At 32.8% G+C, this 141,145-nt stretch overlaps 14 protein-coding genes, 1 long non-coding RNA gene and 1 other non-coding gene across 27 annotated transcripts; 10 read left to right on the top strand and 6 right to left on the bottom strand.

Annotated features, from left to right (window-relative positions):
• The first annotated feature begins 12,757 nt into the window (after positions 1–12,757).
• On the top strand, positions 12,758–16,920 carry LOC100781944 (proline-rich receptor-like protein kinase PERK1). Its single transcript, XM_003528861.5, has 8 exons — positions 12,758–13,602; positions 14,285–14,827; positions 14,989–15,075; positions 15,163–15,233; positions 15,414–15,490; positions 15,813–15,960; positions 16,122–16,283; positions 16,473–16,920. Exons 1-8 carry the CDS (start codon positions 12,990–12,992, stop codon positions 16,785–16,787), a joined length of 2,016 nt encoding a protein of 671 aa, XP_003528909.1. The 5' UTR covers positions 12,758–12,989; the 3' UTR covers positions 16,788–16,920.
• Positions 16,921–25,760: 8,840 nt separating this feature from the next.
• On the bottom strand, positions 25,761–31,917 carry LOC100819188 (subtilisin-like protease SBT6.1). The gene is made up of 10 exons (XM_003529946.5): positions 31,195–31,917; positions 30,531–30,659; positions 30,310–30,462; positions 29,889–30,005; positions 29,419–29,603; positions 28,710–28,973; positions 27,119–28,190; positions 26,320–26,820; positions 26,144–26,204; positions 25,761–26,060 (listed from the first exon to the last, which is right to left on the bottom strand). Exons 1-10 carry the CDS (start codon positions 31,705–31,707, stop codon positions 25,972–25,974), a joined length of 3,084 nt encoding a protein of 1,027 aa, XP_003529994.1. The 5' UTR covers positions 31,708–31,917; the 3' UTR covers positions 25,761–25,971.
• An 833-nt stretch (positions 31,918–32,750) lies between these two features.
• Positions 32,751–38,632, top strand: LOC100818654 (uncharacterized). Of its 3 annotated transcripts, none has more exons than XM_041016939.1 (11): positions 32,751–33,083; positions 33,351–33,548; positions 33,834–33,918; positions 34,016–34,091; positions 34,388–34,564; positions 34,676–34,778; positions 36,023–36,132; positions 36,349–36,438; positions 36,529–36,609; positions 36,927–37,664; positions 37,874–38,632. In XM_041016939.1, the coding sequence occupies exons 1-11, from the start codon at positions 32,822–32,824 to the stop codon at positions 38,000–38,002; spliced, it is 2,049 nt and encodes a 682-aa protein (XP_040872873.1). In that variant the 5' UTR covers positions 32,751–32,821; the 3' UTR covers positions 38,003–38,632. The 3 variants fall into 3 exon arrangements, with proteins under 3 accessions (XP_040872873.1, XP_006583380.2, XP_025984974.2); XM_006583317.4 differs by having other exon boundaries at positions 36,822–37,664; XM_026129189.2 differs by having other exon boundaries at positions 32,752–33,083; positions 36,822–37,664; positions 37,910–38,632.
• Positions 38,633–44,698: 6,066 nt separating this feature from the next.
• On the top strand, positions 44,699–53,687 carry LOC100818116 (protein tesmin/TSO1-like CXC 5). 2 transcript variants are annotated; one of them, XM_003529944.4, is made up of 8 exons: positions 44,699–45,275; positions 47,159–47,266; positions 49,082–49,259; positions 50,093–50,443; positions 50,535–50,635; positions 50,708–50,802; positions 52,489–52,908; positions 53,083–53,687. In XM_003529944.4, the coding sequence occupies exons 1-8, from the start codon at positions 45,073–45,075 to the stop codon at positions 53,304–53,306; spliced, it is 1,680 nt and encodes a 559-aa protein (XP_003529992.1). In that variant the 5' UTR covers positions 44,699–45,072; the 3' UTR covers positions 53,307–53,687. The 2 variants fall into 2 exon arrangements, with proteins under 2 accessions (XP_003529992.1, XP_006583383.1); XM_006583320.4 differs by having other exon boundaries at positions 52,489–52,912.
• A 2,823-nt stretch (positions 53,688–56,510) lies between these two features.
• LOC100780325 (peroxisomal fatty acid beta-oxidation multifunctional protein AIM1) lies at positions 56,511–63,200 on the bottom strand. Of its 2 annotated transcripts, XM_003528857.5 has the most exons (18): positions 62,876–63,200; positions 62,715–62,786; positions 62,532–62,594; positions 62,343–62,399; positions 62,166–62,233; positions 61,984–62,065; positions 61,813–61,868; positions 61,097–61,399; positions 60,843–60,929; positions 60,519–60,693; positions 59,874–59,995; positions 59,448–59,611; positions 58,826–59,080; positions 58,324–58,445; positions 58,085–58,206; positions 57,755–57,903; positions 56,971–57,109; positions 56,511–56,746 (listed from the first exon to the last, which is right to left on the bottom strand). In XM_003528857.5, the coding sequence occupies exons 1-18, from the start codon at positions 62,967–62,969 to the stop codon at positions 56,702–56,704; spliced, it is 2,175 nt and encodes a 724-aa protein (XP_003528905.1). In that variant the 5' UTR covers positions 62,970–63,200; the 3' UTR covers positions 56,511–56,701. The 2 variants fall into 2 exon arrangements, with proteins under 2 accessions (XP_003528905.1, XP_040872872.1); XM_041016938.1 differs by lacking the exons at positions 56,511–56,746; positions 56,971–57,109 and having other exon boundaries at positions 57,802–57,903; positions 58,062–58,206.
• Positions 63,201–69,039: 5,839 nt separating this feature from the next.
• LOC121175103 (uncharacterized) lies at positions 69,040–72,490 on the top strand. The gene is made up of 3 exons (XR_005892153.1): positions 69,040–69,200; positions 70,064–71,913; positions 72,008–72,490. It is a non-coding gene; the product is annotated as an uncharacterized lncRNA (long non-coding RNA).
• Positions 72,491–73,224: 734 nt separating this feature from the next.
• Positions 73,225–76,578, top strand: LOC100792562 (probable protein ABIL5). Its single transcript, XM_003528881.5, has 8 exons — positions 73,225–73,595; positions 73,739–73,821; positions 74,586–74,733; positions 75,098–75,197; positions 75,337–75,373; positions 75,523–75,680; positions 75,790–75,854; positions 75,977–76,578. Exons 1-8 carry the CDS (start codon positions 73,503–73,505, stop codon positions 76,061–76,063), a joined length of 771 nt encoding a protein of 256 aa, XP_003528929.1. The 5' UTR covers positions 73,225–73,502; the 3' UTR covers positions 76,064–76,578.
• A 177-nt stretch (positions 76,579–76,755) lies between these two features.
• LOC100787455 (rho guanine nucleotide exchange factor 8) lies at positions 76,756–80,917 on the bottom strand. The gene is made up of 7 exons (XM_003528871.5): positions 79,845–80,917; positions 79,537–79,653; positions 79,109–79,263; positions 78,940–79,014; positions 78,577–78,852; positions 77,951–78,271; positions 76,756–77,550 (listed from the first exon to the last, which is right to left on the bottom strand). The coding sequence occupies exons 1-7, from the start codon at positions 80,113–80,115 to the stop codon at positions 77,077–77,079; spliced, it is 1,689 nt and encodes a 562-aa protein (XP_003528919.1). The 5' UTR covers positions 80,116–80,917; the 3' UTR covers positions 76,756–77,076.
• An 11,477-nt stretch (positions 80,918–92,394) lies between these two features.
• Positions 92,395–96,719, top strand: LOC100797863 (uncharacterized). 2 transcript variants are annotated; one of them, XM_014777861.3, is made up of 5 exons: positions 92,395–92,804; positions 93,418–93,486; positions 93,583–95,345; positions 95,495–95,630; positions 95,967–96,719. In XM_014777861.3, exons 3-5 carry the CDS (start codon positions 93,606–93,608, stop codon positions 96,596–96,598), a joined length of 2,508 nt encoding a protein of 835 aa, XP_014633347.1. In that variant the 5' UTR covers positions 92,395–92,804; positions 93,418–93,486; positions 93,583–93,605; the 3' UTR covers positions 96,599–96,719. The 2 variants fall into 2 exon arrangements, with proteins under 2 accessions (XP_014633347.1, XP_006583385.1); XM_006583322.4 differs by having other exon boundaries at positions 92,395–92,910.
• A 1,698-nt stretch (positions 96,720–98,417) lies between these two features.
• On the bottom strand, positions 98,418–101,272 carry LOC100786040 (HAUS augmin-like complex subunit). The gene is made up of 6 exons (NM_001255429.2): positions 100,873–101,272; positions 100,434–100,566; positions 100,205–100,339; positions 99,728–99,851; positions 98,829–98,966; positions 98,418–98,728 (listed from the first exon to the last, which is right to left on the bottom strand). Exons 1-6 carry the CDS (start codon positions 101,084–101,086, stop codon positions 98,621–98,623), a joined length of 852 nt encoding a protein of 283 aa, NP_001242358.2. The 5' UTR covers positions 101,087–101,272; the 3' UTR covers positions 98,418–98,620.
• A 1,721-nt stretch (positions 101,273–102,993) lies between these two features.
• On the top strand, positions 102,994–107,584 carry LOC100305375 (uncharacterized). Its single transcript, NM_001251314.2, has 7 exons — positions 102,994–103,191; positions 103,692–103,744; positions 104,520–104,629; positions 104,989–105,156; positions 105,252–105,349; positions 106,054–106,180; positions 107,216–107,584. Exons 1-7 carry the CDS (start codon positions 103,048–103,050, stop codon positions 107,311–107,313), a joined length of 798 nt encoding a protein of 265 aa, NP_001238243.1. The 5' UTR covers positions 102,994–103,047; the 3' UTR covers positions 107,314–107,584.
• A 2,041-nt stretch (positions 107,585–109,625) lies between these two features.
• Positions 109,626–109,725, top strand: LOC113002210 (small nucleolar RNA Z43). Its single transcript, XR_003267754.1, has one exon. It is a non-coding gene; the product is annotated as a small nucleolar RNA Z43 (small nucleolar RNA).
• Positions 109,726–112,591: 2,866 nt separating this feature from the next.
• On the top strand, positions 112,592–115,188 carry LOC100793619 (uncharacterized). The gene is made up of 3 exons (XM_003528883.5): positions 112,592–113,447; positions 114,361–114,546; positions 114,699–115,188. Exons 1-3 carry the CDS (start codon positions 112,986–112,988, stop codon positions 114,975–114,977), a joined length of 927 nt encoding a protein of 308 aa, XP_003528931.1. The 5' UTR covers positions 112,592–112,985; the 3' UTR covers positions 114,978–115,188.
• A 1,197-nt stretch (positions 115,189–116,385) lies between these two features.
• LOC100817587 (uncharacterized) lies at positions 116,386–120,783 on the bottom strand. Its single transcript, XM_003529943.4, has 3 exons — positions 120,484–120,783; positions 117,315–117,582; positions 116,386–117,135 (listed from the first exon to the last, which is right to left on the bottom strand). The coding sequence occupies exons 1-3, from the start codon at positions 120,680–120,682 to the stop codon at positions 116,511–116,513; spliced, it is 1,092 nt and encodes a 363-aa protein (XP_003529991.1). The 5' UTR covers positions 120,683–120,783; the 3' UTR covers positions 116,386–116,510.
• A 7,102-nt stretch (positions 120,784–127,885) lies between these two features.
• LOC100782849 (probable plastidic glucose transporter 2) lies at positions 127,886–134,230 on the top strand. Of its 7 annotated transcripts, none has more exons than XM_014777859.3 (14): positions 127,886–128,090; positions 128,788–128,888; positions 129,257–129,368; positions 129,472–129,539; positions 129,630–129,762; positions 130,273–130,372; positions 130,451–130,563; positions 130,652–130,745; positions 131,699–131,852; positions 131,982–132,125; positions 132,218–132,291; positions 132,608–132,696; positions 133,305–133,419; positions 133,647–134,230. In XM_014777859.3, the coding sequence occupies exons 2-14, from the start codon at positions 128,807–128,809 to the stop codon at positions 133,827–133,829; spliced, it is 1,461 nt and encodes a 486-aa protein (XP_014633345.1). In that variant the 5' UTR covers positions 127,886–128,090; positions 128,788–128,806; the 3' UTR covers positions 133,830–134,230. The 7 variants fall into 7 exon arrangements, with proteins under 7 accessions (XP_014633345.1, XP_040872870.1, XP_040872869.1 ...); XM_041016936.1 differs by having other exon boundaries at positions 127,897–128,090; positions 128,792–128,888; XM_041016935.1 differs by having other exon boundaries at positions 127,897–128,090; positions 131,970–132,125.
• A 982-nt stretch (positions 134,231–135,212) lies between these two features.
• Positions 135,213–138,073, bottom strand: LOC548056 (CDK-activating kinase). The gene is made up of 2 exons (NM_001348965.1): positions 137,594–138,073; positions 135,213–136,462 (listed from the first exon to the last, which is right to left on the bottom strand). The coding sequence occupies exons 1-2, from the start codon at positions 138,059–138,061 to the stop codon at positions 135,533–135,535; spliced, it is 1,398 nt and encodes a 465-aa protein (NP_001335894.1). The 5' UTR covers positions 138,062–138,073; the 3' UTR covers positions 135,213–135,532.
• Positions 138,074–141,145: the final 3,072 nt, after the last annotated feature.

The raw sequence follows: 141,145 nt of genomic DNA, 5'->3' as shown, positions 1-141,145 counted from the left end.
TATTCAAAACTTCATTTCGTTCATTAAAATTTAAAAGCCAAATGATGTTAAAATTAAATGTCGTAGAAAAAAATTACTCGAGATACTTATTTATTCATATTGAAAAGATAAAGCTGAGGTGTTTTTCTTCTTAATTAGGAAGAAAAGTGAATAATTTATCCAACTTTTTAACAAAGAAAGGTGCTTTAAAATTTTTAGAATTTGTGTGCTCCGAGTTTGACTGGTGAGCTCACGGGCCCATTTATCTCAACTTCTATTCTTTAGAGTTTATGATGTGAGAAGTCTAACTTAATCCCAAAAGTTAATTAAAGGGATAAGGGTTATTTCTCATTTATATATTTTAATATGGGATTACTTTTAGTCGATGTAGAACTTGAATTATTTCCAATAGTATTAACTTATCTGTGACATATGTTTTGTAATTTTACAAATCATGTACAAAAATCAAAATAAATAGTTGAAGTATAAAAATCTTCTAGCTATGCCATTTGGTTTATCTTGTGGGGCTAATCGAATTGACATAACATATATGCATACCTGAGTGGTACTACTACTTTGTTAGAGTCGTGAATGTGAATGCCACGTTGAATGACTGAACAATGTTTTGTTGATTGTGATTTTGATGATCAATTCCGCTAATCACTGCTCAGTTGCTTTCCGTTGTTTTTGTCATTCTTAGTTTTTTATCAAACAGTTTGTTGTATGTACAAAAACAAAATAAAACATTGGTTGAACCCTCCAGCTTTTTGGAGTTGTTCTTTCTCCGAGCTTTCAAATCATTCGAGGATATTTTTTTAGCTGGTCCCAATTTATAAATCAATTTGAATCAGTATATAGTAATAATAGTTATAGCATTTTTTTATTTTTAATAAAAATTTCAATCATGAGAAAGCCTCTCCCCTTATGTTTTGGATTTGAAATATAGTGTATGGTTGAATTTATGTTTTTTTTTTATCGGCCGTAGTTTTATGTAAAAATATCAAAATTAAAACTATTAATAACAATAGTAAGTAGACATAAAAAAATAACAATAGTAAGTATCTCTTTAAAAAAATAGCAATAGTAAGTATAGTTAACTTTACTCTATTAAAGTTAAAAAATGTTATAATTAAACCTTTAGGATCAGCCTCGTGATAGGATTGAAATTGATGCATGAAGACTTAAATTTGATCTTTATTATCGTTATTGTAAAAAAAATCATTCTATTTTTATTATGAATAATTGCCGTTCTTATTAGATGATGCTTAAAATATGTTATATAATTATAAATTAAACTCATAGAATTAATAGAATAATGTAAGGTCCTATTATATAATTTATTTAACAAGAGGAAAAATTGTATTTAATTTTTTTTTATGCAAAAATTCAAAAATTCTTTAGACTAGTGAAGACTAGTGAGAGTCACATATAACAAGGGAGATTAATTTCTAACCCATTGAATTAAAGAACATCCCTGATATTTGTCCCAGCACAAAAAAAAAATATAATCACAAGTTGATAATTCATCAAATAAATTCATTTAAAATAGAATTAAATGTTAATTATAACATCATATACCTTTGATATTTTGACTTATTTATGTTTTGGGACACTTTTAGACTCACTTGGGCCCATATGGCCTAACACTGTTAGTCCAATAATATTCATAATCCAAACTTAATGAATAATTAAGCATATAACAAATCCAAGATCTAATTGGAGTTTGACTCTTGGAAGACCATACAAGATTTTAAATTTCACCTCAAATATTTCTTATATTGGACTGGTGTTGAATAATTTAAAGTTTGACAAGCATAATTATTCTATTAATATTACATGACTCAACGAATATTTTGTTAAATTCATGTAACATAAAAAGTGAAGTAGAAGTCAAATTAATCAATTTTATTTATAAAATACAAATACTTTAAATTTATTTAAATTCCACCAATAATTACGTTTATAACTCTTATAGAATTGCTATTAATAAAAAAAGGAACCATTAAAGAATTGTTAAATGCACGAAAAAGTTTATCACTTTTATTTGAAGCGAGTGAGTGAATCCTCTCTGTTCAAACTAGAGATCACATTCACATTGGTGGTTATGACTATATATTCAGAATAGATAGCTTAAAAGCATCATACAAAAATGGATACCCTGGTTGTGGCTGGCGCACTTCGTGAATTGACAACAATGGCTTGAGATGCCAACCTCACACAGAAGCTGGCTCTCGTGTGGTGTGACTCGGCAAAAAAATTATTATGAACGCAATAGGAAGAACCAAAATAAATAAATAAAAAAAGTTAAATAAAGATATTTTTTCATGTTCATCCAAATCCTTAATGTAATAAAAAAGCAAAAAAGAAATCCTCGAGCCCAAAATATACAAGACAGACATTCGTTTCTAAAATATAAATAAAAACATGTTGTTCCTCGTTGTACATGGTCCCATTGAAGCTAGCATGCATATGTTTGTGTTATGGTTACCGGCAAGTTATGGAAAGTGGGGTTCTTAAGTACTTGTATGCCCCCATATTCTTCATGATCAATTTGGGTTAATGAACTGAGTGGTGGGGCTATGATGTTCCTTTCTTTGATATACAGTTGCTTTCAGCTTAAACTCAACCCTAGTTTCAAACGTTCTGTAGAGTATGTAATTAATATGTTGGTGTTTATTAAGATCTCAACGTCATAGAGATTTATAAAGAAAATAACATTAATTCTATGATGATTTTTATTTTGTAGTATCTTTGTCAAATTAATTAGTGATTTTTAATACTGAAAACTAGCTACAAATGTAAATGTCACTCTTTGTTACGAGTTATGACATTAGATGACTTTTGTTTCTTTTTTTAGGCTAAAGTAGCTAGTTTTTCAGTTCATAATATACACCTAGCTTGGTCCTATAGTTACAAAAAAATAAAGATTTTAGAGCTTCCCTTTTCCGGGGTAGGGTAGGGTATATGCGTGTGCTCTCTGTCAATTGTCAATGAGATTCCAATATACTAAGCACTAGGAGGAGGAACTAAAAGAGTGAAGAACTCGAATTTATCTTTTGCTTCCACAGCCTGTGGCTAATGCTTTCGATCATGACAACCACACACATTAGATAGAAAGAAAAAGGCATCAAATACTCAGAACAAAGTATTTTATACTGTGCCCGCTAACATTTACTATAAATTCCACGCTTGGAACTTAGAATGTAGGATTAAAATTAATCTAATAACACCTATAATTTAGGTTAGTTCTTAAATTGATAATTAACCACTCAATATAGTTCTATTGACAACACACATTTAGTTTGTGAAAAAAAAATCTGAATTTGATCTTCGTAGAATATATTCTTGAAAAGAAATGATAAATTTTAAGTGTGATTAAACTCTCCAAATGATAAAAATTTGTGAGAATATCTTGAGATACAATTGACGAGTCTAAGGTCATAATTATGATTATATCAAATCAAAAAATTGATGATTTAGATTTTTATGAACAAATCTAATAACACCTATAATTTTTTTTAGGGATCAATTTAAGAGTTCACTTTAGAAAGTTAAACGTCAAATTTTATTTTTTATTTTAAAAAAATCTTACATAAATTCCAGGGTTTCTCTCTTGCCACGGTGTTTTAATCACGAATATCACAAGAACAAATTCAATATGTTGACACAAATATTTATTATGCTTTGAACTAATAAACAATGCATTTACTTAAGGTTTACTGTCTCCCTCTCTTCTTTTTTTTTTTTTTTAATTCAACTTCAACCTCATTTGTTTTATCATAAAGCTAAGGCATATAGTTGGTACACATGCAATTCAATTTCTAATTGCTTAAAATTTTGAATAACGATGAGAAAAGAAATCAGAACAACTTATAATAAATAGAAAGTTGATGTTTTGTATTTTGGTATTGATAACCAACTTTGAAGAATAATTAAATTAAGGAACATGCTAAAACAATATGTATTGAGTTGAGGATCCAAAAAAGTATAGAAACAAATTAAAACAAACTGGGTGGGCACAATATATATTGGGTCCAGATAGAGTCAAAATCAGACGAATGTCACGGCACAAATTATGAGAGAGATATGAAGCCAAATATAATAATTGACACTGTTTGATACCCCATGTGCCTGTGTGAATATGCTTAGCTAAGCACTTACAATGAAAAAATGAAAGAAAAAAAAAAGAAGAAAAAGAAAGAAGGAATGGCTTGTGAATCTGAGTCCCATACCCACCTTAGATTGTTGATTGATTAAACAACGCAGCAGATATACCAATGCATGCAAGAGCAACGCAGCACAAAGAGACAAGAAAATTCAAGGGAAAATGTTCTTACTCTTATGTAATTTAGTCTCTTTTTATTATTTTATTTTACCCTATGATTCATTTTAACTAACAAACTAATGCAACTACCATGGTCCATGAAAAGCATGGTTCCCAACCTGTCAGACATGAAACGCCACAATGCCACACTGTCGGAAGCATTTTATCCTCAAATTCCAGATATATTCATAGAGATATCAATCTAATTTCAATGCATAGCTAATTTTAAATTATATTAATATATCTTATTTAATAATGTTAATAAATACACGGATTATTAAGATTATAAATAATAAGACAATCTCCTTAAATATTCCCAAAAAATTATGCATTTACTATCCCTATTGTAGTTTTACACTTCCTCGACTTTTTTTAAAAATAAATCAAATCAACAAATCTCCTCTTATTGTTAGAGATCTCAACTAAGTTGACACCCCGAAATACTAGAGATCTACCACCACCAACCAAGAAGATATAATCCCACAAAAGAAAGAGTAGATAGAGAAGGTCCATAGGAGGCATAAACCAAATCCATGGAGACAAAACTATGAAAATCTATAATTTGGTAATCCTATTCTATTTTTATTCATTTCTGCTGCAATGAAAAGAGGACCAAAATTCCACCAATAAAAATCAGAGAAAGATGAAGTAAAAGAGACAAGTTTACCAGCATAAGTGTTGTCTTCTCTAAAGATATGTCCAATTATGAAGATCATTTATTCTTAAGAGTCCGAAGATCTAGTGATTTTTGAAAGCTTGAACTGCCTAAAGAGAATTACATTCAAGTCAAACGTTATATTATCCGTTCATCTTTACAATCTCAATGGCTATAATCATCCCAAGATTTATGCAAAAAGAAGAAAACTTGTATATTAAGACTCAAAGAGAAGCACCCAAAAAATTTCCAGAATGATTTTTGAAAATCCCTCCATAACCTACAACCCCTCCCCAAATACCCCCTAGTTGAGACGTTAGAGTTGCATTTGACTGGTTAGTTTTCGAAGGGTGTCAAATGACTTCCTTAATTTATTCTATACTTTTTGCATCGGTTCTAGAGGACATTCAACATTGATTTTAAACCGATATTAAAACGATCGTTGTTAAAAATAGGTTATTTTTTACATTGGTTATAAAAATCGATGTTAAAAATCATAATCTACATTGATTCTCCCTAAAATTGATGTGATATAACAACAAAAACAACATCAACTCTGCCAAAACCAATGTTATATAGTACTTACATTATCAATTTTAATTTGTCTAAAATCAATGTAAAAAGTGTCTTTTCTACATTAGTTTTTCCTATAAGCGATGTTATATAATCACTTCCTACATCGTTTAATTACATAACTGATGTAGAATGTATTTTTTTTAAAAAAAAATATATGGTCTATTCTCTTTATTTCCCTCCCTATAATTTTAAAAGACATTAAAAGCTTAAACAAAAATTTTAATGCACTTCTATTAACAATATTTGGTTCTCCATTCACCTCCTTAGCGTAATATTCACCTAGAAAACCTTAAAAGTGAACTTTTGAAGTATTTCATCCAAGTATAATTTACTAAGAACACATTTCCCATATTACATTGACCCCAAGAATCAGTAGCTTATCAACCTAAACTAATTACATAAAAAATGCCAAATTTCCAAATACCAAAAAAAAAAGGAAAGAAAAAAATATCAATGTTCAAAAAACTTGAGAGCAAAATGTTTACATGAAAATCATTATCAACACTCTTTTGCTTAAGATGAATTAATGGAGTAAAATAAAATCTTAAGACCAAAGTTCTAGTTTATAATCAATAACTAGTATATACTCACCTCAACAATTCTTAGCTTCATAAAATTGTCTTCTAGATATGTTGCCATGCTTGACAAACTTCAACACTTGCATGAATGCATTTATATCCATCTAATAAAAAAGATACATTTAGTTATAATATTATACATAAAGTTGTTTGTTGTTTCTCTAGTAAGTATTTTGAGGTCCTCTACACTAAACACCAGTTCCTTATTCTCATCACTATTTCCCTAATAGCATTTCCAAGACCCATTCTACCAAAAGAAAAACTATATTTCAAAAAGATGTCAAAAGAAATTAAGACAAGAGCCAAGCATGATAATAGTAAATGGAGAAGAGGGTATTGCCCGAGGCATCAAGCAAGAGTTTCTTCTCATTGGGAATGGGTGATGAGTTATAAGGAATATTACAAAACTATTAAGAGAGAAAAAGATAGGGATGAAGAGAAATAAAACAAACATAGGAATAATTTTATTACTTAATCTATATTGAAATACGGTAAAGAAATGTTTTACCATATTCTTTAATTACTTTAGAAACCATTTCTCTAGAAAATCCCATGCAATGAAGTGGTCAAGTACCTTGAAATAGCCAAACTTGCAAATGAACACATGTAGGGGAAGAAAATAGGACATTAGTAGCTAAAAATGAATACATGTATGAATTCCACAAAATCTAAACAATAAAATAGACATATGCATGAAAAATAGTTTCGTATGGTTTCAATTCATAAGGTTTTTTTCCTGCATTGACTTGCAAGGATAGTTTATCATTCTGGTAATATATTCTTGCAGCTACATTCATGGCACTGGCAAGCCCTTTTCTCTTTGCATTTATCTATATTTGTAAAAATAATAATATTTGATGGAAGAAGTCGCGAGAAAAATAGTAATATTTGATGGATGAAGGCAATAATCCTCATGACACAAATACACTAAAACCTAGAAGTTAACAATTTCCCCTTTTTCAATCTAAAATAAAATATCCATAGCCTTTCTTGGTTGTGTGCATGTATTTGAATGTTGCAACGAGGTAGGAATTAAAACACTCATACTCAAGTTAAAGGGAGAAAAGGAAAAAGGATTATTAATAAATTGAAGAGGGGAGAAGGAAATACCTGAGAATGGCAAGGCCACGTTTTGGAAGCAACAACAGCAAACCCATGGAGGAAAGGTGGCACTCAAGGAAGTTCTGCGCATGAAGGCCAAGCCATAATTGAGGGTGAGATAAGGTCACATGAACAACATATTCTATCAATATCCTTTATTTTGACAGGATTTTCTAGCCACATTCCTTGTCTTATCCCATGCCTCCACCTTACTAAAGAATCGTCCTCCTCCTCTTCCTCCACTGCTCATAGCCGTGACAAGGGAGTTCTTGAAGGCAAGAACCAAAGCGGGAGAAGTTGGAGTGAGAAGTTGGGGAACACGTCATGTTTGATGGTTTGTTACCATCGGAACAAAAAGGGGTGCAAGTTTGTGAACTTAATGTTGAGCAGTTGTGTCAAGAACTAGCTTTAGGCAGGCGTGATGACGATGACAAGGTGCGAGTTCTGCACCAGTGAGTTCAATGTCAAATTTTTCCAAGGTGTTGCTCTTGAGGAGGATGACAATAAGGCTGAGGCTCTCGATTCGAGGATGTGTTCGACGAGGATGCCACCAAAGCCATCATATATGCTATCAAAGTCACTAGATCTAACCTTCTCTTTCAGCTTTGTACCTCCATTGTTGATGTCAGAAACCTAATGATGAATATATCACCGACAAAAGGAGGGAGATTCGACAAAGAAATGGCTTTGAGGCAAGAGTCGAAGGGATATTTGGGATGTCTCGAAAGAGGGAAGTGTGAGAGTAAAAAACATTGAAGATGTGATCAAGTTTTTGTTTTTCCTTCAACCAAGTTTTTTAAAACTTGACGTAGGCTGTCCAATTTCAACACCGGTTATTAAATAAATCGATGTTGAATAAATCTTTTAACATCGATTTCTTAAAAACCCATGTCGAAAACTTTCCATATTTACAAAAATGTCATTGCATTTTATTTGACATTGTTTTCTCTTAAACCGTCGTGGATTTGGTGACTTTAAAAATACTTTTTCTAATAGTGATCAAATCAAAGATTATGTCATCCCTTTATCTTTTCAATCTCAATGGCTATAATCACCCCATGATTTATGCAAAAAAAGAATTGTGTATGTCAAGACTCAAAGAGAAACACCTAACAAATTTTCAAAATGACCTTTGAAAATCCCTCCACAACTTGCTGCCTCTCCCCCATACATCCCTTAGTTAAGACGTTAGATTTGCATTTAATTAGGTTAGTTTTTGGAGGATGCCAAATAATTTCCTTAATTTATTCTATATTTTTTTATCATGAAATCCTCTTAAAATGAAAAAGTATTATTAATTAGGGTTAAAACTATGGTTAATAAGTTAAAAAACATACCCAAATCAAGCAAAAACAAGAGGTGATAAATTTTAACTATACCAACAAAAGTATATAAGATTTAAAAAATTGTATTTACAATAATCTCTTATTAGTTAGCCATTTAAAGTTTTTATACTCATGATATGTTAAAAATTAGATTCTAAAAGACAAAACACACTTGATCAGGAATAATCATTATATATATATATATGTCTACACGAAAATTGAACAAGTACATTCAACTAAATTTGTCAGAAAATACAACTGAATAATTCTTGCTTGTCCTCGCATGTTGTATTTTTCATATTTAAAAAGAATCTGATCTTTTTTGGAAAATATTTTATTCATGTCTTAGTTGCAAACTATACAACATCCAAAGTTATTATAGTTGTTGTTTGGCAAAGGCCAAAGCCAAGATTTTGTATCCTATCTAGCAGTCGTACCCTTCCATTTGGTCCATTTCTAGAAACCGGTGAATTAGTTATGTGTTATTGCTGTCTGAGATGAGAGGCATAACAAAAGGGAAAATTTCAAAGTCAAACTCAAACATTTTCCCAAATCCCAATCCCTTATTAGAAGCCTGCACAAAATTGATTTGAATATGCATCATATCTTTCCACTCTCCAACAGCACATGGACAGACAGAGAGTATTTTTCTTTTTCTTCTTTCTGTTTTTACTATTATTCTCTTAACAAGATATCGTTACATATGGGGCATAACCTTTTACTCCAGAATTTGTGCTCATGCAATCGTTGTCAATCCATTTCGGTCAACTTACTTTGTGTCCTTTTAACCATCTTTCACTCCATTGATTATTTTGTTGATTATGAAAGAGAAAATTTCCACCAGTATTTAGACCATCTTAACCGTTTTTTTTTTTCTTCTTCTGAGTAAATGATCAATTTCTTCCTGAAAATTTTGCCATCCCGTATATCAGTGCCGGATAGATTTTATAGGTCTTGAAAAATTCTTCCTCATTTATAACTGGGGAATGGTGATTGTTGTTATGGTAAATATCTAGCAAATGGATTTTTCTTATTTAAAGTAAGGGTAAAACAAAAATTATTTCTAAATAAGTAAAATCCACTTATTTATAAAAATAAAAATAAATAATATTTTTTGTAATTTAAATTAAATAGAAAATTAAAAATAAAAGCTATTTTAATAACAATATCTTGTTATTTACATTATCTTTCTCCCATTCAAACTAGACTTTATAATCTGTTATAGAACTAATTACAATTTATTTCATTATATATATATGTATGTATTAAAGATAATTTTTAACTAATAATTAATTTTGTTTGAAATATAAAAAATACCAAAGTAAAAAATGATCTTATAATAAAGTTTTTTTTTAATTATACACAGTAAAAGTAACTAATAACTAATTTAACGATTTTAATATATAGTTAGAAATAAAGCTTGATAAAAAAAACTAAATTATGTAAAAGATTCAACTATCTATTTATATTCTGTTTGACTTCATTCGTAAAAATACTAATTATTTCAACTTTATGTAATCATTGCAGGAAATGAAAATGCAATACCATAGCACTTTTTTTTTTTAATAAAAAAAAGACATTATCGTAGCACTCATTAATATAAGATCATATCAATTTAGCGAGTATTAAGTATAATATTCGCTTAGCGTAAAAAAGAGAGTATAATATTGGCTTGCAAAAAAAAAAAAGAATATAATATTGGCTATTATATGCTTATTTTTAATTTTTTGGTTACATGCTATTTTTTTTGGAAACATGCTAATTCTTAATTTAGGTAAAATCCAGAATATAAATAAAAATTCTAAAAATTATGAAATATATAGTTAATTCACATTAAATAAATAAAAACAAAAACTATTCAAATTTAAGAAGAAAAATTAAAAAAAAACAGAAAGAAGACTAAAAAAACTAATATAAAGAAAAAATAAATATAACTTTTAAAAAGTTAATATTCATAAAAAATGAAAAGTAATAAATAATTATTTTTCAATAAATATAAAACTTATTAACTCATTACCAAGTCAGGTGTATTTACAAAAAAGTTATAATCTTATTTTAAAACTCTATCTAGTTTATTATATTTGGGTGAAGTACGTATATATTACTAGTTTTTCTAAAAAAGATTTTTGAATCTAACTTTTTTATGTGTGTAATTTTAATTTAGTTCTAACACACACATATATATACACGTTTGTTTCATAACTGCGATAAAAAAAATATTAAAATAATTCAATGACCACAAAACAGTAAGAGAAACTGTATTTGCCATTTGTATATTTGAAGAATAACCAAGTTATAACATGAACTAATCACGATCATCGCTTTTGTAAGGTGTTTTATTTCTACATAGTACCCTGAGCAAAGGATAATATTTGAATACGGATGTTTTGAATTTGAGTTAAATTATATATACACTAGTTACCAAAAAATTATTATATATACACTATTTTTTTATAATACTCACTAGTTACCAAAAAAACAATAACATGTTTTTTGTGTCATGATTCAAATTTCATATTAAATACAATTTATCTTTGAATTTTACAAGTCCGAATGTTATTGTTTTTTAATATTATGAGTAATGATGTCCATGTCTTGTCGCGTTGTTTGCTATTGTTATCCAGCTGGTCACTTTAACTCTTACTTAGAGTAACAACTACAATATTAATTTTTTTTAAGAAACCTTAATTAGTCTTTCTGCATATATACATAAAACGGGTTACCTAATCTTTGACTCAGTTACAATTAACCAATCATAAGAGGATAACCTTATAATAAAAACGAGTTCAGACAACTGGCTTTTATATCCAGAAATTTTAATTTTTGTCTTCTTAGAACCAGTTTTACAGATCAAATGGAGAACAAATTAATTTGTTTTGTCCCTTAAAATTAAGCAAATCAAATGGGGTCATAGTGTTATAGTTTTTTTTTTTGGCAAATACTAATCAATACTTTAAGAGTATTGATAAAGAAACTTGAAATAAAAATATTTTTATCAAAAAAACAAAAAATTAGGTTGTTCGTGATTTTTTTATGGTTTCCTATAATTTGTATTTATTTTTAGTTTCTTAATTAGTATCCTAATCTAAGAACAAAATCCTAATTTTTTTTATCAGCAATTCATAGTGTCATAGTGATGCTCTATTATTTGCATTTAAGTACCAACTGAATTTGTTGGGTGAAATCAAAGTATGGGCTCTTGATCTTTATTAATATTGGTAAGTAGTAATTGCAAATATCGATTAAAATCATTAATGGAAAGGACAATTTAATGCTAAACTGCATACATTCATAATATCCTAACTCTTAATATGATATGAACATTAACACAATTAAATCACTCCATATGATACTTCCTCAATCTTCTTAGATTTCATGGCTCAAGGCCTGTAATTGCGGCGTTAATTAAGAAACACGTTATGAATTTTAACACTTATTTTCTTTTCTAAATTGATTTTTCATAATTTGTGAAAGTACAAGGATTGCACATGCTGCGGATCACGACCTTTCATAGCTATTTTCTATTTATTAGTTCGCTTTTTGCAGCGGAGAGTGTGCTTAACGGTTGAATACCGAATTCAAACATACCTTAATTTATTTAATTAAAAGTGATACTATTTGTTTACGATATTTGAGTCTGCAATTGTCATGTGAGTGGGAACACGGTTACACCTATATGGTAAGGTTTAAATATTAAATAAAACTATTTTTCCAAAGAAAACTAATCCCATTAACATTTTTGCATCAAAACACGTAGAAAAACCTTGGTGAGGATTGCAAGTTTTTAAAAATTTTGAAATTTAAAATTAAAATGACTTCAAACATAACCTTAATTTCTTTAAAAATCAAAATAGTACTTGTCAATGAAAAAAAGTAATTGCAAACAAAAATGCAAATAATCAAGCAAATTCCTAAAAAGAAAAAAAAAGCAACCGTCGCAATGGACCAATGATGAGCAAACGGACAGAGCAGCAAAATATTAAAATAATAAAAAAAAAAACATGAAGTTAGAGAAGAAGAAAAAAATCAAAACGAGTAATAATAATGAAATAGTAACAATAAGTGGAAACTAATTACTACTTATTAATTAGTAATTAAATGAATTGTAAGAAGAAGTGTCCGAGGGGCATTGGTGTGGGTCCCACGGTACCCGTTTTGTCTTGGCTGGTTGGCTGAAGCAATAAGTTGAAATAAAATGTAAAAAAAGAAAAAGAAAAAACAGTGACAGTGTTAGACAGAAAGAGGTTCAAAGGTTGATAGGTGAGAAAGAGAATCCAGGGTTTTTTGTCAGATAAAACGCTTCTACCAAAGCAGACCATGCTCCATTGTCCCCTCTCTCTGAACCGTTGTTTTAGAGAGAGAAACAAACATAAAACCTTATTCTTCGCTTTCTTAAGGTTTTCTCTTTCTTTTTCAATCTCACATTTTTCTTTCTGTAATCATTCTCGGTAATGTCAACTGCCCCCGCGCCGTCTTCGCCGCCGCCGACCAACGGCACCGCGCCTCCTCCGTCAACTCCCTCCGCACCGCCTCCCGCCACACCTTCCGCTCCGCCTCCCTCGACCCCCTCGTCACCTCCGCCTGCAACTCCGTCGTCACCTCCGCCGGCAACTCCGTCGTCTCCTCCGCCGGCGACACCTTCTTCGCCACCTCCGTCAACTCCTTCCTCGCCCCCTCCGGCGACTCCCTCCGCTTCTCCACCGTCCACTCCTTCTGCTTCTCCTCCACCGTCCACTCCAACCACGCCGTCAACTTCGCCGCCATCGACTTCTCCGCCGTCGCCGCCATCGCACTCGCCGCCGTCGCCTCCCAGTGGCGGCGGAGGCGGCAGCACTCCGAGTCCACCGTCCCGGAGCTCGCCCTCTCCTCCGTCCGGATCGAGACCGACCACTCCGTCGTCTTCCTCGTCGAGTATTTCGACCGGTGTGGTGGTGGGAATCGCCGTTGGGGCTGTGGCGGTTCTTCTTGTGTTGAGCATTCTCTGCATATGTTGCCGGAAGAAGAAGAGAAGACGTGATGAAGAGTACTATGCTCCGCCGCCGCAACCGCCGCGGGGACCTAAAGGTGAGTGAGCTTTAGCTACAAAAGGTTCTTTTTGTTTTTCACCTTTGATCTAATGTTAGTGAAAAAGCCTGGCATGTTTTTGCTAATTTTTTAATTTTTAAGGTTCGAGTAAATTATATGTAATTTCAAGATGTTTTCAATGTTCAATCCCTTAGTTGATTCTCTTGACTCTTGCTGAATCTCGTTGCTTATGATACACATTGACATTATTATCCATGTAAAGCTAGCTGGTTGTATTTTCATATGTTACTATTTGTTTTAGATTTTTTCTTAGTAGTTAAGTTATGTTCTAATTCTTGAAGAAATGAATGGCTCCTCACTTTGTGTCTTTTTATGATTTTCAATGGTGTATTCATGGTCTAATGATAATTAGGCTTTGTTTGGATAAACTTCTCTATAAGCACTTAGAGAAGAAAACAAGAAGGCAAAATGAATTTTTGAAAAGTTTAGATGAGTTTTTATAAAAAGCTGAATTGCCTGAGTTGATTTTAACTTGAGAGAAGTTTATCCAAACATACCCTTACTCGTTTCATGTTGATTTTTTCACAATCATTAGATATTGTTCTAATTCTTGAAGAAATGAACGGCTCTTTACATTGTGTCTTTTGGTGATGTTCAAATGTATTCAATTCTAGTCTAATGATAATTACTCATTTCATGCTGTTTTCTTCACGATTGTTAGATGATGCATATGGTGGTCCCCCACGTCAATGGCAACACAATGTTCCCCCTCCTCAAGATCATGTGGTCTCAATGATGCCTCCAAAGCCATCGCCACCACCTGCTCCACCGGCTTATGCTGCTCAGCCTCCCCCACCACCGCCTCCTTTCATCATCAGCAGTGGTGGGTCTGGATCAAACTATTCAGGTGGTGAATTTCTTCCTCCTCCTTCGCCAGGAATTGCATTGGGATTCTCTAAGAGCACGTTCACGTACGAGGAGTTGGCACGTGCAACTGATGGCTTTTCTGATGCCAACCTCCTTGGACAAGGAGGATTTGGATATGTGCACAGGGGAATTCTTCCCAATGGCAAGGAGGTGGCAGTGAAGCAATTGAAGGCTGGAAGTGGGCAAGGGGAGCGTGAATTCCAAGCTGAAGTTGAGATAATTAGCCGTGTCCATCACAAGCATCTTGTTTCTTTGGTTGGATACTGCATCACTGGGTCCCAGAGGCTGCTTGTTTATGAATTTGTTCCCAACAACACATTGGAATTCCATTTGCATGGTTTGTACCTCTGGTTTTAGCTTTCTATCACAAGATTCCTTTCAAAATTCTGTTTAGTTGGTCCATCTTTTCTGCTGAAAGTGGGCTAGGCACCAACTACCAATATTATTGTGGCATAATGCTTTTGGTGGAAGCGGTTTTGATGGTTATTTGCACTGCAGGAAGAGGGCGACCTACCATGGATTGGCCCACAAGATTAAGAATTGCTTTAGGATCTGCTAAGGGACTGGCGTATCTTCATGAAGATTGTATGTTTGTACTCTTGACTTTTATTTCTTCAACTGTAATTAATTTATGTCAACCTAAATGTTGATTTTGATTTTCTGTGTGTCCAGGTCATCCTAAGATCATCCATCGTGATATCAAAGCTGCCAACATCCTTCTGGATTTTAAGTTTGAAGCAAAGGTGTGTTGTTCTGTTATGGGTCTTACCAACACTTGCAAAAGTTGATATAACAACTGTTCATTGCCCTCTAATTGATAAAACAACTTCCATTGTTCTATATAGTGGTGATGCAACCTTTAAAATGTTATGTAAAGTCGTGATAGAATTGTTTAGTAACAAGACCTTTGTTTCTGTTGACAGGTTGCAGATTTCGGTCTTGCAAAGTTTTCTTCTGATGTCAATACTCATGTTTCTACTCGAGTGATGGGGACTTTTGGGTAGGAACAGACTTCCTTCTACGTATCTTCTCAAAAACCTTGGATATCATAATGAAAAGTTGTTTGTTCATTAATCTGTTATTAAGAGCTGAAGTAATTTATTATGTTATTCTTTAATGACATGAAATAGAGAGGGTACATCATAGCTCAAAACCTCAAACTTTCATTTTTAAAGTGAAATATTGTGTCTGTGCTGTACCATGTGTTTATTGTTGTCAGTTTTGGTTGATTAAGTAAAACCAACAACAATAAGCTGTCTCATATTTTGTTGTTTGGCATTGTATTTCAAACTCATGAGTCATGCATGAATTGCTACTTTCAGGTATTTGGCTCCAGAATATGCTTCTAGTGGAAAACTGACAGACAAATCAGATGTTTTCTCCTACGGAGTCATGCTCCTCGAGTTAATAACCGGACGACGGCCTGTCGATAAAAATCAAACTTTCATGGAGGATAGTTTGGTAGACTGGGTAAGTATTATGGCGCTCCTTGTTTCTGGGCCTGATTATCACTTGTAACTATGAACTTATAATGTGTATACATTTATGCAATAGAGAGGTTTCTGTTTTTCTTTTTCTTGAACATTGTGCCACAGAGAAGCTCTTAACTAAAACCATCTTTATAATCACAGGCTAGGCCTTTGCTCACACGAGCTTTGGAAGAGGATGATTTTGATTCTATTATTGACCCAAGGCTCCAGAATGACTATGATCCTAATGAGATGGCACGAATGGTGGCTTCTGCTGCAGCTTGCATTCGTCATTCGGCAAAGCGTCGACCAAGGATGAGCCAGGTAAATTAAAGAAGTTTGTTGTCATTTGTCAAGTATCAATATGCTAAGTGTCATAGGGCAGTATAATGTCTTGTATTGGTATATCTAGAATGAAGAATCTTGAATTGGCCTGTGATTTGAGAACATGATCATGCAATATGGGGGAGAGAATTTGTCTATTGACTCTGATAATAATACCTCAAACTACAGGTTGTTCGCGCTCTGGAAGGAGATGTCTCTCTAGCAGATCTTAACGAAGGAATTAGACCTGGACACAGCACAATGTACAGTTCTCATGAAAGCTCAGATTATGACACTGCACAGTACAAGGAAGACATGAAAAAGTTCAGAAAAATGGCATTGGGAACTCAGGAATATGGTGCAAGCAGTGAGTACAGTGCAGCTACAAGTGAGTATGGTTTAAACCCATCTGGCTCAAGCAGTGAAGCACAGAGCCGCCAAACGACAAGGGAAATGGAAATGAGAAAGATGAAGAACAGTCAAGGTTTCAGTGGAAGCTCTTGATCCTTGGCAACTATTTCTTCCTTTATCTTTTGTATAAATCTATATATGCTTCATTTCTTACCAATGTCACAGTTGATTGCTTTACTGACATCTTTGGAGAGACTTGCCAATTACAATGATTTTTTCCCATTTTTACATATGATCATCTTTTGAATTGTATTTATCAGGGTATACAACAAAATAACACAATTCGATTCTTTCATTTTTATTTTTTTTTGCTTATTCAGCTATAGTGCTGGAAATGGATTGGCATCAAACCTTGTTTTCCATTGTTGCTCATGTGTCAATTTTTAGGTTGTTGGAAGTGGGCTGGTTTTGTTAATACGTTGGCATCAAACTTTTTGTAAGTTATTTACTTGTGTTTGTGAACCTCAAAATTAAAATGTTTCTACCTAATTCATTTGTCGTAGAAGACAACAATGAATCTTAACAAAAAAAGAAGACAACAATGAGTTGCACCCACGTTGTTTTTGGTCAATGTTCAACCGTGCATGTGTGGGAACTATAATTTAGCCTTTAAACGTAGGGAAACCAAGTTGGTGGGTTTCTAATTGTGGTCTGTTTAGGAATTTTCAAAGTTTGAAAAAAAGAAAACGATGAATTGAATTAAATCAAAACCAAATAATTGTAGTTAATATGATGTGGTTTGATGATCGATAATCTTATTCCTTAAATATGTGATATATTGTTTTCCCATCTTATTCAATTTAGTAACTAGTCTGAGTCATGTACACCAATTTTTATATAGTTGCTTGTTATGTTGGTCGTTCCTCCATGTATATCGTACAATTCATGCATGTTGGATAATGTAAAAAGTATATATATATATATATATATATATATATTTTTTTTTTTTTTTTTGATTCATGCATGTTGGATTAAATAGTAATTAAATAATAATTCTTATCATAATAGAAGATTCAAATTTAATTACTAATATTAAATGCACGTACATTTAATATTAATTCTTTCATGTGTATTTAATATTAGCAATTAGATCTGGATTTTCTATTTTAATCTAAGGCGATTGAATCATTAAAATAAAGAAGATTCAGATAGGAACAACAAAGTAGCTCATCATTACGTTTGGAGAAAGGAGAGATTTGCTGGCTCCAAGAACCCCACACGGTTTCTTCAAAGTCAGCATGCGCTATCTCATCATCAACTTGCAAAAAGGATCGTTGGATGCTCCACTTTGAAGAAAAAGGAAGTTATTTTCAAGTGTTTATAAGCTTAACTTTACATGATATGAATTTGGAAACCTTTTACATTGTAAAAAGTTTGAAGTGGAATAATTAATGTTGAAAAGCTGTTACGTTTGTAATAATTTTTAAGGTCAAAACTCATAATCTAACAAGAAAATTATGTATTTTTTTTCCACTTTAAATTAGACTTGCTTTCAGAAACAAATCTTTTTATTTTAAAAGAATTACAAAAATACAAATTATGTTTTTTATCCCTTAAACTCACACGTCTATATTACCAAAAAAGAAAAAACTTACACGTCTCCCACCGAAATCCAAAGAAACTATATATTTTATCACTTAGTGGCCAAAGGTATGGTTTAAAAAAAAAAAACTCCAACCAAAAACTGGTTCTACAGTTTACACATTCAGTTCAAAAGGATGGTCCTGAAAACACTACCATTATTACTATAAATTTGTAAAGTTTTGTATTTCTTATAACAGATAAAAAAAAGTAGGATCACTTATAAATTGATTCAATCTCATACAAATCGAAAAAATGTTTCAAAAAATAAAATAAAATAATGTTATTTTTATTGAATTGGATTGAGTTTGAGATTTGATTTTGAAAACAAATTCAATCTAAACCAAACTTATATATGTGTACTCCCTTAGGTCTTTAAATATAAGAAACAAAATACATTTTTCTTGGTCTTAAATACAAGAAAATTTTAATTAATTTTATCTCATTTTAAAATACCTATTTTAGTTTCAATAGCTTTTTTTATTCTTAATATCAAGTTTCAATGAAGGATAAATGAAAAAAAAAATTAATTGAGATTAGTATAATTAAATATAATTAACTAACTTTCTTAGTTAGTGCGATTTTTTTTTTTCTTTTTTGTATTTGAGATAGGAGGAAGTATATATTTTTATCAGATGAATGACTATGCATTGTTATTGTAAAATCTTTTAAGATAGATAATCAATCAAAAATAATTATTGATATAACTTTTAACATAATTATTGTAAATATTGTAAATAGTTTGCAATTAAATGATAAAATTGCTTTATCCTTTCATTGCATAAATTGTTTTCTCTATTTTTATTTATAAATTTGTGGCAACACACTCATGTTTAAATTATAATTTTTTATATGTTTACAAAATTATCACTTAACTTATACTTATTTATGAAAATATTTTAGGAGTTATACTAATATTAACTATAAAATGACTTCTAGGTGGCATAATTTCTCTTATTTATCTTTTTTATTATTTCCAATTAGCCAATAGAAAGTGTGCAAATGTATTCGTAGTATTCGTGCGGTTTTTTATTTCACACTAAATAGCTGGCATGACTCATTAAAGACTTCATGTTTTGTACAAGAAAATTGAAGTCATTATTAAGAAAATGGCTTTGAAACTCTTTCAAAGCTGTTATGTTGTTAAAGTTAAAGAAAACAAACACTCCCCACACTAGTCATAGAAGAACCTAACAGGTGAAAGAATCAAGAATCAAATAGGTGGAAGTATTGGGAATCAAACGGTAAAAGGCAATGGCACTAGACAGAAGAAAAAAAGCATACTTATTTTGGATTGGAAAATATGATATGAGAAGAAACTTAAATGATGAAACAATAAAATAAGAATGAAAATGGGTGAGAAAAAAAGCTTTCAGAACTGCATGTCCCCTACTAGGATACTACCATGAGAAATTTAGAATCCCATATAGATCGCTCATTATTCACCGAACCAATATTGGTCTATTTTATTTTGATCTGGTTCCTGCACGGTCTTCTTCAACCTCAGGATTCCAAACCATATAATTGAGCCAAAGATTCTATAAATGCATACTTATCCACTATAGCATATCAATTTTAAATATTTATTTTTTAAAGATAGCTTAATTTATTATGTTTTATTTAATGTTACGTGTTACCTTTCTAAATTATCTTTTTATTGAGTGCGTAAACTAATTTTTGTGTATTACTTAATTTTTTTTTATGACAAGACTTTACTTTTATACTTTAATTTTTTATAATTATTGAAAAATATACATTAATTATTTTAATATTTAAACAATTTATATTCTAATAATAATTAAATAACAAACTCAAAATTTTATATTTAACTTAAAATATAATTCTTAAACTTCTTATTTTTAAGTTCTTTGTTATTTACTAATTTTTATATAGTTTGAATTAAAATATAATTAATACCTTAATTCAAAGTGATCTCCACCCTCAACTAAAACTGATCCATTCCCTTCCACTTTGTTGATCAATTGTGCTGTGGTGTATCTATTCTATATATATATATATAAAAGATGAGGAACAATCTACGTGTTGTTCTTGATGATTATATTGGGCATGCTCCATTTCCTTGCCATCTACACAGCTCCAAAATCTGCTGCCATCGACTTATCCACACATGTGAATAACAAGTACGATGGTGGAGCATTCTTGCAATGCTGGACTGTGTTATACACTGTAGATGGATCAACTTGTGAGCTCAGCTTAGTAAAATATGTTGACAAAGACGGCAACGTGACTTCGTAAACTTGGTGCTCTTGGAAAAGATAAATTACTTATCTTGCCAATGCATAATCTTGCGCAAAAGAAGAACTGAAACCGATATTGGCCTTTCTATGAATTATAGTTCTTTGAAGTGGATGAAGAGAAACACGACCACTGATGCACAGGGTGGCGCTACGGAAACCAAGGTTTACTCTTATGGGAGTGGAAACTGGGTGGGTCTTCTTGTTGAGGTGTGCCAGAAAAACAGTACCGATAATGAAGAGGTTAATGCAGTAGTAATTTTGGCACACTATTTTGCTAACAGTAGCGGGACAACTTTTAACAGATCAACTGAATCAGATATTGGCCTCTCTAATGCAATTAGTATTGCCAATGATGGAAGATTCCGGGGGCATGCTAATGGTAGTTCCATTAGATGCAAAAAAATTTATGCTAAGGGAACATATCCTAACATGTCATGTACCCCAACATTTGTAGGGACAAATTAAATAAATTTAGGTTTTTTTTTTGTGCAAAATAATTTATATATATATATATATATATATATATATATATATATATATATATATATATATATATATACTACGAAAATAAGATTTAACATCGCCTGGTTAACATCGATTTTGACGAAAATCAATATTAACAAAAAGGTGATGACATAATTATAAATAAAATGAATTCGTTAAAATCGGTTTTCAAAAAATCGATGTTAACGTGACTTCGTTAACTTCAATTTTTTAAAAAATCGACATTGTTTTTCGGGTATATATATATATATATATATATATATATATATATATATATATATATATATATATATATAATTATTTTTCTCGCATCCACTGTCACTCTTCATCCTCACTCTAACCCTAACGCTCTCACTTTTCATCCTCACTCTAACCCTAACGCTGTCACTTCCTCCGTGGCACTGTAATTCTTCCTCTTAGCACACTCGCTCTCGCTCACACTCGATATATTACTCCCACTTGTACTCGTTCTCGGTCGGAGTCTCCTACTCGCACTAGCTGTTGATGTCAGTGTCGATCTTGACAACGAGATATGTATTTCGCTTAAATGAACAAACTCGCCATGTGGTGTTACTTTGCATTGTGCTTTGGGTGGCGACTTAAATGCTTTGTCCTGTGCTTTGGGAGGTGTTGCTTAGCGTTGGTGGAGACGCCATGGCGCCGTTGCCATGTGGTGGACGACATGAGGGAGAAAACACAGTGTGAGGTCGTCGTGAGGTTGCCTTTTTTGTTATATAATATTAAATATTCATTATTGTAGACATTATATAACATTCGTTTACTCTAATACTTTGAAATGGTCCACTAATGAATTTTGTATTTTTTTTCTTGTTCTACACCATTATTTGCGTTGGATAGAATATATAGTTTGTGCATTTATCTGCCTATTTCACTCACCAGCACTCATATCTATTCACGGTGGTTCAAAAGATGAAAATAGAGACAGGGTTGGTAGACAAGCAACCTCCATCTAACGCCTAACCAGAGGACATTGGCAGAACATGATCAACCCATCTAACGGTCAACCACAACAGAGTTATGCGTCGACCCATTTCACCTGGTAAGAATCCCCATGCACTCTAGGTTAAAATTTTGGATCCTCTGTCACAGACCCAAGATGATGTTAGGATTTTTAACTTAAAGCAAAAAATAGATACTTTGAAAATATGAATATCATTCTTGGTTTTCAAAAATGGGTATATGCATTGTGTCTTTCAACTCCGTGGCATGTACTAGACCAATATCATATCTTTTGGTTTACTACTAGTAAGTGTGCATGCATATTTATTTTTAAGCAGTTCTAGCTTTTAAGCCAAAGGATAATTTTAGATTAAAGACTATACAATGTTGGATTAATAGTCGCTAACTGAACAAATTTAAGGCAAAACAGATGTTGTGGATTAATAGTAACTTTTATATTGTAAATGGAGTTTAGAAATGATGAATGAAGATCAAAAGGATTAAAATAAAATGACCAAGACAATGATGAAGATTAACAGAAAACTAGAGAAAATCACACATCAGTAATGCTTATATTGGTTTACTTTTACTTTAAATATAACCTTATAGTGAAGTGAGTAGGTCCATTGTTGTAAGATGGAAGGATCAACTAGAACATATTTAACATCTACTAGACAGTAATGACAACATGCACTCTGTTACATACCACTAAGATCTAGTAAGCCCAACTATACTAATGGGATGGATAGAATTCAGAGATTTCAATGGACTCACAAGAAATCATAAGTGACCATGATCCATTTTGGAGAGAGTGCTTTCTCATCTTCAAAAGTAACTCTCAACTAAAACCTTATCATAAATGACACTTTTTGCATCACCAAATTCCTAATTCAGTCACTTTTAAAGTTCTGCTAAATGAATACAAAGTAACTTACAACAGTTTGATGAGTAACTCAACATGGTATATAATCAGTACAAAAGTGTCTATGTTTGTCAAATTTTAAAATCATGTACATATCTAAAAATCGATGTTGTGACCGATAAAGGTACTTTTGTACTGATTATATAGAGTAGGGAGTGACTCACCAAATTATACAACAGAACGTTTTTTGTTGTTAAAGAGAGCAAACTAACACCTCCAATGCACACTAGATATAACAGAATAGAACAAGTAAAAGAATCAAGAATCAAAGGCAACGGCCCTAGATAGAGAAAAGAGGTTTGAAAAATATGAAAGAGAATTAGATGCTACATACATGATAAAATTAATCTGCGGAAGAATAACGCTTTCCTTGCAACGAGAATGAAAAAATGATTCTGTAATGTGTGTATTTATAATTTTGGCATGTGAACATCCCAACCATGCTCACTAGGTAAAACCTAATCACCCATTATTCTTTCAGTAACTGCACATGCACTTTCATTCCCGTATGTATAATACGTACCTTCTTCAAGTGGCCACCCTCAACTGAACCGATCCATTCCAATTTGTTGAGTTGTTCTGTGCTGCATCTATATAACATATAGTTTTAAATTGCAGCTGCATTTTCTCGCAATTGCCCATAATACAAAGGTTTTTTTGACTCACTACAACCCATCACAATCACAATTTAAAGAAATACAGTAAAAGATGGGAAACAATGTTGGTTTATTTCACTGTCACTTTTTAACTTCCATGCCATCTGCAGCAAGGAAAATCTGCTACCGTCGACTTAAGCACATGTGCAAGTAACAACAAGTGGGATGATGGATCATTGTTCGAGAAGTGGAAAGTGTTATACACCGTAGAAGGGTCAATTAACTTGCGATCTCGGCTTAAAAAGGCTTTTTTACAAAGACAACAATGTCAACACATACATTAACGTTCCTACTCCATGACAGCATAATATGTTCAAACAGATAAATTAAGGTTGTGCTTGCGGGGGTGCAAGTTCAACACTATGGGAGCAATTACCCACACAAGATACATTTTTTTACTTATACATATATGATAAAAAAAGATTTTTCCCCAATAAAAAATAAGTGTTGTTGCCGTAGACACTTTAGTAAAAGGTTTTTAGATGAAGGTAAAAAGTTATAATTAAGATATAAAAAAGAGAATAAGTTGATACTAATTGATCACTTTATCATTCTAATTTTTACTTATTCTTATAATATTAAACAGATGTAGTTAGTGATACAAACAAACACCTTAATTCAATCGTAATTTATAAAAACTAATATAAGTAATTTGAATTTTTTTATCATAAAATTATGAATTATTTAAAAATTTATATTATTTTTCTTCTGTAAAAAGTATAATATATTTTTTTTCACTGAACAAATTTTCTGGGTCCGTACTTGATTTCAGATATACAAAACTGAAACCGGTCTTCTTCATCGCTCGTTCAACTTTCGTTCCAATGGATCCATCGCGTGGAGGAAGACAAACAAAATTGTTCATGCATGGGGCGGTGTTATGGACACCAAAGTTTTACTTGTATGGAAATGGAAACAAGTGGGGTCTTCTTGTTGAGGAGTGCAAGAAAAATGGTAAGGATGATCATGAACATGCTATTTTGCCAACAGCAGCGGAACAGCTTTTAACAAATCAATTGAAATAGATATTGGTTTTTCTGTGGTGGCAAGAAAGTGTATCAAAATTGTGAATCCTCAATTTTGCTTAATTTTTTTATTTCTATGCTTAAAATTTTTTAAAAAGTATTATTAAAATAAAAGATTAAAAATATAAATGAAATATTGTTGAATAAAAAATAAATTGATAAAAATATGAAGAGAGAATAAAAAGAAAATAAGCAAACAAATCATAAGACTTTCAAATACTTAATTATCAATTTGTTTCATAAATTATTTTAAATGATTTAATTTGATTTTTAAATTTTTAAAAGATTCAATTTGATTTTTAATTACTTAAAAATGAATCAATTTGATCCCCAAATTTTTAAGAACAATGAGAATCAAATTGAACTATTAAAAATAATTTGGGAACCAAATTAATTCATTTAAAAAAATTAAAGATTAAATTAAACCTTTTAAAAATTGAGATTAAATTGAATTATTTTTAAGAACTTAAGATAAATTGAATCTTTTAAAAATTTTAAAGGTTAAATTAAACTATTTAAAATAATTTAGATATCAAATTAATAATTTAACCGGCTTATATGAAGAGGGAAGAGAACAAAATAAAGTGAGACAAACTCCGTTCCGACTCCGGGTTATGAATGTATTTCTTTTTTCATTCTTCAATTAACAAAAACACTCTACCATGCTCTCTTTTCTCATGTACACAATTTTAAAGCAATTTCTCGTGCTCTCTTTTTTTTCATGGTGGTGTCTCTAGATTTTTATGAATATTTTTTTAGTTCCTCATCTACTCGTGATTTTAGTTACAACACACACACATATATAAGGGGGAATAAATTAGGCAACTTGTCTTCTAAGCTTAGTTCACTTGATTGGGTTCAAAACTTCTTAATGGAGTTACTTTCATTAATCCCAAAATGGGAGCTTATATAACTTGTACATTCCATCACCCTCCAACAGGAGTTACTCTCATTAATTCCAAAATGGGAGTTTATATAACTTCCACATCCCATCACCCTCCAACATGAGTTACTTTCATTAATTCCAAAATGGGAGTTTATATAACTTCCATATCCCAGCATCCTAAAACATGAGTTATTAATTAAAACAAATTAAAAAAAATTACATAATCAACTATTAATTAGCTATATACCAATAAGCATAAACATTTGACACATCATTTCACTATCAGAAAATTTGGCATTTGAAAAGCATCCAAAACAGCAAAAATGTTACAACTCTATAGGAAATAAAAAAAAAAAGGTTAACTTATTTGGCTATTTTCCTACAGTGATGCTGGTGGGAAAACTGGTGAATAATGTTACTATGCTAATGCTACAGGGGGCTTTCTTTGGAGGCTAGCGTTACAATTGCATTAAAGTAATGTTAAACTATATATTGGCCAATCTACCAGAACTTGATCCTTTCCTTCGTCTACGCCTCTTTTGGCGAATGCGCCAAAAACTCAATAGCAAAATACCTGCCAGAAGAAAAATACATGAAACATAAACAACATAGATATAGCAGTCTAAAGTTGAATAAAAAAGCATGTGTTTAACTAACCAGTTACTGCAACAACAACAGGAACCAGCCAGTGACCACCAACCAGCATAGGTGCATCAGGCTGCAAGAATTATGAAAGAATTCAAAATATCAGCAATATGCAGATCTGATAAGAAACATAAAGATCAACACTAAAAAACTAATCCGTTAGTTGTTTCTGTTTCATACGGTCATACCTCATCCCCATAGAACAGGCCTAAATACCTGTTCCCCAGAGAATCATCCTTATTACTTCTCACAGTCAACCTAGGACGCCAAATGTTGGAAGCATCAGAGGTTGAATTTAAACCCCTCCCCAAATCAATGACAGGATATCCGGGCAATCTTCTGTTTCTTCCTCTGACTTGCAAACTGTAGCCCTTAGTTCCCCAGATTTCAAGCCTTGTGTCAGTCCTGCAGATCAATTCCTTCCCCACGATAGCTGAATATGCAGAGAAATTTACATCAGTTCTGCGTGAGGGCAACTGATTGTCAGCTTCATACAAAGGAGAATCTTGTTTATTTGAGTCAGAGAAAAGTTCTGGATCTCTAACGTCTTCATTAGTAAAATCTAGTATTTTCCTCAGAAGGGTAAAACAATTAGTAACCATATGGCTGCTGTCCAAACAATTGGAGTCCCCATACACAGCTATGCGACCTTCACCCATCACTGTGAGACCAAGAATTGGAGAATCTGCCTGTTTCACCAAAAAGAAGCCATATTTCAAAATTAAAGTATCTCAATGATGATGTTGTATGGTTTGAATATACTATGCTATAAATAAAATTTGATGTTCTTTTAAAGTCAAATTAATTAATTGTTGAGGTGATGGTTTACCATAAAACAATTTACAATTTCATCAAGCCAAGTAACTTTGTACAACTTGTCGTGACAAGCTCAGGAATTAAATTTAACCTTTCCTTCAGAGGCTACATTTCTCAATGTTTTTATATTAATAATTAATAACTACTAACAAAATAGGTGTCATGCCACACCTTGGTTGAGCCAGAAGTTTGCAGCACATTCTGTGTGGCTCCACTTTCTGAACTATCTAAGAAAGGAAAGCTATGTACATAGCCACCCCTTGGAAACCTCACTATATCTGTTCCAGAAGCATAACGATTCTGCTCACCCAAAAGTGAAAAATCACCATTCAGAATCTTATCTCCAAAAGCAATCCCAAATGGAGCCAAAAGATCATTCAGTGCAGGAACATTAGCACCTCCAGTGACTGGGGTCCACCAGCTCCGTGTATTGTCATCAAAGAATCTCATCTTTACCATGGTATCTACATTATACCATTCAGAAAAGACAGCTAATCCCAATCCAGTATTTACAACATCATCTCTCAGCTTTTCAATCTCCTCAGCAAAGTACTCATCCTCAAGATCCACCAACAGAAGTGTTCCATACAATCGAGCATCAAAGCATGTAAGAGGAGAACCAAGTGATTCAACATAGTAACCAGCATCTCGTAACATGTTGAACATGATGTGAAAATTTGTATGCAGATGATCCCCATGCCAGTCAAGAATGTCATTACGAACATCCAAGGAATCTCTGGGAATATAACCAGGTGGGTATTTGATATTGTGAAACTGATCCCACAAAATCCGTTTTGACCGTGGTGGTGTTGGCACCACATTTAACTTTAATTGAAGCACACATATGCTAATTCGAGGGCCCTTCTCTCCTTGAGCCGGGGGGCTAGAAACCCTGAGAGTCACATTACCTTCAATCTTTCCGGAAAACTGTGCACCTTCTTCCTTGATTTGCATGTGAATGGCCAAATAACCAGTCCAAGGCCAGATGATCTCAGAATAAGTAAAATGTATGTTTAGAAGATTTCCTTCTTCATCAGAAGGATGCCATGTTGGTGTACTATCAACATATCCGACAACACCCATTCCATTCAAAATGGTGGCATTGAAGATGACAGGCATGGCACCTGCATAGAGTGGCTGACGACAGAAGGGCCATGAGTAAGGACAATCTGTATAATCAAGAAAACTGGGAAAGATGCTTGCCCTAGGTTTGTAGCTCTTAAGAATCTCATATGATTCTAACCTGAAAATTACATAAACAAGAAAGCATGATTAAAAAACAGTTAAAGAATCTCCCTACTACTTTTTGGGAATTTTTTAAATAAATCGCTACAGTTTAGAAATTATAAATGGGTCCCTTTAATTTCAAAAACTTTTAGGATGTGGTCCTTGAATCTAGTTTCCCTGTTAGGTCCCTACAGAAAACCGATTAAAAAAGATCTTCAAACCAAAGGAACCCATTTATAGTTACCAACTATAAGGACCTATGTAAAAAGTTTCCAAAAGCAACGGGGACCGGCAGATTAATTTAAGAATCTAATGAAAGGCAATTACAATTGTTTATGAAACTGGACCAGACTGGCCAGCTTGAGCAGAAAATTGGGGAACTGATCAAGTGTCTAGTACCAGTCTGGTTTCTAAAATGTTGACAACTATAATAGTAACGATAACTCTGCAACTATTGCTTTGCTACAGTAAACTTTATGTCCCAGAAAGGTATATCTTAAAACAACAAAATAGAGACCTAAACAGGAGAACTTACAGATCAACTCTGCCAGCACCCTGCTCATACATGTTAGGCCCAGAAAGCTTTGCAGCACCCTCAACCAATGCTTGTTTCATGCTTGCTGGGTTTAAGATATTTTTTCTATCAGGTTCAGGAATGACACTGACAAGCAAACATACAACACCAGCAACTACAGGACTTGCAACACTAGTTCCTGATAAACTTTTACAACCCGCACTAATTTTTGATCCCATTATGTCCCGTCCATATGCAACTATGTCTGGCTTCACGCGGCCATAACTGCAAGGTACAGATGTCAGCATGTTTTAAAAAATTATTAATGAGTAAGAAACCAAACTTACATATAAATTAAAGGAGTTACAGAAATAACAGATGACAAGAATAACTCATGTATCAAATCAAAAATCTTTTCACATTAGATAAATATCTGCCATGCCATTGTACAATTACTGAGGCTTCACAAAGCTCATCAGTTCTTAACATAGGATCACTACAAATTGGAAGTGGAGATGATGATGTGTTACGACCAACCAATGTGGTATTTAGTTGCTTGAACTCAAATATCCATTCTTCACCAATAAAAAGTGTTTTCCTAAACAAAATGGTTTTTTAGAATATCATACTAAGGAAAAAAATAGAAGTCCTCATTGGAAATATTCAACAAAAGCCAGTTGAAGCAGGAGTGATGAAATGTAAGCTAGAGAAACAAATAAGTAAATGTTACCCATGAGGAAGCTCCCAGGTACTCATGCCACGTGAGGAAAAGGAGGCTATATGGTCACTATAGTCAATACCACCAACACCGATGACATCACTTTGATCTGCTGGATTGTTCAAAGTTCCATAAAGTGGCCCATCATTTCCAATTGCAGAAACCATGATTATGTTATTTGCTGTTATCTCCCATATCTGTTCAACAAATTAGCATCATAAAACTCTAAAAAAGAACAGTTCTGTAATTGGTTTAAGAAATAATTACTACATATGAGTACCAAAAACAAATAATGACTTCTTAAAAAATAACAGTTACAGCAGAGAAACTAGCATGTCATGTTATAATTATTCACTAAATAATAGCACCATATCTTCATAAGTAATACATTTTGTAATTTCCTACCTCAAAATAAACGAAATACCAAACCTAATAATACTATTGAATTAGTGAGCTGGAACAGATAGGCACAAGATATATACCTTTTCAACAAATGGGAGATCCAAGTAGTCAGGTCCTCCTATGCTCAAATTTAGCACATCCATATTGGTTGCAATTGCATAGTTGAAGGCATCAAGGAACCATGATGTATATGACACCTGCAATAGGCTGAATGAAATCTTCTCAAAATCTTGCCAACTATTCTAGAATAAAAGTATTATAAGCAAAAAAAACTAGTAAAAAAAATGCATTTATAACCTAATCAATATGCATCTAGGTTTCTCCCATTTAGAGCTTGCTAACTATTACTCTACTTGGTTTATAAACTTCTGATGATCATTACATCATCCATGTATGGGACACATCTGTGGAATGAAGATATGCAGTTAATAAAGTTTAACTCAACCCCATCCACCTTCCAAGCAAGAAGAGCATCCAACAATAGCATCCAACAGGCATTACCTGTGCATCAGTGAACACACGAAATGCATATATCTCTGTATCTGGTGCAAAACCAAGGCATTCAGCATCTACACCAGCAATAACTCCCGCAACAAAAGTCCCATGTCCAAGATTATCATTCAACGTATCTTCATTTGTCCAATTTGTGCGCTCCTGTAAAGTTCCTCATCATTCAACTTATCCACGTCAACCAAAAACAACCATTCCAAATCAACCATTACCTTGATGTTACGAAAATGAGGGTGATCCGCTCGAATTCCTGTGTCAAATATGGCCATTTTGACCTTGGCACCAGTGTACCCTTTTGCCCAAAGATCCCCAGCCCCAAACATTGAAGTAACTTGTGATCTCTGCCACAAACAGAAACACCTCAAAACATGCGAATGCACACTTTCAACCATTAATAAATTCAAATATATCATATTTAAGTGTGTGCTTGGGTGAACGCCTGCAAAATTGATTTTAAATTAGTGATTCATATTTAGATTATAACAGCAGCCAGTATGAAATTTTTTTATAGAACACAAAAGCTATACCTAACGTTGTTTCAAGTTTCAACTTAAAATCAATTTTAGAACCAAAATCAGTTACTCAGCATGAGACCAAAGAGATGGCATTTCAACGTGATTTTAGATTATCAATCGCGAATCCAAACACGCACTAATAGCATGTTAGGTTCCACATTCCAAATGTGGATTTCCATGTTTACTAAGAAACTAATAGTTATAACTTCCACATCCCATTCATAATTTCGGGTTTCGAGACACGCTATAAAGCAACATAAACAATGCAATACCAATAGCCATAACCAAATGTACCAAATCAAAGTTCAAATCCTTCTCGCTTCCACAAATACCCAACATCAGAAAACCAAAAATATTTCACCTGCATCAACAATTCCCGCCCCCATTTGACGGAACTGCTGCGATTGCTGGCGTCTTCTTCTTCAGCCTCAGAAAACGACATCGCAGTGAAGATCTTCCCGGGGCGCTTCTTCTTCCCATCCTCAAACGCACCAACCTTGTTGTCGTTGCGTCTCTGATCCTTCTTCGTCATCAAACCCCTCTTGTAGCTCATGTCCAAGCTCACGTACTTGACCGACCCCAGTTTCTGAATCTCGTCAACTACTCCCAAATCCTCGATCGCGACCAGCCCGAAATCGGTGGGAAACTGCGCCGCAGGGTTCCGCCGTGGGATCCACCGCCAGCCCTCTGGGCGGAGGGCGGATTCAAGGTAGGCGCGGTGGCTATCGGCGGCGGCGTAGTGGCGGAAAGCGACGATGTAGTTGGGAGGAGGGGGCGGCGGAGGGGAATTGGGGGTTAGGGTTTGGAAGAGGGCAATGGAGAGAAGGAGGAGAGAGAAAGAAATGGAACTCCATTGGGTGGTGGTGGTGGCCATGGCGATTGGCGGCAAAAAAAAGTTGCTTGTTTTCCTCCTACTACATTGGAGGGAGAGTATGTAACAGAGAAATGAAACAGAGATACATGGCAAATTAGAAAAGAAGAGGTTTAAGGTTATGGTGTTGTGTTGTGTTCACTGTCTCAATCATCGTCTTCAGTCTTGCCTTCTTTCCTCTTGTCTTTCTCACTTGTTGTCTTCCTCGGACTCCTCTTCTTCATCCATCTAAAACTGTTTTATACTAAGATTTTTTTATTTAATTTAACACCAAATATTAATTAATATGATTTTGTTTTTGTAATATTAATAATTAAAATCATATATAATTATCTATCTCTATCATATATGTATAGATATATAGATAATTGAATTTAATTGTACAATCACATATATTTGTATTAAAATTATATTTTAAAAATTCGGTTGGATTCGGCCGATCGGATCGATTCAACTGAAATTCAGTTATATAATCAGATCGATTTAATTATTGGATCGATCATACATTTCGTTTGAGATGACTCGGTCAAATCTAGACCAGACCAATTTAGGATAAATCCAATGACTTGGTCCAATTCTTAAAATTCATTTCGAGTAAAAAAATGAAAATGAAAGAAAATAAAAAAAAAGATGAAATAAAAATACGAAATTGCTTTCAAAATGCAAATGAAGTTATTTATGTGAAATTTTATAGCAAACACTTTTTTCTAAATTGGAATATAGTGGAAGGGAAATATTTTTTATTTTTTAAAAATCTAAATAATTTTATAACAAAATGTTTAAAAAAATATTTTTGAGATAAAAAATAATGGAGTAAAAATTATTTTTTAAAAATTAGTATGCAAATATTATTCATATAATTTACTTGTTTATTTCTATTCATCTATTCAAGTTGAAAGAAATTTGTCTGCTTATTATTCATCTAAAAATATAAATAAGAAAGAAAAAAAGTAGATGAATAGAAATAAGAAAGTTGAAAGAAGGTTCATATTTTAATCCTTTCAAAAAGTAAAGGTACATATGTTCATATTATTTATTTTTTATAAAATTATTTTTGTTGCACTGATAGTCAAATAGTATCAGTTCCAACTGATTTTTGTTGTGGCAGAAATCAGCTATGGCGCGAGGGCTAATTCTATCTTCGCCAACACTCACTGCAACAACTTGTCTCTTTGCTTCCATCTCCAAAACCCCGCCAAAAAGTTTCAATCTTTCATTCGGTCTTAAACTTATTCATCACCACTATCATCTTATTCCATCGCCTTGCTCCTTCAGCGTGGATTCTTCCCCTTCCCAATGTTCAATCGACATTTCCAAGTACACAGAAACATTTTCCAGGCGAATGGCCATGGCTGGTCTCAAACCCCATCACCGAATTGGTCAGCTTCTCTTTGTGTCACTCATCTTCCCAGCAGAAAAATTGAATCTTTTTTGCAAAATGCAAATATTTGCTCAACTTGGTGTGTGCCCTTTTTGTTATAGTGTCGTGTCAGAATCAAACTTAAAGTAATATGCTGATAAATTGAAAACGGGTGGAAAATGCAGCTTCTAGAATATTATCAATGTTCTAGTTTTGCAATGAACCTACTGGCCCAATCCCATTGCTTATTAACTGTTTGATGATATGATACCTCTTTTCGTATCAGCTCTGGGAGTGTCTGGTGGCCCTGACAGTATGGCACTCTGTGTGTTAACTGCTGGATGGAAAACTGCTGGTGCTGATGCTGTCACATCTGAGAATGGTGGTTTCATAGATGGACTACTGGCAATAATTGTTGATCATGGTCTACGAGCAGAGAGCAAAGAGGAGGCAAATATTGTTTCTCACCGAGTTTCAAAAATGGGTGTGTCCAAATTTGGCTGCTTTATCTGTATTGCAGGAATGGAACCTGGATCTTCTCGTGTTAAATTTTTCGCATGACCTTGTCATATGAAAATTATGTCTCTGTCTTTCTTTAGTAACATTAAATGAATTAGACTTTATCAAAATTTGGGAAGGTTTGTGGGGAGAAAGATAGACACCAATCTTTTCATGCCAAGGTTATGTGAAAATTTAACATTCAAAGATTTATTTTCTGTGATTGCATAGTACTTATAAGATTGGCTGACATAATATAACATACACACAGGAATCAGATGTGAGATTGCATGTTGCGATTGGCCAAGTGGCAGACCAAAACAGGGTCAGTTGCAGGAAGCTGCCCGGGAAATGAGGTTATCGTATCTATACATTTTGTTGAAGTATTGGATATCTGTACAAGGAACTTTGATAAAGAATACTAATTACAGATTTTGGTTTATTGAACTTTAGGTACCAAATCTTTCAAGAAGTTTGTGCCCAACACCGGATTGGGGTATTGCTTATTGCACAACATGCTGATGATCAGGTTTGATTGACGATACTTTATGTTTACCTGTATCTCTAATTCTTCATTTCCCCACATTATTTTGATGAACTGCATGTCACATATAGGAGCTCTAGGCCTTTATGATGGATCATAAAGTGATTTATTAATGTTCGGGAATAGACAATCTGCATATGGTTAAATACTTAAGACAATATTTTGAAGAAATAATTGAAATTTTGAGTGGGAAGTGGCTAAATGTGGCGTTTTATTATTCTGTAAGATTGAAGGCTTGTTCAAGATGTTAGACATGTAGTGATTGTTGAGAAACAATGCAGGCCGAGTTATTTATTTTAAGGCTTTCTCGAAATAGTGGTGTGCTTGGACTTGCAGGCATGCCTTTCACCTCCCAGATTTTCCCTACATATACACAGTCCTACAGGGAAGTTCAAGCAAACCAGGGTATCCTTCTTGTGCGGCCTCTTCTGGAATTTTCAAAGGAAGATATGTACAAGGTTGGTTCTGGATATTTGTTTGGTTTGGTTATGCATTGCTCTTTTTTTTCTCCTATGCCTCCCATTTGAGTTCATACTTGATAATTTGGATTCTTTTTTTTATCTGTACAGATATGCCAAGGAGGTAGTGAGAATTGGGTAGAAGACCCAACTAATCAAAGTCCATTATATGCACGTAATAGGATAAGAATGGTGCTGAATAATTTGTCATCTTGTAAGTTGTGATCATATTCATCATTTCTTTAATATTAATTTAAGAAATTTTTAAGTTCTTCTAGCCATGATTCCTTTTGGGTTAAAACTTAAAAGCACTCATTCTGGTTCATCCCAAACTCATTGAATTGTTTGTAAACATGGTTCTTATACAATGTAGTGCACATGCAATTGAAAAAATATCAATGTCTGGAGTAAAGGGAAGAAAATGAATTTGGTTTTCTATTCTTGATCATTATGACACAGGATTGTTCTATTGGCTTCTGCCTCTCTATGTTATTCAGTACATAGATTCTACCATGGAGTCTGCCTCTTAGATTTGCAGAGGAACTGAACAGTTGTTGTAATAACTTTTATTTGGAGGTTTTTCTTTATTTCTATTTGGTGGTTTTCAATTTGTCTAATGGGATCTAATTTCCTCCCTCCTTTTGTTCCTTCTGTTCTAATCACAGGTCTTCTAATTTCTAATTTCTACATTAGCCTTCAATTTGCATCAATAGTCAATCCTATATATAATTAAAATGAAAAAGAAAAATGAGAAAGGCTGGAAGAGAAATACTTAAACAACAAAATTGGAAATTGGAAAATTGGATAGTGGGTGAAGATAGAAGATGAAAATTGGAAAAATAATACTTGTAGTAAATTATTAACTAACCATTTAAAGAGTAAACTAAAAAGTAGATTTTAACTCACCTTAAAAATATGATGACTTACATAACTACTATGCCTAATATGCTTGTTATGACTGGTAGAATCAGTTCTGAATAAATAGGAAAAACTGGAAAATATATTCAAGACAAACCTCAAACACTAGCTCAAAATCAGATTGACATGTGAACTGAGTTAGAGAGACAATCACTAATCACTATTATTCATAACTTTGTGGCTCTAGTATTCTGTTACCACTCTTCCCCTTCCTGTTTTAAACCTTTTCAATGGTCGGTTTGCTAACATTCCTTTCAATAGGGTGTTTTTGGCACTAGAGGGTGAGAACTAATTTCTTAAACAATTAGATAGATTCACTGTTCATGCATTGCTAGCCTCCTGCCATGTCCTGCGGCAAGCACAGCATTCTCTGAGAAGTTGTCCTCTGCAATGTCTGCTAAAATTGAGCTTGTGTTAATATATCAAAGAAACTTTCGAACATTTTATATGTGGTCTTGAAGATTTGGTGGTGTAGTCATGACTTATATGGGAAACACGCTTTGAGTTGTCTAAATGACTTTTTTTCTTCAATATTTCCAGCTGCGTTCAAGTTTGAACTCCAAGCACTGATTTCTGCATGCCGAATAACACGCACATATGTTGATCAAATTGCCTATAGCTTGATACGTGATGCTGTGGTTATCAAGGATGTGAGTATCCCTTAACTACTTATTCCATTCATTCCCTATTTGATTAATGCTTGAAGTATGGAATTACTAATTAACTATGTAGAATTTTTCATGATGCTATGAAAAATAGTACATGTAAGCCCTTCGTCTTTTTGTTTCTCTTATTATGTTAATATATTTCCCTGGAATTTACTATTTTCCTGGATGTTGGGATTTTGTGTTGGTTTCTGTTTGCAGCATGGGTATGTTGTTATTGATTTACAGATTCTTTGTCCTTTGAAAGTTGAGGACATATGCCTGATGAAGTTTCTTTCCTTGATACTGCAGGTACTTCTGGTCTTATATATGATTACTTTCCTTTCAAACTTTGTTTGTACATGAATATTCTCATAATAGTAGTCAAACTTTTTGTTTCAGTTTGTATCACAAAGGCAGAGGCAAATCAGAGGTAGTGCTTTGAAATTGCTAATGGACTACATTCGTACTTTTCCGTGCAAGGTAAATATGCTTCCATCAAATTGCTTTGTTCCTAGCAACTGTGTAAAAGTTTATTTAATATTGCCTATACTGCAAACAAGTCTAAAAGGGATTAACTTAGACCATAGTATTTTTTACCTTTATTGTTAATAGACGCACGAGTATTTTAGCTTTAAATATTTTATTAATTTCAACATTCTTAACTTTTCATTTTGTCCTCAATTATCCTGTAGAATTCTGTTACAGCAGCAGGTTGTTACCTTTGCCCGGATCCTGGTTCTAGAGGGTCCAGAGTCTTGGTCTGCTGTTGTTCTAATGGTTGTGCTTTTCCTTTAAAGATTGAATATTTTGAGTCACAATCTCAAGGACAACAAGGGTGTTGTGTTGCCAATGAGTTAGAAAAGATTATAGAGGCTGAGAAGTCATATGCAAATCACTTGGTTCTGGATGCATCAGATGTCCACTTTTTGGATGTGAATCCTGAGTTAGTTTTGACTGAAGCCAAAAGGCTAAACATAATTGGTGAATCAACCTACAATAGCATTTTTGCATTGCAGAAGCAAGAAACCGCTCACTTCAGGTCTAAAACTGAGGTCATTTCTGACTCTGCTTCAAAGCATGGGGTTACCCCTTTTAGCAAATCACTTCAGCCAGGGCAGTTCTGTTACTTCATGGATCGATTCATTCTCACATGGAAATTGAAAAATAATATTGATAATGATAAACTTTCTGGTTTAGTTGATTATGAAATGGATTTGGGTGAAGAAACCAGAAGCTTGTGTTGCACATCTTGTGTAGCTGGTAATAATAAAGTACCTGAGGTGCGACACATGATAGAATCTGATTGGCTGTATCTTGCTGAATTATCAAAATATCCACTTTCCAAAAACTTCCCTCAATACGAGGTTAAATCAGTGAATGGAACCAAGCAGATAATGGACAGAACATCTCCATGTTTGCACTATGCCAGTGTATCAGCAAAACAAGCTCTCCGCTTGTTAAAATCTATCCCAGTTGCTGCAAGGAGAAGCCTGCCTGTTCTGATCAATCAACAAGGACAATTACTAAGCATTCCAGTAAGTTGACCTCTCACTGTAATGTCTTCACAGTGGTAATAAATTTACTCTTTTTTTCTGCCTTGTTTTACAAGTTGTCTGAATTCATTTACTGATGATGAATACACTCTGAATATTGATAATCCTTTTAACTAGTGCCACCAAATAATCAGTAGACATCCTCTAATATTTTTATTCTTTCTATTTGTAATTTTTTGCTTTGTTGTCAGCACTGGGACCTAATTCTACATTCCGGAATATTTCAGAGTGTTAATTTCAAGCACTGCCCCTTCTTGATGGTGCATATGGAATTTAAGCCAAAAATACCGCTTGGAGGAGGTCATACCTCATTCATATAGCAAAATAGTGACATAACACTAAAGACCATGATTGCAAGAATGTTTTGGTGGCTGGTTCCCCAGTTTGAAATGAGACAAGTTGTAACCATCCCTGACCCCAGCAAATTTCAAGTCAACCAAAAGGGACACATCAAAATGGAATGATCGATAACCAAGCTCTGGCCACCCAGCAACCACCATCTGCTTCTCTTACCAAACAAAGTTCAACTTCCACTCCCGGACCTTGCACAAATTGAGTCGGAGGGGTGCTAGATCTTAGGCCAACAGATATGAAAGTGTGCAAAGATGTCATCATTAATGATAGGTATAGAATTTGCAGAAGCAACCGAGCAGCATATTCGAATTACCTCTTCAAAGTTTTATGGTTAAGCTTCTGTCGGGCTTTCTTAGAGTTTACACATGTACATGTCTGAGAGTAACACAAAGGTCACAAGCTTGTTGCTAATGCTGGACAGATCCTCTTAGGAAACCTGGTAAATTGGAGAGTGGAGATTTCTTATATGGACTGTATGTTCATTTTTTGTTGTGGACTCTCTTCAATAACTAAGCTTTATTACATGCTCAAATTCATGTAGTTGTGGACTCAATAATTGCTTATAGCATGAGAATGATGAGGAGATTGAATAACTATTTGATGATTCACCCTGTACCTTCGTTAATTTTTCACTTTGTTGCAACAACAAAATTAAAAAAAAAAAGAGCTTATCAACTCCTTTCACACTTCACAGGAAAAAGAGCCTGAAACTTGTGTACCACAAACAAGTTCTAGTCATTCCCAAGTTTTCATTGTTATTTGTTAGTCCTCGTACACAAAACTTGAATTCTTTGAACTTGTTTGAACAAATACTTATTGGTACTTAAATTTCCTCCATTTCTAAATATGATTGGAGTTAAGTGTTGGAAAAGGGGAGAGCAGATATTTATTTTTAAATTAAGAGTTATACAATATTATAAAAATAAATAAAAGAATAAAAAATATTAAAATAGAAAATATTTATTAAAAATAAAATAAAAATTTCACATTTTCTATGGAATTCATGCTTTCACTCTCTACTGAAATGTATGACAGAGACCGTGTAACAGAATTAACTAATTCGCTTTGCTTTGCACATGCAAATTACATAGAAAATATTATCAGAAACTTAATATTACGTTTCCTTGCTGTTTTTTGATTTATTGTTGGGGCCACATTCTTTTTTTTATTTTGGCATGATCTAATTGAAAATTAGATGGGAGAAAATTCTTGAACCATTGGTTTTTCTCTATGCTTTATATGTGGAGTTTTGTTCTGTGAAGAAGGGAGTCTCTAGTTATTTATGTTTATAATTTTATATGACTAATCACACCCTGCAAGGAAAACTAGGATAATTTTTGGGTGAGTTTGGTTTGAGGAGATGTGTTCTGATTTTATTTTTCCTTTTCACTATTACTTGTACAATATCTCATTACTTTGTTTTTTGTTGGTAAAAGTTTGAGCAAGACATGTTTTATAATAAATCATGAAATGAAGTGAAAATAAGATGAGATATTTGTAAAGTGTACCTATGCCTAAAACTAGTAAGAAGGTATTTAGGGGTGTCAAAAAGTGAATAAGGAATTTTTAGTTGCTCATTATCAATATGCTCCTTATATAGTTAAGCTAAACTAATGCATGTAAGGTGCTTTAAAGGGAAAATAAAAAAAGGCAGGGTACGGAACCACTGAGCCAACGCATTACCGAGACTGAGTGTGATACAAATTATTACATTCTCCACAAATTAAATGCTGTTTGGCCGCAACCTATAATTCACTCTTCCAAGTTCCAAGTTATTCGGTGTCATTTTGCAACCACCATTAATCTTTTCACATTATAGGAGTACAAATGCACAATAGTACATTGCTGCTATTTGCATTATCAAAATCAAAATTTATTACAACCAACTTTGTTACTATTGTAATCCTTGTTAGTAACTTATAAAAAATATCCCACAAACTGTTGCACTTTTATCAAATGGTGGTAATATTATTGTGACCCTCATTAATTTGTGAGACCATCATAGAATATTCGTACAAGGCTAGCTAGACATTAGGCAATAGGATTAGGAAGAGCCTAATTTGGTCACTACTCACGAAGATAAAGACAGATTTAGTTTATAGAAGGTTACACTGCATCAATTTAAATTCAAGTTAGCTAGCTTGCTTTGTTGAACGTGAAAATTTTTAGTTTTTGTTTGGAAAATCCTCTTAGTTATTACAGTAGTAGGCTCATAGCGAAGGGTTGGCTCGTGATGGCTGTTTTTAAATGTAGTCAGGTTTATTCAACCCAAGGAATATGAAAAACTTTGTAGTTCAGACCCGTAGAGGGAATCTTATAATTCATGTGGTTAAGAGGAATATGAAAATTTTAAAATTCATCCTTGAAACACCTTCTTTTGACATGGCATCCACAATAAATTCAACGCTTCTACCCTTTATATTGAACCCCTTCTCTCGATTGATCCTTAAGAAAGAGCATAATTAATGTGACAATGGAGTCATAGTTAATATTTGAAACACTTGTACCCCTCATATTGCTTCTCATCATAACCATGCTGTTTCTTCGAGAAGCAAATAAACCATTGAGTTTGTATTGAACTCTCAATTTGTCCTGAAATGTGTACCACAATTTTTTTTAATCTACAAATGTTAGAGCTCAAGTACGAGTTTTTATATGGATTTCTTAATTTTTTTTTATTTCTATAACGATGTTTTTTTTATTCCTACCGTATTGTGTCATTGATAAAAAAATTCATATAAAATTTTACTCAAATGTAAGAAATCACAACAAACTTTAAAAAATCCACACATTTATAATTTTTATCATAACTTAATTCCAATAAAATAATTAATTCATTTTTCAATTTTTATGTATACAAATAATAAATATTAATAATTGAAGAAAATATTAAATATCAATTAAAAATATAAATTTTGATCTCTCTCATCTAGTTGAATATTGTCTATAACGATTGGTGATTCAACTTCGTTGTTAGGGGGCTCAATATTTGATAAGGAAGGCCTATAACATGTGTTTAGGTTGGTGGGCTTGATGGTTGACTACAAAATTATGGATTTTGAGAACTCTCACTAGTATGTGGCTCTACATTGGATGAATGATGCATATACTGCATGTGTGGGGTCGTGAACACATAACATACTATGGTGGATTTTAAGAATTTTCACTGGTATGTGGTGGTGGTAAATACTTAAAAAAATTGTGGTGGATTTTGAAAATTTTCACTGGTAGGGGTAATTGATTTTGCAAATTACTATAATAACATTGATAATTATACTGATTGAGATCCATTTTAGAGAGAATAACAAATATTGAGGCTTGATAGGAACAAGAAAAAAAATTAGGAGTACAAATACTGTGTGCAAAACTCCATCACACTAACCCAAATTTATAGTAAATAGTGTCCTTAACGGTAACAAATTTTTTATATGCACAACGGTCTTCAAAGTTTCAATTCTTTACCTCTCCACTTCTCCACTTCTCGATACATTAATTTCCAAAAAAAATTCAACCTTCCCGATACACAATTCTGGACCCTTCCCCACCTATCCACCTTCACTTCCCTACATTCACTTCTTTTGTTTGTGACCTCCTCTTTCTCCTTCTCTCAAATATGTCCTCTTTTTCCCTTCCTCACACCTTTCTTTTCTTTTCTCTGTCAGACCTCCCTAACTTTCACTTCCCTCATTCTCTTTCTCTTCTTTTCTTCATCATGCCACATCCATGTTTCTTTTCTTTTTTTCATCGCAACACCACCATCATGCCATCACCATCGCAATTTGTATTTTAAATGCTTGTATTTTTTTAGATTTGTGAGATGGTTGGGTTTTTTGGTTTGTATTCTGAGATGAGATGTGTTGATTGTTTTTTTTACGTTGTTTTTCCTCTTTTTTTACATGGATGGTTGATGCTAGATAATAATATTTTATCGTTAAGCACCGATTTCATATATAAGATGCACTTTTTTTTTTAAGAAATCTATTCCACCATGGAGACACTCTTTATTGGACAGTTTCTTTATGAGCCCATATCTTTAAGTGTAGGAACTCGATAAGAACCTCACGCTTTGAGATGCTCTTAGTTGTTGTTAGTGGGAAGAATTCGAATCCATAATTTCTTCTCTCCTTTTCTCACCTACAAATGTGAGGTGAAATTCACATTGAATATGAATAAAAAAATTGAACACTATACAAGTAAAAGAAAAACACATAAACCTAAATATTAAAATTTTGAATTAAAATATTATGTCAAATTGTTTGATGTACTTTTGACTCATTAATAAAAAATTTCTTATTAGTTTCATAACAAGAAACAATATGATTATGAATTTTGGTAACAAGTAATCGAGTCTTATTCATTTTGTTTCATAAATTGAATTTTTTATTATATGTCATGCAAAGATTAATCACAAAACATTTGATATTGTGATGGTCTGTCCTAAGGTGAGGCAGCGTGGGATGGTTTGGGTTTCATGTGAATGGATCAACATAAAAATTATTGATAGTTATAAACCATGATTTTTCTCAACAAATTAAGGGTAAGGATTCTCTCCATTTTCTATTGTGCAAGTTTAGGTTTACTCTTCTAAGCCAACAAATTCATTGTATCCCTTTATTTTAGCGCTCAACTTGTTTTTTATTTTTTCACTTTTAATGGAGCAAAACAAAAGAATCTTTTGTGTGTGTATATATATATATAACCCACAAAATCAGAAAAATAAAATAAAAAAGAATCCTCGTTTTCAAACCGTGCATTTTTCAAATATTCGACGGTACCCAATCATAAGCCTCCACGTAGCCAGCAGCTAGGACTCCAGTATGCCAAAGCACACATGTTGCATTTCCACTGAATTTTCTACTTACCGTGGTGCTTGTTGCACCGGATAATCCTTCACGTGAGAAAATAAACAAATGAATAATAAATTAAATTAGCCATAAATTACAAGGCATAGCAATTATAAAAACTATTTTAAAGATTTTTTAAATTTATATTTACTAAAAATATACCTTACATTATACAGATGTTTTTATTTAATTATTTTTAAAAATAAATAGAAGAATTTAAAATAATAAAAATATAAATAGTTAATTCAACTATTCAGGCAAAAAATAACTAATATATTAAAAAAATTAATTTGTGAATATGAGTAAATAATATCTGGGATTAAAAATTCTTATCAAAATTTAAAACCAATTAAAATTGAGATTTCAAAGAAAAAAGCTCTTAACGTAAAACAATAATTTAAAAACAATGCTTAATTGTACTTTGCCTTAATGTGCATTTTTGGCTTCTCATTTTTCTTTTGAATTTATTCTCTAAATTTTTAATTTTTTAAGTTTAGTCATGGGAAATATAATATTTTATGTAAATAAAAAGAGACAAAAGGATTTGAATATAAAAATAGAAAAGTTGATAAATTAAATTAAATTAAATAAATTTACTGAAGGATTGAAATCTCTCATTAGTCACATATCATAATAGAACGATAAAAACATAGTGAGACCTCAAATTAATAAAAAAATATAAGAATAATAAATAATATTTAACTCACATATCACAAGAAGAAAGAAAATATATGTGAAAATGTCCGAACGTTTAAGGGTAAAGACTTATATTTATAGAATAAAGGTTAATTGATAAGACTAATTTGTTTTTATTTTTAAAATAATTAAAATACATATAATAATATATAAACTCTTTTAAAAAGAATAAAAAAATCTCAAGGAATAGTATCAATGTTTTTTCATATGGTAGAAAATAATAGTTTTTCCAAAAAACTTAAAGAATATTATAGAAAAATCCCTTTTTATTTTAAACTTAAGCAAATAAATTTTCATTTTTATATTAAGAAATTAAAGAACTACTAAAATTAACTAATAGAGCAACCATTTAAAGATTTATTAAACCGACACATATATATGTTTCGAATATTTTAGTAATATTTTATTCTCCTGTAAATCTTTCTAAAACTTCATAAAGAAAATATTAAATAAAAAGTATTTAATATCTTAAAAATATAAAAATATTTAACACTAACCATACAAAATAAAAAATTAAATATCTTTTATGTTTCTACAATTTAACATTTATTTTTATTTTTTATTCTTGTAAAAAAAATTCATTTTAATCTTACTTGTTTTATTTTTTGTTTTAAAGTTGTTTTAGATAATATTTTTTACTGTTTAAAATACTTATTTACTGTTTATATAAATTTCTTTAAAGACTAACAAAATAACACATATTTTATAATTACTAAAACAAAAAAAAATTACAATGATGAAAATTAAAAAAATATTAAATTATAAGAAAAGTATTTGAGCTTAAATAAAAATCAATAAAAGGATATTGTAAAAGAATTTATTTATTTTTATTTTTTATTCTTATCAAATCATGTTACATATTATTTATATATATAGATCTTCTATTTTTATAGATATAGGTGTACATACATTATTAAAAAAAAAATAGAAGATATGATTCTACTTCTAGCATTGGAAGCTTTGGATTACCTTCCGCTCGTGCTTCCTCGTGGAGACCCTCAATGAATTGTGACCGTCCGATGGATTTGATGCCTTTTGAGCGTTGGATGGAACTAGCAACGCGATCTGGCCGTTCATTATTTACAACTAAATTGAATTTTCAAAAGCTTCGAAGAGAGAGGGAGTGTGTGTGTGTGTGTTTGTGTTACGTTTTCTCCTTCTCCTTCTTCCTCCACTCTTACCTTCTTCAAATCCCACACTTCTTCTCCGTTTTCTCTCTCTACAATCTCTGCAACCTTCTCTCCCTCCCTCTCTCTCTCTCTCTTTCCGCAGCTCCCTCTCCTCGCGTACCTTGTTTGGATCCACGCGCCGCTCAATTTCGCAACAGTCGCAGCAATCCCGAGCTGCGCAATCCACGCGCGCGGTATTCCAATTCCAGCTGCGGTTTCAAAATATCGCCGCTTTCTTTCTCTGGAGAACCGTAATCGTAGGTCGTTTTCAGCTGAATTCGGAATTCGCGGTGAGAGTTTTCGGATTTTGTGTTTGTTTCGCGTGCCATGGGGGAAGGTGAAGGAGGAGGTGATTGCGTTCAGAAGAATGCATCGTTGTCGGAAGTTGTTGCTCCGTCGGCAGCGTCGTTGGAAGTTCCGGCGAAGAAGCTGGCGCGGCAGCTTGATTTTACCGGCGCGCCGGAGCATCCACCACAGCTACCGGTGGCTGTGTTGCCGTTGCCGCTGCAGGCGCCACCTGCGAGGGTTGGGTGAGTTGGTTGAAACTGTGTGAATTGTTGAAATGATTTACTGTCTGTTTTTAGTTTTGACTTGATGTCTGAAAAAAGTTGAAGTTTTGATCGTGTGCTTCTTAGGAATACTTGAAATTCCGTGGATTGGAGGCTCGTGTATGGAGTTGCTTTTTATTTTTGTTGGTTTTAGTTTTCAAATTAGTATCGTGGCAGTGATATTGTCACGGGAGACGCTGTTTTGTTTCGTTTGGAGGATTTTAGTTCTTGTGTGAGCTGAGCTTTCTGTGCATGTGGAATGTCTTGGTTTGCTATTAACAAAAGGCAATTTTGGCGATCATTTCCGTTCTATTTTACTTTTGCTCTTGATTCAAATGTTTTCATTGGTTTGCTGTAACTGTAGTTTCTTCTTCCTGTGGGAATAAGATGGCGGGAGGTCTAAATTGTTTTTAGTGACTTACATTAGTAAGTTAGGAACTTTAGAACTGTAGGTACATAATTTATGAAGTTGTTTATAGTAATTTCCATTTGTGTTTGAGCTTTTAATGGTTGGAATATGATTGTAAGATGTAAGTATACTAATTTTTTTCTTACCAATGGCACGTGCATATGGATACAAGTCTTAGTATGACACGGGTGTGATGTGGGGATATAAATTCTGCTTAGGAAGTTGGATATGGGTACAATAGGATACAACATGATGGTTTTGGACAGTATGGTAGAATCATACGTAAAAGGGTTGGGACATGAGAGAAGAAGACCAATGGTTATATCTTATCCATCGCATGATAATACAAATTATCATTTGTCAAGAATGTGGTATCTACTATGGTATTGGTAAAAGATGCAATTGATTCTGCTATCGCATACATTTTTAAAGCATCCATGCTTCCTGGATTCTTGTGTTATGGATACGTTGATTTGTTTTGTATTTTATTTACCTATGAAACTAAAATACTTGTGAAATGAAATTTCTATTCATTTTCCTTTTGGGCTGGGAGCAAGGGTTATGTTCAATGCAGATTATCCATATTGTTTTCTTCACTTTCAATTAGTGTTGTTAAATAGCGGCCATGGTGCCGCCATGGCAGAATGGTGTGGTGGATATTTTGCCTACCACCATAGCCAATTTGTGAAGGGAGGGCCTCCATAAGACGCAATGGCGTGTTCAGTGTCATCAATGGTGGAATGCAAAACACGGTGGAAGGTCAAAATTCTACCACATAAACATGCCATTGTGCCATATGGCACCGCTATGGCAGGCTTTCCTTCACAAATTGCCCATTGCAGTTGGCAAAAAATTTGCCACGCCATTCTGCCACGGCGGTGCCATGGCCGTTATTTAACAACATTGGGTGTGTTTATATGAAGGAATTTTGGCTTTCCACTATGTTCCGCCATTGATAACACTGTTTTCGATCATATCATTGCAATTTGAAGCCTTTTTCTTTTGGAGGTTATTTTATAATATGCTTTCCTCACTAATGTTTTTCTCTTTTGTGTACATCAATCTATGTCTGGCTCTTTTTTCTAAACTATTTTCTCACAAAATGTGAATGATCTGGATTTTTCTTCCAAATTATTTTCTTATACAATGTGAATGTTTTTCACTCTATTCTTTTCACAATTATAAGGCCTACATATTTCAGAAGTTGCAGCTTGAAGTGAAGCAGGCATTTCCTAGTTGTAGTAAATCATTTCAAAGGTTTAGTTGAATGGTACATGATAACTGAATGCCATATTGAGTATCTGTTTATGTTTTGACAAGCTTGAATTGATGGATCTTTTTGTGAGTAAATAAATATTAAGATGTCCACTTTGACTGTTGCATTTTGCAAATGTCTTAATGGAGTAGCTCAAACTATATGTTTTGGTCTTCAATTAACTAACCTTTACTTTTTCAGGAAACCAGAATCTCCAAAATCAAGATCAAGACCTAACTTTGAAATGAAAGACGCTACTCCAAAGAAGCAAAAGCAGTGCAATTGTAAACACTCTAAATGCTTAAAGCTGTAAGCAAAACTCTCTCTCTCTCTCTCTGTGGATGAGTTGTCAAACTTGAGAGTTTACTTAAACTAGTGGTCCTCCGTAGACTCGATTTGTAAACTAAGTTTACCCAATTATAACAATAATACTAAAAAAAAACTATAAATTACAATATGCACAAACATAATACTAACACAATAATATTAATAATTCAACATTTCAAGTCTATACTCTATAGTAAAGAAAAGTAGCACACCAGAATAATTCAAAAAACTAATGGTTTATATCAGAGAATAATTGAGCCTGATATCATATTAATAAGACCCAACCCAACTGAGGATGACACGAGCTTGGAAGAATGAAGCTCACAAAAATCACAATATCACAAATCACAAATTAACTAATGAAGATACAAGGGGCTCACAAGTTTGGAGGAACGAAGGTGGAATACAAGCTTTGAAGCTGAAGCAGAGCAGAACAAAGCTTGAAAGCCTTTGAACAGAGGAGAGAATGGTATTGTCAGAAGCTTGGGATCCCTTCCAAAGCTGTCAGCTTTCAAATCTAGAAGAGGAGAGGCTGCTTGGATGAGCTGAAACGAGCTCTAATGCGAGCACTGGGCAGAAAGCAAAGATGCAATTGTTTAAGATGTTTGAACCCCCAGCCTTATTGGGTTTTAATCAGACCTCAAAACGCCTGACAAAGCATGTTGTTTTTGGGTCTGAAATTGGTGGATTGTAGACTTGCACAATCAGTCTTTAACTCCCAAGTCTATGTGATTTTGTCCAATCCTACACAAGTTTGACAGATTTGCATGTCTGAGATTGTAAGCTAAACTAGGACAGGTTTACAAGTTGGCATGCGAGTTTGACAACCATGTGTGCATGTGTCTCTAGGAAGATGTGCCTGTAAAGTAGAAGGCTATAAGCTCACATTGGCAAATGTATGCGCACATGCCATGTGTGTACTGTGTGCTTGTGTTCTCACATTTGTTGCTGTTCATAGTATTAGTAACTTGTTTCTATCAGAAATTTATTTTCTTTTTTTCATATTAACAATAAAGGAATTTTCGTAAATGACTCCATTTATTTATTCCTTGTTTTTATTATGGTTAAGCTCAGAATTGCTACCTGTGTTTTCTGATTTTACTTTAGAAATTTGTTTTTGTTAGTTAAGTTGCCTCATGTTAAAGGACTCATTGTTATTTTAATCAATTTTCTTTTTTCCCTCTTCTCTTTTCTGGTTGTTTGTTCCGTTGCTTTTGTTTTTTGGAGATTTTCTTTCCATTGTTTGATAAATGACCTGTAAAATTTAAATGCATATAGGAAGATGAAATCAGTTTGGTGTGTTTGAAGGCAGATCTAAAGCGTAAACCTAGCAACTCAGCGAATAGGGTACTATAGACTACCTGGGTGAGCTTGAGACAGTCAGTTGTGGGAATCAGTGGCCTGCTTTGAACATGACCATCCAATTTTTTGGGATTAACTGTCTCATTCAATAATATTGAATACTTCAAAAATTGCAAGGAAAATGGAAATAGTTGGGAACATGGAAATATCATTCTTGACTAGGAAACAAATTGGAAAATATTTTTGTTCTGTCTCCATCAAATTCCTTATTATATTATGTATGTGTAGTTATATGATAAAGTCATTGGTTCCATCACCAAAGTTATGCTGCACCATTGTGGTGAAACAATATATTTTTCTTTGAAAAGGATCTGAAAGGGTATTATGTAAAAAAAATTACTGTCTTCAGTCGTTTTGTTCCTTCAACAGAGGGCATTTTGTTGTTGCAACTTATTGTTTGCTATATCAAACTAATTTTTGAACTATTTCGAGCAGGTATTGCGAATGTTTTGCATCAGGAATATATTGTGATGGTTGTAACTGTGTAAATTGTTTCAACAATGTTGAAAATGAAGCTGCTAGACGAGAAGCTGTTGAAGCTACCTTAGAGCGCAATCCAAATGCATTTAGGCCCAAGATTGCTAGCAGTCCTCATGGAACACGTGATAGTAGGGTACTCGGTTCTAACTTTTTGTAACTGGTAGTATTGTATATAATGTTTTATTTTTTGGATGACGAGATCAATTAGATATAGTGCTTACATTGATATTAAAAGTTTCAACTATTACTCTGTTGGAGCATACTGTGAATTCTATGCTGATAATGCCTGACAACAGTTGTGCTCAAATTATCTTTTCCTTCTGTTCATTGTGGAATTTTATGAGGTCACTTTCTCCATGAGATTTTTTCCTACAGTAAAAATCATGCTATTTCAATTAGGTGTTTCCATAATTGATAACCATGGAATTTAGCCTTTTGCTCATGAGTGAAAAATCAATTTTCTGTTGGCCCATGCCATTCAATTTGTTGATTTTGTTTTATCAAGTTATAATGTTGATCAATTATTCCTTTTGTCAATGCGCTAAAATGATTTTCTTCTTAATGAAACCAATTCATTTTTTTTTTAGTCTCCTTATTTACATCTGGTTTTGTTAGCTACTTAAGGATATAAAGTCAATATAAAATGCTAAAATCTAATTAGAACTTTAGAAGTAACTCAGATAAATAATATTTTTTGAATCATGTTCCTATAAGTAATGTATTTGCAAGAAGTTGGACTTTTCATGGCATATTTTTATGGAAAGACGGGAGCTTACCATCAAATGACTTGGCAAGTACCTTTATATACGCTCTACATAAATGATGAATAAAGGTTTCTGGACTTTAATATTCCTTGTAGAAGAAAAAAGTGTTGAGCTTGAACATCTTTTTTTTTTTTGCACTTAAAAAATCTTTAAGTTTTTCTAGTCTTGAGTCTTGACTATCGAACTTTGAAAATAAATGTAGGAGGATGCTGGGGAAGTTTTAATATTAGGAAAACATAACAAGGGGTGTCATTGTAAAAAGTCTGGGTGCCTCAAGAAGTATTGTGAATGCTTCCAAGCCAACATTCTTTGTTCTGAAAATTGTAAATGCATGGACTGCAAGAATTTTGAGGGAAGTGAAGAGAGACAGGCTTTGTTTCATGGAGATCAAAATAACATGGCATATATTCAGCAAGCGGCAAATGCAGCCATAACTGGAGCTATTGGTTCCTCTGGCTATTCATCGCCTCCAGTATCCAAGAAAAGAAAAGGTCAAGAACTCTTCTTTTGGCCTACAACCAAGGATCCATCCATTAGCAAGTTGGGACAACAGGTAAAACTTGCTCATAGCACAATTCATACTAGTTCAGGGGTTTCTTGACTTACGTACACTGTCAGCATAATTAATTTTTAAGGCCCACCAGGTAAACCATGTCAGAGGTCCAGCACCTTCCTCATCCTTGTCACCTGTCTCAGGTGCTCGTGTTGGAACTGCAACATTAGGTCCTTCAAAATTTATGTACAGGTAATATTGGTTTTAAATATGAAATGAAGATAAATTTACTACACTTAATTGCTGACTTGATTATTGTTGAAGGTCTCTTTTAGCAGACATTATACAACCACAGCACCTCAAGGAGCTATGCTCAGTTCTGGTTCTAGTATCAGGACAAGCTGCAAAGACACTTACAGGTATCTTGGCATCATACATCACCAATCACCACTTGTGCTAGTGATATCTGAAGGTCCATTATGTTTTCCTCATTATTCATTGTATGAATGGCTGGTATTAGCCTAGAAAAAATCTTTTTTCTCTGTTCCTTTTATTCAACTGTTGCATTTGCATTTTAAAAAAAAGTAAAACACTATTGATTTTGCGTGTTTGGGGGCAGACAATCATTCCATTATAGCCTTGTCCAATTGTCCTCAAACTCATGATTCCATATGAGTCCGCTCTACTTTACACAAACTAGTTTGTAAGTGACTAAACTAAGTGAGTTTACTTGGTTTTGGTACTTTGGAATTGTTTACTCAATTCTACGATCTACCAAGAAAGATTGACAAACATGGTCAGCACACCAAATGTTTTATTTGGCCAGAAAAGGGGGATAGAGGTTGCATAAGGACTCATGATATGGCTCGGTGGTTAGTGTCAGTGAGACTAGGTTTTTCTTCAGCGAATGATTATTTCAACCGGTAAATTCAATACCCTATTATAATAAATCCACAACCGAATATATTGCTGGCTGTTTTCTTCTTTTACTCACATGTGGCTTTTCCACAAAAGAAAAAAAAATGGTGGGCTGTGTATCCACTAGTTATACACAGTTTAGGGTTACATTAAGCTGTCATATTATGTTAAGAAAGAGAGGATGTGATGAAATTTGTATGTCAATTATACAGCGGGGAATATAAATCAAATTATATATATACTAAAAGTGATAAATACAAGGATATACATTTGTTGAAATTATAGGGTTTTAGTTATAAAGGGAAGAAAAGGAGAAAATAGACTATAGAGACTAAATACTTTGAAATTGATATGATGTATTACTATGTGATACACAACATTAAGTGCTAACCTTTATTTATATATTTTTTTTATTATCATGTTATTGGTACGGAGTATCCCCGGGCTTTGTCGATGATCAATCTCTCATCACCTAGCTAGTCACCTTTGATGAGGTCTTCACTTCCAATCATTTTTTTTTTCATTCACAAGAATCAAACTTAAGACCTTATTTAAGGGGACCAAACCTAATACCACTTGGACCAACGACTTGTTGGTACTAACCTTTATTTATATATCAATATTAGATCATAATCCTAACTAAATAAGGAAACAACAAATCATGAGATAATAAGGAAATAGGGAGACTAATCCTAAGAGATAATCTATATGATACTCTGCATTATTTCAAAAATATGATCAAGATACTATCAAATATTTTTCATATATTCTAATAACATTTTATCCTAATTATCGTAATCACATAAACTGTACAACATATAATTTTCGTATTTACATTTTTTCTAACATGGTTCATCAACTTATCCTCTTTATAACTAAACTAAATAACTCACTCTGTGCATTAAGATAACAGTCAAAATTGAATTAGGAAACAATTCATCTTTATGTTATTTGTTCATCTAGGATTTGTCATTCTGTACAACGATCATTATGCATCAATAAAGAATTCATGAAACACTGCTATAACCATGGTCCACGGGACATTTTGCATTAAATTTTTTGGCTACAACCTACTAGTTTTATTATCACTTTATGCTTTTTGTAACATACCAAGTGACTTCAGCCTTGTTAATGTATACATCATTAATTACTTTTTCCTCACCAATCATTGTTATTATTATGATCAGACCAGAAAATTTTAATGGAAAAGCAAGCAGAAGATCAGACGGAAACTTCCCTTGCTTCTTCAAGTCAAGAGCAATTACCAAGTCAAAAGGAAGGTCACATTGAGAAGACTGTGGCAGATGATTGTTCGAGTGCAAACCAAACAGATAAAATCAGCCCAGATAATTCCAGTTCAGATGGTGCTGATGTCCCAAAAGGGAGGCCAATGTCTCCTGGGACTTTAGCCTTGATGTGTGATGAGCAAGATACAATGTTCATGACAACCGCCTCTCCCATTGCGCCAATGGCCCATGCTTGCAATACATCTTCACAATTTCCTTATGGACAAGGAATGACAGAGGTTTATCCTGAGCAAGAAAGGATTGTATTAACAAAGTTTAGAGATTTTCTCAATCGGGTTATCACCATGGGAGAAATAAACGGCAAGTTAATACTTTCCTCCTTTAGTTATAAATTTACTTTTGGAAACACTCATAAAATCCCGTGGTGTCATTGGGGCTTTGGCGAGAAGACCATCACCTTTCCATTTTGGCAGCCATATTTCTGCATTACTTGCTTTATTGTTAAAAATGACTAATTTATATTCCCATTTTCAGAAACAAAGTGTTCTTCGTTGACCAGAAATGAATTAGAGAGTCAAAAGGACCCAATCATCAATGGCATTGGAAATGCCAGTTCTGAGATAGTGCTACAGCAGGGAGCCACTAGCAATGGTGTTACTAAACCAGGTTCACCTTTGGTTACAACTTCGACATCTATGATCCCTGGTAATATTGCCGAAAATGGGGAGACTAAGGTGAAGATCGAAAAAGAGATATGAAAGGAATCTAACTTAGAAGGACGTGCAGAGATACGATTGAAAGAAAAAATAAGAATGTCTTTAAGGTATTCTAGAGCTTCTGTGTAATATAATTATAAAAACATTATCATTCTTCATTTTCTGCCTTATCTGAATGGTCTGTTAAGCATACAGGCGGCATTAGCCCATGTAGGATCATTTTTTTTTTCTTTTTATCAATTTTCTTGTCCTACTTTGGTCATTCATACATATCTAAATTAATTTTTCAGCTTCAACATTGCTTTATTGCGATGCTTGTAAATTGCTGAGTTATAATTTCATAAGTTAGTATCGCTTAGGTTTTTCGTTGAATGACTTCCATAACTTGTAATGTAATTTAACATACATTATTATTCAGGGATTTTTCCATGTTTCCCTTTAATTCTGCTCTGTTCATTACTGTGTCCTTTGTATTGCCACTAATATTTCAACCGTTGAGGTTCAAGCTCTGTAATAATTCAATTAGCTGTTGCGGACTTTGGCTAGGCCATTGAGTGTTTAAATATTTTACATTTAGACATTTTGTTGTCTATTATTTTGAAGAGGTTAATTGCCTGTTTCGTTCTTGTTGATAGGAGCAAAGAAGCGTATCTAGAATTAGAAGCCCCACTGTAATATAACTTTTTTTATTTATTGTTTCCTCACCATTTTTTGCCATTTGTGTTTTTACATAACTTGTATTCTTGTACTATTATTCGATCCAACTCCGACCGCTTACATTCCTAATTTTTTAAAAAAAAAAAAATCAATCATTTATATTATATCTAATAATAAACTTTGGTATCATTTTTAATAAGCCAATTAAAAATGATTAAATTGTTCACATGAATCTCTTTGTTATATAATTTTTATAATTAAAAGTTAATAGTATATATTTTAAAATCAAAAGATGATAAAAACAGTTAGAAATATAAATACTATAATAATAACATTAAATATTATATTAATAACTATGTTCCAAGTTATGTTTTTCTCTAGTTACTTTAAAATATATTTTATGAACAATAATAATTAAAAATAATGATCTTATAAATATCTAGTTAAATTTAAAATGTTTCACAATATACTATTTTAATCGATAATTAATGACAGCAATCAAAATAAATAAAAGTGAAGAGGTTATTCTTAAAAAAATGTAAATACAAAAGTGAAGGTTGCATTGACTAAATAACTTTGATAACTTGTGTTTTGTATATTATTCCAAATGCCTATACATTTTAATAGTTTATGCACTAAATAGTGTAAAAACAAATTATACTATCATTCTATATAAATTTTGATATAAGATAAATATATTAAATTTTACGATAATTACCTTAAAAATCATATTTATCTTGATTTATGATTGATTGATGTACTTAATTTTTTCCACTAACAATACATGCATGAAAATAAACTCTTTAAAAATAATATAATAATGGATTTTATTATCTTAGTTATATAATATACTTGAATATTTTATCTATCATGACCATATAAATTTAAATTTAAATAATTACAAATTATTTATTTCATCAATCATTTTGTTGCAATTAGAAATAACAACAAATAATAAAGGATCTTTTATGGTGAACATCTCTGCATTGAATTGTTGCACAATCATTTATTAGAACTAAATGTTATTTTCACTAGAAATATGCTATGATGCATTTTCTGTATTTTTAATACCCTATAAAGTCTAATTGTAAAAAATACTGTGAAAAATAAATTTGTTCACTGTTATTCCTTCTAAAAAATATAATTGAATTTAACTATGTCATATAATCAAAATAGCATAACTTTATTATCTATTAATTATGTGTATATTTTAATTTTTTATATTAAAACAGTAGTAGACAAAAAATGAAAATAAAATATTTGATCGTATTCTTTCCTTCTTCATTTTGATCATATGAATATGAATCACTCACAATACTAGTTTGATGGGATCACTCAGGACATTGTTATGATATAAATATTTGTTCATATAATTTGTATATTAGTTGTTATTTATTTTTATTTTAATTGTAAAATGTGAATAATTTTTTTCATTTTTATATGAAAATTGATTAAAACCATAAAAATGATTAAAATTGACTTGTATTTAAATATTGTCCCATTAAAAAATAAAATGGAAAATAAAGTCATTAGAAAGGCAACATTCAACTATAAATATCCACCTGACACAAAATTGCATAATACGAAAGGTTATCCAAAGCATCCCTAAAGGAAAAGTAAATAACACACTGTGCTAATTGTCTTATGATAATGACCATAAGGGATTGAGTTTGAATCTGGAGCATGTCTATATGTAATTGCAGAAAGAGAAAAAAAAGCACACACACTTCAATGATATACTAGCTTGTACGATACTAACATTATTAAGTCAAGCATATAAATAGTAACTAAACAGGGGTCCTACAGTTTATATATTGATATAATTTGTGGAAATTGATATTAAAAAAATTAATTTTAAAATGAAATAAAATAAAAATCATATTTTATATAAAAATAATATAATAATGATCAAAGTTATACCTAGACCACCTAAAACATAGGTGTAAATTAACCGTCTGCGCCTCTTTATTTGGACAAAATAATATTTTTTTTAGATTTGAACTTATATATAAGTTAAAGGATATTTATGTAAATTTATTTATTTTAATTACCTCAGTTTTATTTTATTAACCCCTTTTTTTTTATCCCACATTGTCGCTCTCGTTCCCATGGCAGCATCAAATCCACTCGTTTTTCTCTTCACACAGACCAAATGAAACAATCAAACAACCTTCATCCACAATGTTTGAATACAGTTTAGCATGAAGCTGCAGTTTTGGATTTATTAGTTGAATGAATGAGATAATTCAGATTGGGATGAAACATGAGAGTTTTGTAGTAGAGGAAAAAGAGCATATCTATTGGATTAATTTTGGTCAACTGGTGGAATCGTGAAAATGAAAGCAGAGAGCAAACTACACTTGCACAACATAAAGAGAAGAAGATGATTAAGAGAGAGAAGGAGACAAAGTGGGAAAGAAAAATAGGAGAATTTTCAGTTATCTTAAAAAAATAAAACGAAAAGAAATTCACATTGTTAACCTTTAGCTCATAATAATTTAAGTTCTGAAACCGTTTTGTTACGCTGAGAATGTAGTTTCATGCTAAGCAAACATGTTAAATAAAGTAAAATTAAAACACATACCAAACTTGAAGGAAATTACTTGATTAAAGTAGCATACTGAGGCCTTACTCGTCACCCCCAAGAAACAATTCTTTTCCTTAAATTTTTCTCTTTGTGAAACCAACTTTAATTTATTATTTAATCTAGGAAGGAAGCAAACATTAGTTGTTACATTTTTTTATTGTAGAACATCCAACATGCTGAACAATTGGCTTTCTCATAGACGCGCCATTGACTTTGGAGTAGATGAAGCAGGTGCACTCTGCAACCAATACAAAATACAATGTCAAGCACTTATCTTGTTTCTATGATAAGAAAGACAATTTTATTTACTGCTCCTTTTAGATTTCTTTTCTTAATTTAAATTGTTGAAACTTTCCCATGTACCCCTAAACATGTTTGAATAATCAATATGATTGAATCATATACATAATTAAAACTGAATTTCATGAAATTTGATTAGAAAATAAAGAACATGCATCTTACCAGAGGAATTCCTTTGAGTGCTCTTTCTTCCAAATACCTTGAGGGTTTATAGAAGTTACCATATAATTGTGCCCATTTTTTTAGGCTGGTAAATATATGATTAGCCCCAACCAAATCTGCCCAGAAAACAATGCCACCCCTGCCAAAAAAATTGATTGAAATGAGACACAAGCTAAAAAACAGGGCTGACATATATAGCATGCAAACTGTTCAAAAGTCAAAACACAAACGCTGGAGGAAACTGCAAGTACATGGGACACAAGGACATTATCAATTCTACTTTCTGCAGATACTAATTACACATTTCATCAGATCTTGATTAAACATAAACAATTATTATGTTTTGCAACCTGGGCACAAGTTTAGTTTATAAGGAGTTCAAACAGTTTGCAAATTGTTATATTTAATTATGTAACCATGTGATAACTTTATAATGCCCTTCCTTAGTGATTCATGCACTTCATTGCTCCTTGGTTGATGCATAATAGGCACAAAAAGATTTAGCAAATAATCTCGACAGATTCTCTTTTGCTTTCCCCCAATAAAATTGTGTTGTGCTGCATATCACTTGCAATTAGCTAGTGGACCAGTAACACCTTTTGGCTTTCTCTAACAACACATCTCATTTTGTTTCATTTTTGTTGCTGTTCCTTATTGGTTATTGGTTTTTATTTCTTTATTGCACACTGCGCATATTATTTTTGAAGATTTTACTCAGCTTTATCTCCTTGGTCCCATTTCTCAGTTATGTCAATTTTAAAGAGTGAAAAAAAGGAAATCCAACCGGTAATTTGGGAAGCTCATTCCAAGAACAGATGCAATGTCAAGGTCTGATGCTCGTATAACAACTCCATCTTCTAGAACACGGCATGCCTCATTAACTACTGGGAATAGTATCATCTCCACAATCTCTTGGTCAGTAATAGATATAGGCTGAAAATAAAACAAAAAACTATTAGTTTTCCTTCACCCAGTGACAGACAAATATCTATTTTCCATCTAGTTTGAGAGAGGAAGCTTAGATTAAACCAACCCTTGGAAAGCAATAATGTCAATTTCAATGCAATGTTAATATAAATGGGAGTCTTTACATGACACTGCCAAATAAAACCACCTTTCCATTGGGCATAATATTGCAAAGTCTTCTAGACTCCTCGATGATTGGTAGTATTGAAGGATCAGGTTTTGGCTTGCCACCCTTTTCATAAATGTAGTACCCTTTCCCATTGTTTTTGCCTGGTAGGGCAGAGATAGCCAAGGTCAGAAATAATTGATTATATTCACACAAAATGTTCCCTGTACAGAGAAAGTAGGAATTATTATAAAAAAAAAAACACATTGATCCACTATTACCATTTCGCCCAGATTTGATCAGAAGATCAAGCAGTGGAGATTTAAATATGCGATCAGAAAATGCATCAGCAAATACTTTTGAAGTAGCAACGGCAACTCCATAGCCAGCCAAGTCTTGAAGCCTGCAAGTCACAGAAAGATTGACTTCATACTACAAACTTCAGTGCAAGACTTAATGCTTGGTTCCTCACATACCCGTGAAACCATTAACTTTTTCTTTATGCCAGTCCTTAGTTTTAGCATGCTGTTGGTAACTTGAGATTTAAAGTTGTGTTTCAAAATGCCACATTGACTTCAAACAGTTTCTATAACATAGGATTGAACTAGAAACTTCAAGATATTGAAATAGCATCATTGGCACATGCATAGTGTTAATTTGTAAGTGCATGTATTGGGGATGCAGGGAAGAGGGTTAACATGGACTAAACAAATCAATTGAAGTGTGACATTTTAATTGACGTGTATCTTGGGAAATACAGAAATCCTAAGAGAAGAGAATTACTGGAAAGGTCCAATCGGAAAGCCAAAGTTGCATATCAATCTGTCGATTCTGAAAACATCCACACCCAAGTTGACCAACAAATGGGCACCTTGTGAATATGGGAAGAATGTTTTATTCACTGCAAAGCCAGTGCAATTACCCACCACAACAGGTGCCTTCTTTATGATTTTGCCAACTGTTATCAGATCAACAATCACTTGTGCAGAAGTTTTATCAGTTCGTATAATCTCCAAAAGTGGCATAATGTGGGCAGGACTGTATATTAAGAAATGAAGTCAGAAAGCATCCATAAAACATGTCGTCAGTTATTTAAAACAGGATCTTAGTACAAGAGACATGTAATTCAATATCTAAGCTTTGAGACATTAGCTACCAGATTTCAGAAATTTCTATAGCAGAGGGTAAGTGTGTAGTATAAAGTTACATTGTTTTTGAGCAAATGACAATTGTAAGCATCTTCTTGGGGCAATAATGTGGCTATATTAACTAAATAACAATACTAGCCTTTTGACTAAGATCTAGTGTGGGATCTGCAGTCATTAAATAAACTATAAAGCACATGAACGTGCATCCCAGTGGAAAGAAGATATTTGAAAATAACAAGAAAAATGAGTTATATAACCTGAAAAAATGGGCACCCGCAATGCGATCTTGAGAGCTGGTCGTTTTACCAACAACATCAAGGTCAATAGTTGATGTGTTTGATGCTAAAATGCAGTGTGGAGGACAAATCTTCTCAAGATCACCAAATATAGTTTGTTTGAGACTGATATTTTCAATTACAGCCTACAGAGAGAGAAAATTCATGCTATTTAAATTTGATCAGACAACCGTATCAGCAAGAAATGTCATATATATCCTCTGTTGAATGTTACATATTTCCTCTGTTTAAAAAGTATCCAGTGCCATGAAACTGAGGAAATGAACTGAAGAATAAATGTTTATAAGAAAAACACTTTGCCAAGTTCTTTAAAGGATCCAAATTCCAAAATTCTAAACCATGTCAGCTATTTTCCAAGTAAAACAATAAGGACTTTAGGCAACCAACCTCAATGACCAAGTCCACATCTTTAAATTCTGAGTAATCCAGAACACCTTTAAGCAGTGACAGTGCAGCATCTGCCTTCTGTTTCGTCAACTTTCCTCTTCTTACTAAGCCATTAACATTTGCTGTCATGCAAAATAAAACAAATACATTAAAAATGCTACAAAATTATAGTATGTATCAAGGATGAGACTGAGAGTAGTTTACACTTTTCACGAGCCTTTCCTTCTGTTCCATTAAAAACTTTAAGGAGAAATTCATCCCTCAGAAAACCATACCACCAAAGTTGTAATAAATCCTTCAAATAATACTTACAGCTAAGAGCATTAAGCCATTAACATCCATTTTAATAACAATTACGTATACTAATCAATGTCCTGAAAATGTACTATTGCTGATGTGCATATTAAACCAACCATTTGATAGCAGGTGCATATTAAAAATGTCCTCAGAATAATTCTTCTGAGCATGATATTTGTATATAAAAATCTCAGACAATGGAAGACACTATTCATAGGAACTAACAACAGCTTATTATTAGCATCAACCAATTAACAATTGATCTTCTGCATCCAATTATCTCAACGTCACAAATTGATTATGGGTATCCAATTATTCCTACTTCACTCACATGACTGGAATAATTACCTTCTATTGTTTTTATTCCCTTCAGAAGAAATTCAGAATTGATTTCCTTGAGTATAACACGAATGTTGCCTAGTATAAGAGCTGTAGCAATGCCAGAACCCATTAGACCTCCTCCAATAACAGCAGCTTTTTTCACATTTCTTGGCTTAAGGCCGATATCAGTTACACCAGGCACCTGCCAAAAGACAATATTGAGTGAATGGTGAATACATTTTAAATAAACCGGAGTAAACAATCAGTTGTTGTTTCCTCAAGTTTAGCCAAGAGAAGATGAGAAATCCATATTAAAACCTAAACCAACAAAGGTCATATCTAGCCACATACCTTTGATATCGCCCGCTGTGCAAAGAAGACATTAATTAAACCTTTTGAGGTGTCAGATATGACCAATTGCTTGAATACTTCTGCCTCCTGCAATAAGATTTAGTTATTAGCTGTGAATGCTAACCATGCTAGACCTAAAAAAATATCTATCTCAGACTAAACATTAATATGACAAGAAACAGAGTCAATAAAATGGAAGGAAGAAAGCACATATTTCCTTCTGAACAAAGACTATATCATAGAACTAATAACACCTTTAGAACACCACTGTAGCCTCCATGGACTATTCCATGTTCAATCACATCTACACAAGCCTGCTGCTGAGGCAAATGTGGAGCAGTCTTCTTGACTTGTTGCCTGGCAGTTTTCAACACCGCACGTGCTTCAGACAGAGAACCAATTTTGTCTGTCCTATGAAGTGAACGAATCCAAGGTTTGCGCCTCTCTCCAATTTCAAGTGCCCACAACCTAGATGCCTTTAGTAACTCCTCAGAAGACACAATAGCATCAATAAGTCCAAATTTCCTCCCTTCTTCCGACGTGATTGGTTTAGATGTCTGCAAGAAATGCAATGTCATATTTAATTAACATTTTATGTCAGCACAAAGCTTTTTCAAAAAATATATAGGTAAAATTATATGCATTATAACTTCCAAGGGAAAAAATTATTGCTACTAGAATGAAGCCTGCAAAAAAGTTATGCATAGTAATGAAGTTCTCAAGTAACACAAACTGACAAACATAGTCTGTTCCTTTCTAATTCTTCTTCCGGTCTATATTCATCAAATATAGTGCGTACAATTACGTTTGACACTTGGCTAACAAATTAAGATCTCCAGTTTTCCCACTTTCTTCTATTCCTTTTTTTTGTACATTGCACACGTTACTAAAAAAGTATTTGCACTCGTCAAATGCGGTAAAAATGCAGTGGAAACTCAAAACAATTGAAAATGAATGGTCAACATCTTACCAGCATCATTTCAACAGCTTTAGACAGCCCAATAAGCCTTGGAAGACGCTGAGTTCCTTAAAAATTACAAATTTTGTTAATATTTCAGTAGGTGCTACTAAATGACGAAAAGTTCCTTACACCTATTCCAGATTACTGAATACATGTGCACTGCATGCAAATGTTGATTACCTCCAAATCCGGGAATAATACCAAGAGTCAGCTCTGGTAGACCCAGTTGAGCTCTTGGAGCTGCAACACGCGCATGGCATCCCTACGCAACAAGGTGTTACATTCCAAGCACTAATGAAGACACTTGGACAGCAATTCTTATTTAAAGGAACAACATGGCTTCTCGTTGACAAAAAACTAACCATCGCCAGTTCTAAGCCACCTCCAAGAGCAAGCCCCTCTACTGCTGCAACAACAGGTTTCTTCGAATCTGCATTTATCAATAATGCTAATTAATAACACTGCAAAACTCACACTTACAGAAACACCGAGGTAATGTTTCCTCCAAGGGAAGCTCAAACTAAAAGAACAGCCAGAACCTTCAATTGAATTGACTACTAGTTCCACGGAGACATCAGGGAGATGCGAGGAATCCCCTGTCAAGAAAAACAGCAAATACAGCTAATTTAAAGTTCAAATCTCACAATACTCATAACCATAATTTACCTGAATTTGTAATTTGTATCCATCCAAATTTCACTAAACCGATGTGTGTGATCATAACTTACCAGTCTGGTGAACCTTCTGCATAACACTGATATCAAAGCCACCAGAAAATCTGCCACCTTTGCCTGAAATCAAGAGGTTAACAATCAAACTGTCTTCAATTGCAGTATAAAGCAAAGCCACCATCTTAAAATAAATAAATAAATCATCACAAATGGGTCATCCAAATAAATCATAAAGGTTACCAGTCAAAACTATAGCTTTCACATCATTCCTCCTAGCTGCCTCATCAAATCTGTTCTTCAACCCCATGATAACTAATCAAACAACAACAACAAAAGTAAAACATCACACATAAATTAAAATAAAAGTAATAAAAAATGGAGAATTGGTGAATGAAGCTGACTTGGAATGGCCAAAGCATTGACGGGTGGGTTGCACATAGTGATGACAGCAACCCCATCAGTTCCAACCTCGAAATCAACCTTAGGCAACGCCATCTCTGAGAGAAACAAGTCTCAAGTTCCTTCCTTTTCGAATCAAGCAAGATCTCTTCGCATGGAAGTGAAAGAGAAGAAAGTGGGATTAAGAAGGATAAGTCCAAAGCTAATGATGGAAACTTGAAAGTGGCAATAAGTGTAAAGACCGACCCTGCTTATGATGGAAAGTGGCAATAAGTGTAAAGACCGACCCTTCATTTCGTGGGGGGATTTCGCTACTGACTCTCGCAATTAACAAGAAATGAAGAAATCATAATCATAATGTTATATTTTTTATCCATAAAAATATAATAGAAGACAGTGATATAGTGGATAATTTATAATAATTCAGGCCTACTTAATCAATTAAACTACATTCCTTCACTAATAATAATATCATTAACACAATAGAGTTCTTTTAAATATATGAATTAAATAAAATTTAATAGAATCATAATATGCATTTACAATGTAAAATAATTTTATATTATCATATAATTATGAATTATTTTATATGAAAATTTATTAATTTTTATAATAATTATCTTCAAAATCATTCTAATACTAATTTCTGGGTAAATTTATACAACAATAGATAGTTATTGAACTTTTTGAAATTGTAAACTTGTACCAATTTTTTTTATTCAATGTATTTTTCTTAATTTTAATTTAAAATAAATTTTGATTAGATAGAAATTTTGTTAATAGTACTATTGACCTTTCTTGCATGTAAAACAGATTTAACGGTGACACATTATTAATATTTTTTGATAAATTAAAAAGGTAAAATTATATATTTGATTTCCTATTTGTCTCAAAATTATAAATCTAGTTTTTCTATAGTTTAATTTATGAATTTAATTTATCAATTTGTTATGATCTTATTACTTCAATCCCCAACTTCAAAATTAAATTCTTCTGATTTTGAATCATCATAATATCTAGACCTAGCTTTCCTCTTTGAATAAAGATTGTAATTTCTCTTAAATTTTTTAATCTAATAAGGAGACAATATACTTTGACATTGTTAAATATTCTTTGACCTAAGAAATTATTTCAATTTAAATGTAAAATCAAAAAATTTCTTAGTAAGAAATTAAGTTCTGCCTCCATTTTGTTCTTGTCTTTCTTTTTCTTTATACTCTTACTATTTTTTCATTATTTGATCTTACATAATCGATTTCAATATCTTTTTCTTGGTTTGAGATAGATATTTCAAGATTTCGTTGATCATGGTATTTTGCTTTTGCCCGATTTTGAGTCTTTAACTCCAATTCAAGAGATTCATTTTTTTTCTTTCTAGTAAAATATCGCACTTTTATTAGATGCATGTAGCAATATCTTTACTAAATTTTATGTTATATGTTATTAATATTTTTAACAAATTAAAAAATATAATTATATGGCATCTGAAAATTAGTTGATATCACTAATTTCAATTATGTAATAATTTTCCATAAAATGGAACATAGTGTTGACTCACCAACCATGATGTGTGGGTGTGTGTTAGGCATGACAATTCTCCCCGTAACTCAAAGATCCCCGTGGGAACTGCCCCATTCGGGGTCTGCGGTCGGGGAAAGATTCCCCGCGGGGACGAGGACGGGATGGGGATGAAAAACACCCCACAGCTAATCCGGGGACGGGGACTATGCTCCCTGTCCCGCAGGGTCCCCGTATCCCCGCGTATATAGAATTTTACTTATATACCCTCATAACTTATAATATGTATAACATAAATATAAGGGTTAATATAGTATTTTATCAGTAAAAAAATAAAATTATCATATATATATATATATAACTAATATCTTACAAATCATAAAGACACAAACATTACCCAAATCCTAAAACGTTACATCAAATTCATATTTCTTCACCTTTGTTCCTTCTTCACTGCTTTACCCTTGTTCCTTCTTCACTTCTTCACCGTTAGTTTTATCGTTTCACACTGTTTTCATCCTTTTCACTTTTTCGCTTCTTCACCGTTTTCACCGTTTCTTCTTCACTGTTCGTTTTAGTCGTGAACTCGTGAAAGCTTTCGTTGCACCTTTTTCTTCTTCGAGTCGCATCGTGCATTTCTGGGTTTCACAACTTCAAATTTTTCTTCCTCTATTGTATGTTATTCCTCTATTTTATTTATTTATGTTTATTTTCAATTCTTTGTAATTTGATTTGGATGCTTTTATACTTGTGTGATTTTATTACTATTATTATTTATTTATTTTTATATTTTTAGTCATATTTTAAACTTAAAATTAAACCTTAAATTTATTATTGTTAAAAAATTAAGATAAAAAAATTATATTTTTTTATAATTTTTAACATGTTTTAATATTAAACGGGATCCCCACAGATCTCTACTCGGAGTCAAATAACAAGAATGGGACAAAAAATATACTCATCACAGTAGCAGAGACAAGGGGAGCGGGAGAGTACTCCCCGTCCATGTTCTGCACGGGTGTCATGCCTAGTATGTGTTTCGTCCAAAAAAAAAGTTCGACACGTGGGAAACACGCAGGGAAAATTTGTTAAATAAAGGGAATGGGGTCTGGTCTTTTCTTTGACAGCAGGACTGGGGTCTTATCTTATACTACTTTAGTTCACATCAAAATATTTCGGTTTGAACATGGAATAATAATTAAAAGTATTAGTTTATTTTAAAATGGAGGAATTGAATTAAATGTGGATTAAAAAATTTTCAGATATCGTCTGATTAAAAAAAATTATGTAATAAATAAATTTTCTAACTCTTTTTCATAAAAAAATATAATATTTTTTTCTAATAAAAACCTTCTATTTCTAACCCTTTTTTTTAATTCAGTTTCTAACACTTTTAACATATTTAACTTATGCATTAATATGTAGAAAATTCGTTCATATTGAATGGTTGTGATTCTTTTACAAGATTCTACATGACCTGATCAAAAGTTTCTTTCTTAACTAACATTATTGCAAGAAAAAAGCTTATCCATGAAAAACATGCTACTAGCTAGAGATTAGAACAAAACCGTCTATTGAAAGGTTATTATGGCTAAATCACGTTAAGGTGTTTAAGCTTATTTATTGAGTAAGTTAAATTAATTTTGTAAAGAAAACATATTTATCAAAAACATTAAGATTTGGATTATTCCAAAAAAAAAACTAACAGATGATCTAGTTTAACAATATTATTATATAAAATTCTCATTATAATGTTCATTATGTATTCGTTAGTGTGTGTTTGTTTTGATTTCTATCACCCACAAACGGACGTTCAAACAAAATTAAGAAATTGTTGTTTATCAGAAAACAGTACTTTAAAATATGAGTCAACTAGATGAAACATGTATATAAAATGCCCTTAATATTTTGATGTGTCTTTTTTACATAATCTTATATTGTGTTCAGATTAGAGATTATAAAATCAATATCAATATCATATGAATTTAAGTTTATAAAATAAGTATGAGTGAGAAATGTGTTTAAGCAAAATGATATAGGTTTACTTACAAGAAACATTATGTTAAATACAATGAACGTTATTTAGGCTATGTTTTGTAAGATTTTTTTAAAATAATTTTATATTATTATTTAATCACATATTATTATGTATGATAAATTTGTTTACTTTTATAAAAATCATATCAGCCATAAATTATAATTAAATGATAGTGTAAATTTATTTTATCTTGATGCATAACCATTAAAAGTATTATATCAACGGGTATATATTATTGCATAAATGAACATAAAAATAACTAATTTTATATTCAATTATCTATATATTTAGGAGTGTTAAAAATTCTCAATCATTATTTCATTAGATATCTTACAAAATGAGATCTCAATTTTAGAGATGATTTCTTTAGATATCTTATAACTAAAATTGTTCTTTTTTCTTATCCAGTTCCTCCAATGTTGTGAACCTCTTATTAAATTTAGGCATGATATACTTTTTAGTTCATGATGAAATTTGTTTCGATCGATTTAAATATATTAACAAATCCAAACCCAACCAACTTTTATAGCTTTGGCTTTGTTAAGAGACAAGTCAATGGGTTGTGATTGATTTGAATATTTTTTTTTTATTTCTAATCTATTATTATAATATAAAATATATTTATGTAAAAAAATAATTTTCTTATTAATTTTCATTTAACATATTTTAGTTAAAAATTATTTTCTTACTTTTATTTAGTATTATTATAAAATAATATTACTAACTATTTTTAAAACATAATAGTACACTTTTTTTTTTTACAGAACATAATAGTAAATTGTTGAACACTTGGTTTTTAACACTATTTTTTAATGATACATTTATATGAAAGTAATGCACCTAGATTATAAAAGCAAAAGAGATATAGTAAGTTATTTAAGACTTATTAGGGGATAAACTATCTTATTAGTTCCTAAAGTTTTTTAAATTTTATTTTAGTTTGTAAACATTTGATATTTGTTCTTAGTCCCTTAATTTTTTTTATTCTTATTTTTAGTCCTTCAACTTTTATTTCATCCTTACTTTTAATCATTTTAATGGACTAAAAATAAAGATATGAAAAAAAGTTAATGGACTAAAAGTTAGGATGAAATGAAAGTTAAAGAACAAAAAATTGATGAAAAAATTTAAAAATTACAAACATAAATTTCAAAAAGTTAAGGACTAAAAAGATAATAAATCTTACTTATTACTAATAATCAGAATAAAAATCACATATTACACTTATTATAGAAAGTACATTACAAAACACATACTATAATAATTAAAAATATAAAATAATAATGGCTAAATAATTTTTTGTGTGAAGGTGGTTACGTAAAGCTAAACATCCATTAAAAAATAAATATAACTATAAGATATGGTTTGATTTGGTTTGATTTTGAACATCCTATATATACATATATTTATATTAGTAATTTTTAACTAAATTTGCCATACATGACATTTTTCTGAATTTTCATTTTCTATATTTTTAATGTACTATTTCATTTATTTCTATGAGAAAAAAAAGTTATGTATTAATAATATAAAATATTTTATGCAGTTATCTCATCTTAATTTATTATGTATGATTTATCACTTTTTAAAATAATTTAAATAATAATTTGCAATTAAATTATAAGGTAAAATTACACCATACATAAACATTAAGGTTCATTTTATTGTATGTATTCCTTCGCGTCAGGCAATTAGTTGGGGCAAAATAAACAGATGAAGGAAATTACTTCTTTCACCCTTATTTTTGCTTCCCGTGCTTATTGAAAAGCAAAAATATCCAAACGAACAAAAAATGCTCCCACCCTCTCCTAAACTCAGTCTTTTTTTTTTACATGTTATACTTACGGAACCCCTATTCTAGAATATAATGTGTAATCTGAACATGTATTTCGGATTACAAATTTTGAAATATATTTATTCTGAAATTCCTTTCCGAATTGCACCCTATATTCTGGAATATAGGTCCTGGAAGTATAACATCTATTGGTTTTTAATCTTTATTATTTGCATATTTGGTTTGAAGAATTATGCTGCTCTTTAAGAATGTTATTTGTCAGTTCAAGAGGAAGAAGTAGCAAGATGGAATGGACAAAAGGATAAGACGTGGATTCTAAAGGCTACATATGAGCCCAAATTAGAATCACATGTGGGAGGACCATCTTCACTATCTCTATCCTAGAAATAAATCATTTCCTTTCTCCCGAAAATATCTAGATTTTATTTGGATAAAGAATTTTAATTAAGAAAAATAATTTATCATAGAATTTAAATTTCTATCATCTAGAATTTATTATTTGGATGTCTTTTTTATGAAGAATTTAAAATTTTAAAATTTTAAATTAAAAAAATCTGGAATTTCAATTTCGTGCTCTTCTTACATCCTTTTTCTTTCTTTAAGAAACACTCTCGGAGTTCTCTTATAAAATATCGGTCGGGTGTGAGCAAGAACATGTATAACTAACACACTAAACATATCTTTTCTTTTTTTTCATTCATTTTTTTCATCCTCATAATTTTAATTTTTTTTATCCAAACACAAAATTTTGAAAATAAAAAAGTTTTATTTAAAATTCTTATAATTTAAAATTTCTCCCAATTTTAAATTTCTCCATCCAAACACACTAAGGGTTTTTCAATGTTTTCTATTGGGTTAGGCAATTAGGGTTCCGGTGGCATGGGACCGACGATTTGTTGCATACCGTGGTAGCTTAAACTCCAGTTTTTTTGCATTGAATCTGTGAGTTCCTCATAAAGTAATGTACCGGATTAAGGTAAATTTCCGGCACCTTTCGTGTACAACAGGGAAAGTTCAACAAACAAGGCACAAATTTCTGTTTGAGGGATTTAAGTCCAACCAATCTGAGTCATTTTTATGTAATCAATTTTGCTCTCAGTTCAAATTTTGATTTCCAATTCCTGATAAATTTCCCTAACCAAGAGGCCTTGTTCCTTCAGTGAGTCCTGTTAAGATATGCATTAGGGTTTGGAATTTATAATGTCACACAATAATAAACTCTTATCACTAGTTATTCATTGTGTTTTTACTTCAGTTTTGAACAATTCACCATTTTTTATTTATTTAGAAAACACATAAAATGTGCTTTTATATGATTAGCAATATTTTTTTTCCTCTTTTAATTCCTTAAGCAGTGCTTAAGGGCATGAGTTAGCAAGACTGTAAGAACAAGGTGTTTACACGCTATTGTGTCAGTAAAAAATCGGCACTTAATTAGGTGGAGTGTGTAATGTGTACATGATTATTATTTGGTGTGTGGTGTGTAATGTACATCCTACTACCATAAGTAATCCTTAAAAAATGAGTCTGGCATGGGCACAAAGAATTTCTGACATTAGGCCACTACCACTCCAGTAGCCAAATCCATCACATCTCGCTTCCTTCCTCTCCCTTTGGTGTTTGTTATATCAACAGGTGTTAAGATTTTTTATGAAGTTGAGTGATAATTGCAATGTATACTTAGTTTGTACGTTTAAATTACATAGTAATTACCTAATTTTTTCTCTTTTAATGCTTCTTTTGACTTTAAAAGATAGAAATTTAACTTATTCTGAGTTTTTATCTCGAGAATGCTAAAGTTAGTAAAATTATAGTATTTTGTTCAATTTTTTTGTACAGTTTTGACACGACGTGTGAAGCCAGCTGTATCGAGTATGAGCAGTAAGCGCACGTTTGTAGGCTTAGCGTTGGTCACTTAAGCTAGTTGTACTTTACATGTGCGCTTAGCGCGCACATGCAAACTTAGCGCACGGTCATCTACGGAAAACATGATTGTGCAATGTTTTGGAGATTATAAAAGGGTGATACTATGCTTTTTGGAGGAGGTTGGTAAGCAAAGGCACAAAATAGAGCAAAACACTTACTTGAGAGCTCTTCTTTCATCTTCTTCCATTTTCTTTGTTCATATTTTATTTTTTAGTCTCTCATGACCATAAAAGGCTAAATTGTCCATTGTAGGGGGCTTGGATACCAAACACTCTTTGATGTAATGATCTTTAGTATCCATTTAATGTTATTTCAATATTATTGCTTCCTATCTAAGTTTATTGCCTTGTTTATAGTTTGATCATCCATTCACATGTACGTTACCTGGTTTTAAACATTGGAAAATGTTTTTATCCTAAGAACTTAAAGGAACTTCAAGGTAACCCATGTCTAGGGATAGAATAATGTTATTTAGCCTTGTTTATGCATCTTTATTCTTAGCGCAAATTACTGGTTTAGCTCTTAGGGGATTGAGAGTGAAATTAGGTGATTTAGTCTCTTTCACATGAGGAATCATGGTTAGAATAGTTTAGTTGATGAAGGTAATAGTTGAAATAACTTTAAATGATGAAAAATCCTTAACATTGCATCAAGAGTAATTTTGATAGGCTAAGTGAGATGAAAGTTATGTAAATAACTCATCTATATTTTTTTATTTTTTTTGATAAATGAATATTATACAGTAGAACTAATAATCCCTATAGCTTCGTTCAAGAATGTATAGAATTTCATTTTAATAGCCCTCTAAATCCACTTATGAAATGGATTTATCAAGTCAATAAGAAATGTGCTGGTGGAAACATTTCATATATGCGATTGAACTTGAGGATGTGGGTGTTCTGAGTACGGAAGCACGCTGATTGTAGCTAAAAAGTTCTGGATGCTGTTTATTTTTTCTGATACTCCACTTATTGAATTTTGTTAGGAATTCAATAGACACAAACACAATCAAAGATTATGTTACTAAGTAATGATCTCTGACATCTGTACCTTGGTGAATGAAAGTAATAACTGTAATGCTTATCTCTCTCTATTTCCATGTCTTCATGATGTTACCTGCATCTATGGCTAGTTGGTGCTCAGTAGTGTTACTGTGTGATGACATACTAGTACTCATGTAGGTGTTTTCATCTAGTTGCAATCTTGAGGCCTCAACTGATATCTTCAAAGATCATGCGTGTAGTTACTTCTTGAACTGGTTCAATCTATCCTCATCAATTTAAAAACGAGTCTTTTGGTTATTATGAACTGTGAATGGGTTTTTGTCAGTTAATAATGCATTACCATGCATTGTGCCTGAAGATTTAATGCATCTAATCACTAGCATTTCCTTGATTAATACAGTTCTATGGCATTTCTAAATTGAATTTGATATATTGTACTGTATTATCCTTTGAGGAAGACACTGTTATGTGTTATCCTTTGGTTGAAACCGTTGGATTGGGCAGAAAACAGACGGTTCCTTCAGAATACAATAGATAAACAAGTTGTCTACAATTTGGCACTTGCTATTTCATTTACATTGGAATGCCATTGTATGATCAGTTATTGCATGATAAAACATTTTTCAGGTCACAACATTGTGTTAAGCACAACATGGGAAGAAATGCATGCTGACTGAGCCTGCAATTCAGTTGGATTTGATTAACAATCTCTGGAAACTTCTAACTAGCTTGGATATCTTACTGGATTTGATGCTCAAAGTATTCTTTTCTCTTCTATGTCTCTTGTTTAATTGTTGGCTCATGTTGCCTTATAAACATTTATGTATTATTTTTTCCATGAACTGGAGCACAGATCCAAACCTGAAGCCTACACTCGAACCCATGACCAACAAGTCACCAAGGCACAACTTTACCGCTGTACCAGGGCTCGCCCTCTGTACACTTGTGCATTCTGATGAATTAACTTAATGATACGTTGAAGTACCTGCAATCCCCCTACCTCCTTATCTATTTATTTGATCCTCTTCAAAATGGGAAATGTGCAAGATCAGCTATTGTAACTGCATCTGCAAAGGAGTTTCAATATTTGGATCTTGGCACATCTCAAGAAATGTACAAATATCAGAGATATTTTTTATTTGGAGAATTGATTGGTGGTTGTACCAGTGTTTTGCACACATTACGTTCACTTTGTTACAGAAAAAAAAAAGTTTGTGATATTCAAGTATTTTGTGATGTTTTGTTTCACATGGAAACATAGATAGGTTAAGGTGTATCTAAAATAAAAAGTTTTAATGGTTGCCAATGTAGTGAGAAGCAAGTATGATTTAGTTTTCCTTTCTTTTCTTCTTCCCCATCACTCCAATCCTTCTGTTATACACTACTATCCCTTGGAACTAAAAATTGTTGTATTCATTAGCATGTCCTCTTTAAAATACTGTTTATTTTGAAAACACCTTAAATCAATTCCTCCTATTATCATACCTTTCAATGTAAACTTTATAAATTAAAATTAATTTGCACTCATTCCAACTATATTCAATGATTCAAAATTAATTCTATCCCACTTTTAAAAAAAAAGGACTAGAATCATTTGCTTAATTGAGGCACTAGGGCACACTGTCGTTTCTTCATTGAGAGGCATCCTGTACAGATGTGCCTATATATCTATTTATCAACATCCATCACATGAGCCCTTTGCATAGTTGCGTGTACCATTTAACTCAAACCAAATCTGAACAATCTCATCCCTTCATGTGCCATTCAAAATATGAAGCAATTATTTGATTTTGTTTTTACCTTATCATATATATATATATTCTGAGATAGTACGAGTAAAATCAACACTATCTTGTCTTTCTCAAAAGAATTTTGAAGATAATCCGAACCAGCAGTTGTAACCTACAATAGTTTGTACAGTCAATTTTTATATGGGTATAAAATTAAATGTGTATGTTTAATGCAAGTACTAGTGTAGTGTTTACAATATGGTGTCAGTGATTACCATGACTTTTAACATAAAAGCTTACAAAAGGGAAAAACAGAATGTCACGGGACTGAAACTGTTGTTTGTCATATTCCACCAAATTTTTCGTGCTTGCTAATCAGCTCTTTATTGAGTTTTGTTTGTTTCAACACAAGCCTTGATTGGTGACATGACATAACCCCTTTTCGTCACTCCCTTATAAGCTGCACAAAAACAAGGCATATATATATACTCCCATACATCCACAAGTCTCATTCAGCAAAAGGAGTAGATAAGGAGCTCTTGTGAAGTCTATATTTGTCTTAGAATTGTTTTCACAACTTAAACTTTTGTTTCTTCTTCTGAAGCAAGTAACAAGAGCATGGAGGTGGATTTCAAGTCTCCTTCCCTTGAAAAGACAGAAGCTGCTGAGACTGAAGTAGAAGAAAACATGCACTTTCACAAGTCTCTTCAGGTTCATATATAATATAACTATATCTATCTAGTATCTATATATGCACGTGTACTCTGTTGTATTGTATATATTCTTTCTGTTGTTCTAGAATTCTACAGTTTTTCAATGAAGTTCCATGTTTTGGTGGTTATGGTGGTTTTTAGGAGCTAAGAGAATTGCAGTCTCAGTTGCACCATGCCGCAGATTATTGTGAAACAACTTTCTTGAAAAGTGAAGCTAAGAGAGAGTGAGTCCTTTCTACACTCTTATACTTATCTGAATGTTATTTTCTGCCTTTGGCTTCAGCCTTGTGTTTTTATCTTTGACAGTTTGCTATCAGGTTCAGGATTCATTTTCCCTATGGTGGTCCATGTATGTAGACATTACATGTGACCAGGCATGTCTACATGGAAAGATTTTATCCTTGTGTTGAATAATTTGCTAACATTTGTGGCCTGTGGGGGGCCTTTCTGAGTGTCACCCTGGTGTTGCACCAGCCCATATAAGTTCAGGCTTGGGCTTAGAAGTTCATTTTCCACCCTTGTTTTGGGTTAAAGTTGTGTCCCCAATCAATAGGCATAACCATAATGTTTTGGCATAACATAATACACAAATCAATGAATGTAAATGGCTAGAATTTTATTTTAATGCCTTGACAGACGGTCATCCAACCATAAATTGTCATATATATGATAAGCTAATTGACTTTTGTAATAAATCTGATGCATGAAAATTAAATTTTAATAACCATGTCTATGTGTGCTGATTTAGGAAGGTATGAATATGAAGAGGAGAAGTATATCGTTCACACTAGATATTATTGTTGTAGTGCTTTTAGAATGTCACACAATTTGCTAAGAAATCCAAGAAATATGGTGCTAAAAGTTTAGATTTTATACTGTTATTCTTTTTTTTTTCATTGAGCTTTCTAATTTTTATTTAGAAATAAAAAATTTGTTTGTCGGATGGACATTATGACCTGCGACTGATTGGGATATGTATATCTTGCAGTGTGTTGGAAAATACAAAAGAATACATATGCAGGGTCATGGTCACTGTAGTTGATCATCTTGGGAACGTCTCGGCTAATCTTGATGGCCTTATTTCTCAAACAAATGCATTTTCTGAGGCTGAGTCTAAAATCCAGTGCCTTAAACAAGTTAGTATTATTACTTTGCACTTGCTCAAAATATGCATAATGTTATCTAAAACATTATGCATTTTCATAAAATAGAGGATAATAGTATTATCAAACCAATCTGTAACATTAACAACTTACTTATGGTAGCTAATAGTTTTATGTGTATTTTGCTTATTAATTTATATTTGTTTGAAAAAAACAACTTGTTAGTAACGATACATATAAATCTTATGAAAAATTTATGATCACAATATAATGTACAAAACTAATGTAAGAATATCACTATCATAAAATAAATGCTTCAGTGGAGGAGAAAAAAGAAATTAAACTTTAACATATACAGCAAATCAATGACAGTTATTGATGATGGTCTTTTCGACAGAGACTTTTCTCATGTGAACAATATGCTGATAAGCTTGCACTCACAAAAATGAGATGGAGGGAGAAAGTGCCAAGACTCCATACACGATATTTATCATCTCGTAAATATTTAATGCCGCACCCCTTGATTCTTTTGATAGGGGAAAAAATTATTGAAATCAATTACATTATATTATTAGTCCATTATATATTGTTTTTCCATTTTATCTCATTTGTTTTTTACTTGCTTTCCATGATCAGCACCCATCCTTGAGAGACCAAGCAGCGAGGAATTAAGGTACTCATTCCTCAATAGTCAATACCCTCATGAATCTGACAATAATTAATGTCAGAACCAAGGAAGACCATGGTATTCTCATCATGAAAATGAACTATATTTTACATTTCAGTTTGGTCTTGATTATATTTTATTTTTATCCAATGCAGAGATTCTAAAACTGAAGACCCCTCTAAATTAGATGATAAACACATACTAGAAAAACATGAGGATTTGCCACTCTTTTTGTACACCCAAAAACCACATGGAGATAAGAATTTGAAGCCAACCAGTTTTACTACATTGAAGGAGCATAATTTGACCATGGGTACAAAACTGTGTTTTTATAATGGCAACAGTATAATATTTTGTTCTTCTACATGACTTTCTTTGAGTTGCATCTCTAACATGATTTTCTTTCCATTCTAAAACTATAGTGGTACCTGTTCGGGACGGTTTGTCAGTCTTAACCAAAGTTTCAAATCCTACATTTCATTTCCAAGTGAGTTTGTTTTCTATACTCTTTCCTGTTTAATGTTCATGATGCTTGTTACGTAATAAACTGGTTTCTCCCGAGTCATAGATTTGTAATTGTGAAAGGCTTGTTTTTATTTTCTTTTGTAGGGTTCCCCGAAGGTTGCACGCCATAGAAGATCCTTGCATGGCAGTAACATCTTATGGCTCATACGGCGTACTAAAAGAATCCAATGAAAAACAATGTTGCCTATTGCTTCATGTGCTAATAGCCTTATGATATCAATACTACAGCAGCACCTAGCAGGCCCAAAAGGGCACTGAAGACCCAGCAGACCTGAGTAGCCAGCTTAGGAATTCCCTTGCTCTGCATACACAAGCAGTTATAACAGAATTCAGATATTTTCCAATTCTGTTATTAGGATATTAAGAATTCTGTTATTGTTTTGTCTTATCTCTTGAGGCCTTTAGTGCCAATCCTTATCCAGTGTTATTCCCATTATAAATACCAGGAAATATGAAATAACAGCAAGGGAAAATTATCACTCAGCTTTTATCTTTTACTTAGAATAGCATAGATACTAGGAGGTTACCTTGTCAAAAGCCCTCGGATCCTAACACCTTAAGTACTCATGGTGCTGGTGGTCTGTCATTTTCATGTGGCAGTTCAATGTTAGCTGTTTGATTCAGGAAACAAGCATTATTTGCAAATATTTATATTTCGAGGCACTTTGAAGTAGTTATTTATGCAATTTTGGTTGGAAATATCATCATGGTTATAATGATTTAGATTTAGCACATGTGAATGTTCATACTCATTGAACTTAAAACTTTTGAAGTGAGCAGACTTGAGGTACCAACAGCCGGCAAATTGGGTTCCAAGTGCAACCAATGAGCTTAAAAAGAAAGGGAGAAGATTTCAACAACGATTTTACCAGGACTATCAATCTTCCACTATTTTGAAATTTGAAGTGAAGAAATAAAGAATTTACAATCAGTCCAGAAATTACACAATCTAAGTCTGTATGACATAATGTACAAGGTGGTTTCAGTAAGAAGCATAAGACCCAATACATAATTATATACAAACTTCCCTTTCCATGGAAGGAAGGGATCGGAACAGAAGAGTTTCTAATCAAGTAGGGTCCTCTCCAACATAACCAATGCCTCAATGGGTGTTTACATGTGCATTGTAACTTCCTTTTTTATGTGCTCCAATCTTTTTCTCCTTCCCTATTTTGTTATCGATATTAATGTCGAGCTATGGGACTTTTTAAAGCATTCAAGTACTCAAGCTTCTCCAAATAGTAAGATTTCGATGGGGTTGTAAGTTTTGGAGATTTAGTTATACTCTTTTCATCTTTTTCTTTCACGTACTCTTCTATGTCTCCTGTGGAATTAGTATCTTCTATGTCTCTTGTGGAATTAGTATTCTTTATGTCACTCCCCCCCTTGGTAGAACTCCAACCCATGAAATCTGAGAGAGTCATTGAAGGAGGTGTCTCTGAAGATTGTAAGTAGCTATTCTCATCCTCAGAGTTTGGGGACGTCTGCTCAGTTGCCGCCGGTGAAGAATCCAATGAATATCTTCTGCTGCTCACTGCCAATGAAGGGTTCTTTGTCACCGAATCAGCGTACAAGACATCATCAATCCTTGACATAACTGTGTAAGCCAGGCTTTCTATTACTCTTGAGTAGCTCTCTAGAATAGCTTGTCCAACATCCTGTGCTCATTTTGGAAGCATTCAAATTTTGTTAGTGAACGTCTAATTTGAAGACATATACTCCCTCTATCCCTATTTACAAGACATAGTCAACAAATTTTTTGTTCTTGATTATAATAAGACTTCATTTCATCTCTGCATTTATTAATTTTTGACTAAAATATCATGAATTGTCTCTTTCTCTCTCCTATGAAAATTGCAGAAGATGAATAGATTCTCAATAAAATTAAGGATAAATTTGGAAAAATATTATAATTATAAACAATTTTAATGCTAATAACTAAATTAACCAACTTTCTTAATAAGGATAAACTAGTCAACTATGTCTTATAATTAAGAATAAAGGGAGTAATAATTAATATAACATGAACAAACAAACTAGTTGCAAAGTTGTTTTCACCTTGTTGTATTGGATTTTGCTAATGTCAAGTGAAGATTGTGGAAGTCCTGGGAACTGATGTTTGAGCATCAGCAATATTGTCTCAGCTCTCTCCTCAAAGAGTTCCCTCTTCTCAATGCTCACTGCCGAACTCCACGCAGACTTACTATCCTTATTGGTCATCTTCCTTCTCCATATCACTATGGAAGCTTCAATCCTATTCTTGAGGTCAAGCACCTTATGCTCTGTGGACATGTCCATTGTTGAGAGAAATTGCCCAGGATCAAAGTATTCCACTGTAATGCTCTTATAGACTGATTCACCAAGGCTTTCTCTACCATTCTGCCAAAGACGTGATTAAGCCAATTAGAAATCCTTAGTTTTGGTCTAATGGGTTCATTCGTTACAGCATTTTTTTTTTTGTAAAAGAGATCACTTCTATTTAAAAAAAAAATTAAGAAGCTGAAAAGAATCTAAAATCAGAAGCTATTTTGAATATTTTCTCATAAAATCAGTTTTTTCTTTTAAAAAAAGTAATAAATTAGCTTGTGCTTTTTAAAAAAAAAATCTCTAAAAAACTTAACACTGAATAATTTTACATCAGAATCACTTATTTTTTAATCTGTGACAAACTGGCCCTGTACTACCTTGGGGAGAGATTCAATGTAATTTTCAGGGATCTCCATTTCTGATAGTATTTGAGCATTTATTGCCATGGCTGCTTTAAGCACTTGGTTGACATTGTCCTTCTGGAACTGTATCCATTTTCCGGCCGGTTCTGACATCCCTGTTGGGGGAACTTTAACTGTTGGTAGCCACCATTTGTCACTCTTCCTTTGGCTGTTAGTGTTATCCTCAGAATTCTCATCATTTTTAGAGACATACCAGAACTCATTTTGATCTCTAAAGTTGTCTAACGTGTCCTGTTCCATTGGCTATCTGGTTAGTCCACAGTGGCTGAAATGAAGTCATTTGAATAATAGTGATTCAGATAAGATTTAGCTACTTACAATGAGCATTGCATCAAGCTTTCGCAAGGCGGGGATGTTCATGAGCAGATCAGTTCGTTGCCGTGTAGTCATGATCTACATAATGTCAGATCATATTACTTTGTATGTATGACAAAAATGAAACCAAGATTTTTGGACCTCTCATTTATAGTTATACAAGGTTGCATACCTCCATGCTTGTTCCATCCTTAGCTATCTGTTGTGATGGAGCAAATTCAACAATATAATCAGTTACAGATAGAAGCCACTCAATTTCTTTTCTCCACCTGGCCTTTCTTTCTGAGGACATTGGCTCCAGCTTTGATTGTTCTCCGAAAACAGATGCTGCATTGAATCAGGAAACAAATTATTGAATGGAAATTTCATTGAGACTTGAGAGATCACATTTCAGTTAGTCACAGTTATAATATGCATGTGCTTGAATTTGAATTGAGATGACTACACTATCTATTAATTTTATAGAAATCAAGCCCCATGATTGAAATCACACTTTCTCTTCCAAAAAGAGGAAACCATTTCAATCCCTTTACAAGCTAGCAGTAGCAATAGAATAGTCAATTGGCACACATAGATTGGAGAGAAAAAAAGGGTATATACCAGCCAGGTTTGTTATGGCATTTGACAAAGCCAATGCTGAAGAAACACCATTCCCTGCACCAGACATGTCTTCTCCTAAAAGCAGCTTAGCAAACCTTTCCTTCATCAAGTCAGCTTCTGAAATAAAAGCACAAAAGGTGTTTTTTTAGCATTTTGTGCTTAGTGTTATTGATGATCTTCTACTAACTACTAAGAAACAGTTTATGATCTTATTTCATCACTTTGAGGGGGTGATCAGACTAATTTAAGTGCAATCTGAAATCTAGACACAATCATGACTTGGCTTAAAATTTAAAGAACAAATATACCAGTTGGTGGCTTGGGAGGCATTCTAGGTGCTTCAATACCCAAGCTTGCTGCTGGACTATGATCACTATTGAGCTGAATTTCAAATTGCTGATCAAGTGAGCTTCTAGACTCAAAGCTTTTTGAGTAAATCTTACTATCACTTTCACCTGCTTCATCATGATCTTTATCAAATAAACCGTGGATATGTTTCCCTGGGATCTCAAACATCTTCCTGAAATGAAAAGACTTAGACTTCTGCATGCTAATTTGGCGATGAAAAGCTCGAACCATCGTTGATTAAACCAACTTAGATTGTCACACTGTCACCTTTGTTTTATAAAAAAACAAAGGAACAAGTAATTGGGTGTTGAAATGTTGGCCTTGAAGATATGTTTGTTGGGTTCCCTCTTCTTGATTTTTTTTAAAGTACTATTTGTTCAATGAGAGAGAACAGAAAGAAGGGAAACAAAAGAGAACCCTTCAATCAAAAAGAGATGTTAAAGAATGTCAGCAAAAAGTATAGGAGAAAATGAATAACTTAATGTTGTTTCAATGAATTGTGGTGCATGTTTGAAGCAGAAAATAGTAGGGTTGGTTTGAGGGCAGTAATCTGTTGAGTTTGTTTTATGAATGAATGGATGAGAGGTTAATGCTTGCCATTGATTACCATAAATGACAAGGAAAATTATAAATCTAACTATAGCAGTTTTCTCCACCCGCTATTTCTCTACCACCCCTTTTCTTGATTCTAGACACGACTTATCATGATAACCAATGCAAAAAATGTAAAAACAGATTGAAGGAAAAGAAAATGAATGAGTGAATGGAGAATGAAATATAGACAGCTGCATTTAATGGTTGCCATGTTTTCTGTTAATTTGAAATCAAATTTGGATTAATTTCCGGAGAGCCACGAGATGAGGTGACTATAATTAGAATAGAGCAATCCTAGCTAGGTGGGAAACAGTTTAATGTAAATCCCTGATCCTAATTCTTACGCATTTTTCATAAACCATAGTGGTATGTGTGTGATGTCTATTTTCTACATAAACGAGAGAGATAGGAAGAAAAGAGAAAGTAGTGTGAGATAACTATTTACAACAAGGTCATATTTTTTGTGAAATATCATTACTTGTTATAATATTGTGCGTTTTGGACTTTGGTGGTAGTAAAAAAAACAAAATACCTCCGGACTTCTGACAACTAACATTTTTTTTTTTTTATGAATGAAAATCAAACTCAAATTCTCATGCATTTAATTTGTATAGTAATGAAAATAGAACTTAAGGGAATGTTTGGTTTAGTTGTTTTCTGTTTTCATTTTCACTAAAAACAGAAAATGGTAATGAAAATATGTTTGGTTGGATTTCTAAAAATATTTTCAGTGAAAATGAAAATAGGAAACAACAAGAAAATGAAAATAATAAAATCTCGTTTTTAGTTGAAAACAGAAACCTCATTTCGGGTAAAATAAAATTGTTGTGGCAATGAATTGTAATTTTAAGCAAATCTAAAAATACAAAAAGACAAGAAATCAATATATCATACATTTTCAGTATTTTTATTTCATGAAAACAAAAAACAAGAAGTCAAACCAAACATGTTTTCAGAATTCTAATCTTTTGAAAATGAAAACAATTTCCAAAAAATGAAAACAGAAAATGAAAATGTAAACCAAACACACCCTAAATTTTTATGCATTTAATCTAATTTTCTCACCACTCCTACATTTTGAGATGAGAATGAAGGGTCTATCCGGCCCTATATCTACATTTGAAAGAATAATCGTAACAACTTTAATCTTTATTACATATATGATATTTTTATTTTCTATTTTTTTACTTACATTTTATTTATATATAAAGTCAATAAATTAATAAAGAAATTATTGCAAGTAAATTGAAATTTCACTTTTAAATTATCAAAACATAATTTTAAATGAATTCAAATAATCCATTTTAAATGCTATTGAAAACATTAAATCAAATTGAAACTTTTTTGTTATAAAATTTTTAAGCAAAATTATAAATTTGGTCCCCTATTTGTATTTGGTCCCCCTATAATTTAATTTATGAATTTAGTCCCCTTATTTTTTATAATCCTATTATTCCAGTCTCCAATCCCGAAATTGGACATTGACTATTAATTACTTACATTGATAGTCAAGTGTTGCATTTTTATTGGACATTGATCGTCACATGTTTTGTAATTTTATTGGAGGTTGACGTTAATTAGGTGCATGAAATTAACATCTAATTAAGGCGCAACAATGTCCAATAAAAGCACGGTGTGTGACCGTCACAAGCAATAGACAACGTCTAATTTTGGGATTGAAGACTGAAATAACGGAATTGCAAAAACTTGGGGACTAAATTTATGAATTAAAGTATAGAAGGACTAAAATTATAAATTTGAAACAAATAGGGAGACCAAATTTATAATTTTGCCAAATTTTAAAACCAAAATATAGCCTTTCAACGTTAAATATTTTAAACCATGCTATAACACTATTCAACGTTAAAATAAAAACACAATTCAGTTTAAAAAAAAAAATCATTTCTATATTATAAGATTTGGTACGGCCAACTCATCAAAGAAATATTTGCCTTAGTTTCTTTACTGCCAAGTTCCCCCTTCCCCCTTGGTCCTTGTTTCTTTACTTTAGTCCGCTCTTGTTTTTGCCTTGGTTTTTCATTCTTTCTCTCGTCTTTAACAAAAAAAAGTTATTAAATTAATAATTAATAAAATATATAATTAAATTATTTTATATATATATATATATATATATATATATATATATATATATATATAATAGATGTGAGGCAAGGTGTGGGGAGAGTGCTCATACATCACCCAACCCTATTCAAATTTGCGTACATGTCCAGAACTCATCCCAACAAGTGGGTATTTATCATATTTATTTGTGAATATTTTGTAGGTATCCATAGGTCTAAATACATTTTATCTTCTTACTTATACTCCTAAGTGTGTATTTGGATGAGCATTAATAAAATTAATTTTGAATGAAATATGTTTAGATTTTTTTATTATAAAATGAAATTATGAGTAATATTAAATATAAGATTTTTGAACTAATGCAAAAGCTACTCAATGTTTTTCAACTCAATATCAAATATGGTACAAAAATCAATTTTAAACTTTTTTCCAATGTACTTATATACGTTTTTGTTTATCTTTATTGGCCTAATGTAGTAGGACTTAATAGTTTTCAAATAGTGAGTTACTATTGGCTCCTACCAACATTCAAAATTTTCAAATATACCATTTTTCATTTTGTGTAGTGGAAACATACTTCCGCTGCACTAGTGGGGGTGCGAAAAATATTATGTAACAAAAGTGTGATTCTATTGTATTAACAAACACTGGAAAAAAATATTGTGCACAAGGAATGAAAAAAGGGAAAGAGGAAAGGATGAAAGGGTGGTGGGGAAAGGTAGGTTTTAGTAAGGATATTAAGGTCTTTGTCATGTGTTAGTAGGGGCCAATAGCAAATTTTCATAGGCCAATATCAGCTCCTTTTCAAACATCCTCTTCAAGTTCAATTAGGTTGGGCTTATGAGTATGCAAGATCCAATTCTTTCTCTCTCACTTTTGTTGGATCAGTACAAGTTGTTAAGGGGAATTACTATTGGGCCCTAAATTATTTGTTTATAACCCCTACAAATATGAGAAAGACCCTCATATCCCTCAATGCAAACCTTCCCTTTCCCTACGCCACCAACCCTCCCCCCCTTCCCCTACCCCACACCACCAACCCTCCTCCCGCTTCCCAGGCGCCGTACCATGCCACCAACTCTCCTTGTAACATCCTGAAATTTTACTAACTGTAAATTGATGTTTAATGTATTTCTCGTGTTAATTGATTATGTGAAATTTTATTGATTTAGGTTGAAATTATGAGATTTCAAGTTTTACCTAAACTTATTTTGGTAAAACCACGATCCTGAACTCTTTAACCGTTGGATCATCTTCAAATTTGGACTGTGGATTCATAACCTATGTCTTCACATTTTGACCATTGAGATTTGCAAAACAACATTTTTTGACATATCGCTTAGCGTGAGAAGCATGCTAAGCGCAATTCCAACCCGAGAGGAATTGCGCTCAGCGCGAAATATTGCGCTTAGCACAAATCCTAACCCGAGAGGAATTGCAATCAATGTGAAAAGTTGTGTTTAGCGCCAAAAGTGGATTCCCACTTAGCGAGATGAGTTCGCTAAGCAAGATCTGCAAACTATAAATATGTTCTTCAGCGTGAAAAACACGATTTCATGTCTCTTTCTCTCAAAACTCTGTCCAAACAACCAGAGAAACTCCTTCTCCACCACCCACGACCACCGGTGCCCACCACAAGCCGCACCACACGGAGATGAACGCTTTAATCAGAGCAAAATCCTCAGAATCTACCTCAAGGATTCGGTGGAGGACAAGCTCCCATGTCTTTCTCTTAGTTAGTTTGAGCTTCTCTTATTGTCTCTTGTGTTTTAGGTACCGTAATAGGATTTTTTACACTCCCTTTAAAATACCCTTGAAAATGAGACGTTGTAAAAATTATATTTTTTTTATAAAATTGATGTTATTTTTGTGACCTTCGCTGAACTTCAGTCACATTGGCGTGATTGAAATTTCAAAATGACGTCTCTTTGTAGTAGAACCAGAAACACCCCTTGGCCCATTTTATTTTGACAGGGGTAATTGATCCCAAATGTTATTATTAACCTTGTTTTTTAAATCTATATTAAATTCCCTTTGATTTGGTATATAGAACTCTGCATTTGGACCGATTAGCGTGAATGAGAAAGGTCTTTGAGTGACGTAGAGAGGAGCTAACGGAGAGCTCACAATAGGTAATGAGAACTTATTATAATTTATGGCTTTGATACCATAATTGGGGTCAGGAAACCCAATTATGGGAATGAATTTTTGTCCCTGTGCATGCTAGTTTTCAAGAAAAACAATGTTTTTGACTAATGGGATGCAATACATCTGTTATTGATAAATGACACTATCGTTTTATTAAACTTATGATGTCTGAAGATCTGGGGAGCGTGGATCTCAGGCATGAAATTTATATGTATGTGTGTGTGGAATGTGATTACTGATGATGTTGTTATTGATGATAATAATTGATATAAGACGATATTGGTGTTTATAATAATATTGATATGAAATGATGTTATTATTGATGATAATAATTGATATGAGACGATGTTGGTTTTTATGATAATATTGATATGAAATGATGTTGTTATTGATGATAATATTGATAAAGAATGATGTTATTGGTAATATTATTGATTTGAGAATGATGTTGTTATTGATGATAATATTGAAATGAGATGATGTTGATGATGATAATGTCATTGAGATGAGATGATGTTGATGTTGATAATGACATTGAGATGAAATGTTGTTGATGTTGGAAATGTCATTGTGATGATGTATGTTGTGTGTGTACATGAGGGATGCAGTGACCATAATGGATATTCCTGATGGGAAAATAGAGTGGTTAAAGAGTTTTAAGCATTTCTAGATGGGGATGACTTATAATCTTTAATTATCCATGGTTAGTGCATTGATGATGCCCATGTTTCATACTTCATACTGAATGGAAATAGTATAAACTTTATCAGTAAGTACTTGTAGTTTCTCATGAGGGGAAATGCTTATACTAGGGGGCATGCCACTCAGTTTGGAACTCCCTTGAGACTCAGGTTGATCACCATGAGCGGGAGGGAGGGTGAGTTGTCTATGCACAACAAGGTGACTTCAACACTTGATGCCTAATATTCCTAAGTGAGAGTGTCATATGAACACGTTGACGAATGGTACTACATTGCATTTGAAAGTTGAGGTCAAGTGCATGTATCATACTGAACATGATTTATTGGAATTGTGGAAAAGTTGATGAATAGTTATTATTAAGTATATGTTGTATTGATTGATAATTGTGTATCAAACATGGTACTTGTTTTTTCTCTTACTAATGATGATTATTTGATAATTATCGGTTTCTTTTGTAATAAATTCACCCTTGCAATTTTTGTACTGTGTGATTGATACCCATGATGATCGTGAACCTTCATTCGTAGGAGCATGTGGACAGTAGTAGATTACGAGGAGTGAGATTCTTTTGTTGGAACTATCACGTTGACATGATGATGTTGGAATTATTTTGCGAGAGAGTTGTATTTTGTTAATCAACTCCTCTGTAACTTATTTTATAATTCTTTTTGAATTAAGGATGTAAATTATAAATTTAATTATATGTATGAACTAATTTACCTTCCTTCATATGAATGATGAGTACTAAGTTAATATATTTATATATATTCATTTAAGTATTTGTGCGTTGTTTGGTGAACGTATATCGCGAAAAATTTATTCTCATTTTTTATAAACAAATTAACAGAGTTTTCATAAAAAAATTAAAATTTACACGGTTTAGAATAATAATATCATAGCGATGAGGGGGAGCGGGGTTGTTACATTCTTTCCCCTTCCCTTGTGCGCACGACCCCCTTTACCACGATCCAACCACCATCGTGCCATCGCAAAGCCACCTCTATAACTTTGTCCACACCACACACCACTGCCATTGAAATAACAACGGAAATATAATTATGTTGAAACAATATAACAAAATCATATTTTTGTTGTTCATTTTTTCAACACCTCTTCTAATGAACAGAGAAAACATGATTCTGTTGTATAGTTATACCACAAAATTGTATTTTTGTTGTTACTTTTTTTACCCCTTTAATATAACAGAAACATGATTTTGTTATATAACTGTATCACGAAATCATGTTTCTGTTGTGTATTTTTTATTTGCACCCTCCATTACATAGAAACATGATTTTGTTATACAGTTATACAACGAAATTGTGTTTTTGTGCAAAGGACATTTTTTGAAAGAAAAAAAAAAGGTGTTAGTAGAGGCCATTAGCTATGACAATGGGGCCAATAGTAACTCTCATTGTTAGGCTATTGGACTTTGTATAGGCCCAAAATACAGGGTGGTGTAGACTAGATTGCATCCACATGATCAAGCATAATAGTGTAGACTAGATTGTATCGTCCAAGACTTTATAATTCTTATATCAACCCTTCTATTCTTACGACACTGTTGTTATTTATTTATTTGCCCAAGACTTTATAATTCTTATATCAAAATCAAACTCCTCAACCATAACCTACACTGCCTGTCCCCTCCACGCTCCTTCTAAGCCAGAATTCAGGGAAAGCTATAAGTGGGGAATCAACCGTTGAATTTAGCAATAGTACGTCTTATTCAATAAGTTTACAAGTTACAGTTGTTCTAAGTTTTTACACAAAGCATTGGTCATTGGCCAACCTTTAGCCATTGAACTAAGGATAGCCACAACAAAAATATTAAACAATCATTATTGACTTATTAACAACCACCTTGTTTGGCTTTAATGATCAGCAGTGAAATTCCTAAACCTCTCTGACTATCATTATCTTAATTACCCATGATTATTTTACAATTTTAAATCATTTCCCTCATATGATTCACATGCTGCCTCATGGAAAGACGGAGCTCCAAATTAATAATTTAATTATGTAATTAACAATAAATTTCATAAATGCATACATTATGTAACATATCCATACACTTACATAAAAACAATGAAAGCCTACAAAAGTATCAAATCGAGCATTGAGTGGACAAGCTAGATACCAAGATGTCTCATTCCAACACTCATCATGGGTCACAAAAATACAAGGAGCAGCAGAAGCTGGCTTTTTATTGTTTTTTCTTTGTGCGAGTGGGACCATGTGTATGAGAATCCGTGTTCACCATCATTCAATCCAGTTAAGAGTTTTTAAACATTCTTTTTCACTGTTCCCTTCCTCTCATAATAATTATCTAACAAGATAAAAAAAATTATTTTAAAATAATAATTATTTTATTTTTTTAATATATTATTAATTATTTTTTACTTATAAAAATAAATTAATGATAATAAAATTAATTTTATAAAATTATTATTCTCTTTTTATTTATTAATTTTTCTTAATTTTCATAAAATAATTTAGGATGACAAGTATAATGGAAGAGAGGAAGTATAATTTTTTATTTTATTTTGAAATTATTCTTATTTGTCTCTTTGATCATGCACACTTGCCTGCTTGCCCCTTGTCCCATATTATAATTTTTGAGTCAAACAAACAAATTCATGCAAATGTATTTCATGCAGCATCTCTGCACAAGCTCCATTTGACAAGACACAATGGTACTCAACACATTGCATGGCAAATGTTACCACCTATCCTTCTTCTAAATTTAAATTTCAAATTTTGTAGATAGGGATTTTGAAGGCGTTTTTCTATAGATGTGAGAGAAACTTTGGACATCAAAAGAGAATTGCTTTGTTTATTCTGAAATTATTTAATGAAAGGGGTTGGTAGCTAATTAGCTATTGTGTTGTGACCCATCTATATACTATACTACCCACTACACTAGTCTTCCTTTTGTCTTGATTGTCACACTGAGATACGTATTTGCTAAAATCCATGATATCATATTGGTAACATTTAATTAACCACAAATTTAAAATTAAAGATACTTTCCTCTTTCATGCTTTCACTCCATTTGCTTAACCGCCAGAAGTAGACAGAACATGAAAATTTTGAATTAGATGATGGGGGTTTGATAAGGAAAAGTTAACAGTGTAAAGCAGAAAATAGTGGTTGTATTTAGTAGCGAAAAGGCTACACTCATTTTAGTATTGAACACCATAATTGAGGAATGGGCCAAGCTTACACGTCAATTTTTGTTTTCCTTGTTTGTCTAAATCCATTTCAGTTGCAATTACAGTCACTTTTTCCCCATCGCTGTAATTTTTGCTTTTATAAAACAATGTCCGTTCATGAGGCGGGAAGTGCAAACACTTTCTTAAAATATTGCCTTGGGATAACATAATTGATACCATTTATTAGTGGTAAATTTGTAATCTTATTTAGATAATCGAGATGTTTTTGTTTTTTATTTATTTATGCATATGTTTGTAAAGAGTATATGCAATTGTTCACTGTGACTAACCCCTTCAGAGAATTGAAGACACTGGCCTTCCTTTCAACTACTTTATTGTTTTTTACAATTCATATGTTGATCAATTGCTTAAACAAATCCACTTTATTGCTACTCGGACTAATCACTCTTTAGTACCAAGATGTTCTTTTATTAATATTAATATTATTTTACAAATACTCTTGTTAATTTGGATTTTTATATCTTTATTAGGGGCCTTACGGTGTAGTGAGGTTTCACTAGTAAATTAATTTTTTTTAAGTTGTACGAAAAAAAAAGTACTTTGATGCTTGAATAAATAATAATTAATTAGGTATAGACGATTATTGAATTGCAACTACCATAATTCTGAGCTCAGTTTGTCGGTTTAAGTGTCTTGCTTAAGAGTACCGGAGCATTGAACTCTAAGTTGTACCCTTTTTTAAAATAACAAACACTGTCTTCAATTCAAATTTACAACCAAACAAGGAAAAAAAAAACTGGTGAGATTCAGTTACATTTATTATAGGGACCAAGTGCAGAGTTGTGAAATACAACAAGAGTCCTGTGACTGAATTTAAAAAAAAAATAGCCATTTGAATAGCTTGTTTGAGCCTTGAGGGTACCAACTGACAGGTGTAAAATACAGGTGAAGTTCAGTCGAAGGGTGAAAACTTCGAATTGATTGTAGATAGTGACTTATTTAGGGAAACAAAACCTGGTGGTAATTAGAGTTTTTTGTATGAAAATGTAAAACTTTTTTTTAACAAAAAAAAAACTTTCTCTTATTTATTTTCTATGGTTTCTTATGATATTGAATACATTGGGTTAGACTAAGTTTTATTAGTAAACATATACTAATAAGGTGTTTATATGGAATTTTCAAATTTAGAATAACTGTGTGTTTGAATTTTGATACAATTCTAGTGAAAGATTAACATGCATCACACTAAAGCTAATTTATAATAAAGCTTCAACGTCTTTATATATGTAAAGAATTTGACACGAAAAATATTACATACATGTGTTTATTAATTGAAACCAGACATGTATTGTGGTCACTAATGTAAAAATGCAATATACTAAATTAATGTTTTGATTAAATGTTTCTTTTGTATTATTTTGTAAAAATTGTACAGTATTACTTGCCGGCAAATTTCCCGTGGTATGTTGTTAATTATTTAGGGACTTTTGGTTGGTTGATTTAGCTACTTGTCATTACTTATTATTTTAATATATATGCTCTGCAAAATGACGAAACAATTTTATAGGTATGAATCACTGTGCATGACAACATGCAATTAGGAATTTTTCAACATTAAAGATGTGGGTGGGGTTATATGTCTTTCAACTAATACAATACTTAGTACTTAGTAGTAACACTTCACCTTTAATGAATATTATTATAAGTGGTACAAAGGTTCATATGAGGTGTGTGAACAATGAATTAATGGATTGGTTTGCTTTCGGTTCGGTGAACCAAATGCCCTCATCAAGCCTTTGTCAAACAAAAACAGGTCTACGCACAAGTTTTTCAGTCCTCTTTTATGTTTTATTTTTCTTAAATTTGTTTTTTTGAATTACAAATTATAAAGTTTACAGAAAAAAGTTTTTTTTATGATACATAATGTATCCTCCTCTACCAAAGATAATTCTACTTGAACCGAATAAAATTATTATAAACAATAAAATTTTTGCAACAATAAAACTATTCCTTTAAAATATTTAGTACATTTACATATTTATGTGTTTACTAATGAAAATTAATTATTAGTATTTTTTATATAAGAAAGAAAATAATTGCATATCTATAATTAAACTTGAAACTATTAGTCCGTTAAACTAGAACAACATCATATTAATTGATGTAAGTTTTGGGGATGCAAGATAAAAAAATTAAATCAAATGTGAGAAAGGAAATGTTACAAAAGTATATAAAAAAAAAAACATTTCTCCAAATTTACCGATGGAAAACTAGTTTTCATAGGATGATTGAGATTGAGACCATAAGTCAAAAAATTTAATACAAATAATTCCTTCATATTAGCATTAAATCTTGAGAATTTGGTTAGCAGATGGAGTTATATGCCGGCAAATTTAGACTTTAGTTGCCGCGTAGGGACAAGTGGATCTTTAGTAATTAAGAATTCACCCAGACAAGCATTTGACTAACAACAGAAAGTTTTAACAATTATAATACTTTTCTTTTTATATTTACTTATTACACACGAATTATGTTTATCACACACACATATATATGTAACCAGTGACTAAAAAATTCAATAAAAAATAATTATAATAAAATTAATTAAAAAATGTTACAATCAAGAAGGATTTGATTAGTGATACAAAGGGGCTAAAAACCAAAATCAGAGATTATATATTGAATAAAACTAGGAGCTTGATCAAACACTATTATCACATAACTAGATTGAAGACCATATTTTTGCAAGAAAATCAGCAACTTGTTTCCCTCTCTAAAGACATTTCATAATTTTTAAGAATCTGCTGGCGGATTTGTCTTTTATTCAAATTTTAATTTTAAAACAACTTAAAAGTTTAAACTATATTTCAACTCACGTTGATATGTGGTGACCAATAAAAAAAGTCACATTAATATGTAACATTTGTGACTCTTATTTAAAGTTAAATAAATCTAAATCATTAAATGCAATTGATATATATATATATATATATATATATATATATATATATATATATATATGAATTTTAACTAATGCGATTAAGAGTTCGATTACTAAGTCCATGTATGTTACTTTTAAATAGATTTCAATACTTAATGGTTATTCTTAGTTTCCATCTAATGGATACTTATATATTTCATTAAAACTTATACATTTCATTAAGAATAACGATAATTTATTTTTCAATACCAAGATAAACACAACTTAGTAAAACTAGTAATAATTATTAATTAGGTTAAGATGGATTGCTCATTTCCTAGTTTTTTTTTATATTGTCGTTTGTATCAATTATTATCTGCATCTGCAGTATTTTAAGACACTTTTTTTATGTCAAGCTACGCGACAAAAGATAATAATAAAACCTTCGATTCACATAAAATAAAGAAATAAGAAATAAGAAGTAGGAGGCAAGGTTCAATAGTTCCTTCTATTCAATAATTCACAGTATATCAAAAACATTTTATTAATATATGAATACCGTATGCACTATGCTAGCATTTAGCATGCTTCAGATGTCATATTACTATAATCTCATTAATAAAAAAAAATGTCATATTATAAAGCCAATCATTTACGTATGACAGCAGATAACGAATTTAACCTTAATCAATGGCCCCTAGCTGACCAATCTCAATCTTCATAACAGTAAAGTGCCGTGAAGACCAGGTTTCTAACTACATTATTTATTAATTAATTCATTTTCAAAAAGTGCCTCATAAAAACACCCTTTTTGTGGTAATTTGATTTTTAAAATAATAATAATGACATGATAACTTTAGAAGAAAAAGAAGTACCAATTTTTTTTTTGTTTTCATCAACTGGTTTGCGTGGAGCCATTTTTCCACTCTGTGACTGTCTGACCCGGGTGCTTTTGAAACAGGTTTTGCTTTGCTTCTTTGGCACTCTGCAACCATTGTGTACTACCAAAGCCATTTGCTGCCATTTTTCACATCATAATCTTTCAGTGATTTTCTTGTCTCAAAACAAAATCCTTTGAACAATACTAAGACTCTAAGCAGAAACACACACACACACACAATTTTTATTTTTTTTTGGAAGCTCAATGTTACTACTATCTATCTACCCTTCTCACAATCACAAAGTCAATGCTCCCACTTAACTGTTTTGTTTCTCCTATGTGGATCTGAGTCTCCTTCTTGCACCTCATTCCCTTGGATGAAGCTTCTCTAAACCTTCCTGGCTTCCTCACCGTAAATGTAACTTCTGTTTTTTCTTAATGTTTTCTTTGTTTTTCATGAGTTTCTCATCTGGGTTTGGGATTGGTGCTGCTGATAGTGATGAACAGTTGAAACAAAATCAAGGGTAAGTGTAGCATGAAACCATGAATTCTTACTTATTTTTGGATTCAACTGTTGCATTTTTTTACTTCTTTGTTGTGAGTTTTGAGGATGAAAACTGGGGATGGTGAATGTTTGGTTACATCATCAACTCTGAGGAGAAACAAAAAAAAAAGTGTATTTTTTTATTAATCTTGAGAAGAAAAAATGGAGTATGAATCACAAAAATATTTAAGCTTGCCATTGGATTAGTGAAAATTATGATTATGAGTGATTAAAGTTAGAGTTTTTGGCATCATTTCAAAGTTGGGTCCATTCTGATTTCGGTGGAGAATTACTTACAGATCTCCAACTCTCTTTCTGTGCTTGCTTCATGAATCCAATTAGAAACATGTGCAAATAGTTTAATTTTCAATATTCGAGTGTGCTAATGATCGAGACCGTTTGTTTGTTTCTATGTTGATCTACCTGCTTTGTTTTGCTAGAATTGTTGTTTTGATGAGGACTAATTAATTAATTGGACATGTTTCAGTGGGACAACAAAAAAGCCTTATTTTTGTCTGATGTAGACAAACTGTGAGATCCTAGAGGACAAGACCATGTAAGTCTTCTGTGACATTTTAATAACAATTGGCATTTGTTTTGGTTGTTAGAATATTACTAGCCTCCCAGTTTGTTGATGAAATTTCTGTGACAGAATATCCCCCTCAAGACTCAGTCATGTATAGACCATTCATGACATGTGATGATCCAAAAGGGGTTGTTGAGTGTGGGGCAATAAGGAAATACAGAACCAGTTCTCAGAAAATGAAGGAAAAGACAAAAAATAGGAGGCCGGCTGAGACATCCTTGGCAAACAAACAAGACAAAGAAGAGAAGGTTTCAAAAGGATCTACAGAAAGGTCTTTTGATCCATCATCCTTGCAGCTCATGGAGGTATCCAGAGGGGCTCAAAGGTTGAACAACATGATTGATTCATGGTCTAGGGGTCTTAGGTATGATGGAAGGTCTGAAGATATAGCAAAAGATTTGCTAAAAGGGGCTCTTGACCTGCAAGAGTCTCTACTAATGCTTCGGAAGGTGCAAGAGGCTTCACAACACATGGCTAGTTTGAAGAGAAGACAAAATGAAAAACCGGAAAGAGGCAAATTTGATGCCAAGGTGATTGATAGAACTACACATTGTGATCATTTTGGTGAACAGAGTTATCCAATGGGGTTCCAAAGGCGTTGGCCTTCAGCTGATGGTTCTTCAAGTAGTTGCAATGAGGAGCTTAAGAAAGTGATCAAAGAGAGCCTGGTTAGGCAAAATTTGTTCACAACCACTGAAGGGTTGGATTCAGCATCCACATTCCGCTCTACAAACTCAAGCCAGTCTTCTGTGGCTTGGAATGATAGGCTTTCTGATTCTTCTTCGTTCTCACCAACAACTTCAAGGAGAGAAAGAGGATCCAATCTGGTTGCCAAGCTGATGGGTTTGGAAGAAGCCTCTTCAAGATCATTTCCAGCTGTTATACAGAAACAGTTGGAGAGTCCAAAGATTCTGAATCACAAGAGGCCTGTATCTGACATAGATATGCCTAAGGTAAGAAAAAATGTTGGGAAGGTTAATCTAGAACATAAGATGACCTTGAAGGAAATTCTTGAGACTACTCATTTCAATGGACTTTTAAAGAGTCCTGTCAGAGAGCCTAAGGTTCAGGTCCATCATTCCATTGATCCACATTACAAACATTTTGGTGATTTACCTCCCATTGTACTTATGAAACCTCGGTGTACTCCATATCGAGAATGTGTGAAAAGTTATGAGCATGTTGTTCCTCCAGAAGAGTTATCCCTTAGAAATCTAAAAGCAAAATTTGTCCCTTCCAAAGTATTCCAACACAGAGAAGGCTCAACCACCAACATGGGAAAGAAAATGGAAGAACATGTATCCAAAAGGCTTGCCAAAGAGGAAAGAACTAAGCTCCTCAGCGAGGTTGTGGAGCTGAAGGAAAAAGAAATCAAGCCTATTGAAAATGAGAAAGCTCCAGGAGGTAAGGTAAAACTGCATAGTCATGTCAGTCACAAATCACATGTAAATGAAACTGTTGATAAAAAAGCTAAGGTAAAGACCATTACCACTAGTAAAAAGCTATCAGAAAAGGAGGCTTCAAAACCCAAACAACAACAACAACAAAGCCTTATCCCACGCGGTGAGGTTCCAAAACTCAAAGTTGTGACGAAATCTCAAGATCAAGGAGAAATTAGCTCTACAAGTACAAAGTTGAGGAAGCCACAAAGTGGGTCCAGAATTGACAAGAATGAGATTCCCAACAGGAAGACCACTGCTTCAAATTCAAACACCATCTCAAAACCAAAGAGTCAAAAGATCAGTAATACCAATTCCAAGGAGCAGAAAAAGAATCAGATGAAGAAGCAAAAGCCTGCTGTTGCTGAGCCTGAAGCGGCTAAACCAGTTGTAAGTTTACTTTTGCTCTCATTTTTTGTCTCTAGTGAATGTAACAGTATTGAACCATCTGTAAGAAAATTGAGTTTGGGTTAGTAATCCATGAATGAAGGCCTTAAATCTGAATTTTAATTCATTATTCTTCTGAACGGGATGAACAGTTAGGACCAGAAGAAGCAGATAGTCTTGATGTTTCTTGTAAAGATGATTGCCCTGAGATTAGAATAATCACTACAATAACAGATGATCTTGCGGTGGAGCATGAAGAAGTAGATGCATCTGCAAATAAGATTAGAGGTAAATTTCTCTCAAGTTAGCATCATTAGTGCCACATATTAAATGATTACATGATGAGAGGTTATGCATGTAATGTTTTTGAGAAAAAAAAGTATGGATAAACAGCTCATATATAAAGAGAAAATCGTCTATAGTCTATACATCGATGGTAAGTTTATTGGCCTGTACAATAACTACCTTAAAAGTCATACCTACCATGATTTCTATAGTGTAATTTTTTTTGCACCAAGAGTGCATGGATATAAAACTCAACTAAATCATAATTTTCTTCATGAATCATGACATAGCAGGTATATCTTTACATAACTTATATATCTTCCTTTTGATATATTGCAGAAATTTGTGAGCAAAGCCAGGGTTCTTCAAGTGATGATATTTTGATGCTTAAGTCTGAACATGAAAATGATTCTATCCCTGCTGAGGAAGCTCATAGCATCACCAATATCAGTGAAACCGATCGTGAGCCTGACAAAGACAGTTCTGAGCTAAAATATTTGCTTCTAACTAGTCAGTCATTTATTGGACATGCAGAAGAGCTCCTCAATCTTGATGTTGACTGTCCCAAGATCCTACCAAGAAGTAAAACTAAGGAAATAGCCAATCTCAGACTTTATTTAGATTGTGCAAATGAACTCACTGAGCGAAAAAGCCTTCAGGGGACACAAGCAGTTCACCCTTTGTTGCTAACTTGTGCAGGGCATTCAAGATATCACATCTCTTTAGGGAGGTTGGTTGATGAAGTCTATAGTGCCATTGAGCATCTAACATCTTACAGTGAAAAACTAGCTTCAGATAATATCTATGCAATGATGGAGAGAGATATAAAGAGCAACAATGGACTGATAAACGGAATATGGAACTGGGGTTGGAGGCATGGATTTTCCGCAGATGAAGCTGAGCAAGTTGTCAATGAAGTAGAGAACCTAGTTTTAGGTGAATTGATTGAGGAGGTAATTGTAAATTTATGATTACATATTTTGAGACATGTATACAGCCTTTAGATATCAGCATCTTCACCTTGTATATAAGGAGTCATTCAATTGATAAAAGAAAGAAGAGTTGAACCCCTTGGCTGCAGAAGTCGCATAATTTTGCTATGAACAGCTTTTTGTCTTAGAATAATACTATTTTCAATCCTGAATATAAGAAACAATTATCTAATTCATCAAGATCAATAAAAGTAATCATATTAGTTAATTTATCATAAATTTTAATTATATTCCATGACTATCCATGATTACTTTTCAAAAGATAATTTTTCAACCAATAAGCTTACCTTGTTTTATTGATAGCTCAATAAAGACGCCACTTTTATGGGAAAATGAATGTAATCATTAGGGATAAAAAATAAATTTAGCAAGAAAAAATTACCTTTTGTTTCTGATATATGGGATGGAAGTGGATGGAAGTAGTATAATGATACTCATGCCATTGGATTACCTATATTGCACATGCTAATTTCAAGCTATTGGAAAATGTGGAAAAGAGATGGAATTATAGGCATGCAACTTTAATCAATTACTATTTTCTAGGGTGACAATGTGTTTAGCTCTAACCCGAATTGAAACTATTAAAAAAATAGATCACGATGCATGAAGATAGAAGATATATATATCATTTGAGTCTTTGTAATGCATGAATGCTCATATTTTATTACCCATTAAAAAATATGGGTTGAGTGGTATATTGAATTTTGATTTATTTTGTCAATCAGATTAGATTCGAACCAACTATTTAGTATAAAAAATACTTTTCAAAGCATTTCAAATTTTCAATATAAACCATAATTATTTTAATTACTTTAATGATTTTAGAGTAAATGTATCTAAGCCCATTACCTGGACCCGTCTCACGCAGGAATTTGGTCTTTAATGCTCATCATCCTAGAGTTCTCAAAATCGGGTCTTGGATCCAATCTCATATTGCACGTGTAGCCTAAACCAATAAGCATGGCAATTGAATCTCTTACAAATTTTAATTTTACTAGATTTAATTTTTCAACAAAAAACATTAATTTGAGTTTTTATAAATTTAAAAATAGTTTATAATTTTTAAATGATTGCATGACAAGTCGATATCCCTGTGAAAGAAATACCATAAAAGGTGCCATTATTAATTGTATGCCACATCACGTCACTATTTAATAGTGATATGATTTTTTTTAAAATACTATTGTAATTAAGGTTTTACTTTTCAGTCAAATTTCGAGGTAATTAGAAGTCTTTAAAAATAAACAAAAATCATTTGAATCATATAAATAAAAGCTTAAAATATATAATAAAATTTTGATTATTTGAAAAAAAAAATGTTAAGACATGACTTAATTATAAAGAATATAAAAGAAATTGTTCTTTCTCTGAATCCCAATTTAAATTGATTATTGTAAATCTAACATAATTTATAAGTGTTTCACAAATATGAAGATTTGTTATAGGAGCAAGAGGTTGTTGTAGGTCAGTGGGTTAATAGCCTTTTTTTTTTTTTAGTAAATATAGGATTTCATTCCAGCTTTTTATTTGTACTGTAATTTGTGCTTTACCATTATTAATGAAAGTTGTTCCTCTGCAAAATGTGTTTAACACTCCTCTTAGGGCTAAAGGCTCTTGTGATCTTAGGATGACTACTACAGTACTACTACTACCAAACATCATTATTATTGAGTAAACATGATATTGCAACTAACATAACAGTATTGTGTGCATAGCAAGGTTCAGGATTCTCTGCAATTGTGATACTCACCATTCAAAATTTTGATTTTAAGATAAAATATGAAAGAATCAAAGAATTATATGCAACAATTTTTCCTGAGAATTGAACGATGACTGCATGATGTGCAATTTAAAATACAACTGCACCTGATCCCATTCAATCCAAGCAAAGCCAACTTACGTAACACACTTCTCCATACACATCTTTAGCAAGGTTGAAAAATAGAATCTTAAAAGCAAGCAAATTTACAAAAAAACAAAAAAAAAAACTATAGTACTATATCACTCAGAACTAGCAAGAGCTGACTGCAATACATCTTCAAGATACTTCTCAGCATCGGCATACTGCCTCTTCTTATCCTCAATTGCTAAGGCAGCCAAAGCTTTATCCTGGACAATCCCAATCAACAGAAATGTAAGAATAAACACAACGTAGTTTTAAAAGAGTCAAGAATTATAACAAACAGAAAGCATGTAAAAAATGAAATACCGGAGGCAAATCTTGGTAACTCCTCAGAGTATCAAGGATGGGCTTAGTCTTCTTCTCTAACTCCTTTCTATGCTCAGCCATCTCAACCAAAATCCCATGGCTAACCTCTGGGGTATAACCAGAACGATCCAGCATTCTCTGCACCAAATGTTATTTAGCATGTAAAAAGATAAGAATCAGAAGTATAAAAAAAACATGATAGAATAACATGAAGAGTACAACAATTCAATGTTATTTATTAATTTATTAATGGTGGCAGGGGCACATGGCAGTTAGCCAAAAATCTGTCATAAATATCAGTGACTGCAGCCAACGAGGAAATGAGAATGTTAAGATGAATGTGTGATCATACAAGAAAAGAGAGAATCCGAAATGACGTTATACAAGAGAATATTGGTGTAGCACCCATTGAGAAAAAGATGATAGAAAATCGGTTCAAGTGGTTTGGATATGTACAAAGAAGGCTACAAGAGGTGTCAGTTAGAAGAGTATATTACATGGATTTTAGCACAGGAAAAAGGAGAAGAGGGAGATCGGAAAGGATGTTGAAGAAAATCATCAAGGGAGATCAAAAAAGGAATCATAATATCAGAAGAAATAAAATTTGATCAAAAGTGCACAAACTCAAGGGATAATATATCATAAGCATCATAGTATAAAAGAGGTTTAATGGGTATGGGATTATTGCTTTTTCCTCAACGACTAAAGATTTCTACAACATTTTCTGGTTGTTCTCATTCCCATCCTTTTCTTTTCTCTATTTATATCTCTTGTGTGCTAAAGATAAATCCACATCCAACCCAATATATCATATACATTCCCAACATATATCTCACCTCGAAGATCTTATTTATCGAGCATCCCTCCCCCCACAAGGAGGAAAAAAAAAGACACCATACCTTGTAGTTGTCACATTGTTGGTTGTACTGTCTTTCTTTAGCAGCCATTACTTTTAAGTTTGTCTCCCAACTTTCCTTCTGAGCCTCACATGGAGCAACCTCGTCTTCTAACTGAGCAAGTGTTCTGCATAAAAATTACTTCATGCAAACTTAGCAAAATAACCGATAACAAGAGAGTATATTATGCCAAAAAGCTGAATATAATATCTGCGGAGACATCATGTAATGCAGCTGCAATATCTCAGTTGCAGTGGGCGTAACAACTGCATTAGGTCGTGATTGCCACAATGCAACCAAAACTTGCAAGGCAACTGCAATGTAAAACACATCATGAATACATAAAAACACTCAATTACATAGTTTTATATTGCAGTTTTGGTGGCTTCCACAACACCACACCTACAATTATATACCTACAATTTTCTGCAATTTTGACAATAGAATTTAAAGCCCTGCTTAGCTAATTTGAAAATGTACCTTTTTAAATATGTTAGCCTAGCTATGGCCTTTCTGGTATAATCAAGTAGAAGCTTGGATTCCTTGTTCACTTCGGCCCTTTTTTCCTCCACTTCAGTCTTCCTCAAGGAAATATCACCCATTGCCACAAGAAAGCTAAACACAGATTCCAGGGGTGAGTTCAATATTCAAACTTCAAATATTGATGCAGAAACAAAAAACAACAATGGTGAAAGTAAACAAAACACACCTACTCATTTCAGTATCTCTTATATTCAACAAGTTGGCCACATTCGCAAGAACTTGTGCGGATGTAACCACATTAGAAGGCAAGCTCTCCTGTGCCAATCCCAAATTCTCCAAAATCTCCCTAATCCTTGCAGCTGCAATATCAAATCATAATCGGCATCGATGGTTTTAAAAATTGACAATGCTCAAATGTTTCCACGGCTGAAGGCTATAATTTTTAACTAATTGGATATAACTTATTCAATGTTTCATAAGTGTCTCGATAATTATATCTGGGATTTACCAAATTATGACATTGAGACCAAAACCAAAACCAACAACTTCCGATACAGAATTTTAATTTTTTTTTGGTGAATTACAATACAGAATTTGAAATCCAACTAAAATTGCATCGTGATCAAGCAATGCCTATGGTCAAATACCCTAACCCTAACCCTAACCTTGGGATCGGTACTCGGAGGCCTTGAGGCGGAAATCGCGAGCAACGAGGCGCGCGGCTTCGTCTTTGGATTTGGAGAGAGTCATGAGATGGTTCAAATGCTTGACGCTGCGCGGCGTGTATTCGAATTCCGGAACGGATTTCCCAGCGCCTTCGAACGTCTTCACCAGCCACTCCTTCACTTCTGCCATAGCCTCTTTCTCGCCCCCACTCATTCTTCTTCTCAAAGGAACCAACCAACCAATAAAACAAACGTTAAATCTGAATTCGAATACACGCCGTTAAATCTCAAAGGAAACCAACCAATGATCAAAAGTTTCTACTTTCCTTGTTTCAGTCGCGCGTTACGGTGAACAAAACTTTCAAATTTGAATTTTTATTCAATGACTAAATATCCAAATCGTTCCTTCAATTTGTGAGTATTTGTTGTAGTTAAGTGAGGATAACCCATGATTATATATGCATCAATTATATCACATTATATTTATTTTTTAAGTAGAGATAATGTCATAATATGTTGGGGATTATAACAATAATACAGTTAAAAAATTTCTTCTCTCCCTTTCTCCCTCTTCACTTGAGCTCTTTCAAGAACATTTATTTAACTTTCAAATGACTTCATCATTAGGATTAGTACTAAAATCTGTTATCTACGTTGTTGTTGGCTACACGAATATTCCTTTTGTTGTGATGGAGACTAGGTGGCCCAACGTGTTAGACGCTAGTATTGTTAGAAACGAGATGACATTAATTTGGGGTACACTAAGATATACCTAAAAGTGATCTTGAAACACCTTAAGTTTGGGATAATGATGTTGTTGTTAAAGGATGGAATGTAAGGTTTTCATTTACGAGAAATGGGGGGGGTGTGTTTATAATAATATAATATCCCAATGATGTTTGATTCTAAAGTTTTCATTGTTGAATTCTATTTGTGATTTGATTGCAAAATCAAAGCAATTGTGATCTTAAAACCTTTCACAAATCCAACGAGGGAGGCTATGATTTGAAAAGGAGAAAATGGATTTTGCAAAGAGATGAGATCCATAGGAGCCCCGAAGACTTTATTTTGCTAAATCTCTAGTCTTTTGTTTTTTACTACTTCAATTTTTATTTGGTTTGTTTTTTATTGATTGCAAACCTCATAAGGATGATATTTCTTCTTCTTCTTCTTGGAGGCTATCAATCTGGGTGGAGATCATCGTGAAAAAGAGGAAGAAGAAGAAATATAAAAGAGAAAGAGAGAGAAAAGAAGGCTTGTTGTGCTGGAAATCACCTTTGACAACAATGAGTTATGATCACAGTTTTGTTTGCATCAAGGCAGGAAGTCCAATATAAAACATCCATTCAACATATCAATGACATGCAAGAGGAGGAAGTATCAACATAGCATCACTATCGTAGAAGAATAATCACAATTTTGTTCTTATTAATGTGTTTTCTTCCCATATCTTTTTTTTTTATAGATAATAAGATTTTTTTTAAAAAAAGTTTTCTATAGTAATATATCAAATTTATGTTTCTTAGGAAAGTTGCAGAGGATAAGGAGCCAAGCACCAAACAAAGTAATGTTGGAACTCCATGTCAAATTGCTTGATTAGATAAATCACTATAATTTAAAAAGTATTTTTCTTTTTTAATTTTAAAGTTCCAAACTCCCATTACTCTCTATCTTGACTTTTTTCTATAAATAAATCACTATTGTGCTAATGCATTTTTATTGTGTTATATAAATTTCAAGTTCAGGCAAATACAATTTTTTTCACTAGTAATGACATAAAATAAAGGGGACAAAATTGAAAATGGTCACACTATAGAAATTAAACAGGAATTCTTCCTGATAAAGCTTAAATTAAAAATATGTACTAATACTTCTAGAAATTAACCAAACAACTTGAATCACTGTTGTTGACAACAAATTTCACGCAAATAGGAACAAACAGGCTATAATTCTTTTTTTATAATAAATAAAGACTTAATTTAAACGAGTATGATTTGTATACATAGTCATGGACTGGAATATTCAAAGACAGATAGACTTAAAACATATTTGAAGCAAATAAAATTTATAAAAAAAAAAAAAAGAGAGAGAGAAAAGAGAAAGAAGGAAGGCGAAGCCCACAAAGAAAGAAAACAATAGTTTCAGAAGCAGAAAGAGGTTTTCCGTTCCGAAACGATGTCCTCCATGGCCATCACCACTAGAGACAGAGATCGAGAGCTTCTCATCCCCGTCGCCGACACCCCCGCCGGCGATGCCGCCGTCTCCCCTTCCCCCAAGCCATCGTCGTCGGCGTCGTCCCCGCATCATTCCGGACGCGAGGTGATCTCTTCCCCCAATTAGGGTTTTCAATTCTCCACCGCAATTCGTTTTTGATTCCTCTTTTTTTCTCCAATTCGCTCAATCTGGACTCTGTTGAATTTGTTGGGTTTGGGGATTTACTCGAAAGTTTCTCCCTTCACTTGGATTGAGGTTTTTTTGGGGATGAACCAGTTAGGAATTGGGGAATTGGTAGTTTCTCTTTGATGAGCAGTGTGTATCATGATTCATCAAATTGTATTCAAAATGTAAAGGGATAGTAAAATTGGCTATAAAATGAAAAAGCTATTTATCTAGTGCTAATATTGTAAACTGTATAATGGAGCAAGAATTTTTTTTAGCAGTATATATTTGAAGTGAATGTTCTTTTTTGTTTTCTTGGTTTTGAATACGGAAGAAGAGTTATCGAATTCTTTTAGTTGCATATATTCTGTATTTACTCTGCCTTCATGACTATTTGTCTCACAGATTGCCCATTTTTTATTGTTTGTGTCTATTTGTAGACTTTTTACAAAGTTGTTAGAAGCTGGGCATCAAAAAAGTTTATGACTGGATGGTACGCTATTCTTTCTTCTGTCCAATTATCTTGTTGTCAAGTATGGATATATAATACCTATTGTGTATTCATACACATGATCTTGTTTGTTTCCTGAATGAATTTTCCCTTTGTATGCCTTATATTCTTTGAAGTGTTGGTTTATTTTCTTAATTTTTTTATCTTCATTTTATTTCTACTAGCATCTTCTTTTTTATGGTGTTGCATTGCACTCTGAAAGTTACTGAGCATAATAGCTACTGAACAATGGAAAGCTCTTACTTCTCCTCACTATTAGGGGAGGATATATAGTTCCTAGTTATATCAAAGAGTCCAAGTGACACTTTTTATTTATAGGGAAACCTTAATTCAATGAAAATCCTGGATTCTATAATCTAGAGACTATAAATCTCCAAAGCACTTACTGAACACTAGTAACTACTATGCACTCTTTTATGACAATTCTCAACATAAGTACCACAAAAATATGTAACAATCTCATTGCTATCTCATCACTTGATTTAAATTAAAAGGACACCATGATGGAGAAATAGATGGACTTTACGTCATCAATGATGATTTAGTAGTGAATACTTGCTCCTAAGAATATTTTTTCTTGTCCTGTATACCCCTCTCTGGTTGTACATATCTAAGATTTGCTGCATTATATTTGGACCAGTGGTTGCTTTGTCCTTTTCTGATTCACAAGGTCCTTTGTTTTTTTTTTTTTTAATTGCAAGGTCCTTTGTTTCTGTGTTGTTGAATTGGTGATATCTCACTGCTAGTTTTTTTGCAGTGTCATTCTCTTTCCAATTGCAATTACCTTCTATATAACATGGTGGTTTATTCATTTCGTGGATGGATTTTTTTCTCCTATCTATGCTCAGCTTGGAATTGATATTTTTGGTAAGTTCCTATGTTTTATGATATTTCATAATTAACCTTTACTTATGTAAAGATTGTAACAAAGTTCATTTTTTTTTTGTCAACAACTTATTTTGTCTTGTGGCAGGGATTGTTTTAAGAAAATCATCTCTTTTTCACTTTAGGCTGCTAAAAATATGGCTATTTAGTATTCTGTTTCTTGGATGCATATATGAATGAAGTTATATTCATAATATTCATTTTTTTTCTTCTCTATTTTTTTTTTTTTTTGCCCAGGGGAGGTTTGGATTATTTGAAGTTGAAATGTTAGAGCAACAAAATTTTTTCAATTGATTTTACTGTTTGAAACATGTTGAAATTATTTGCTAATATTTGGTCAGGTCTTGGATTCATAACTTCCATAACTTTCATCTTCTTGGTCGGGGTTTTCATGTCATCATGGTTGGGTGCTTCTGTCCTGGGCCTTGGGGAGTGGTTTATCAAGCGAATGCCACTTGTTCGTCATATTTATAATGCCTCCAAGCAGATTAGTGCTGCTATCTCTCCAGGTGTGTGTTTGCCAACATTTAACTCTTAATTGTGATACTGGCATGAATGAAATATTGGGTGAGAAAAGTTTATGCTAAAATGCATATTGTCACAGATCAAAATACACAAGCCTTCAAAGAAGTAGCCATCATTCGGCATCCACGTATTGGAGAATATGCATTTGGATTCATCACCTCATCTGTTACCCTTCAGGTTTCTGTGATACTTCCATGTTTGGTGGCTTTTAATTTCAGAACATTTACTTACGTCATTGCTTGAATTGGAGTATCATTAAGATTCCCTGGTGTTACTACTTTAATTAATAGTTTATTGTTACTTGTAATTTTAGTTATTTTCTGATGGAGATGTGTCAATCTGGATGGAAGAAAAATAGTTTTGACTAATTTTTTTGCTTCATGCTTTCTGAGAGTGATAGGATGCTAATCTTTGTCTTGCTTGGTTGATATATACAGGTTCAATGGTCTTTACTTTATGAATAATACAAAGTATGTACAACTAATGCTTGTTTGGCTTGATTTGATAAATAATAGAATTATTATTTTACATTTTACCCATCTGTTTATGAATAAGAACTCTTTGCATGGCTGAGGCAATTATCATTGCTCCTTATTGTTGCATTCCTGGCATCCAAGATCCATTATTCTGATGTTGTTTGCTATTTAGATTTTGGCATTTTTTTATGTTTTTTTTTTCTTCCAATTGTTGTCTATCTTTAAAAGCCATATATACATTAAGCTATAGGAAAGTTTCCATATGGATAAGAAATTGATGCTGTGAGTTGGATGAGACTGGTTTGTGGTCAACTGTCGTTGATTATCTGTGTTTATAAATATTTTACACAACATAGCATGTTGAAATTATTTCTCTTTTTTTAATAAAAAAATATTTTTTTACAGAACTATTCTGGAGATGAGGAGTTATGCTGTGTCTATGTTCCTACAAATCATCTTTATATTGGTGATATATTTCTTGTCAACACCAAGGATGTCATTAGGCCAAACTTATCAATTCGTGAAGGAATTGGTGAGTAGTTCTTTTATATTTACTCAAAGTCTCAATTAATAGAAGTCAAATCAGGCATATTTATTTTGCATTGTGGTTATATTACAAAGATAGTTTGTTTACGGAGTTTCCTTTCTGTGGTTCTCTCTCTATTCATGGTGCACTAAAATTTGAACTATAGGTTTTTGGTCTTGCAAATTTGGAATATGTAGGCACTCAACAAGTAATGATTGTTTTACCTACACATAGTCTGATGTTCTTCACATGCTTTTTTCTACATTTTCTAGATGACACTCTGATCCTAGTACAACATACTATCTAGATTTTATGCATACCTATCATGGCATGTGTAATTATCATTTTTTGATGTGTAAGTATCATTTTCTAGGCTAGCTCATGTACTTCCAAGTTGCAGGCAATGATGTGTATATATGGCTGTATGTGTGTGTTTTTGTTGGGATATCAATGCTCTTGGACACACGCCAACTACTACTGCTATTAGGACTAATAATAATAAGACTTAAATATGTTTTTGGTTACTTTTTAAGTTAACATTTTACATTTTTGGTCCTCATAAGTTCATTTTTCTAAGTTTAGTCCCTGTAAGTTGGTGCTTTTCCAATTTTAGCTCTTTTTAAGATTTTAATTTTTTCATTTATAGTCTCCATAAATTCGTGCATACCGGGACCAAAATTGAAAAAATACAAACTTACAGGGACAAAAAATGAACAAAATATTTTACAGGAACCAAAATTGCAAATGTGTCAACTTACAGAGATTAAAATTAGAAAAATAAACTTATAGGGATCAAAAACGAAAAAGTAGTAACTTATAGGGACCAAAAACATATTTAAGCCTAATAATAATCACAAGGACTATAAGGAGAACAAGAATAACAATAACATTAACTAACAAGAATAGCAATAACAATAATCCACTACACTAGTGTCAACATATGCTTGAATTTGTTTCAAATTATAGAAATTGTTATTTCATAATAATAATAATTCATTCACTCAAGTTTCAACATATGCTTGAATATGTTTCAAATTGCAGAGATTGTTGTTTCGGGAGGCATGTCAATGCCACAGATCCTATCAACGATCGATTCACGCATCAGACCTGGGGAAATAAGTAGAATCAACAGAAGCTGAGAGTGAAGGGCGTATTAGTTTTTCATGTTATAGTTCCTTGGTATCTTATGAAGCCATCAGAATGACAATGCAATCATTGTGGTTTGGATGCAAGTGTTGAATATACGCGATTGATTGCTCTGAGAAAGTTACATACTCTGATGGCTTGTGTAACATTCGTTTGAGTAGGAATGTAGAATTTAGCATTTGTTTGACAACCTTACAGAATTCTATTCTCTGCTTGGAGTCTCGAATTTTTACCTGTGTATAATGTACTGGTTCTCCACTCGTTATAGCAATTCAATTTTGTAGTGGTGATTGATTGATGGTTTTCAGCCTAATGCAGTGTTTCTATGTTATCATTAAGATTTAGTCTGCTCAAAAGGCAAGTAAAAAGTTATAAATTATTGTGCTATAATTTGCAGTGTGCCTGGAGTACATATCGTTATAAAAAAGTGTATCAATAGAGCAAAAAAGCCGAAACAAATATCACTGATGCTGTAATAATATAATAAGCGATTTTCTTTTGGTGCAAGTATTGTAAACGCACCTTAATTAATAAATGTGCTTAAATTAGTAATATATATTGACGTAAATATTCGAAATTACGAAGCGCAAAATGAGTATACAAACATAAGTTGGGTACATTGTGCCTATAATATAATCAGTGAGTCCCACAAGGTTTTTAAATTGGTTAAATTAGTTTATTAGTCTTTTAATTTATTTTTTAGGTTTGATTTGGTTCTTTAATTATTTTGGAATTTAATTTGGTCTTTTAATTTTTAAAAGTAATTCAATTTAATTTTACCATCTAAATTGGGTCAATGGTGTTAAAAAATTCTATGTGGCTAATTAAAATCACTTAGTGACGATTTTAGACCAAATTTAGACAGATTACTCAAATTAATTTAGACAAAGATCAAATTGAATTGATTTTAAAAATTAGAGGATCAAATTGAACCCTTAAAAATAGAGGACCAAAATGAAGGTTAAAAATAAATTAGAAGACCAAAAAATTAATTTAACTTCTTTAATTCGATTAATGTCAATTTGGCTATATACAGTTGAATTTGAATTGGGGATGACAATGGGTAGGGTCCTATAGTAATCGTCCTCATATCTATGTTTAAAAATATACCCATATTCAGTCTCATACTTGTGTGGATAATAATTTTAATCTTGACCCTCATGCTCACTAAGTATCTATATACTTATATTTGCACTCACACGATCTATACTTTACTTATGTATAAGATTAATAATAATAATAATAATAAATCAATAAAAATTTAATTAAAATTATTACAAGTATAGTAAAAATTCATTCTTAAATAATTCAAACATAACATTAAAAGTAGTAAATAACTCAAGTAGTAAATTCAAACATAAAATTATGTACACATAATATTAAAAACAAACAAACATAATAATGATTCATCCAAACTCAAGTCGTAAATAAATAAAATTACAAAGATAATTATTTAATGTACCAATTGTTAAAATTAATGTTCTAATCACTTAATAATAACTCTAATTAAAGATTTAGAATTTTCACTATCTTGTATCATTCAACGTAGCGATTAGGATTTTTACTCTTTGATAGTCATACTTTTAGAGATTGAAGACTTAGAATATTAGTCATAAAAAATAGAGTTTATTTTATAAAAATTATATATAACATATATTAATTATATTAATATATATAATATAATATGTGCACGGTGAGGTTGGGTACTTTACCCGTACCCGCAATCGATATCCACATAAATTTGCGGGTTTTCTTGTACTCAATTCTATTATTATGAATAATTATCTGCACCCCACTTGTAAAAAAATTTACAAATATGTATAGGATCAGGTATATTTTGTCATTCATAATTTGAACCCATATGTAGGTAAAAAGTTTTATATTTTTGGTGCTATTATAATACTAATACTTTAATTATGGTTGAAAACATAAAAGAAAAATGAAACTATTACTGAATTTTCAAACTGATCTGTTTGTTTAAAAAGCAGTTTTGATTATTCTATTAATTAATATAGTTTTGATTATTACTATTAATTATCTTTTAGTAGTATTTTCTGAAATTTTATTTGCAGAACAAGCCCAATTGTCTTAGCTGTTCTCATTAAGACCCTAGCTAGCTCTACGATTTGGAAGCGCAGTGTTGCAATCGATCTTTAAACCTAATTGATTCAAGTGTTTCTTTCATTCCTTCTGCAAAGGTTGTATTTTTATCCCCATTTTCGTTATTCAGCATCTGGGGTACATGTTTTTGCTTCTAATTTTTTATATGAACTTATTTTGATTCTTAGTCGCTGAAACACAAAAGGGACAGTGACGATTTTGATTTAAAGGTCTCGTTCGTCGTAATTGGCCTCTTTTGGGCCTTGCCGACCATCCTGTTATATCACCACCCATATTCTGAGTCCCTTTTTTGTTCAAAACAATTTTCATACTTTTTTCCATGCTCTTAATTTTCTGTACATGTTCATGTTTTTGTTTATCTTTGGCAGTGCTCGATATATAGAACTTGGTTTTGTTTGATATGTTTTGGCCAAGGATTAAACAACTGAAAATAGACAAGCATATGTCTGAAGAAGTTGTTTAATGTAGAATAATCTAATCTTCTCTATGAGGCCAATGTCACCGTTGATTATATTTCTAATTCTTTTATTGTGTCTGTAGCGGATTCCTATTGTTTCTTAATTTTTTTTTGAGAAATTCTTACGTCTTAAGAAAAAATTTTAATGTAAGGAAGTAAAAATGTAGGATCATTTTTTAATGTATGAAGCTTTTTATTTTTTTTTTTCTTCTTATTTTACGCGTATATACTTTCAGCAACGTGTGCTTCATGCATAAGCTTTTTATTGGAAAAAATATTTAATTATGAGAATGCCAGTTAAGAGAGAAATGTTGAATTGGTTGTTGTGGAATAATGTCCATGAACCAGAACCGTTTAATTCATATTTTACAGCTATTTGATGAGGATTACAGATTAACTTTTTTATTTCAGAATTACCAACTTTTCCTCTTTTTGCGTTAAGCAACAGTTAAAACTTATAATTTTAGAAGCACCTAAACCTGCTTAAGTCTCCATGTGAAACAAAACATCTCAAATTACTTAAAAATCACAAGTATTTTTTTCTTTTCTACAAACAAGTGAACGTAATGTGTGCAAAACAGTAGTACAACCACCAACCAATTCTCCAAATCCAAAGCATCTCTAATTTTGTACATTTCTTGAGATGTTTTCCCTTTGTTATTAATTCATGGTTGCCAAGATCCAGATGTTGAAACTCCTTTGCAGGTGCAGTTGCAAGAGCTACTAATCTTGCACATTTCCCATTTTGAAGAGGATCAAAATAAAATAAAATAAAATAGATATGCAAGCAGGGGGAATGGGGGGTGCTTCAACATATCATGAAGTTAATTCATCAAGATGCACATGTAGATGTTCAGGTTTTGGATCTGTGCTCAATTTCATGGAAACAGTAATACATAAATGAAAGCAAGTTAACTCAATGGAAGATTTTGAATTATGTTCAGCATTTTTAAACTCTATCTATATACACAAATGTTTAGAAGGAAAAATGATCAAACAATTAAATGAGAGATACATCAAAGAAGAAAAAGGAAATACTTTGAGCATCAAATCCAGTAAGATATCCAAGCTAATTAGTAGTTTCCAGAGATTGTTTATCAAATCAAACTTAATTTGCAGACTCAGTCAGTGGGCATTTCTTCCCATGTTGTGCTCAACACAATTTTGTGACCTGAAATATGTTTTATCATGCAATAATTGATCATAAGATAGCATGCCAATGCAAATGAAAGAACAAGTGTCAAATTGTAGACAACTTGGTTATCCATTGTATGCCGAAGGAAAGTCTGTTTTCTGCTCAATCCTACTGTTTCAACCAAAACGAATACGAGAATATGTGAACAAAAGTGATATTCTCGAGTTTTTTCTTTCAGTTCTGTACTTTAACTAACATCAATTTTTATGTACGTACCACCAAGTCTGCTCTTAACTCGCAATAATGACATCTAACAAATTCTTGAGTACGTATGTCAAATAATTTAATAGTAGTACAAGTTTAGAGTAAGTTCACATAATCAACTACCAATCACCAAGTCAGCAAGGGTATCTATCATGCGCTTAAAAGAGACGAATTTGATAATTGAGTTTAATTTTCATTTATTACTAGTGTAAAGATTTTTATGCATTGTAAACATATTGTTAATAAATTTTATTTTTTAATTGAACGCTATAGGTGCAAAATGTTTATTAGCTTTACTAATAATTAATTTTCATTGAATATTTAATAGTCTCTTCTTTAATGGAGTCTCTTTAATTTATTTATTTATTTTATCCACAAAACTTAACTCAAAATAGGATGAAGAAGAAAGAAATAAATGAGAAACAAAAAGGTGGGTGAGTTGGGTTAAGAAAAAATGAGATGAGAAAATTAAAAAAGTGTAAATCTCACTAATTGTTTTCATTATATTTCTCACTTATTCATCTCATTTCTTATTTATTTTCTTCTTACAATAGGACCGTTAAAGAATTCAAGTTTAGTGAAGGTAGTATTGGTAAATTAAACATTATTTTTAAAGAGGAGTGATATATAACATGTAATTAATTAAAATTTATTAAAAATTATAGAATAAAAAAATATCAAATAAGACTCACAAAAATATAAATTTTAATATATTTTGACTAATAATCAATTAAGTTCAGCAAATAATCAAATTTGTTTATGAAAGTATGAGGTGCTAATAAATTAATTTTTGAAAGATGAAAAATTTAAATTTAATTTTTAAATGTGAAAAAGTGAGATAAATTAATCCTCCAAATAATTTAATGATAAATTATTCTCATTTCGTGTTTAATTAATTTAGTTAATCAAGTTATATCTTTCATATCATTTCAAAGTTATTCTTTTTTTTATCTCTTTAATATGTATTCACTTAATTATTTTTTCATTAATGTTTTGAGATAATAATTAAGTAAATGCATGTAGAAAAAAATAATTAATATATCTAAAAATTAGAAAATAATCTTATAAAAAATGATAAATAAATTTTAAGAAAGTCTTTAAAAGAGAATATAATTTATTGTTAAATTCATTCTTATTACAACTTAATGATAAAATAGTATCATAAATTTAATAACAAAAATAATTTATCACACATTTTAAACATAAATTAAATATTTTTTATTTTTATGAATTATTCGTTGGGAGACGAATTTGATGAAAAAGAGGTGAGGTGAGAACATGCGCCAACTGAGACATAACAAGTGTATCTCACAGACACAAAGTAACTGACTGAATCTGGAAAACAACAGACGTCGTCGTATTAATTCAGTTATCAAATTCATTCTGTAACATACTACTGTATACTGTATCCGACACGACACCAACTCCCTACAACTCAAGTAACACAAATTCCTCAAACCAACAACAACAGGCAACAGCTGTGAATGAATCACTCATCACTCTGTCTCACTCTTATTATGTGTCACTCTCTCCCACACTTTTCCATTTCACTCTCACCTTTCCCATGATCTCAAGTCTCCACCACCCCAACACTGAATTCTGCAATTTCCATCAACCATTTCCAATTCCCTCCTCTGGGTACCGTTAAATTTCCCATCTTGCCACCGATATCTCATCCGGGTCATTCCATGGCGCACGCGAAGACCGATTCCGACGTCACGAGCATGGACACGTCATCGTCGCCAAAACGCGCCGTTTACTACGTGCAGAGCCCCTCGCGCGACTCTCACGACGGCGACAAGTCGTCGACGGCGACGCACGCGACGCCGGCGTGCAACAGCCCCGTGGACTCGCCCTCGCACCATTCCTACGGGCACCACTCTAGGGCTTCTTCTTCGAGCAGGGTCTCCGGCGGGTCCTACAACATCGCCTCTTGGGGGAGGAAAGTGACCCGCAAAAACAAATTAGGGTGGCCTCATGAGTGCAAGGTCATTGAGGAAGAAGAGGAAGGGTATTATGGGGAAAGACAAGGCTTTTCTAGGAAGACTCAGATCTTCGTTGGGGTCCTTGGCTTTGCCTTCATTTTCACCCTCTTTTGTTTCATCATTGCTGCGGCTGCCAGGCCTTATAATGTTCGGATCAGTGTTAAGGTACGTTGATTAAGTCACGGTCAGTGACATGTTTTGTTTATTTTAAATTCAATCAAATAAATTGTTGACTTTGAAGGTGTGTATGATAATATTATAATATAAGTGTCCATTTGTTTTGTTTTGTTAATCAGAGATCAGATCTTTTAATGGTTTTATAATGTAGTTAGAAGGAATCGATAATTTATATGTATTTGTGGAGATAGTTGTGCCTATATATATTATCAGAGGTTGGGTTGGAGGTGTTCACATTTATTGTGTCAACGTGCCTCAAACAGGATTATCTGAGTCTCTTGGATTTAGGATGATGAATGAGACAGGAAGGAATGTGGAATCAGGCACTAATGTGGTGTGATTTAGTGGAGTTGCAGTGATTTGAAAGGAGTCCTCTAGCTAGTGCCATGCTAGTATGCAGTTTGACCAAGAAATTGCATACCCCAAACTCTTTTGAACTACTGTTACCCCCAATTTTTCATGTCATTGTAGATTTCTTGTTCTGGTGAGCTAAATTATAAATTGAGTCTGATTGCACGGGGTATTTTTATGCACTTTGCACATCTGATTAATAATCACATATCTGAAGAGAAAAAAAAAGGCATTGGGGAGAAGATTGAAGGAACTTGAGATACTTGGAATTATATGTATACACAAGGACATCGTTTGAGTTCACAATCATGCAAGTTGTGTCTCCTTATTGATTCTTTCTAATTATTCATTCTCTTTTTTATTTTTCCACCTGAAAATTTGTTTCACACACAATGATAATAAGTGCCTTCTTGAAAATTTTATTCTTCACCTATCCACTGCTGGTTATAGCCTTGAAGGTTATTGATGTGAAGAGAAACAAATTCAAAATTTTCTCTACCATAAATTATCAATGAACTTTCAAGGTAACCTAATGATTCTTTCCTTCCAGAGTTTCACAGTACACAACTTCTTATTCGGAGAAGGGTCGGATATGACAGGAGTTCCAACCAAGATGCTGACGGTAAATTGTTCGGCGAGAATGACAGTGCATAACCCTGCAACCTTCTTCGGAATTCATGTCAGCTCTAAAGCAGTGAATCTTATGTATTCTGAGATGACAGTTGCAACTGGTGAGGTAAGAATGAAATTCAATATCAGACACTGACCTCTTTGACATAGAAGGATTAGTTTGAGGGTAATATATGATTTGTTTCTGCTTCTGATGCTGATAATGATCACCAATCTTAACTGTTAAATTCAATGTTCACATACACGTTGCTGCTGCAGCTGAAGAAGCATTATCTATCGAGAAAGAGTACCCGTACAGTGTCTGTGAACCTGCAAGGAAGCAAGGTTTCTCTATATGGTGCTGATGCAAGCTTAACTGGCTTGGTGGACAATGGAAAAATACCAATGACTCTTGTCTTTGAAGTTGGATCGCTAGGGAATATTGTTGGGAGGTTGGTGAGGTCCAAACATCGAAGGCGTGTCTCTTGCTCAGTGGCTATTGATTCCCACAACATCGAACCCATCAAACTTAAAGAGAATGCATGCACATACAATTGAGAGGTTTTGGTCTTAGCAGTAACCAGTTTCTTGTGTGCCTTTTCAATTCATTCTGCTGGCTTTTAGATTTCCCGTGATACAGGTAAAATGGTGAAAGAAATACTATTATAGAGTTAATATTGTAGAGGTTTTACAAGTATAATTTTTGGAGACATGAGAAATGAAAATTAGTTATAATGTAATGGTATAATTCTATTTCCCCTTCTTCCTACTTACTTATTGCCATGTGCTATTTCCGTTACTGTCTTGCCTTGACTTATGCTATTTTTCTGAGATTAAAAACCAAAGAGGACCGTGATTGACATGAGGATGAATTAGTGATAGTTAAATATCTACTTTTATATTATATTATATGTAATATTACAAAGCACATACATCAACTGGTAAGAAATTATTTTAATTTAAATACGTTCGAATTTTAAGAATGTAGTCGTGTTTAAATTCTGTGGGGACTGGGAGGATTTTGTCAGTCTTAGTACTCTTATTCAATTTGAGTCTGAATAAAAGAATCAAATAAAATGTTAAATTAAATTAAAATAATCATATAGCTTGACATCGTGTTTTTATTTGTTAAAAGATATTTTTAATTTAACTAAAATAATAAAAAATTGAAAAAGTGTTTTTTCTTACCCCTTGATAAGTTCTCTATCAGTTTTCGTATTAACGAAGTTGAACAGACTAAACGCGTAATAAGTTTACTAGTTTTCTAGTCGAATCAACTGGTCTGTTTTTTTTTTTCTTCACTCAGTGCTTTCTTTCCTGTGGTCTATGAAATTAAGCAAATAATGACATACAAATTACAATGCCCATGTGAAGCGACAAAGCGAGACACAGCGTAGGCAAGCAAAGTTAAACTTGACTTGAAGCTGTCAACAGAGTATGTACAGATATAGACAGGAGTGGAACCAAATTATTTGATAACTCCATGAAAGCCTCCTTGCTTGTGTTAAATTGACAGTAGCATTTGTTGTGAGCCAGTTCTACATACTAATTGCTCCTGTTATCATTCATCTCGAATAGCCCGCAATTATCAAACTTGCTTGTGTTGAAGGTATAGTATGTTTACAACCAACTGAATTTTGCAAGAGTACAGTAACGGGCAAAACCCCCTTTGCTATATTTACTGGTTGGTCCTGAGGGCATAGATAAACCATATTTCCTACTTCCAAGTAGATGCAGAGCCGAAAAGAATAATTGCTGTGTTGTTTAATATTCTAGGCTATAGCCTATAGGTGGGTGTCCTAATTTCATCTCGCAGTCAGAGGGACAAAAGAATAAAAGCCTAGTAATATTCCCCCTCAAAGATTTGGAGTAAAAAACCACGTACTAAACATATTGACAAATCTGAAGTGAAGATTAAGTGGAATGAAACAAACCGATAAAATCATAAACCACGCAATTTGTGTGCGCACAAAGTCAAAAAGTTTTCCAATGCATTGTGACCAATTCTGAAGATTCAGCAACTAATCTCTCAAATTCTTCATCCCAACTAATGAAGCTAATACATTCGCAAAGTACATTAAACATCCGCAGCTAATACATTCCTCCAATTCTATCTCGTCCCATTCCATGCCTATCATGCCTATCATCTCTTGCACGATGCATGAACGTATCCCGACGATATTCTTTTGGTGGTGGGCCACCTCTTATTGGAGAGCGGCTTCTCTCTCTAACATCACGAGCCCACCGACCACCTCGATGGTGAGGAAGTGATGGCAAAAAAGGCACAGGGGGTGACAGTGGCCTCCTTTCAAATCCTTTCCTTTCATCAGAGAAGCCATCTCTTCCACGATCTCTATTATCCCAGTCCAGTGGGGGTGGTCTATCAAACTTGTTTCTCCCCCTGTAAGCATCTTCTATGAAATCCATACGCTCTCTACGTACATGGGGATCTGGAAACCTGCCTTCATGCCTGAGTGGCGGCAGAGCAGCAGATCCATACTCTCTAGGGCCATCTCTTGCCAACCCACGAGGAGATCTATAGCCATTCAAAGTCCTTTCAGGAGAGCGATCAATCAGAGGTCCAGGAAAGCGTCTAGGAGGAGCATGAAGTGGTGGAGGTGCAGGAAAAGACCTCCGAGGACTTCTAGCAGGTGCATTACGAGACCTATTACAGCTGTTACAATGGTCCCGCCTAGCAAAGTTAAGATTATTACACCTGCAAGATAGTAAAGCTAAAAGATATAATCTCCACAAAATGATCTTAGCTGTTAGGATGTTTAACAACCAGAATTCTAAATAACTTAGGGCTAATTAAAAGATAGGTAAGAGCAACAAGTAATTCCAATGAAAATGGATGTCTGATCAAAATCAGAATTCAGAAAGAATTGCACTTACAAGGGATCAGGACAAATCCAATCTCCCTCCCTAGGACGCACATTGGGATTATTTCTATTGTTGCCTTCCCCTCTAGCAAGTCCACTACCCATTGGCCTGCCCCCTACTCTACCTCGTCCATACGGAGGTGAAGGGTCTCGATATCTTCCTGGATCTCTCCCACCACCATAACCACGGCTTCGTGACAAGTTATTATAATCAGAAGCAAAACGGCGATCTGCATCTCTTCGGTGAACTGGAGATGAGGAACCTGCACGAATTCTATATCCTGGAAAAACAAAGACAGTGAAGTTTGAAAATAAGTGACTTACAGGGAGTGAGAGAAAATTCAGCATTGCAATCTACACTAGAATCCAATAATACTGTGATCATGCAACTGCCATATAATCAGATTGACATTCCAAAGGGAAGGTTTCCACCACACAGGGCTTTTCCACCTCATGGATATGAAAATTAAAAATGTGTGGAAGAGCGCAGGAAGTTTATATGATAACACCTTCAATGCCACTTCCCAAACATCTGATCCATATTACCGTAAAGTAAACAAGTTCTATGAGCAAGGTTTTCCACTAATAAGTTACCTCCTTCATATCCTTGATGCCAATTCTTTCCATCTCTGATGGTACCACGATATAATTAAAAATACAAATCATTTAACCTAACAATCTGAAATATCAAATCCAAATTCATATTTTGGAGCCACGGCAACCTAGGCATTGCAGTATAAAATAAGAACCAAGTTCAAAACCTGGTTAAGAGTATGGACTAACTCCCCTACTAAAAACTAATCCAACAAGACAAACAATAGACCAATGTTATTTTTACCCTTTTGAAAGTAATCAAACTCAGGAGCACAATATCCAAATGTATACTCCACAAGGAAATAACAACCAACAAACACCACCAACATACTCCCAAACTTTAATACCCCAATCAACCACTTGTTTGACTCTTTTTGGAACAATCTCTGTTAGTATGCTATGACAACCAAAGGTAGATTCAAGCAACATAGTTCACCAATTTGCAGAAAATTATACAAAGGAAAGGCTCAGGCAGATAAACCCCATAGAAACCATGTGCAACAATATCAGCAACCAATTCACCCTTTTTTTGGGATATATTATGCCCCCAAGTAACTTCAAAACAACAGGAGAAAGAAATTGGACATAGAGAAGGGCATTCTCTCATTTTAAGAAGAAACACATCCTTTTCTGTGCCATATTGGTGTACCCAGCCAATGCATCAGCGTGAAAAATATCAGGATTCAGCAGAAGCTCTACAACCATGTTGATATCAGAAGTTCCTAAATTCCACTTGTGGAATTACTACTCTGGAAAGCAGTCTTCCATGTTGTAAATAAAGAACCATCAGAATCATCCCTACCGAAGAAGAAAAACCATAGAAACTAAAATGACAGCCATCAGCCCAAAACGATCATCGCAAGGACTATATTTCAAAAGTTACCCAGTATCTGGAATTGAAATAACCATGTGGAATTACTACTCTGGAAGAACCATCACAATCATCCCTACCGAAGAAGAAAAACCATAGAAACTAAAATGACAACCATCAACCTAAAACAATCATCGCAAGGACTATATTTCAAAAGTTTCCAGCCGCCTTGCATGTTGTAAATAAAGAACCATCTGAATCACCCATAATCAACCAACCAAACAAGAAAAACCATAGAAACTAAAATGACAACCACCAGCCAAAATAATAATCACAAGGACTATATCCAAAAGTTACCCAGTATATGGAATTGAAATAACCAGGAGTTCAATGACAAAAATACCAAATATAACCAACAACTCTATGAAGTTATCATCAGTAAACATTATCTTTGCAAAATGTCAGGTGAGCTTCCACAAAAGTAGCAAATTAGAAATTCATCCACCCACAAACACATCTTGCGGCAGAACCTAGATATACCAGCCAAGCATTGGTAATAACTGTAGGTTATTCACTGAAAACAATTTGTAATGGTCAGTTTCAGTCCCCTACAATCCCTGTAACCATATGGATGTTCTAGCACATTGTCCACGCTGTAGCATGTATGACAATAACTTCAAATTGTATCCCGGACTGCATTGAATTCAACAACATTGTTTTAACTTTCACAAATATCCCAAACCAAACATATGACCCTAACTCTGCAAAATGAAAATCCATGCAACAGATTCTGTGCTGCAAAAAGCCCCAAATTCATGCAGAATGGACTATTTCCATCATCCAACCCATTTATTAACCCTTTAAATAATAAAAAAATCCCAGAACATGATCCAATGCTGAGTTCACGGAAACATGCCTTCCTGAAGGCCCAAGATCTTGCAGGCAACATCAGAGCTGTAACACATAAATTGCAAAGTTTATTCACTGTTGACACTCCATAATTGACAGGAGAGCCATATGTGTGGCATGTACATAATGAATACACAGCAGATCTAACAAAACCCACATCTGTACAGGTACAATCAGTCAAATGCGGAAAAGACAAATTAAAGTGAAGAAAACTGGCAATTTTTATCTCGCCTAACCCCCAAATAAATCAAATACAACAAATTCAAGTAAACATTTCCACTTGAAATTTGAAAACTAAGCTTTCACTCTCCCACATTTGGTAGGGACTAATTCTAGGAAGATAATTGCTAATTGCTTGTTTTTAAAAAGTTCTTTCCGAAAGTTGAATTTCTCCAACATAAATTAGACAAGAACTTAATAAATGAAGACTATGTGCAGGAAATGGATTCTCAATTGCTCTCTCGTTTTGTTGTCATCAAAGATCAAATGACTATATTTTGGCGTTATCGATAGTCAAGTTAATAAATTAATCACATCCAATGCCAAATTCACCAAAAAATCCAACAAGGTTTCAGTCTTTCAGATGCATCAAAAAGTGAAAACGAAACATATAACTTCAAAACAATAGCAACAAAACAGATCCAAAGAAGCCACAAACTCACCAATTTCGCACCGTTTTCAAGCATTAATCCATTTTACACCGCACCGTATCCACAATTTTTTTCCCTAAACCAATTTAATAGTAACAGAACAGACAAAGCAGCCAAGCCAGTTTCTAAAACAATATTCCGAAACGAAAAATTGATAAAACTTAATTCAATCATCCGCATCAATTGGGTTACAGAGATGAGAGAGAGATGAAACAAACCAGGTTCATCGGGATATCGATCGGAGCGGGAATAAGGGGGAGGAGGATCGCGGTGGAGTTCGCCGGGCTCGAAATCGGCGGCCCGACCACCACCGGCGGCTGCGGCGGCATCCGTATGGGAGGGGCGGACGACGAGGCTGCTCAGAAGAGGTGGGTGATGATGTGGCGGCGCTGGTTCCTTGTCCCTGGACGAAGCCATCGGAGATTAACGCTTTTCTCGATTCTAATACAACTGTATATTCTTTTCGATCACCACCAACTCGTGCAGCATATAAACCCTAGATTCATTAGATGCAATGCAAGCATTGCCGTTTTGTTTTTATTTTCAATTGAAATTACGCAAAACGACAACCGTTTTTTACTAAATTTGATTTTTTTTCCTCTAAAAAAAACTAATTTTTAAGTATAGAAATTCAATATATGATTTGTTTTGTCGGTTTCAATTTTCATCCATTCATCCAGTTAGCAAATTATAATTTCAGATGAATATTCAACAGCTCAAATTTAATTACATGATTTAAGTTTGATTAATATAAAATAAAATATGAGCAGTTCAACTTTAATCTAATAATTTCACTTTGTTAATCAATCGAATGAATGAGTAAAAAATAAAATAGAGTTTGATATCTAATATATTCCTGGATTTTCAATTTTAATTTATTCAACTCTAATAATAGAAAATTTACAATTTTCTTTCACACATAAAGGCTTTGTTAGGGTGTGTTTGGAGGGGGGAGGGAGTGTTAAAATGTTTTATTATAAACATTTATTCTGTAACTAATCTTGTAGTTAAAAGAAGGCTGCAGAAGTATTTACTTATGTCAAAAATAGGATTTGAAAATGAATAGGGATGTGTTGTTAGAATTTGAGAAATTTAATTTCAATGTAGTTAGATTTTCCGGTGAACAAAAAGGCATGCTAGGAGTGATTGTTTCAAGTGTTATAAGGAGATTAGAGAATTTAATAAGTTTGTTGTAAATTTGTAACAGATTTCCCTTTACTGGGGAGGAAATGTACGTGGCCAAAATCTAATAGCAGTGCGATGAATTTACACAACGGTTTTCAATAGAGATGTTTATGATCATTGTCTAATTATGGTGATATATGGAAACTAGTGTTAGGATTCTAAACCATTTCATTTCAACGCTAAATTTTTTTACGCGTATTTAAAATCTAGAAGGAGCATTAACAAAGTATTTGCACTGCGGGACAAATAGGTAATAGTGGTTGTTAAGGGTGTTAGAACAAAGGTTTTTAAATTCTTCTTTGAGCATTTTCCATAAACAAAGTGGGAGAGGCCTTAATTGGATGGTGTTTCATTTTCATGTCCGTAGCTTAGGAGAATGAAAAACTTACTACTTAGTTTTGTATAGAAGAAATAAAGGAGGTGATTAGAAGTTGTCATGACGATAAGAGCTTAAGAACCAACAAAGTTTAATTTTAGATTCATCAATTTTTTTGGGATACTAAAAAAGGTGAAGGAATGTAATTAGATGAATCTATATATTTATATACTATATAATAAAAGAGAAGGCCAATTAAATTTCTATTGTACTCATACATAACAGGTTGACACGTGGTTCATTTATTGGTTTTTTGGGCATTTACGCATGAGACTTCAACCTCTATTGGTTGCTCCATATGCCTTCTTCTGCAACCTTCTCCCATCATGTCCTCACCGACTTGAAATATGCTTCCTCCATTTGCGTCATTTCCCCACCAACTTGCTTCCTCCGTTTGCTTTCTTTTTTCTTCATTTTTGTGGTTCGTTTCTTCCATCTTCACTTTCAGTTTTTGCTTTTGTTTTCTATTGAGTTTTCCGGCTGATGAGGTTTTCCATTTTGGGTTTGTCACACAAATAAAGGTTTTACTTTTGCTGTTGTGCATTTTTTTTTTCAGGGTCAAGATTTTACTTTTCTTTTCTGTTATGCATGTTTTCTTGGTAATTTATAGTTCTTTGTTTCGTGTTTCTGCTTTCTTACTGATTTTTCCACTTTGTTTTTTGTTCCTTTTTTATCTTCCCGCTTACCAGGCTATCGATGAAGAAGCATCATGTAGGCAAGTTTTTTTTTCCTTTTGTTGTTGTGCATGTTTGTTTCGGTATTATTTGTCTCTATTTGCAAGGTTTTAATTTTGTTTGTTATTATGCATGTTTTCTTCTAACTAATAGTTATTTTTTCTTACTGATTTTTTCATTTTGTTTTTGGTTCCTTTTTTATTTTTCCTCTTACCAGGCTATCAACCAAGAAACATCCAACAAACAAGTTTTTTTCCCTTTTTTTGTTATGCATGTTTGTTTCATTACTATTTGTCTCTATTTGCAAGGTTTTAATTTTGTTTGTTTCATTACTATTTTCCCTCCTTAAGTGGATCGATTGTCCATTTAGTTTGTTGTTGTGCTCTGTTCTAGATTGACCCCTGAAGTAATTTTTAGATTTTAGAGTACTGATAATTCTCTTATTTTAAGTAATATTTGTTTGACTTTGGCAACTTAAGATTATTAGTGATATTGTTCATGTTAGTCTATTTTGTAGTTCCCCAAAGATGTCCTACTAGAGGAAAAAGCTCTCATATACTTGTCTTCAGTGAAGATCTTTTCTTCATTTACCTTCTCCCACCCATCATCTTTAATGTCGGGTTAGTTCACTACTCTTGCTTGTTTTTTATTATTTTCCTTATTCAGCTTTCATTTACATGTTGAACTGCATAATTTAAGTTGCATCATGATTTGTTGGAAACAATGATTCCAACAGTTTAGGAAAATCAATAGTTGTATTCGCTGAACTGATACTTCAATTAGAATGAATTTAATTGAATGACTATGCTTGCTTCTCTTAGATTGACTTCAATTTCAATTTATTCTTTAACCGTTCCAGGTTTCAGGTGAAGAAGAAACAATTTTTCCGCAATTTTATGACTATAATGCTCTTTGGTGCAATTGGTACTTTGATATCATTCTACATAATATCACTAAGTAATTGAAGTCATCAACTAATGCTTCTTTTATAAATTACATTACAAAGTAGTAACAATTCGTATTTGGTATTCAACGCCTTTATGTCCCAATTTGATTATAAATGTTATTTATTTTGAATAGGTGCCATACACTTTTTTTTCAGAAATTAGACATTGGTTCCCTCAAGATTGGAGATTTTCTAGGTGTGCTTAAATTACCTCCTTCTTTTATAGTAATTTGTTGGACTTAAATGCAAACTTGGAACAATTCCTTCTTCCCTCCTATCTCTACTTACCTGAGTCAACTGAATGCAGCAATTGGAGTAATATTTTCAGCAACAGATTTTGTTTGCACGTTGCAGGTATAAATGTCAAAACAAACACAACAAATATTTGTTTTAATTTTCCTTTTATTGTACTGAAAATAATGATGTGTATGTGGATGCTTTAGGTTCTTAATCAAGATGAGACTCCCTTACTATATAGCCTGGTCTTTGGGGAGGGGGTAGTAAATGATGCTACCTCCGTAGTTCTCTTCAAAGCAATTCAGAATTTTGACCTCTCTCACATTGACTTAACCACTGCCTTACAATTATTAGCGAATTTTTTGTATTTATTCATTGCAAGCACTGTGTTGGGAATCTTTGTAAGTTTTCCTGCCACTTTCTAATTCTGTCCCCTCTTTTTTCCTGATGTTCTTGCAATTTGTTTGGGATTATTGATATATATTTTTTCGATATAATTATGTTTTTCAGGTTGGATTGCTGAGTGCATTCATTATTAAGAAGCTCTATATTTTTGGTATAATCAATTGTGTATTTTTCCTTTTAATTTTTTTAAAATGAAACAAAACAAAAACACCTTAAGGGTCATTTAATGGAGAAATTGTGATTGTTGATTGATATTTACTATTTACCATGAGATGAATGATTCGTTGGTGGATAAATACTATGCTCATTTAACTTAACTTGAATTTTCTATTATGAGATAATTTTCTTCTTTTTTCTTGATTATTATATTATATTTATTTGCTATTTTGTGTGTTTGTGACATTATAAATTTGATTTTTCACATTTGTGACAATGTCACGTTTGTTTTAATCAATTTTATATCTACATTAGCAGATAAGAAAATCATATACTATCACAAAACAAAGAGAGAGGTGGACAGATGAAGAACATAAGAAGTTCCTTGAAGCCTTAAAGCTATATGGAAGGCCTGGCGACGGATTGAAGGTATAATTAATTTAGAAATTTCATATCTTAGGCAAAGTATGCCATAAAGATTCTAGCAACACACACACACACACACACACACACATAAAATTAGTGAATCAAGAAGTATGGTATAAGTTCTTGGATCCTTTTATTTTCCTCACAGAACATGTTGGTACAAAGACTGTTGTTCAGATTCGAAGTCATGCTTAGAAGTTTTTTCTAAGGTTTATTGTTATATTCCAGTACCTATGATTTACCATGTTTTCAATATAGTACTATGAGTCACACATGAGTTAAAATTCTAACGACCTTATACGATGGAAAAATGCATATTTCCTTGAGGGTGAAGTTGAAGGGTTCACCTTAAATCAACTCTTTCACATCTCATAAATACATATCCAATATTTTTATATTTTTAATCACAATATTATTATAAATATTCGATTCTATTTTTGTATTATTATTATTATTATGTCGGCTTTAGCTGAAGGCCCTTTCTTATGTTGTGATGACAGGAGTTGCATGCTTCTTTCTGGTCACTAATGTTTTACAAACCTGATCTCTCTCCTCTCAAAAAGTAATTTTTTTTGTTGCATGTTTGTTTTTTCTCACTTTGAAAATTACAATGCTTGCTAAATAAATTACCGAATGACCCATGCATATAGCTGAACTATTGAATGAAGCAAGCCTAATCATTTGGGATGAAGCCCCCATGGCTTACAAATTTTGTTTTGAAGCACTTAATCAAAGTCTAAGAGATATTATTAAGGCCAAGTCCAGTCCTGGTAAAATCTTTGGAGATAATGTGATGGTGTTTGGTGGAGATTTCCAACACATTCCATAGTGCCTCTCATTTTAAATCTATTTTAATTTCCATACTACTTATTAAATTATTATCGATGTTAAATCTATTTTAATTTCCATACTGCCTTTTATTTTACTTCTATCTTGCAAAACAAATTAACATGCATGCTAAATAAATTACGAATGACCCGTGCATATACACGGGTTACGGACTAATTTAATATGAATGCCAAGTTACTTAACAATTTTTCTTATTTACTTCCCTACTTTAATTCCAAAAGTAAAGTGTCCATAAAAATTGGGAGACTTTTGCTCATTCTCTCTCATGAGGTGTTTATATAAAATTGTGGAAAAAATTTGGCTACTTGGTATGCAAAGTTTGGGATATGAAAAAAGGATGAAGAAAAGGTTTTTTTTTTTAATTCTTAAAGTAGATTTTGAGAAGGCATGTAACTCAATAAATGGGAAGACCTTGGATTATATGATGAGGAGATTTGGATTTTGTGATGTTTAGAATTCTAACAAGAGTGTGTGTAATTTTTTATAACTTATCAATTGTTAACATTTTAGAAGGTTTCTAGCTGTGATCTATCATATGTTCTTAGATATGTATTAACAATTTATTTGATTATACGTGTGAGAATAGTGGATGCATGTTTGAATTGAAGCACCTAATACTTGTTTTAATGTTTTTTTTTTTTTTTTTCATTTTGACATGAGTTTAATGTAAAATGTGCATATGTTATGCAAATCCAACACACGCTGAGAAAGTCTTTGCTCATTCCTTGGCCATTAATGTTAAGAAGCCCAACAACCATCTAAAGGTTTCTAGTCCCATGTTGGAACCTAGCCTACTACCAAGTGACCACCTAGTCGAAGTAGATATCTAACTTGAAATAGAAGTCACTAGATTACACCTATAAATATGTAGACTCTTCTCAAAATTAAAGTATTATTTTCTCCTCCATAACTTGTAATATTACTGTTGAGGTGATTATTTACTTTTAGTATTGTAATCTTTAAAGATGAGATCACACTTCTTCTCCTGGGTTTGATGTTTGATTTGATGTTGAAATGAGATTTAAGTATATTTTTGTCATTTTAATTTAGTGTTTTTTTCTTTTAATTTCTATAAAATTATTTTTTTATTTTAATCTTTGTAAATTATATTTATTTTATTTTTAGTCTTTAAAACATTTTAGATAATGTTTTGAATGATAAAAAATATCATATAAAGTGTCACAAGGATAAAAAAATAAAAGAATAATTTATAAGGATTAAAAATAATTTACAAGCCCTAAAAATTCAAGAAAACGCAAAATTATAAAAACTAAAAAATATTTAAAGCTTAAAATATGACAATGAAAGTGTACCAACCTAAAGTAACTATGCATTATTTTTGTGTTATTTAGAAGAGAATTTGCAAGTAACTCCTAGAAACCTACCCCAGATCAAAATTCAATGTCCCTACCTACTAAAACAAAATGTAAGCTAAGCGCTTTTACAGCACCAAAAAATTTCTCTAATGCAACTTAACAATGGAACAAATATTTCTACAACAGAAAACATCTACAATACAAATATTGACTCATGTAAAAAATAAAAAATAAAATAGAGGAAAAACATGGTGGGAAATGATGCACGTTGCACGAGGGCGTTGGCGTAAGCGGTGAAAGCAAGAAGAGGAAGACAAGATCGGACCACGAGTCTCCGCAGTGGGTCTCTATTCTCTTACGCAACAGAGACTGACACTTTATTTAAAGACACCATCAAGGACACGTGCCTTCATCGTAGCCCCTACACGGAATCACCGTCCATTCCCTTCTCCCACTCCCACTATTCCGTTTTTCTTTATTCATAAATATTCTCCAATCTTTAACCATTAATTAAGGGTTAAAAATCATATTATTTTGTTACTAAGTTATAATGTTTAGAAATAAATTATATTTTTAATTATTAATTTAACAATAAAATTGGTGAATTATATGGAGAGTAACAAGGATAATTATTCCCACAAAATAAATATTTTTTAATAAATATTTTTTTGTCCCATAAAAAATAAATATTGTTTCCATAACATAATTTTTTAATAAAATTATTGTAAATAATTTTGAAAGATAAAAGAGAAAATAAATTAGTATTAATTTTACTTACTTTATCTTTTAAATTTTGCTATTTTTTATTTTTTATTATCATTTTTAATAAAACATTTTTTTTGTTTAGGAAAATATTAGATTATTTTTTTGTTTTTATTGAAAAAAAAATCTGAATTCATCACTGAATTTGTCTGTAAATTAATTTGTGATACTTTTTGCATATAGGTAAAAAAAAAATTAATCAATTTGTCACACTGTCAGAAGAATTTGATTGTTTAGCCGTTAATGAATGTAATTTAGTTGGTTATTAGTAGTACTGTTTCTTGAGCTAGTGCCGTCTCTCGTTCGCGATCCTTCTTTTTCTTTATTCCCCCGGCGCACGATAGCGCCATCGCTTTCGTTTCGCGGTTGGTAACCGTCTCTCTTTCATCACCGTATTTATTTCCATTCACAGAACCAACAAACTCTCTCTCTCTCTCTGATTCTTCTTCACTGTTCTCTCTCTGAGCAAAACCGAGGATCCCTCATAGTATTGGTGCGTATTCACTTCAGCCATCACTTTTTCAGTTCAGATTTCCTTTTCTTTTCTCTTTTTTCGTTTTGCTTGATCTCGATTCAGTTTTTGTTTTTCTACTTCGTTTTACATTTTTTTTTATAGTAACTTATCATAAACTCTGCTCTGTTGCCTCTTTATTTTTTGTTTTTATTTTATTGCTTTTTGTTTCTGAGAAGAAAAAAAAAACAGAGGAACTCGTTTGCTGCTTAGGATCATCAAATTTTCTATAGTGTTCTCTGCTAAAAACATATGTGAATACGTGATCAAGGTTAATGATAAGGATAACGAAGGAAAAAAAAGAGTATGTTATTTTTTTTCCGCGATGCATGAACCAATTGATTGACAGAGCAATCGAATTTCTAGCGTTAATGTAGTTTTTTTTTTGTGACTTTTGTTTGAATAGGTAGGGTAAACTGATGGTACTGTGGTTTGTAAGTTCTGTAGTTTGTAACGCATTACTGAGTGATGTTTGAATCTATTTGATGAAGTTAAAATTGCAAAATAGTGTTGTGAGTGTTTGAATTCAGCATCATGTCTTTTTATGTATGCAGCTGCCAGCTAGTGCCCGAGTTTCAGTTTAAGCTTGGATAGAATGGAACTATTAAGATTTTACTTTGCTTTGAAGAGTTTTCATGTGATATATTAGTTGAAGACTTTTTTATATTAATAAAAAAAGGCAGGTCAAATATTGGCTAATGTGGATGGGGCATTCATCTATGTACAAGCGCACTCCTTCGAGAGATAATTCAAACATGGAGGACGTGGAAGAAAACTCAGGTATGCACCCTTTTTTGAACCTTTACTGATGTACTTCGGGCTGTTTATATGACATCTGTTAATTCCATTATGTTGTGAAACATAGCATCTAAACTAAAAACCTTCTCAATGAAATTTCCTTCCTGTGAATAATCCTTTCAAGATTTCATTATTCAGAACTCAGAAGAATTGGCAATTCATGTAATCTTGAAAGCGACAATAGCTACGCTGTTGCTATTGTCTCTATTATCGATTGTGGATAATTTGCAATTGAATGCAATTCTGAAAATGATAGTAGAAAAGATGGCCTGGGTTTATGATGTACTGCAAATTTTTTGAGGTCTTGAATCAAGATGATAATTGACCATGCTGTTTTAAATGCCTGATAGATCTTTTAGACATCGGCCTGGACAAGGGAACCTCAAATCCTTCATTGATGCTTTCTTTACCGCATGTACTTGTGGCGACCATTTCTTCATTCCTTTTTGGATACCATCTTGGGTTTGTTTCCTAATTTCTTCTTCTTGGTGCACTCTCTTGGATTCCTTGCTTTAATCTAGAATCTGTTGAAGACTTAAATTTTGATCTTTTTCATTCTATTCAGAGTTGTTAATGAACCACTTGAGAGCATTTCTGTGGATCTTGGTTTCCGTGGAAATACATTGGCAGAAGGTGACAAAGAAGATTCTGAAACCTTTGCTTAATTTCGTTTTCTATTGTAAATGAATAAATAGAATTGATTTTTTCCCCTTTCAAATGAAGGTCTGGTGGTGAGCATATGTCTTGGTGGTGCCTTGATTGGATGTCTACTAAGTGGTTGGATTGCTGATGGGGTGGGGCGTCGTAGGGCTTTCCAATTGTGTGCTCTGCCAATGATAATTGGTGCTTCTATGAGGTTATACTTCCAGTACCAATATAATATTGTTGAGTCATTTTGTTTTTCTCATGGAATAGATGGAAACTATCCTTGCACTTTATTCAACCACTTCGTAGGTTTCTATTGTTTTTCTCAAGGTTTATTTGTTGGCTACCGTGGAAACATATAATAGTTTATTACTTCATTTTTGTGTCCTCTAACGTGATAGCATATTAACATATTTTTACTTCTTTCTTGCCAATCTCAAATGTACCTGACTGCCATCTTATGGTTTCCATATGGCCTCTTCACCCATTATGATATTTTCTTGTTTCCTCGTTTGTTCTAGAAAAGAGCATAAGCCTTTCTTCTTTCCTATGTTTCCTGCATATAATGTCTATAATAATAGAATGACATAGCAGAGCATTTCACCATTTTTATGAAAACTGATGTGTATTTCACTTTGGTTAAATGACAGTTGTTTACTTTTATGCTTTCCAATATAAATTCTTATGAATAATTTCTCATTGTAAAATTGTGCATTTTCAGTGCGGCAACAAACAACTTGTTTGGCATGCTTGTAGGAAGGTTGTTTGTTGGGACTGGCTTGGGCCTGGGCCCTCCTGTTGCCTCTCTGTATGTGACAGAGGTATGTAAATCACTAAATTGGTGCATCTGTCTCATTGACTAGACTGAAAATTTACTTGATTATTCTCTTGAATGGCAGGTTTCTCCTGCTTTTGTGCGGGGCACCTTTGGAGCTTTCATCCAGATTGCCACATGCCTTGGTCTAATGGGAGCTTTATTTATTGGAATCCCTGTCAAAGAAATATCTGGATGGTATCATATGAATCTTACTTCATGTCATGATGTTATATATTATTTATTCATGATGTTTTAAAAATTCACCCTGAATTTTTTCACATAGGTGGCGGGTTTGTTTTTGGGTATCTACCATTCCAGCTGCTATACTTGCCACAGCTATGGTCTTCTGCGCAGAGAGTCCACATTGGTTATACAAGGTTGATACCTAGTCTAATATTATTTCATCTTAGATATTATCTCTTATTATCTTTTCATTTGTAACTTACTGTTTCTATATTAGTTTGAACCCCTTGACGTCTCAATGTTAAGCGATGCTAACTAATAGTTTGTTGAGGATTTCTTTGTCTTCTGCATCCATCTCTTTTATGTCAACAATTAAGTGCAAGTATCAAGTATAACAATAGAATACTCCGAAACATACAATTCCTAGAGGATTGTATACGTATTCTTTTGGTGTTGCATGTTGAACCTGTCTATGCTGATTTAATTTTTAGCTTGTTTTTTTTTCTTCTAGTGATTGCATTTAGAATTCAAACTGAAGTGGAATCAAGATGGAAATAATTGCTCTTTACTTGGTGGTCTGCCTATTTTTTATATTTATTCTCTCCCCAATCCCTCATCTCGCCCTGTTCTTTTTTAAACTTGCCAGATTTAGTCTATGTCTTATGCTTTGTTTGGTAGAGTGGAGATGGCGAAGAAATAGGGGAGAGGGAGAAATGAAAGAAGTGAGGTTGTTTGATTGTGGGAAATAGGTGTGGAGAGGCATGGCGCAAATTCCATGGCAGTTTTTCTTTTGCAATTCAAAACCGCTAGAAAATGTGCATTTATTGACTTTTTTTGTTTGTGGCGGTTTGAAGCCACTAAATTGAGCATTTAGTGACGGTTATTAAATTGAGCATTTAAAACCACCACGATTTTTAAAAACCATAATTGATTTCATGTTTCTCATAATTGATTATGTGAATAAAACTTGATTAACAAAGGATTGTTTCATTCTTTTTCGATTTCTCTCTTTCCTATATCTTTTCTATTTCTCTCAAACCAAATGCCTGTATATCTACACTCTCTTTTCTATTTCTCTCATCCCTACATCCATTTAACTTTTGATCCTTTACTTAATCCTTGATTATTCCTCTTTGTTTTGATGTAGCAAGGAAGAACTGCTGAAGCAGAAGCTGAGTTTGAGAGGCTTCTTGGTGTATCAGAAGCAAAATTTGCAATGTCAGAGTTATCCAAGGCAGATAGAGGAGACGATAGTGATAGTGTGAAGCTGTCGGAATTGCTTCATGGTCGTCATTCTAAAGGTATGCATTTTTCCTGGTTTGTCTCTGGGATAGTTGTGACTTGTGAGTGTATTTGCCATTGTTGTTATCTGGTCACTGGTTTCCTTAGGTTTCCAAAAGTTATTTTTTATTCACAAGTTCGTTTTGCAGTTGTTTTTATTGGATCAACCCTATTTGCTTTACAACAGCTATCTGGTATAAATGCTGTGTTTTATTTCTCTTCAACTGTTTTTAAAAGTGCTGGAGTGCCATCAGACATTGCAAATGTCTGCATAGGAATTGCCAATTTGGCAGGTAATGCTATCTTCTGGTTGCCAGGATTTAAATCAAAGTTATTCTGTTATTCTATTCTCTAATGCTAACCCCCCTCCCCCCATTTTCTTCAGGATCTATCGTTTCAATGGGTTTGATGGATAAGCTTGGAAGGAAGGTTCTACTTTTCTGGAGTTTCTTTGGCATGGTAAATTATGTATAGATGTACTTATAACACTTGGTTTTTTTTTAATAGATGTTCTATTATGTAGCATATCATTATAGGGTGATTATCATGCACTTAAAAATCTGGGACACATGTGGTAGTTGTACTATTTTAAATCCTGACTTGGTGTTTGTGGTAATGAAAAGAGGGATGTTGTTTGGAATATGAACTAGTGCAAGTGCACAACAATACAAAATTGAGGGAAATTCCTTTTTTGTTATGGTGTTTGAATTGCTTTTGAGTAAAAGAAACTTTGCTCTTAATAAGGAAGTTGTTTGTTTTATTTTTTACTGTATAGGCAATAGCAATGATCCTTCAAGCCACAGGAGCAACTTCACTTGTATCAAACATGGGAGCTCAGTACTTTTCTGTTGGTGGCATGTTCCTGTGAGTATGCAACCATGATTACCAATATGGATCTTGATAGATGCATTTATGATTCAAATTATTAATAAATTTAAAATAATGTTTCTACTTGTGATCTGGTCACCGTTAGGTTATGGGTGATCTTTCAAAAGATAATTATGAAGGATATCTTCTATTAAAAAAAATTATTTAGGCAGTCAAACTCAAATAAACAAGTGGGAAGTGTAAAGGCAATAATATGCTGATGATTTTAGTTGAACTTCTTTAGTTCAGCAAGAAATATTTTAGTATTGATATCATTGTCTGAGAAACCATGGTGCTCTGCCTGTAATTAACAATGTTTGGTAATTATCATCAGCCAAATTCATCGAGTACGAGTGTATGACTGTATGAGAGCAGCCTATTACTCTGTATAAGTCTTTGTATACATGACAAATGAGGATGAAATGGCAATAAACTGAAACTTCTTTCATTCGTCCAATTATGTAATGTCCTCATTGTCCACGATCTAGCAGCTCTATGAAGTGTACAATTGTCGCTTGGAACATTCACTCTAGATTATGAGTGCATGCAGTGCCTTTTGGGAAGACACTGCTGGAATATGAACACTTAATCTATACTTCATGCAGGTTTGTCTTAACATTTGCTCTCGGAGCTGGCCCAGTTCCAGGTCTCCTTCTACCAGAAATCTTTCCTAGTCGAATAAGAGCCAAAGCCATGGCAGTCTGTATGTCAGTGCATTGGGTAATTTTCTTCTGCCGTTTCCTATTATAAAATGGTATCAGTTGGCAGGTTATGTTCAACGGTTTTGTTCAATTATATAATGTTGCCGGATGGTTGAATCAAGAAAATGTAGCCTGCTGAAATTCCCTTCTTTGCAAACTACTAAAATTGTTCTCATAATGACTTAGAAGGATGGGAAAGCTCGTAATATGGAATCCTTCTCTCATTTGATTAATGGTCTTGTACAGGTGATAAATTTCTTTGTTGGACTACTGTTCTTGCGTTTGCTGGAGAAACTTGGTCCACAGCTGCTTTACTCTATGTTTGCTACCTTTTGCATCATGGCAGTAATTTTTGTAAAAAGAAATGTGGTGGAAACCAAAGGGAAGTCACTTCATGAAATCGAGATCGCACTTCTACCCCAAGACTAGAGCATCTTATGAAGCTCTATTCATTGATTGCTCTAATTCTGCATACTTCCAGCTGAGCAGATTGTGTTTCATCTATTATGGTTGACCTTAACAGTACAAGGGGAAGCTCAACGCAGGAACTATGCATTGTTTTGCTGCAATATTTGTACGAAAGAGGTTTAGGTATTATGGCTAGCTGTGATGTAGTAGGTGGTACTATTAGCGGCTTACTTACGACACGACACCCTTCTGTTGTTACTCGAGCCTTGTGATTCTCTGATTTGGCATCCACTTAAAGGGAGACATAATTCATCAAGGGGGATCTATGCATCCCATAATATTTCCTTAAATGTACTACTTTATGTAATATTATATACGCTTCTGTACGTGACATTATTTTTAATCGCTTGAATTTTGTCCCATTTTGGATACGAAGTAGTCTAGCGTGTAAATTCTGTCTGCAGAGTTTATCGATGGGCGAAAGCTTCGTGAGCTTAAGAAATAGCTATGATCCGTAATTCACCTCATGAGGTTGATTTATGTAAATCAAAAGTTGCCTCCAAGGTTAATTGGTACTTCCACAAAACTAGTGGAATAATTATAAGAATCCTGAATCTGAGTTTGGTAGTTTAATTCAACATTGTATTCGGCTGTTTCATCAAAATCCAACCTTTTCCAAGTTTGTAAAGAGCCAAGTAAATGAGGTTGTGCATGAGTTAGCTATGGTGGCACCATTTTTTTCCTAGTCTCTATAGTTTTAATCTTATTATTCCTTGTAGCAATGAAATGAGATGAGTATGTTTATGTCAAAAAAAATAAATTATAAGAATCCTACTTGATAATAACTTCCAAAATCTTCAAATAATAGAACTCATTCGCTAAGGTAACTGATCAATAGGAAAACAAAACTAGTATTTTTGGAGGTTACTTCTCTCGCAATAAGTTTATTTATTTTTTATTTTTGTCGCCCAACTCTTACAATAGCTTTGAACCTGATTTTGGGCCTTGCTGTTTGCTTTCCCTTCGGTATGAATGAATGAATTAACAACAGAAAATAAAGAATGTAAAATTCCCATTTTAGCCTTGAACTACAGATACCGATATATTTAGGTAAAATTACTACAACTTATTTTACTTTTTAAAAAATTAACGTGTCCATCACTAATTTTTGAAGGGACCAATTTTTTGATAAAATAATTCCTGCATTGAATTCGAACTAGTTGAGTTAGAACTAGTCATCTTCATTTCATCATTCGACTTAAATTAGTCATTATACTTGATGTTATTGCTTGGTCCATAACTTAGCCTTCTTTTTTGTTCCAATTTTGAATTGTAAACATGAAAAAAAGCCAAAAAAAAAAAACTTGTGTTGCCAGAAAGAAAAACAAAAGACACAAGCACGTTGGTGGAAATTGGGTTGTAAGGATCTCTTGTCCCTGTTACCGGGTTACAGAATTCTGGCACTTAGCAACAGTTTTACATCAAGGATAACATTACATGGTAAAACAACATTTATATTCCTCAATTATTTATCATTTGTTTACAATTCTTGCAAAAGAAAAAATTTCTTATATAAAAATTCAACCGTGGATTTCATTCAGCAAACAATACCAATCGAACAGCAAAGGACAAATTCTGTCCAAAGAATACGATGCACCTTGAATTAAATTTTTTTTATATACTAATAATAAAACAAAATTCAAAGTGCATCATATCCTTCATGTTCAAGGGATCTGTATAGATAAATCAGAACCAGTTGTGGTGATATTCAAGGTGCCAAACTCCTCCAAATCAGAATCAGAACCCATTCCATTGTGCCCACCAGGGGAATCCTGGTCTTGTCCATTTCTAGTCAAAGGAACCCGCAATTCAGAAATTGGAACAGGAAGAGGTTCTTCACTAAAGTACTTGTCCTGAAGCAACTCCATAGCTGTGGTTCTCTTTGCTGGATCATAACAAACCAATCTTTGCACTAGGGAAACTTCATTAGGGGAGCAATTGGGCATGCATGCTTCAAGACCACTTGGATTTTCCACATTACCCAATGAGATTGATCCATAATCAGGAAGCTTGGAACAACCAGGCCAAGTTTCCTCATTAATGTTTCCCAATACACTTACAATTCTGCTGAGCTGATCTACATCACTTGTTCCAGGAAACAATGGCTTCGATGTTAATAGCTCAGCAAAGACACATCCCAATGACCAAAGATCAACCTCTAAACCATAGTCTGTAGATCCATAGAGTAGCTCAGGAGCTCGGAACCACCGAGTTCCGACACATGATGTGAGACAACCAAGTTCATTTCCTCCCACCTCCTCAGCTTCATATGTAAAAGAACCCTTGCAAAGATCATCATCTATGTCACTCGTTGTGCATGTTGCAAGACATGAGGTGTTTCCATCATAGATGTTTGTATCCTTATCAGTGTCATAGGAGTAGCTCTTGGTTTTCATCTCATCCAAAACTCTGAAATATTCTTCATGACTCACGGTTCCCTGATTTGGATTTTCATATACAGTTTGGTTTAAGTTAACTAATTGAGAAATAGCTTCAGGATGTTGGAGTGAGCTTTCACTATTTGAAGCATCATCTTCATATGGTGGCGGGTTCTCCTGGGGAGCATCAAATCCAGACTCCACTAGTATCCTTGCCTGAAAAAGTAGTAAAATTTAACATTCATATATGTATGGAAACAGACAAAATAAAGAAAGTAAAATGTGTTTTAAGTGTCTTAAAAGTTGATCAAAATTGATTTTAGTTCTTATATTTTAAAAATGATGACTTTACGACATGTATTTTCTGAAATGTGGTAAATTTCTTCCATCCTTGAGTCAAAATGAAGTATAGGACAACTTAACAAGGGACTAAACCCACAACAGTTTAGAAATATAAGGACCAAAACCATTATTTTTTAAATATAGGGATTAAAATCAATTTTGACCGCATTTCAAGGGACCCAAAACAAATTTTATACCAAAAAACTAATCTCAGATTTACCTAATCACTAAGTCAATCCAAGGATTAGTCTTCCACCAAGAAGACCAAAAAACACACCAAAAAATTCACCCAAAAAAAACATACACACCAAACTTACCCCGAATAGAAAAACACCTTTCAATCACAAATTATTGTATAATAAGATAAGATATTGTATAAGATTGTAAGTTTCCTGATTTTTATAATATGTATCTTAAAAGTTATATATAAGATGAATTTTGATTGGTTAACAAATCATGAAAATTAACCTCTATTCCTTTTTCCTCGATCCAAATCCAAAACTTTTTTAGAGAGAGAGACAAGAGAACCACCAACTAAAAGATTCAACAACAAAACAGAAATCATCTATATTTTCAACCATGGGTAGAAGCCAATGCCACAGAATTGCGATCGATCACCCACGATTACTGATCAACCCAAACCACATCACACAAACAAATCCAAAAAGTGACAAAAAAAAAAAACAAAGCAAGTCACGTAACAATCAAGTAACCAACCAACACACTCACACACACAAAGCCCAAAGTATAAAAAAGTAGTAAAAAACTAAAAGGGTCCCAAAAGTAGTAAAAACTTAAAGGATCTTCCTAACTAGTGATTAAGAAATATTTATCGTGGACATGGTAGTGGAGATTGTAGAAAAAAAATCATGAACACCATAATTTTATAAAAACAAAAACTTTTCACCAATGTCCAAAAGTTACTTATTACTATTTGTGAAGCTACAAAAGGCCCAAAATTGGATTGAAAAAGAAGCTGAAAAAACTTGATCCCTTAAATTAAACCTGTCCAAAATCCGCTAACTTGAGCGCCCCATCATCAGAAACCAAGAAATTCGCGGGCTTCAAGTCCCTATGCACGATCATGTTCCTATGACACTCATCCACCGCACTCAGAGCCTGCACCATCCACCTCTTAGCCTCTGCAACACCGACACCACCTTCTCCGATCACGGTGGCAAGGTCGGTTCCGAGAAACTCGAGCACGAGAACCGCGTCCTCGTCCTCGCGCCAGAAGAACTCGTGCAGCACGACGACGTTTCGGGACCCTTTTAGAAGCCTCAGAGCCTCGATTTCGCGCGAGGCGGATTGGGAATCGTGAACCTCCTTGAGCCCCACCGCGGCGCCGTCGGAGAGGCGGCGGGCGCAATAGACGTCGGCGTAGACACCCGACCCGACCCGGCTGAGAACCTGGTACTTGGCGGTTATCTCGGAGCGCGTGTGGATGCTCCAAGTCTTGGGTGGAGGATCCATTGATGTTTGAATAGAGAATTTGGAATCAGTGAAAGGAAGTGTGTGTGACTTTGACGATGGCTGTGGACAACAACATATGAATGAATCTTTGCTTACTAGACCGGCCATATGGTCTTTCTTTGGGTTTTAACTTTTTTTTCTTAGACTTTCTTCCTCTTTTTTTTGTTTTTTATGTCTTTTTTTTATTATTAATAATATAGAAAAAAAATTATATACTTACCAATCGTAACACATCACATATAATAAATTTACCGATTTTTTAAATAATTATATTAAAATAATTAATGATAATTTTTGTTATTGAATAATAATATAAAAGAGTCATTAAATTATATCCTAAATTGTTGAATTTAAGATTTAGGAAAATGTTTCTTTTAAGTTTGGAATTGTTTCCTACTTATTTCGTCGGTTGCACTTTTTCAGGTTTTCTAACCCACATGTTCGGATATTCATGTAACTTAGAATTTTCGAACTTTTTTTGCATTTAAAAAAAAAAGAATTGAACTTTTATTTTCTTGTATGAACTTTCAATAATTGAACCTTTTTTTTACACTCAACGAGTATGTTTTTTTTCAGAAATAGGATTATGCTTTATGATTCATAATCAATATTGAGCAATACATTGGGGGACATGACTAAAGACTTGGAAGCTAGGATAAGTAGAAGCCACTTTTGCTAAAGCATGGACAACTTCATTGGCTAGCCTCCTAACAAAAATCACTTTGAAGGTATGATTACATGACAAAAATAGATTGAGATTTGAAAATAATGGTACCACATTCTGAACTGTCTAGGTTGGTGTTATTCAGCTTATCGACAATGCCTTTACATTACATTTCAAAGACCAAAGGAGATTAGAAACTGAAGAGAACTCGATAGAGAGACAGTTTCTCCTTCCATAACTTCGAAGCAGGAGGTGATGCATGAGCAACTATCATGTTACCTGCATGATCGCGGATACAGCACCAAAGGCCAACACAATTCGAATCTTTGAAGAAAGTTGCATCAAGATTGCACTTGAGGTATCCAATAGCCGGAGGCTTCCACTGCTGCCACCCAGAATCTGCTATGGTTATGGTGCTAGTTGACTCACTCACATTATTCTACACTCTTGTTCTTGCTTCTCTCTCCACAAACTCCATCAATTTTCTGTATATTTAAAGTATTGTACCCAAATTTTGTGTATTTTTTTCTAAAAACGTGATATATATATATATATATATATATATATATAAATATATTTCCTTTAAAATAATGGTTAAGGAATAAAAATGAGTTTTATTAAAAGTGTTAATTATTAATACACTTTTACTATGGTTTTTAATATATTATCAATATAACTTTTAATTAAAACTTTTTGTTTGTGGAAGCAATGTCCTTTGAACACTAATTAATAAAATCTCAAAATATATTACTTTCTGATTTAAAAATGATTGTTTGTGGTTTTTAAAAAGTAGCGTTGAAACATGCTATTCTATTAAATAATTTATGCAAGTTATTGATTAGTAGTTGATTTACGATTGGTAGGTGTATGTCGAAGGTATAGTATTTCAAGTTTAGAAGCAATATAACTGAGTAAATAAAATGGGTGGTGTTATAAATTGATTAATCTTTTCCGTACCAAAATATAACTGATTAAATTAATGTTCAAATGGATAAGCAAAAATTGATGGCTTTTTTGTATTCAGTAAAAAATTGATGGCTTTGTCAATTTTGCATGCACATGACAGTTTATTTATTTTAAAAAAAATCGGGGACTAATGTACTCTGCGTTTAATTAGTTTTTATGATGTTGAATTTTTGTCTAGATTATTTCAATATGTTTTTTGTTTTGCCTAATAGTTGTCCTTTTTGTCTAGATTATTTTAGTTAGTTATCCTCCAACAACAGTTTACTCCTAAACAAGTTTTTCACACTTATTGAATTGAGACATTCAATCAAACTCTGCAATCAATGTTACTTTCCAGATAGTCAATCAATTACAGTATATGAAACTAGAATCTCATACCAAAAGTCACTTTTTTTTTATAGAACCAAAAGTCACTGTAACTTTTTTTTTTCCTACAGAACCAAAAGTCACTATTTATCAAGGAGGACCTGACCATGTCATCAATTGGATACATATTCAGTCATTACAAAAGTAAAAGTTAATTCAACACATTATTTTTGGGGAGAAAAAGAGTTACAAGTCATGCCAGATAGAAAATATGGCATAGTGCAGTTCTTAAGTATAATACTACAATTCTCATCTTACTGGGATTTGGCTTAGAGGAAGCATACTAGGAAGCATACTAGGTATGCAAGACTTGAAACTTGAAAGATAAAAATACTCTAAAAGAAGTTTCTGATTTGATTTCTGCGAAAAATATCTCCATGGCTACAATTTTTTGATAAAAATAAAATACTAAAAAGTGTGAAGTAGTTTTAATTTAATTAACAATATTGGTATCATCAAGTCTTAATGTATAACTTTGGTAAAAACAAAAAAGTCTTAATGTATAAGTATATTAAATATTTAGAGAAAGGATTTTATCACTTTATAATAACTTTACTAAACTAGAATAAGATTGTTTTTTTTTTCATATATCTATTATTTGTATCAAGAAAAAAGTCTAATTAATATTACGTCTTAGTTACCGCACATAGCTTTTTGTTCTTTCGGCTAATTGCTTATTTCACTGTTTTTGACAATTGCCTCTGTACCCAATAACCTTTTAGTTTACCAAACTTGAAACTAATACCAAATGATGCTGCTTTTCAAAACGATGTTCCCTGCATTGTTATTTATGACACACCAACATCATATAATGACAATATCATCAATGTGTGGGTCCTTGGGAGCTTGCTGACACATCAGCACGTGTGACATAATTCTCCCCCAAAGGTGCCACAGGCCCACAGACCTCCACTGCAATCACATGGGCTCCTCGACGTTGTAACAAGTGATTGCCAAAAGCCCACAATGATATGGCTTTTCCAAATCATGATAAGGAATCAGTGACAGGAAAACAGACTCTGCTGGCAGCAGGAGATTCAAGAAGGACACTCTTCAATTTCTCATTAATACTTAACTATAGCACCATT

This window comes from Glycine max, chromosome 7 (genome assembly GCF_000004515.6).
Source record: "Glycine max cultivar Williams 82 chromosome 7, Glycine_max_v4.0, whole genome shotgun sequence".
In the NCBI taxonomy this organism is placed as follows: Eukaryota; Viridiplantae; Streptophyta; class Magnoliopsida; order Fabales; family Fabaceae; genus Glycine; species Glycine max.
The sequence above is the reverse complement of the archived record's forward strand: the minus strand, read 5'-3'. Positions and strand labels throughout refer to the sequence as shown.

What these genes read in the sequence shown, in the direction of transcription:
- LOC100797863 (XM_014777861.3), top strand. Translation starts at nt 93,606, where the DNA reads ATGTATAGACCATTCATGACATGTGATGATCCAAAAGGGGTTGTTGAG. An exon ending in CTGAAGCGGCTAAACCAGTT is followed by an intron (nt 95,346 to 95,494) that starts GTAAGTTTACTT and finishes CGGGATGAACAG; the next exon opens with TTAGGACCAGAAGAAGCAGA. An exon ending in ATCTGCAAATAAGATTAGAG is followed by an intron (nt 95,631 to 95,966) that starts GTAAATTTCTCT and finishes GATATATTGCAG; the next exon opens with AAATTTGTGAGCAAAGCCAG.
- LOC100780325 (XM_003528857.5), bottom strand. Translation starts at nt 62,969, where the DNA reads ATGGCGTTGCCTAAGGTTGATTTCGAGGTTGGAACTGATGGGGTTGCT. An exon ending in GTGGCTTAGAACTGGCGATG is followed by an intron (nt 62,066 to 62,165) that starts GTTAGTTTTTTG and finishes CTTGTTGCGTAG; the next exon opens with GGATGCCATGCGCGTGTTGC. An exon ending in AAGCTGTTGAAATGATGCTG is followed by an intron (nt 61,400 to 61,812) that starts GTAAGATGTTGA and finishes CATTTCTTGCAG; the next exon opens with ACATCTAAACCAATCACGTC.
- LOC100782849 (XM_006583323.4), top strand. Translation starts at nt 128,807, where the DNA reads ATGTGGATGGGGCATTCATCTATGTACAAGCGCACTCCTTCGAGAGAT. An exon ending in CTTTTTGGATACCATCTTGG is followed by an intron (nt 129,369 to 129,471) that starts GTTTGTTTCCTA and finishes CATTCTATTCAG; the next exon opens with AGTTGTTAATGAACCACTTG. An exon ending in AGGAATTGCCAATTTGGCAG is followed by an intron (nt 132,126 to 132,217) that starts GTAATGCTATCT and finishes CATTTTCTTCAG; the next exon opens with GATCTATCGTTTCAATGGGT.
- LOC548056 (NM_001348965.1), bottom strand. Translation starts at nt 138,061, where the DNA reads ATGGATCCTCCACCCAAGACTTGGAGCATCCACACGCGCTCCGAGATA. An exon ending in AGTTAGCGGATTTTGGACAG is followed by an intron (nt 136,463 to 137,593) that starts GTTTAATTTAAG and finishes CTACTTTTTCAG; the next exon opens with GCAAGGATACTAGTGGAGTC.
- LOC100793619 (XM_003528883.5), top strand. Translation starts at nt 112,986, where the DNA reads ATGGCGCACGCGAAGACCGATTCCGACGTCACGAGCATGGACACGTCA. An exon ending in ATGTTCGGATCAGTGTTAAG is followed by an intron (nt 113,448 to 114,360) that starts GTACGTTGATTA and finishes CTTTCCTTCCAG; the next exon opens with AGTTTCACAGTACACAACTT. An exon ending in TGACAGTTGCAACTGGTGAG is followed by an intron (nt 114,547 to 114,698) that starts GTAAGAATGAAA and finishes TTGCTGCTGCAG; the next exon opens with CTGAAGAAGCATTATCTATC.
- LOC100787455 (XM_003528871.5), bottom strand. Translation starts at nt 80,115, where the DNA reads ATGGTTCGAGCTTTTCATCGCCAAATTAGCATGCAGAAGTCTAAGTCT. An exon ending in TGCCATAACAAACCTGGCTG is followed by an intron (nt 79,264 to 79,536) that starts GTATATACCCTT and finishes GATTCAATGCAG; the next exon opens with CATCTGTTTTCGGAGAACAA. An exon ending in ACATTGAATCTCTCCCCAAG is followed by an intron (nt 78,272 to 78,576) that starts GTAGTACAGGGC and finishes CGTCTTTGGCAG; the next exon opens with AATGGTAGAGAAAGCCTTGG.
- LOC100817587 (XM_003529943.4), bottom strand. Translation starts at nt 120,682, where the DNA reads ATGGCTTCGTCCAGGGACAAGGAACCAGCGCCGCCACATCATCACCCA. An exon ending in TCGATATCCCGATGAACCTG is followed by an intron (nt 117,583 to 120,483) that starts GTTTGTTTCATC and finishes TTGTTTTTCCAG; the next exon opens with GATATAGAATTCGTGCAGGT. An exon ending in TGGATTTGTCCTGATCCCTT is followed by an intron (nt 117,136 to 117,314) that starts GTAAGTGCAATT and finishes ACTATCTTGCAG; the next exon opens with GTGTAATAATCTTAACTTTG.
- LOC100818654 (XM_006583317.4), top strand. Translation starts at nt 32,822, where the DNA reads ATGGCGCGAGGGCTAATTCTATCTTCGCCAACACTCACTGCAACAACT. An exon ending in GCTGAATAATTTGTCATCTT is followed by an intron (nt 34,779 to 36,022) that starts GTAAGTTGTGAT and finishes CAATATTTCCAG; the next exon opens with CTGCGTTCAAGTTTGAACTC. An exon ending in ATGCTGTGGTTATCAAGGAT is followed by an intron (nt 36,133 to 36,348) that starts GTGAGTATCCCT and finishes TTCTGTTTGCAG; the next exon opens with CATGGGTATGTTGTTATTGA.
- LOC100819188 (XM_003529946.5), bottom strand. Translation starts at nt 31,707, where the DNA reads ATGGCCACCACCACCACCCAATGGAGTTCCATTTCTTTCTCTCTCCTC. An exon ending in GTGTGTTCACTGATGCACAG is followed by an intron (nt 30,006 to 30,309) that starts GTAATGCCTGTT and finishes AGCCTATTGCAG; the next exon opens with GTGTCATATACATCATGGTT. An exon ending in ACCTGGGAGCTTCCTCATGG is followed by an intron (nt 28,974 to 29,418) that starts GTAACATTTACT and finishes TGTACCTTGCAG; the next exon opens with TTATGGCCGCGTGAAGCCAG.
- LOC100305375 (NM_001251314.2), top strand. Translation starts at nt 103,048, where the DNA reads ATGTCCTCCATGGCCATCACCACTAGAGACAGAGATCGAGAGCTTCTC. An exon ending in GCTTGGAATTGATATTTTTG is followed by an intron (nt 104,630 to 104,988) that starts GTAAGTTCCTAT and finishes ATATTTGGTCAG; the next exon opens with GTCTTGGATTCATAACTTCC. An exon ending in ATCAATTCGTGAAGGAATTG is followed by an intron (nt 106,181 to 107,215) that starts GTGAGTAGTTCT and finishes TTCAAATTGCAG; the next exon opens with AGATTGTTGTTTCGGGAGGC.
- LOC100792562 (XM_003528881.5), top strand. Translation starts at nt 73,503, where the DNA reads ATGGAGGTGGATTTCAAGTCTCCTTCCCTTGAAAAGACAGAAGCTGCT. An exon ending in ACTTTCACAAGTCTCTTCAG is followed by an intron (nt 73,596 to 73,738) that starts GTTCATATATAA and finishes GGTGGTTTTTAG; the next exon opens with GAGCTAAGAGAATTGCAGTC. An exon ending in GGAGCATAATTTGACCATGG is followed by an intron (nt 75,681 to 75,789) that starts GTACAAAACTGT and finishes CTAAAACTATAG; the next exon opens with TGGTACCTGTTCGGGACGGT.
- LOC100786040 (NM_001255429.2), bottom strand. Translation starts at nt 101,086, where the DNA reads ATGAGTGGGGGCGAGAAAGAGGCTATGGCAGAAGTGAAGGAGTGGCTG. An exon ending in CTCCGAGTACCGATCCCAAG is followed by an intron (nt 100,567 to 100,872) that starts GTTAGGGTTAGG and finishes TTGATATTGCAG; the next exon opens with CTGCAAGGATTAGGGAGATT. An exon ending in AACAATGTGACAACTACAAG is followed by an intron (nt 98,967 to 99,727) that starts GTATGGTGTCTT and finishes CATTTGGTGCAG; the next exon opens with AGAATGCTGGATCGTTCTGG.
- LOC100781944 (XM_003528861.5), top strand. Translation starts at nt 12,990, where the DNA reads ATGTCAACTGCCCCCGCGCCGTCTTCGCCGCCGCCGACCAACGGCACC. An exon ending in ATTTTAAGTTTGAAGCAAAG is followed by an intron (nt 15,234 to 15,413) that starts GTGTGTTGTTCT and finishes TTCTGTTGACAG; the next exon opens with GTTGCAGATTTCGGTCTTGC. An exon ending in GTCGACCAAGGATGAGCCAG is followed by an intron (nt 16,284 to 16,472) that starts GTAAATTAAAGA and finishes CTCAAACTACAG; the next exon opens with GTTGTTCGCGCTCTGGAAGG.
- LOC100818116 (XM_003529944.4), top strand. Translation starts at nt 45,073, where the DNA reads ATGGGGGAAGGTGAAGGAGGAGGTGATTGCGTTCAGAAGAATGCATCG. An exon ending in GCGCCACCTGCGAGGGTTGG is followed by an intron (nt 45,276 to 47,158) that starts GTGAGTTGGTTG and finishes TTACTTTTTCAG; the next exon opens with GAAACCAGAATCTCCAAAAT. An exon ending in AGCTGCAAAGACACTTACAG is followed by an intron (nt 50,803 to 52,488) that starts GTATCTTGGCAT and finishes TATTATGATCAG; the next exon opens with ACCAGAAAATTTTAATGGAA.